Raw genomic sequence first — 141867 nt, forward strand, 5'->3', positions numbered from 1 at the left:
TCGGGGGCATTTTCTGCACCCCCAGCCTGTGCTGGAACCTGGAACATTAATGCTGGGCCAGTGGCACCATGCTCAGAGACTGGGTGCAGGAAGATTTGGGGTTCTTACAGACAAGGGAGCGGGAAGAATAAACACAGACATGGAGAAAGGAGGCAAGAAGGAAGGAAAAGGATGTTTCTGCAAACAGGTACCTCCTTCCACACTCCTGATGATCCCGAGGGGGCCCTCCTGCCAGCCAGGAGTCTGGGGAGACTAGCAAATGTGTAGCGGGCCGTGGGTTTGGGGTGCTGTGCGTGCCACAGGAGGGGGCCACGGATGGTGTAGGTTTTGTCCCAAACCAAAAGAATCTGCAAGCCTCTCTGAACATTCATTCTGAGTTCCCGTCTCAGCGACCTTCTTGTTGGGACTCAGCTGGCCCAAAGGTGCAGTTAAAGCCCTCAGCGGCCTGACCGCCCTGGTGCTGTAATGTCACAGACAAGTCTTTCTCTCTGGGAAAGAAATAACCACTTACCATCGAGGTTCCTCTCCCCGGCCCTCGCTTTCTCCCACCTTTCCTGCTATCCCATCAATATTCTCGGCTGCCTCCTGCTTCCTCCCACCCTCAGGTCTTCACTCTCAGTCCACCTGCCAGCAGGAAGCCCCCCAAGCTCAGGCCTCCTGCTTTCCTCTCCTCTGAGGCTATGGATCCAGGACACAGGGGAACCATCCCCTCCAAAGGCCTAAGATGGCTCCCGGGGCCTACAGGTTCAAGCTCAAAGTCCTGTATGTGACACTGAAGTCTCAGTTTACCCTGCGGGGCCTCCACCCCCCACTCCTACTCTCCTTTCACCACTGCCAAATACATCAAGTTCACATGCCTGGCCTCTAACCCACCCTGTCCCCTCCGGGCTACAGAGTCTCTGGGAGGTAGAGGCAAATATTATTTCAGCTGTGCTCTTCCCCACAACCTCACCAGAACCTCCACCCCAACCAGCCTCTGCTGGGAGTTCCTGCGGATTTCTGTCCTCTCTGTGTCGCAGCTGGGAGTAGCAGTAGGTTACAGCTGGGGGTTGGAATATCTGTCTCTTCTCACTGGGAGAAGGAAGCCCTCCCTGGATCAAGCCTTTCCTAAGTCCGTTCTTGGGCATCTCAATATGTTAGGGGGAAAAGGCTGTCCTAAAGCTAATTCCATACACGCTTTGTGGACTCCACCCCCACCCCAGGCCAAAGCCAAAGACACTGGGGACTCCACATCCCATCCCCACCCAAGGGAAGGTGGCTGGGACCTGAGGGTGGGGTTCAGCAGCCAGGTTGGTATTGAGACAGGGCAAGCTAGGGTTATTAGGCAGTTTTTAGGGACAGTGCAGGAGGGGACCTCTGAAGAATTTAGGGAGGATTCAGAGATAAGGACAACCAAAGAAATATAACCAATTCCATTAGGAAAAACAAACATGCCAGGACCAAGGACAACATTGTTAACGCTGGTCCTGGTTTCCTTCAGGGGGTAAAGGGAGGCGGAGATTGGAGAAATGGAGAGTGGTTTCATTTATGGTCACATTAGAAGGGCAGCTGTTTAACTTCAATGCAGGGATGTCCATCCAGAGGACTGGGCCATAAATTTAAAGATGCAACTAATGGGGAAAGAGAAAGCTGTTAGATAAGGAATGTGAAGATCCCCCACTCAGTTGCAAATTGAGTGAGACAGCCGAGAACTGACCAATCACAAAGAGACTGGGGCAGCTTTAGAATAATGAGGGGAAAAAAGGTCTATGTTCCCTGAGACACGACTCCACTTTGGCTTCCTTGCCCCTTCCAGGCCTGGTTCCCTGGCCTGGGAGTCCCACTTTATTTCTGCTCTTTTCCTCCTCAATAAACTTTTTCTTCTAAACAAACCTGACCTGCCTCTTCTCGCTTGCTTGCCTGAGCGTCTGCGAAGTCCCTGCTGCGGCTTCGTGAGACACCAACCTGTGGGGGTCTAGTGGCTGGGGCTCAGCGCTGCCCTGCAGCCTGAGATCCGTTCCTGGCTGGGAGACTAGACCTGACAATTCCGGTATCAGTATAAAGCCAGACACGTGGGCTTTGCAGGGTTTCCCCCATTTTGGCTCTCTGCCAGCTCACAGTGTCCAGCCAGCTCTGAGAGTGACTTTGGGTTTCCAGGTCGGCGCATGGGGTAGGACGCATTAAAGACTTTATTTCCCTATTTTCTCCCTGAGTTGTACATTTTCCTTATTTCCTTTTCCCTTGTAAATAAACCTTTTATTAACCTTCTGTGTGTCCTGCAGTGGAGTATTCATAAGGCCCTTGTAAGCGCGCTGGTGAGCACCCACAGCCAGGAACCCGTTCCATATCGGGGCTGCCCTATAACAAATACAGTGACAAGTTCCTCTCTAGATCTCCTTTCATGGTAGACTTTTTGCACTGAGGATTCTCCATCAGCTCCAGGGAGCTCAGCTACCTGGTGCTATGGCACATCCATTCAATTACTTTTGAACTGACCCTACCTCCCTCTTCCCCAAAAAGCTAAAATTAAGTCTGTGATGTTTCCTTGAAAGGTTAGAGTTACCCTATAAGGCAGCAATGCCACTGGCAGGAACAGAGCCCAGAGAACTGGAAACAGGTCCATAGGAAAAAGTGCACATAGAGGGCCTCCCTAGTGGCACGAGGGGCTGAGTCTCAGCACTATGAAGCTGTCCCCAGCTGCTGCAGCTGGAGTTGGATCCCTGGCCAGGGAGGTGACCCACATGGCACAGCAGACCTCTCCTGTCTCCCTGCTGCTCCCCTCAGCGGTGTATTTCAGTGCATCCGCCTGTTCTGCTCCCCACTCTGTCTCTGGTGAGTCCTCTCATCCCGCACCTCTGGCCTGCACCCCAGGTCTTGTATGCATAAATAAATAAATCTTTGAATGCATCAATAAATCTAAGAAAAAGTGCACATGGATGTTCACAGCAGCTCCTCAGGGTAGCCCGAAGTGGAAGGACCCAAGTCCCAGCGGCCTGCACACGAGGCGTGGATGGTCTGTGTGAGCCCCTCCATGGCCGGCCTGGCAGTCGTGGTCCTCAGAGCACTCCCGGAGGAGCCCTTGGTGCTGCAGAGGCTGGGCAGCCTCACTTCTGTTCTCCTGGCTTGGAGCGGCTGGTTCCAGGCTCACAGCCTTGCAGCCGCCTGCCTGCGCGTCACCACCTCCAGGCCCCCACCCCCTGTACCCCCCCACCGGCCCCCGCCTCAGTCAGGTCGTCTCTGTTCTAAGCCAGAAATCGCCTGGGAAGCAGCTTCTGGCTTTCGACCCTTCCCCTTCTCTGGGCGGCTCCATTGCCCCTTCCCTCGCCTTCCTGCTGAGGCTGGGCTGGGGTGCGGTGGCGCCAGCCTGGAGGGAGGGTGACTCAGGACCCCCCCCCCTCCGGGGCAGGCGCTCCCGAGGAGCTGCACGTGCGCAGGGGGCTTCCCACCTGCCCCCTCGCCCCCCTGAACCCCCCACCCCGGGCTGCGATCCTGGGGGGGCAGCACCTGACACCACCGGAGCTGCGCGGCTCCAGGTGCGCGTCGGCCTCCCCAGACCCCCAAGCCAAGCGGAGCCGACCCCCACCCCAGGGCGGGCCTCCAGGGCCGCCGAGGCAGTGGCTCTGGGATCGGGGCGGGGAGACCCCGAGCCCCTCCAGGGACGGGGGGCTGGGCCCGGCGGGCAGGACGCCCACCCGCGGGACGGCGGGAGGGAAAAGGGGCGCGAGTGTCGGTGCCCGCGGGCCGCAGTGTGCGCGGGGGAAGCAGGGGCGCGCGGGGACTCGGGGTCGCGGCGGCCAAGGCACGGGGGGGGGGGGGGGGGGGGACTGGGGGGGGTGGAGGAGGCCGCCGGCCTGCCTGCGCCAGGGGCAGGAGCGGGGCGGGGGTGGGGGGACGGGGGTGCTGGGCCTTGGGGAGGGTCCCCACCCAGCAGCGAGGCCTCTCCACCTGGCGCCGACCGCACGGGGGTCTCCCGGGGCCAGCTGCGGACCCCAAGTGGGGGGAGCTTCAGGAGCCGGTGGGTGCGCAGGGGGTCTGGGGAGGGTGAAGGGGTGAGCAGGAGGAGGAACCTCATCTGCTCCTTCTTTCTGCTAACAGGTGTTTTTGTTACAGGGCAGCCCCGATATGGAACGGGCTCCTGGCTGTGGGTTCTCACCGCGCTTACAAGGGACTTATGAATACTCCACTGCAGGCGCCCACAGAAGGTTCATAAAAGGTTTATTTACAAGGGAAAAGGAAATAAGGAAAATGTACAACTCAGGGAGAAAATAGGGAACTAAAGTCTTTCATGCGTCCTACCCGATCCGCTGACCTGGAAACCCAAAGGCCCTCTCAGAGCTGGCCGGGGCTGCGAGCTGGCAGAGAGCCAAAATGGGGGACCCCCCCCAAAGCCCACGTGTCTGGCTTTATACCCACCTGGCTGCTGAACCCCACCCTCAGGTCCCAGCCACCTTCCCTTGGGTGGGGATGGGATGTGGAGTCCCCAGTGTCTTTGGCTTTGGCCTGGGGTGGGGGTGGAGTCCACAAAGCCTGTGTGGGATTAGCTTTAGGACATCCTTTTCCCCCTAACATTTTTATTACCAAAATAACGTGTGTTCCTCATTTAACAATGGACAGAACACGTGGTGGTAGGACCCCGAGCCCTCCAAAGGGCCTCCCTCCTGGGCCCGGGAACTGTAGGTGCCTGTGTGCCAGCGCCGTGGAGGGTGGGGAGCGTGGGGGGCCTGGGCGAGCTTCCAGCTGCACCACTGCGGTGTCTCATCCCTCCCTGGGAATTCGCAGACCCACAAGATGCTCCGGCCGCAGCCTTGAGGGGTGTGTATGGCCGGTGTGTTGTTGACATATCTGGACTGAATTTTTTTTTTTTAAGATTTATTTATGTATTTATACAAGCACTGGGTACAGTCAGAAGCGCGGGAGGGTGAGAGAATTCACCAGAGCCAGAGCGGGGAGCAGAGCAGGCATAAGGACCGAAGTACACTGCTGAGGGGAGCAGCGGGCGGCAGGAGAGGTCTGCGCACCATGCGGGACCCTCCTCCGGTGGCCGGGGAGCAGCCGGGGACCGAACCGGCGCTGCAGAGGCTGCGGGCAGCTTTGCAACCCAGCGCTCAACCGCTGCGCCACCGGGGAGGCCCTGGACTGAATATTTGACAGAACACACTTAGATCCCTACACAACTTTGAGACTCAGTGGGCAGAGGTGCAGCACTGAACCCGCTGCGCCACCGCGGAGGCCCCAGAAAAGTTAATAAAAATATTATTCATGTATGGAGACAAATAATGGTGCAGCAAACGTGGCAAAATATTAACATTTGGCGAAAGTGGGTGAAATGTATAGGAAAATTTGTACTTTACTGTCAAAACAAGCAGTTTGCAGTAATAGAAGGAGGTCAGTGAACTGGACAGGTAGACACTAACTAGAGGACACACAATTCTATTGCCTGACATTCAAATGCAATGAACTGTCTGGGGTCGGGACTCTGGGGGCCCTAACTCAGAGGCTGTGAAAAGAGGGGTGCAGGGTGCACTAACTGTTGGGGAAGAAATGAGTTTTGGGCAACTGGACGGGAAGCACCCCCAGTCTCACAGTCTCACCCAGTTGCAGAGAGGTCAGTGTCCAAGGAGGCTTTGTAATAGGGTGGTCCCCAGGAAAGGGGGAGTTTCCAGGTTCCCTCCCCCACCCAAGGGAGGGTGGAGCTGAGCAGGGAGAGAAGAGGCTGCAGAGGAGACTGAGGAAGTGTTTTAGAGCAACCCCGATATTAAACGGGTTCCTGGCTGTGGGTCCTCACCCGCGCGCTTTAAAGGGACTTATGAATACTCCACTACAGACACACACAAAAGGTTAATAAAAGGTTTATTTACAAGAGGAAAGGAAATAAGGAAAATGTACAACTCAGGGAGAAAATAGGGAAATAAAGTCTTTAATGCGTCCTACCCGATCCGACGACCTGGAAACCCCAAAGTCACTCTCAGAGCTGACCGGACGCTGCTGCTGGCCAAGAGCCCAAAATGGAGAGCCCCCCAAAGCCCACGTGTCTGCCTTTTGTATCCACCTGGCTGCTTAACCCCACCCTCAGGTCCCAGCCACCTTCCCTTGGGTGGTGATGGGATTTGGAGTTCCCAGTGTCTTTGGCTTTGACCTGGGGTGGGGGTGGAGTCCACAAAGCCTGTATGTAATTTGCTTTGGGACCGCCTTTTCCCCCTAACAATTCCCCCCTTTCACTTTTTGCCACCATTTCCATGGTGATGAAGATCAAATATATGGAGGTTGGGATGCAGTCTCAGATGAACGTTTTGTCAGGTTCCAGTGTGAAAGAAAACCAGTCTCTCCAGGTATTTGTCCATTGTGGAAAGCAAAAGTCCTCCACTCCAGGAAAAATAGTTCATCAGTTTAAGCCAAAAAAAAATCTGGAGGCGTTAGCCAAAACAAGTCAGCAGATATGTAAAAAATTTCAGGAAGAAAAAAAATCTTAAAATGGTTCAACTGATGTAAAAACACAAATTTTTTCAACCTTGATCCCAAACTTTTAACAGCAAAGCAAAAGTTTGCAAACTAAATCTACTTTTAAACCATTTTTTCTATTTTTGCATAAAATCACAGAGTAGAAATAACTAACAGCAATTTTAGCTGGCTTTGTTGAAATATTCCATACAGGATCAGAGCGAACCGGTGGCATCCAGTCGATGTAGGCTTTAGGTATAAAGTTGGTCTCATCAGACTCCACCTGGGCTTTCCTCTTCGCGAGGGTACCAGGGCATTTTCGTTGGCTGGGTTGTCCAGTCCTGCCAATGGAGGCAAGCTTCCTCACCTTTTTTGGAGGTCTCTGGAACCCTACAAACAAGGCAAACAGGCTTTCCTCTTCTTGGTTTAGCTCTTTTTCAACTTTTGGAAGAACTCCACACAAAGCCACACAATCAAACTTGCGTCCGATTTTTTTTGTTAAAACAGGCAAAATCCCTATGGAAGTTATGCAAAAACAGACTCTAAGATAAGTAGCAAAAATTACTACCACTATTTGTATGCTGTGTTGGTATCAAGGGGAGAGAAAAAGTGACAAGTTAGCTTTGCTGGAAAAAAAATTACAACCTTTCTGCAGATCCTGGTTACTCAAAACAAAACAAAACAAAACAAAACAAAACTTTCGTGGATTCAGGACAGAATGCATAAAAAAAATTTCCAGTATTATGTCAAAGAAACCTTAGTAAATGTCAGGTGTATTTCCAGGTCTATTCAGTCCTTTGTAGGAAAGTTTTTACTCTCAACAGTTCCATCAATAGGAATCTGTTGAGACCTTTTCTCCTTATATTTCCAGAAACAATTTTTGTAGATGTGAAACAATTGAATTATACAATATTACAAGGTGACAATCACCATTGACAATTTACATACATACCCGATACTACTGTTAACATATTGTACATACCAAAGTTTTTACCATTTTCCCAAGTGACAATGCTTCCCTTCCAGTTTTACTTCATTAGATAAAAGCCAAATAGAACAAATTCATGTAATGCTTTCCCAGGAGGAAAAGGAGAAACTTCGTGGAGTGTCTCAGGAGCTCTACTGAGGTTCCACAAAATTTCCTTGCATCAGTCAAATGACAGGCCACCAAATTTGTACTTGAATTTAGATTTTTGGGAAGCTTTGCCATAAATATCAGAAAAGTAACAGAAACAACAATATTCAATCTCTATGAAGGCACCGGCTTAGTTCAGTAGCACAATGTTGACAATCAAGCCATAACTTTTTGTTTTTCTCATAACTGGAGACTCTTTTTTTTTTTTTTCAATGTCTATGGGGACCATGTATACCAATTTGTCAATCACTGGAGGTCAAGACGGTTAGACACAAGGACATACAGACAGACAACATATAGACACAAAGAGCTCTTTAGTTACCATTCATTACGCGTGGGATATCCCATACAACTGCAGTTTGTCTGATAGGCCAAAGTAATAATAAAAAAACAAGCAGGGAAACAAAAAAACTTCAAAGTAAAAAAAAAACAAAAGTTGATAGGAAATAACAAAATCAAGATTAAAAACCTTTGTATGAAAGAAAAAAAAATACTGTCAGCATATGTATGATCCTAGATGTCATTTCACATCTCCTAAACTTTGCAAGGAAGAGATTGGTTAGAGCATGGTAGTTTTTTTTCTTCTCAGGGTTTCTTCAGAAAAAAAAAAAACGAGTTCATGGGTATCCTGCAACAATAACTGGAAAAGAAGTCAGTAACATTTAAGTTTTTTTTTGTTTCTTAAATAAATATTTTAAGTCTTCAATGGGTTCACAAGACCAATGGGACTTCGTCTCTGGGTCCGTTCCTTCTGGCGCTTTTTTAATTCTGGAATGATGTACCCAGGGTTTTATTCCTGCAAGTTTCAGAGAAGTATGTGTGCTTAGCAAAACATTATATGGACCAGTCCATTTTTTTGACAACTGGTTTTGGGCATCCCCACTCTGCCAGGTCTTCAGTAAGACCTGATCTCCAGGTTTGAAGGGATGCAATGGTTGATCAGGAGGCATAGAGATTCTCGAGGTTGCAAAGTTATGAATCACTGTTAGAACCTCCTGGATGTGTTTCACATATTGTGTGATCCGGCAATCTTGAGTTATTTCCGGACTGGCTTTCAGAACTGAGGCCTGGAAGGGTCTTCCAAACACAATTTCAAAGGGGCTTAATTGTAGCCCACTTCTAGGTGCCACTCTTATGCGGAGGAGGGCAAGGGATAGTACCTGGTCCCAACGAAGCTGTGTTTCTTGGCACAGTTTCGCCAAGGTTTTTTTTAAGGTGTGGTTTATCTTTTCTGTTTGCCCAGAAGACTGCGGTCTCCATGCAGCATGCAATTTTCAGTTGATCTGTAACGCACTGCTTACTGCATGAGTAACATCAGAGACAAATGCTGGCCCATTATCACTCTGGATAGAATCCGGCAACCCAAAGCGAGGAATTATCTCCTTTAGCAGCTGTTTTGCAACCTCAGAAGCTTTTTCGGTCTTTGTGGGAAATGCTTCCACCCATCCCGAGAACGTATCCACAAAAACCAACAGGTATTTGAAGTTGCCTGTTGTTCTAGGCATTTGTGTAAAGTCCACCTGCCAGTCCTCAAAAGGGCACTTGCCTCGATATTGAACCCCAACGGCTTTGGGGTGGGAGTCAGTCTTGGGGTTATTCCTGGCACATAGTTGACAACCTCGGGTGATCCGTTGTGCTATTCTATGCAAATATGGTCCCTTCAAATATGGGCGCACAGTTTCTAATAAGGCATCTCTCCCATAGTGGGATCCTTCGTGAAGATGTTTTAGCACCGGATATACCAGGGCCTCTGGGAGGAGTATCATCCCATGGGAGTTTACTCTCCAAGTAGAGCTGGGGTCAAACTCAGTAAATCCCCATGCACGAGCTCTCTCCTCATCCCGCTCGGTGTATTTAGGAACATACTGAGTCAGGTCCACAAGAGGGATGAGTGCACCCTGGAGGGCAGAACGGGCAGCGGCCTTAGCTGCCCGATCAGCTGCCCTGTTGCCCTTTGCCAAGTCAGACCCACCCTTTTGGTGGCCAGGACAGTGCATCACAGCGACAGCTGATGGTAAAGCTACTGCCTTTAACAAGGCCAGGATTTCTAATGGGTGTTTGACATCCTTGTTACTAGCCGTAAGAAGTCCCCGCTCCTTCCAAATGGCCCCATGCATGTGGAGAATCATAAAAGAGTACTTTGAGTCAGTAAATATATTGACTCTTTTACCTTTTGAGAGTTCCAAGGCACGGGTCAGGGCTATTAATTTGGCTTTCTGTGCTGATGTACCTGCCGGAAGAGCCTTGGCTTCTACGGTGTTCTGGAGCGTCACCACTGCATATCCAGCACATCGACGGCCTTGATCCATAAAGCTGCTGCCATCTGTAAATAGCTCCCACTCTGGATCCAGCAGAGGCTGGTCCGTTAGATCTGGTCGGCTGGCATACACTGTGTCTATGGTTTCTAAACAGTTATGGATTAAAGTGTCATCCTCAAGTCTGTCTGCATTGCTTGGAAGCAGTGTGGCAGGATTCAGGGAATTAGAAACCTGCAGTTTCACATTAGGATTGTCCAACAGAGCTGCTTGATATTTTCCCATTCGCCCAGCGGTTAACCAAAGTCCACCCTTCTGCTCCAGCAATGTCAAAACCTGATGTGGCACACACACAGTGATGGGCTGACCCAATGTAAACTTTTCTGCCTCGTGTAGGAGGTTACAAGTGGCAGCCACAGCACGCAAGCATGAAGGCCATCCCTTAGTGGTGTGGTCCAACTGTTTGGACAGATATGCAACGGGCTGCATTTCTGGTCCCAACAATTGGATCAGCACTCCTAGGGCAACCCCCTGTCTCTCATGTACATAAAGTCTGAATGGCTTCCTAAGATCCGGAAGTCCTAATGTTGGTGCTGAAATCAACTTTACTTTTATTTCATCAAAAGCCTTTTGACATTCCGGAGTCCAAGACAAAGGTTCAGAGTCCAGGCCATTGAGAGCATCATATAAAGGTTTTGCTATTAGTCCAAAATTAGGAATCCAAATCCTACAAAACCCAGCCATACCCAAAAATCCGCGCAACTGTCGCCGGTTACTGGGGATTCTAAGGGCTGAAATTACCTGTTTTCTTTTCGTCATTAGGCTCCGTCTGCCTTTCTTGATTTCAAACCCCAAATACGTCACAGTTTGTTTGCATATCTGTGCCTTGTTAGGTGACACCTTGTAGCCACATTTTGTCAGGTGGTTCAGTACCACTATGGTATTTTCCAGACAAGATTCGTAGTCTGGACTTGCAATCAATAAATCATCTACATATTGCAATAAGACACCCTGGTTTAGTTGAACCTTCCTGAGATCCCTGGCCAGTATTTCCCCAAAAATAGTTGGGGAGTTCTTAAATCCCTGTGGAAGCACAGTCCAACAATACTGGAGAGTGCTCTTGGACTTAGGGTCCTGCCACTCAAAGGCAAAAAGCGGTTGATCCTGGACATCAATTGGGATACAGAAAAAGGCATCCTTCAGGTCTAATACTGAAAACCACCCATAGTCACCAGGTATTGCAGTTAATAGGGTGTACGGATTAGGCACAGTGGGATGTAAATCCTGAACAATATCATTAATAGCCCTTAAATCTTGGACAAAACGGTACTCGCCTGTATGGGGTTTCTTCACTGGCAGAATTGGAGTATTGTACGGTGAGCGACAGGGCCGAATGAGTCCAGATTGAAGGAACCTTTTCAATACTGGCTCAATTCCCCTTAAGGCCTCCTCCCTTAAGGGGTATTGTTTCCTTCTCGGGGTTTTGCTCTCCTCTATCACTTCTATCCTTACAGGCTCAGCATTTTTCGCACGTCCTGGGGTTCCATCAGCCCAAACCCACTTACTTACTCTTTCAACAATTTCTGGAGGTAAAATTTCACTTTTTGGTGGAGCATCTTGAGTAAGCAACATCTGGAATCGCAGAGCATGCTCTGGAGGAACCTGTAGGTGAAGCCTCTGATTTTTGGGTGAGAATATAATTCGTGCATTGAGCTTACTTAAAAGGTCACGACCAAGGAGAGGGATTGGACACTCTTCCATGTACAGGAAGCTGTGCTGGAGCTGTGTGGTGCCTAGCCGGCACTCCAAAGGTTGCAGGAAGGGTGTCTGTTGTGACTTCCCTGTAACCCCAATGACTGCTGCAGTCTTTTTGCTCATTTTAGTTAATTTTGAATTCAAAACTGAGTATGTTGTTCCAGTGTCCACCAAGAAATCAATCAGACGGTCCCCCACAGCGAGGGTTACCCGGGGCTCCAAGGGGGTTATTTTGATGGGTTTAAGATCTAGTGGAACCCCTGGGCACCCCTATTCTTCATCTGAACCTTCTCCATAAACTTTTATTTGTCTCCTTTCCTCCACACTTGGCTCCCGATTCCTTCTACTCTGTCTATATTCCCTCCTATCTTCACCTGAGACCCTACTCTGTGCTATCACTGGTCTCCTGTCCTCTGTGCTGGGCTCTCGATTCCTTCTCCGTCCGTATTCCCTATCATCATCTGAGCCTCTACTTTGTGCTAACATCTGTCTCCTTTCCTCTGTGCTGGGCTCTCGATTTCTTCTCCGTCCGTATTTCCTATCATCATCTGAGCCTCTACTCTGTGCTAACATCTGTCTCCTTTCCTCTCTCCTTGGTTCCTGGTTCTGTGTACCCCTCCTATATTCCCTCCTGTAGCCCCTACGTGAATCATCCTGTCGTGGTGTCCTCAGTGTTCTATCCTGCCTTCTGTAATTACTGCGTCTGCCTCTTCTCTGTAACCTGGGACAACTGTCCTTCCAATGTCCCTCTTCCCTACAGAAAGCACACTGATCTCTTCCTAGGGGTTCACATCTCCGTCCATTACTGTTTTCCCGAAACCTTGGCCTGTGCTCTCTTTGTACAAAAACTGTCGCAGGTTTCGGTCTCCTGTCCTCTCTCCTGTCCTCTCTATTATTATAAACCTTAAATGCTAAGTCCACTACCTGGGACGGACTCATCTCTGTGACGCCGTCTACCTTTGCTAACTGTTTCCTTATGTCTGGAGCACAATATGTGATGAACACCATAGTGAACAAATGAGCATTTTCTGGGGCATCCGGATTTATATTCGTGTGGTCTCTATACGTCTGAATAATCCTCTCAAGGAACTCTGATGGATCCTCATTAGCCCCTTGTGTAAGGTCCAATAATTTGTTAACATTTTTATGTTTGGGGATTCCCTGCTCCAGTCCTACCAATAAACATTTTTTATACAGATCCAACTTCGCCATTCCTCCATTGTTGGGGTCCCATTTAGGATCTACCTCTGGGACAGCAATCTGTGGCTCTGGGGATTGGCTATCCTGTTGGCGGAGACGTGCAGCCTCCTCCCTGGCTTTCCTCACTACTATCCTCCGCTCATCTAGACCTAGTAAAACTTGTAACATCATCTGTATATCTGCCCAGTTAGGGCGGTGGGAGAGAAAAACAGAGGCGAACAAGTCCGCCATCCTCTTAGGAGCCTGCCGGTACGGGGGAACAGAGTTCTTCCAAGTTTGGAGGTCCCCGGTGCAAAAAGGACGGTGCGACCAAAAGTACCCAGCAGGTCTCCCCTCTTCATTCACGCCACCCATCGGCAGCTGGCGAAGAGGAAACTGTCCTGCCACAGAGCGGTCGTTACTGCCAAAATGGGTGCCGCTCCTAGTGTGGGGAGGAGACGCCGTGATAACTACCTCCCTGGAGGGCAATGGAGGCTGTGAAGCCTCAGGAATCTGTGCGGGAGGGGCCTCAGGAGGGGCCTGGTCACGTGGTGAAGGCCCTGGTCCTGAAGCCTCAGGAGTCTGTGCGGGAGGGGCCACTTCACGTGGAGAAAGCCTTTGTCCCGACGAGTTTAAGGTATTTAGCATATGAATAAGGAGCAGGATGGAGCCAGAAGGAGACCTGGTGGAGGAACTGTTAGGGGGAAGTGATGTCCTGAGTTAATCCCATACAGGCTTTGTGGACCCCACCCCCACTCCAGACTAAAGCCATCAAGAGTCTGGGAAAGACAAATCCCATCACCACCAAGGGAGGGTGGCTGGGACCTGAGGGTGGAGTTGGGCAGCCAGGTTGGATATAAAAAACCAAACACGTGGGCCTTGGGCTCTCTGGCTCGCGATCGCTCACCTCCTGGCTTCACCGCTCCTGGCTGGCGGCCAACTCTCAGAGCGCCATTTTGGGATTCCTGATCGGCGGATCGGGTAGGACTCATTTAAAACTTTGTCTCCCACTTTTCTCCCTGAGCTGTACATTTCCTCATTTCCCCTTCCCTTGTAAATAAACCTTTTATTAACCTTTCACGTGTGCCTGCAGTGGAGCATGGATAAGTCCTTTTAAGCGCGCCTTTAAGCGCGCGGGTGAGGACCCACAGTCAGGCACCCCGTTTTGTATCGGGGTTGCTCTACAACAGAACATGGAGCCGAGAGACGCGTGAAGAAACTGCGCTTGCCTTGTGGTCGTGGACGGGGTGACACAGATGTGGGTGAGACCCGTGGGGAGGTGACCATGGCAGCTTTTATCTTGATGTTGATTTTGCTCTTTTCCTTCCGGGCTTGTCTGGTTGTTTCTGACCCTTTTCTGTGGGTCCCCACTGGAAGGTGCTTTAGACTGTGGCAGGCTTTGGGGCCTTGTTCTGGGCCAACCCCATTTGGATGGAGTTTTACCCACAAGGGGACGGGGCACTTTGGGTGCTTCATTTAGAAACTAGATTCTTTGCCTTTCCTGTATTGTTTCCTAGTTGTATTAAAGTTCCTTCCCATTAAAGTCTCATGTTTTGTGTTGATGTGGCGGATGGCAGAACCCTATATAGAATAGGCAGGTTTGCGGGGTTTGGGCTGCCCCTCTCCCTGCCCTGTCACAGCTTGGCAAGCTGGGCTTGGTTTACAGGGACATCCATCCAGGCAGTTTCAAAGGGGAAGGTGCTCAGATGCTAGCAAGTTGAAGTTCAAAGTTGTGAGAGTTCTGTGGAGGGGTGGAGGGAACATGGTGTTCTAGCATCTCCCTCTCCTCCACCTACACACACAGCAGGGGAATCTCACCACCGCAAAGAATGAAATCAACCAGACCAATGGCCCAGACTGTCCGATGCCATTCAAGTGAAATTCAAAGACAGAACAAACTGATAACAATGAGTCACATCCACCTCCCTGGAGAGTGGGTATTGCCTGCTTGCGAAGGTCAGGAGGGAATTCTCTGGCCCTGGAAATACTCTATCTCTTGATCTGGGTGGTGATAACTACTTATCAAGATGTGTACCAAAGCTTTGTGCACTTTCTATTGTATGTGCTAATCCTCCGTTTGAAAAGGTTGAGCCCGCCCACAGCCCCACCTCAGCGCTGCGGGTGGGGGGGGGGTTGCTCCCTGTAAACAAGACCTTCAAGGCAGATTCAATGAACATTCTATTTACGTTGTTTGTTATTTCGTTGCTAAGCGACACAGTCTAAGCTGAACCACCAAGTGACGCCAATCACTGACAGCCGACGTGGGGGATGTGCTCAACCAGAAGTGACCTGCAGGCACAGCCCCCACCCCCAGTCCCTTTTGCTCGGGTTGCCCAGGGGGGGGATGGGGGTTGAGCTGCTCAGACCGAGCAGAGGACGACTCCTCCCTGGCGTGGGCAGGCTGCTGGGAGCCACCCTCTCGCCTTCCAGGCTGCTGCATCTATCACTATGGCAACTGCTTCCCAGTGAGGGGAGGTGGGGGGGCTAAACTGCAGCTCTGTAGGTGTCCCTGTAGTAACTGGAGGTCTCACCTGCCTCGAAATGAGAGGCCTGATGAGGAAATTGATGAGTCACTGCGGGGACAGGCAGGTGCTTGCTGGGCAGGGTCATTCAGGCAGAAATGGGACAGATCTGAGATTTGAGACAGACAGAAAAGATCCGTGAAGGTCACCTGAAGGGCAGGAGTCGACCAGGCCAGGGAGCAAGCTCTCAGAACCCCTTAAAACCAAAAGGATGTGGAAACAAAGACCACCCAGGTGAGATGGGGGCCTCTTGATTCAGAGGTGCCGAACAAAAGGAGCCCGCGACCAACTCTCCGGTCTGCCAGACACTCAAAGGCAGGCAGAGAAATGGGAAATTTCACAGTGGAAAAGGGAGGGCTTGGGGGTGCCCTGATTGGAGGCTGGTGCCCCCGGCAGCTGCAGGCAGACTGAGAAGGAGGGCAGCCTGGGAGGTCAGGCGGAGTGCAGCTGAGGTCACGGTTTGTCTTTCTGGACTGGCGGCTGCCGCTGATGGGTCAGGGTTCCATTGTCCTGCGTGGTCGGGCCACCCATTGTCCCATATGTCTCTCAGGGCCCACAAGTTAGACAGTCACTTGTATGGTCCCCACCAGGGGTTGAGGCCCCGCGCAATGGACACAGCGGTGGGATAGGGAGCATCAGAGGGAGGAAAGGAAGGCAGGGAGGCAAGGTTGGACACCCACCCGAACCAGAATCCAGGGAGCAGGGTCCAGGGAGACCCACAGAGTCTCCTGTGAGCTGGGGATGTTGCTGGCCCCTACCTGGAGCCAGATGCCAAGTGGGTCACTTCGGATATGTGGAACCTGTGTAACACACAGCCTGAGTGTCCTCTGGAGCTCGAACCTCATCAGTTTAAGGAACTGAATGAGTTACTGACTGGGCTGGATAGAGCCCGGCAGGGCCAGGCGCCTCATCCGAGTTCACTGTGATTGATTTAGAGCTTGCACATAACTTGTACACTCAAAATATTAGGTTTAGGGGCCTCCCTGGTGGCACAAGGGGTTAAGTCTCAGCACTGTGAAGCTGTCCGCAGCCACTGTAGCACGAGTTCCATCCCTGGCCAAGGAGTTACCCACATGGCGCAGCAGACCTCTCCTGTCTCCCCGCTGCTCCCCTCAGCAGTGTGTTTCAGTAGATCTGCCTGTTCTGTTCCCCACTCTGTCTCTGGTGAATCCTCTCACCTCTGCACCTCTGGCCTGTACCCCAGTTCTTGTATGCATAAATAAATTAAATTAAAATAAATAAATAAATAGATGAAGTTTGTGGTGAGCATGGAGAGTCCCTAACCTCTCTAAGAGTTGCCTGGGGTCCTATAACAAATAAGCTCACACCTGGTGGCTGAAAACAACAGGAAAGTGTTGCCTCATATTCGTGGGTGAGAGGTCTGGAGTCAAGGTGTGGGCAGGGACACATTTCCTGCAGAGATGTTTCTGAGGAGAATCCAGTTTCTGGCGACTCCTGGTGCCCCTTGGGCTGCTCCCGCCTCACATCATCGTCTCTCTGTGTCTCAAATTTGCCCCCACCTGCCTCTCATAAGGACGCCTGTCACAAGATTTATGGTTCTTCTGGAGAATCTGGGAGGATGATCTCACCGCAAGATCCTTAGCTTAATTACAACTGTAAAGACTGTTTTTCCAAATAAGGTAACACCCACAGCTTCTAGGCATTAAGGCGAGGACACATCTTTTGGAAGGGGAGGGCACCATTTAGTCACTACACTCTCCTTCCAGGGGCAAGAACATGGAGCAGTCGTGGTCCACGCCTGCAGATGCATTCCCACCGGCCCAGAGCTCCCGAGACGTCTGGTGCTGAGCCCGTGAGCTCACAGTAGGTAGCCTGGCATAGCCCTCCGAGATGGGATTCATTGCCAGTCTGGCGTTCTGATTTAGCCTGGGAAATCCAACACAACTTCAAGGAATTCCTGGGCTAAAGGATCTTCCGGAGGTGGAAGTTGCCATCGCCAAGTTAGAGGCTTCCTACTCTCGGTGAGGGAGATCTTGGTTCTTTTATCCCTGACACCTATGGGGCTGGTCTGGCCGGGCATTTTGCAGGGTGCATGCTGGGTGACAGAGCCTCTGCGGAGAGGTTCAGTGATCGAGGGCACGTGGACGGCACCGGTGGCCTTATTTCCCTGTTGTAGATTCTCAACACTTTTTGACAGACTGAAGGTACCCAGAAATCCTAAAGCAGAGAAGCCTAGTGTTCCTCAGCTTGCCCGTAGCTCTTCCTAACTCATAAATCATGCTTCGCTTTGGAAGGGAGACCTGTTGGGGAGGCCATGCAGGCGCACGTGGCATGCCAGGTCTCCTTTGGGTTGGCAGAATTTCAGACTATCAGATTAAGCCTCATTTCTGACTTTATTTACACTCCCAGCGCTGATGCCAACTGCTGATGCTCACGGACTCCAGCCCTGATGAGGCACCTGCTCCCCTGCTGTAGTCTTGCTTCACCCCAGGAGTCCAGGGTGTGCCCAGGAGTTACCGACTTGCTCAGTGTTGCATAGAGGGCACAGTGCCCTCGACCATGCTGGAGCCCCGTGGTTCACCACACACTCTGCCCCTTTACAATAGTTGGGGAACATTTTGTTTGTGGGCGAGCTTTTTCGTGCCTGAGCACTAAATAAAGCGCCCACCTCCTGTATCTGCTTGCATTGAACAAGGAAATCAGAGGTGTGGCTGCTCCGTCTGGATCCTGTGCAGCTTAAGAAAGGATTTCCAACTTTTCTTTGTCCTTCTTTGGCCTCTTCATTCAGAAGGAACTGCCAGGGCCTGATCTACCTCACAAGGACAGACACTCAGGGTGTTGCCAGTCACCTGCTAGAATCAATGGTGACTTTTTTATTTCTTGGTAAGACTTGGAGATTGACACAAAAATAGAATGAGGTTTTATTTCACTGCATAAATTATGGGTACATTTTGGGTAAAGAGTTTAGAAGGTTCTGTACAATACACACCTGTCATAAATACCAACAAGAATGTTTTGAATGATAGCATACCATTTCAGATTTAAGAATGACTTTAAAATGTGGCCATTCGGGCCTCCCCTGGTGGCGCAGGCGGTTGAGCGCCGCGCTGTGAAGCTGCCTGCAGCCTCTGCAGCGCCGGTTCGATCCACGGCCGCCAGCAAGGGTCCCACATGGCGCGGCAGCCCTCTCCTGCCTCACCCGCTGCTCCCCTCAGCAGTGTCCTTCGTCCGTCTGCCTGTTCTGTTCCCCGCTCTGTCTCTGGTGAATCCTCTCACCCTCCTGTCCATCTGGCCTGTACCATGATTCTTGTGTAAATAAATAAATCTTTAAAAAAAATGTGGCCGTTCTAGTTAATGAAAAAGCTGTGAATTAAAGGACCTGAAGAACTGTGGCTTCCGTGTGCGTTCAGGGTTCCCACACTCAATGTCCGGCGTGAAAAGAGGCTTCCCCACACCAACAAGCAGGGCGTCTCAGAATTCTACTCAGTTCTGAGGCTGCCTACAGCATTAGTTCCGCAAAATAAGGATTCACGCTCCCAAGATCACCCTCAGCTTCAGGGTCTGGTCTCAAGCGCCGGCTGTTCCATGTGCTTCTGACTGCCTGGCTGTGTGTCCAGGGCGCCCAGCACCTCCCCTTAGACATCAGGTGTCAGTTGCAAGTCTAGCTTGCACCTGCTCTTCTGACGACTGGATATATAAATTGAGATTCCCAGGCCCCCTCTTCAGGTTCAGTGAATTGGCCAGAGTAGCTCAGAACTCAGGAACCCTGTTTACTCACTAGATTTATTACAAATGATATAACTTAGAAAGAGCCTGATGGAAGAGCTGCTTTGGGCACATAACGGGAAAGGGCACAAGTCAGTCATGCTCTCTGTGGCAGGATGGTTCTCCCTAAATTTCCACATACACGTCAACCTGGAAGCTCTTTGAAGCCTGTCTTGGATTTTTGGAGGATTCTTTACTTACGCAAAATCAATGAACAATTTGGCCATACCATCACTTTATTTTTTTTTTAAGGATTTATTATTTTTTTAAGATTTATTTATTCATGCACACAAGAACTGGGGTGCAGGCCAGATGCGCAGGAGGATGAGAGGATTCACCAAAGACAGAGTGGGGAGCAGAACAGGCAGATCTACTGAAACACACTGCTGAGGGGAGCAGCGGGAGACAGGAGAGGTCTGCTGCACCATGTGGGTAGCTCCCTGGCCAGGATCGAACTCAGGATGCAGTGGCTGCTGATACCTTAGAGCATTGAGATTGAAGCCCTGTGCCTCCAGGGAGGTCCTGTTCATATTTTGTAAAATGAGCTCATGGTGATGCCTGCCTTCCCACCCCAACACCTCAAGATTCTTTCTAGCCTCCCCCTTTTCCGTGCTACTGTTTTTCCCAGCAGTGGGCCATCTGATTCTCATTGCGCTCTCATAGATATCTGTGTTTATTTGCTCTATGTTATCAGTTGTCCAACCGCGCCAGCCTTCCCCGTCCGTTCATGGCTCTCTCTTCAACCCCCATGTTCTGGTCCACGTTGCTATTGTGTCTCATTGCACAAAGGGACAAAAAAATAGAAAAGAAATATGGAGAGGAAAAGGAAGATGGGAGGAGAGAAGATAGGACGGCAGGGAAGATAGAAAGGGGAGGGTTTAATATTAAGAGGCTATAAATTGCTTCTGTAATTTGCTAGTGTTGATAATTGAAAGCTTAGGGCCTCCCTGTGGCGCAAGGGATTAAGCACTGCAATCTGAAGCAGTCCACAGCCTCTGCGGCACGAGTTCAATCCCCAGGCCAGCCAGGGAGCAACCCACATGGCAAAGCAGACCTCTCCTGTCTCCCTGTTGCTCCCCTCAGCAGTGTATTTCAGTCAGTCTGCCTGTTTTGTTCCCCACCCTGTCTCTCGTGAATCCTCTCACCCCCCCACATCTCTGGCCTGCACCCCAGCTCTTGTATGCATAAATAAATAAGTCTTTAAAAAAATAATTGAAAGCTTATAATGAGGCCTTTGCCTAATGACCATGTCTATGCTGCTCAGCAGCAATTGTGTGCTACTGTTGCAATGGCATGGGTTTCTCTATATAAACATGGGCTGGGCTCAGAGCAAAAAATTGAGAGTTCAGTGGTGGTGTGGAGAGGAAGGCTGCTCGTGGCAAAACAGTGGGGTTCCTTGTCTATGTGTATGGCCAAGAGCTAGGTACTTAGCAGCTGTGAGTCTCAGATTCCTCATCTGTGAAATGGGCACAGGATTTACTTCCAGGATTGCTGTTGATGTTGAGTGGGCGTGATAGGGAGTTTGGTTAATTATTGTTGTCAGAGGTAGTGCTCAAAAAATTATACTGTGTCTTTCTGCATGGCCCCTCTTATTCATTTTATTGCTGTATGGAGACCCAGCATTACTAGATTATAGCATCCTCATGGCACTGTAAATACACACACACATACACACACATAATGGGGACCTTGTATATGCTATACCTTTTAGAGTCTTTTTTAAAGATTTAATTATTCATGCATGCAAGAGCTGGGGTACAGGCCAGAGGTATAGGAGGGTGAGAGGATTCACCAGAGACAGAGCAGAACAGGCAGATCTACTGAAATACACTGCTGAGGGGAGCAGCGGGCAAGACAGGAGAGGTCTGCGTGTCATATGGGACCCTTGCTGACCGGCCGTCCATCCGCCCGGGATCGAACTGGCGCTGCAGAGGCTGCGGACAGCTTCACAGTGCTGTGCTCAACCGCCTGCGCCACTAGGGGAGGCCCCTCTTTGTAGATTTTTGTGATCAGTCCTTTATCATGTGTGCAAAAATTTTCTCCCAATCAGTGGAGTGTCTCTTTATTTTGGTTACTGTCTCTTTTGCTATACAGAAGATCTTTCATTTGGTGTAGTCCCATCTGTTTACATTTTCCTTCACTATCACTGCTTTGGGTGATGTGTCTTTAAAGATGCCCTATAACACATCTTAATGAACTACCACTTGCTCAGTTTTGGCATATTACTAAAGAATATCCAAAATTATCTCAAAAGATGTCTCCCTTTTTAAATTATCTCTAAGATCTTCATATACTTTAACCATAACATATGGCCACAGAGTAACAGGAGAGACAGAAATGAAAATCCAATCTCTGCTAATGATGCAGACATAAAAGAAATTTGTAAAATTCCTTTTCACTAAAATTTAAAAATTTCTTCTCATTAAAGAAAATTTCTTCTCACTAAAGTTTTTTTTTAATGTCTGACACTACATTTATCAGAGTTACTTATGTTTCCATGTATCAAATTTAAGGTTTTGTGTTTGCTTTTAATAAATGTATAACAAAAGCCCCATGGCAGGGGTCCTCCCTGGTGGCCTAGGAGCTAAGTCTCAGAGTTAGCACCACAAAGGCCCAACTAGACAGCATGAGTTTGATCCCCAGGTGGGGAGCTACCCACATGATGCAGCAGACCTCTCCTGTCTTGCCTGCTGCTCCCCTCAGCAGTGAATTTTGGTGAATCTGCCTGTTCTGCTCCCCACTCTGTCTCTGGTGAATCCTCTCAGCTCCCATACCTCTGGCATGCACCCCAGTTCTTGTATGCATAAATAAATAAATCTTAAGAAAAAAAGTGGTCTCAGCCACTCGGGCATATATGCAGCCCAAGCTGACGGTCACATACCTATCCTGAAGTACTACTCGTACTTCTGTTAACCACCCCAAAAAGTGTGGTACTTGGCCCTCTAGGGAAAGAATTCACCAGAGCACTAGTTTACTAGAGACTCCTGCATGAGGGAACCAGTGCTTGCCTGGGTCCTCAAAGGGGGTTAGGAGGCGATATTGAAAGAGCAAGTCCATGAGGAGGGCTGCAGAGCAGCAGGGTCACCTCCCGGGTTGGCTACCCACCACCCCCCTCGGAATGCTGGCTCTCAACTCCCTCGCTGGAGGAAATTGGGAGATCATCGCTAGTCAGGATCTAACATTTTTTCGTTAAGGTGGCACCTGAAGGTCAGGGTGGTGGGTCCAATTATTTGAACCGCTTCCTCGTCCACCGTTTGGTCCACCGTTCAAACGGCACTTAGGCCGCACATACTAAGGCTCTCAATTTCTTTTCCCTGCCTGGGCTGTCTCACCTCCTGCAGCAAATCTGTCTCTCTCTGGCTCTAAGAATCCTTCTTCTTATGCTATGCAACATCCAAGACTGGGCCTGGTGGTCTTGAACTGTGCCCCAGGACTGAGCTGTGTGAGAAGAGGTTTGGCCTGATGGGGAAGGTGAACTCTTGCTCTATGGCGGGAGGGATGGGGTTGGGGAGTGAGCTTCTGTATTCTGTTTCTCAGGAGACAGGCTCGTGGAAACCTCTCAGGAATGACTTGAGAACCCTCATTTCTCAAGGTCGCCATTGCAAGAATTTGAGCTCTTTTCTGCCTTGGGTACCATGAGTGATGTTGTCAAATTGTTACAGGGCAGGGAGAGGGGCAGCCCAAACCCTGCAAACCTGGCTGACTAACCATGGATGGCTCTGTCCTAAATCATGTGGGGCGCCAAATCTGTTACAGGGCAGGGAGAGGGGCAGCCCAAACCCAGCAAACCTGCGTATTCTTAATGGGTTTTGACATCCGCTGCATCAACACAAATCATATGAGACTTTAATGGGAAGGAACTTTAATACAACTAGGAAACAACACAGGAAAGGCAAAGAGTCTAGTTTCTAAACCAAGCATCCAAAGTGACCCGTCCCCTTGTGGGTACAAGTCCATCCAAGCAGGATTGGCCCAGAGCAAGGCCTCGAAGCCTGCCACAGGTCTGAAGCACCTTCCAGTGGGGAACCACAGAAAAGGGTCAGAAACAACCAGACAAGCCCGGAAGGAAAAGAGCAAAATCAAAATCAAGACAAAAACCACCATTGTCACCTCCCCACGGGTCTCACCCATATCTGTGTCACCCCGTCCACAACCAAAAGGCAAGCGCAGTTTCTTCACGTGTCTCTAGGCCCCATGTGCCTCCTCCAGGTCTCCTTCTGGCTCCATCCCGCCTCCTTCCTCAGTCTCCTCTGCGGCTTCTCCTCTCCCTGCTCAGCTCCACCCTCCCTTGGGTGGGGCAGGGAACCTGGAACCTCCCCCTTTCCTGGGGACCCCCCTGTTACAAAATCAGGAAGGTCTTCTAGGGTCACACCTCTGTGGCCCCCTCCTTTCATTCTGAGGCTCATTCTGAGGCGGCTTGGGGAGGGTCTCCCCAGCTCTGCCCCTTCCAGCCACCGAGAGGACGGGCATTGCTGGGCCTGCTTCTGCTCGGTGTCTGCGCATTGTTTAACCTACTTACTGGGGGGGGGGGGAGAGAGGGGGGCGACATCTTGGCTCCTGCTCAGGCACTGCTAGGCTGGTGCCCCTTCTGGAGCGTGGTTCTGAAACGGCTCCTGTGCGAGAGGGGCGCCGTGCTGGCTGGCGGGGCAGCGGCCTTTACCAGGCGAGGCAATTAGCGACAGGTGACTCTGCGCTCCAGAAACCACGCGGCGCCTCCTGCACGTGCCCGCGCGCTCGCGGGGCTCCGAGTGTGCAGCGCCCCCCGCCCGCCGCGGGGGACCCGCCCCCCGCCCCCCGCCCCAGCGGCGGCCCCCGGAGCCTCCCGCGCGCGGCCGGCGGGGGTGGGGGGCAAGTCTGTCTCCTCGCGTTTCTTTCAGGACTGTCTGGGCACGTCCCCCAAACGGGCGTCGGTGCCACCCGGGTGCCAGCCCACATGCATATTGGGGGGCCCGCCCCAGCCACGCGGCCCGGGGAGGGGGCGCCCCCCGGTTATGCTTAGGCGCCCTAAGGCCCCGGCCTCCCCCGAACCCCCGGCTGGTCCCCGCTGGGTCGCCTCTCGCGGGGCCGCCTCGCTGGTTCCGCCGCCGGCTGCACCCCGAGTCCCGGCCGCTCCCCGCCCCCCGCGAGGGGCCCTGGCCCCGCCCCCGCCCCGCGCCGGCCCCGCCCCCGGCCGGGCCTCTGCGCCGCCGCAGCCGGAAGTGACGCCACCCGCCGGCGCCGCCCGCCCCTTCCGCCGCGCCGCCCCGCCCAGGCCTCGCCCCGCGGCGCTCCCGCCCCTCCCCCTCCCGGCCGCCCGCGCTCTGTCAGCCGCTCCCTCGCCCGTCCCGTCCCGTCCCGTCCCGTCCCGTCCCGTCCCGCGCCCGGCCGCGCTGCCCTCGCCCCCGGCGCCCGCACCTGCCGGCGCCGCTCCTCGCCCCGCCCCGCCGGGAGGCTCGGGCCTGCCGCGGAGCCTCGCGGCTGCGTCACCGCCGCCCGCCGCCAAGATGGACACCGCGGAGGAAGGTGAGCCGGGCTCGGGCTCGGGCCGGCCCGCGCGGGGCGGCGGCGCTCGAGGCGGGGCCGGGCCGGGCCGGGCCGGGGCGGCGCGGGGCCCGCGGGCCGTTGCCCCGGCCGGCGCGAGGGGCGGCGGCGCGGCGGAAGGTGACCCCGCGGCGCCCCCGCCGTTTCCCGCGCGCGGGCCGGGCCGGGGGCTCCGGGGGCGTCGCGGGGCGCCCGGCGGGGGGTCGCGCGGCCCGGGGGGCGGGGGGACGTCGGGGCCGCTTTGTCTGCCGGGGCGACGGCCCGCGCGCCCCCTTTGTGGACGCGGAGCGCGGCCGCCGGCCCCGCAGGTGCCGCGAGCGCGCGGCTCGCCCGGCGGACCCGGCGCGGCCCGGGGTGTCCGCGGCGCGGCGCGCAGGCCCGGCGGCGGCTGCTGGCGCGGGGCCCTCGGGCCCCTTTGTTCGGGGGCGGCTTCTCGGCGCCCCCGCGGGCCCGGCGTGTTTTGGGGCGCGCGTGCCGCGGCCCGCGGACCTGCCGGCGCAGCCTCGGGAGGCCGGGGCGGCCCCGGCGCGCGGGGGGCCGTCTGCGGGGCGCGGGGCGAGCGGCCGGGCCGGCCGGGGTCGCGGCGGGGGGGCCGTGCTCGAGCGCGCGTGGCCGCGGCGGGCGGCGGGCGGCGGGGGGGCGCGCGGCGCCCGGGGTCCCGCGTGGGGATGTCGGGGCCGGCCCGGCGCGCCGCGCTCGGGAGAGAAAGTTTGGGGGTCCGGGGTGAGGAGCTGGCGGGCCTGCTCGCCCCGTGCGCGGCCTCCCCGCGGGCCCCGAGTCCAGAGCGCGCCGGGGGGCTCCCGGGGCCGACCCGCCCGTCCGCGCCGCGCGCGCTCGCGGTAGGGACTGGGGTGCTCGGGCCACCACCCGGGGTGCCCCTCGCCTCGGCGCGCGCGTGGCGCGGGGAGCCCTGCAGGCCGCCCCCAGGCCCCGCGGGGCAGGCGGAGGGAACAGCAGCTGCGCCGGGGCTGGCGGAGCGCGCTCTGGCCCGGGGGTCCCCGCCCGCGCCCCGGCCGGCCGCGCGGGGCCGCTCGACGGGTGCAGGAGGCGCTGCAGCTGGGCTCTGCTTCGGGGTTGCACGCCGGGTGCGGGGTCGCGCTCGTCCCCGAGGCCTTGCAGAATCTGGACATTTATATCAAGTCTTGAAAGAAAAAATTTCGGTGTCCTTGTAGTGCTCGAGCAGTGCTCTTCCACGTAAAATTATAATCAGGGTAAGATGCAAGTGACTTTTATTGGCTTTCACGCTTGTGAGACGTGACTCTGCACGCGTGCTGAACTCTTTATCGCCTTCAAGCCTCTCACGGTTTCAGGCTGAGGAAGGCAGAGGAGTCGAGGGTTCGTGCGGTTTCGTAACGGTGCGAGCCCCGCGCGGCAGCCAGAGGCAGCGGTCAGGTCAGACTCAGGTGTGTTCGATTCCACGGCTAAATTAGGTATTTGTTAGCGTATATCCAGTTATCCAGTGTTGAAATAACTTATTTTTGTAACTTGCTTTATGGAATAAATTATCTACATAATCATTTATTTTACATTTGTTTTCTGAAACTATTAGTCATGAAGCGAAAGTGGATTTTATTTTATTTTTAAGATTTATTTTTATTTATTTATACAAGCACTGGGTACAGTCAGAAGCGCGGGAGGGTGAGAGAATCCACCAGAGCCAGAGCGGGGAGCAGAGCAGGCAGAAGGACCGAAGGACACTGCTGAGGGGAGCAGCGGGCGGCAGGAGAGGTCTGCGCGCCATGCGGGACCCTCCTCCGGTGGCCGGGGAGCAGCCGGGGATCGAACCGGCGCCGCAGAGGCTGCGGGCAGCTTCGCAACCCAGCGCTCAACCGCTGAGCCACCGGGGAGGCCCCGAAAGTGGATTTTAATATACCTCATACCTACTTCTGCAAAATTGAAATTGGGAGTCTCAGAAATTTTCAAAATTGAAAAAACACTGGAAGGAAAGGGAGGGAGGATTTCATGATAAAAATGCTAAAATAAAGGTGCCAAAAAGCCTGGAAACAACTGTTCTATTTGCTGTTGTCCCAGATTATTTCTTATTTTAAAAATGATTTTTTAAAAAGATTTTATTTCTACAAGAACTTGGGTACAGGCCAGAGGCACGGGAGGGTGAGAGGATTCACCAGAGACAGAGTGGGGAGCAGAGCAGGCAGACGGACTGAAATCCACTGCTGAGGGGAGCAGCGGGCAAGACAGGAGAGGTCTGCCGCTCCGTGTGGATATCTCCCTGGCTGTCCGGTAATCGAACCTGGGCTGCAGAGGCTGTGGACAGCTTCATGGCACTGCGCTCAACCTACTGCACCACCAGGAAGGCCTGTCCTAGATTTTCTTTATTAAAGAAGTATAATTGTTTTTATCTGACTACAGAAGAAACAGTTTTTTTTGTGGCACAGTTCAAAAACATGGCTGTCTGAGCCTCTGCAGCGCAGGTTCAATGCCCGGCCTGCCAGGGAGATTCCCACATGGCGCGGCAGACCTCTCCTGCCTCGCCCACTGCGCCCCTCAGCTGTGTCTTCAGTCCTTCTGCCTGTTCTGCTCCCCACTCTGTCTCTGGTGAATTCTCTCACCCTCCCGTGCCTCTGGCCTGTACCCCAGCTCTTGTATAAATAAATAAATCTTAAAAAAAAATGGTTATACATAATAATAGAGTTAAATCTTTTAATCTTAAAACGTATTGTTAAAATAACTGATATTTCCATTTTTAAAAAAAGTCTCTAAAATACCAACTGTGCAAATAATTTTTTTCTTTTACAAAACAGCATGTTGCAGGCCTCCCCGGTGGCGCAGCGGTTGAACGCTGGGTTGCGAGGCTGCCCGCAGCATCTGCGGCACCGGTTCGATCCCTGGCTGCTCCCCGGCCACCGGAGGAGGGTCCCACATGGCGCGCAGACCTCTCCTGCCGCCCGCTGCTCCCCTCAGCAGTGTCCTTCGGTCCTTCTGCCTGCTCTGCTCCCCGCTCTGGCTCTCGTGAATTCTCTCACCCTCCTGTGCTTCTGACTGTACCCAGTGCTTGTATAAACAAAACAAACAAATAAAAATAAATAAATAAATAAATAAACATGCCTCTATTTAAAAAAAAAAAAATTAAAAAAAAAACCAGCATGTTGCTTTCCTCTGAAGGTACCATCTATGATGTTTTAATAAAATATTCAGAATGTTTTTTATTTATAATAAACAGTGTTGAATTCTGTTAGAAAATTGATCACTTGCCATAAGGATTTTGGTCCTTCATATTAAGAGTTTGCTAAATTTTAGAGATCTCTAAAGTGTTCATTTAAAATTTTTTTTCTTGTGTGTGTAAAATCAACAATGTTTATAATCCATTCTTGTAAGACAGGAGGAGTACATCATTCTCATTGTGTGTAGTTGTGTAAGTGCAGATGTGTTACATACACTGCTATCCATCATCAAATCTTTACATTTCACAGCTGTAAGAGATCATCGTTTAATGGATTAGAGGTCTGATCCTGGAATATACTGAGAATTTTCCAGTTTGGGGGAAAAATATCTGTGTGATGTAAAGTTTTTTGTCTTTTTTAAAGATCTATCTATCTATCTATCTATCTATCTATCTATCTATCTATCTATCTATCTATCTATCCATCTATCCATCCAAGCACTGGGTACAGTCAGAAGCACGGGAGGGTGAGAGAAACCACCAGAGCCAAAGAGGGGAACAGAACAGGCAGACTTGACGAAATACACTGCTGAGGGGAGCAGCGGGTGGCAGGAGAGGTCTGCCGCGCCATGTGGGACCCTCACAGGGGGCCAGGGATCAAACCGGCGCTGCAGAGGCTGCGGGCAGCTTCGCAGCCCTGCTCTTAACGCTGGGCCACAAGGGGGGGCCCTGATGTTTATTTTTTTAGAGGAAAAATATGGCACTGTTGGGACAGATGTTGCAAGCAAGTATCAGTGTTCCTACATTGTTCATGAAGATACTATTTTGTTAGAGTATTTTCATTTCAGCCCAGTGATACAGAGTTGACTTTTTTCATTTTGCTAAGTTCTGCTGCTTACAGTAGCAGACTGTAATACAAAATCTTATCAGAGCTGTGTGTGAGCGTGCCTCTGTGTGTGTAATGCCAAGGCATTTGTTCTTTACGCTTTATGACACTTTTTTTGGGAAGGTAAGAAGTTGAAGTGTAATTGTAATTGATCATGGTCTGTATCGCCATGACAAAAACTTGCGGTGACTTATATTTGGAAGAAATGCGTTAAAAGGAGGGAAGTTGTGAGGCTCAGACAGCTAGTTACTGTCTTTCTACAACTACGTGGTCTTTTTCATTTGTTTCCAGACGTGTCTGCTTCATTCTCACCGCAGATCAACTTTCACTGCTTTGGCATGCTGATGACCAAAGCATCCGTGCACTTCTTTGACAAATGTTTATTGAGCACCTGTTATAAGCCAGGCACTATTTTATGTGCTTGCAGGGAACAAAAGAAACAAATCCTTTTTTTCTTAGAGCTGGCATTCTTATTTGTGACTTGGTAGGGGAGGAAAGGGAGACAAAATAAAAATGTAAATTATGCGGCTTTGCTAGTAGGGGATAAGTGCTGTGGAAAACTGTTAAATCAGGAAGGAGTAAGGAGTGCTAGGGTATGAGGGTAGTGCTGCCGTGTTAAGTGTGGCAGCAGAGGAGGACCTCACCGAGAAGTGTGAGAGGAGAGTTAGACATTCAGATGCTCTATTCAGAGCATTCTAAACAGAAGGTGTTTCTAGTGTGAAATCTCGAAGATGGGAGAATGCCAGGAATGTTCAAGAAGTAGCCAGGAGTGGGTCTCCCCGGTGGCACGGTGGGTTGAGCGCCATGCTGTGAAGCTGTCCACAGCCTCTGCAGCTCCGGTTCGATTCTCGGCCCACCAGGGAGAATCCCACATGGTGCAGCAGACCTCTCCTGACTCGCCCGCTGCTCCCCTCAGCAGTGCCTTCGGTCTGTCTGCCTGTTCTGCTCCCCGCTCTGTCTCTGGTGAATCCTTTCACCCTCCCATGACTCTGGCCTGTACCCCAGCTCTTGTATAAATAAGTAGCCAGGAGATTGGTGTATCTGTAATGGAATGAACGAATTGGAAAGATAAGTAAAATACAAGTCATTGACTTCACAGGGCTAGTAGAGAGTGTAGAGAGGGAGCTAGTGGAAGACTTAGGTTGACTTACACAAGCATGAGGCTTGGGGAGCTTGGGGAGGCAAAGCAAATTTTCTTGACACGCACTAGCTGCTTCCCTCAGTCTGCCTCTTTTCTGATCAACTTTAAACCCCAATTTCTGGGAGCTAGATTCTGATTGGCGCATTGGGTCAGGTGCCCATCTGTAACCCATTAGCTGGGTGGTGGTAAGAAGATGATATGAAAAGTCACATCAAAAGGTACAAATTCAGAGTTATAAGGTAAGCCTGGGCTGTAACGCACAGCATGGCGGCTATCATTAATACTGATGTATTACGTATTTTAAAGTTGCTCAGAAAGTAGTTCTCAAAAGTTATGATCACAGAAAGAAAGATTGTGACTGTGGTGATGGCCTTATTGTGATCTCTTCATAATATATATATATATTGAATCATGTTGCACACTTAAATATGTTAGCTATTAAATTATATTTTAAAAAAATCATGACTGGCTGTGTTCATTGATAATCTGGGCAGGAGAAAAGATGTCTGCTACATTGTTGAACTAGATAGAATAGGTTTGAATGTTGGGCACCCTTAATGCTGGGCTTTACCAGACCTGCTACCACACCAGGCTTATTATTTTTTTTAATAAAGATTTATTTATTTATACAAGCACTGGGTACCGTCAGAAGTGTGGGAGGGTGAGAGAATTTACCAGACCTGCTACCACACCAGGCTTATTATTTTTTTTAATAAAGATTTCTTTATTTATACAAGCACTGGGTACCGTCAGAAGTGTGGGAGGGTGAGAGAATTCATGGAAGCCAGAGCGGGGAACAGAACAGACTGACGAAACACACTGCTGAAGGGAGCAGCAGGCACGGCAGGAGAGTTCTGTCGCGCCATGTGGGACCCTCGCTGGTAGCTGGGGATCGAACCGGCGCTGCAGCGGCTGCGGGGAGTTTTGCAGCCCAGTGCTCCACCGCTGCACCACCAGGAGAGGCCCCAGACCAGGCTTATTAAAATAGTGCTTTATTTACTTCTCTGCTGTAAGGACATGAAGACCAGTTTTTTTTTGTTTTTTTTTTTGTATAATAAAGATATAATGGGAAAAGTTCTTAGAAAAGGAACAAGGAACTAAGACTCCAGGGGGAAATTTACTGATTCAGATTATAATGCCTTAGAATGCTGTTGCAGTGGACTAGGCAATACTACAGGCATTTAACGCAGTGGGAAGGAAAAGAATGAGAAAGAAGAAAAACAGATCAGGGTAGAATTAATAGAAAAAAGTGACTGTGTAGCAGTGTAGAGATGAGGATTTAAAAAATGATTTGTTGGGGCCTCCCCGGTGGCGCAAGCGGTTGAGCGCTGGGTTGCGAAGCTGCCCGCAGCCTCTGCAGCACCGGTTCTATCCCCGGCTGCTCCCGGCCACTGGAGGAGGGTCCTGCTTGGCTCGCAGACCTCTCCTGCCACCCGCTGCTCCCCTCAGCAGTGTCCTTCGGTCCTTCTGCCTGCTCTGCTCCCCGCTCTGGCTCTGGTGACTTCTCTCACCCTCCTGCGCTTCTGACTGTACCCAGTGCTTGCATAAATAAATAAATAAATAAATAAATAAATAAATAAATAAATAAATAAATAAATAAATAAATCAATCTTAAAAAAAAAAAAAAGATTTGTTGGGGCCTCCCTGGTGGCACAGGGGGTTAAGACACAGCACTATGAAGCTGTCTGCAGCTACTGCAGCACGTGTTTGATCTCTGGCCAGCCAGGGAGCTACCCACAGGGTACAGCAGACCTCTCCTGTCTCCCTGCTGCTTCCCCTCAGTAGGGTATTTCAGTAGATCTACCTGTTCTGCTCCCCACTCTGTCTCTGCTGAATCCTCTCACCCCTGCATGTCTGGCCTATACCCCAGTTCTTGTAAGCATAAATAAGTCAATCTTTAAAAAATGAAAAATGATTTATTGTGTAGTTTATATCAACTGAATGGGAAGAAATCTTTGGCTTTGGACAGTGTATTAGTGCGCAAGGACTGTCATAACAACATAGCACAGGTAGTTTAAACAACAGAAATTTATTTCTCACAGATCTTGAGTCTTGGAAGTTTGAGATCAAGGTTTTGGCAGGTTTGTTCTTAAACTTATCTCCTTGGCTTGCAGAGCATCTCATTTTCTTTATCTTCACTTGGTTTTTCCTCTGTACATGTCTGTGTCCTGACCTTCTCTTTCTAGAAAGTCACTAGTCATATTCCCACTATAAGGTCCTAGTCCCATCTTAATGACCATAATTTAAACCTAATTACCTCTCTAAAGACCCCATCTCCAAACACTGCAGTCATTGTGCATCCTGGTGGAAAGAACTTCAACTTAGGAATTTTGGAGGAGGTGGTGAGGGAAATGACACAGTTCAGTCCATGAAAGACATAATGTACAATTCTGTTGTAGCACTTTTGAGATGTAGGATTTGGAGATTCCTTGTCCTTTTTTGTTTTCATCTCTGCGTGCCAAATATCGAATACCTGGTGGAACTGTTAAGTGTCAGTGGTGTCAGCTATCACCATTGAGTCCTGACTTCGAACTTGCCGGGGAGCTGACCCACGTGGCGCAGCAGACCTCTCCTGTCTCGCCTGCTGCTCCCCTCAGCAGTGTATTTCAGTCAATCTGCCTGTTCTGCTCCCTACTCTGTGTCTGGTGAATCCTCTTATCCACCCTACACTTCTGGCCTACACCCCAGTTCTTTCAGGCATAAATGCATAAATAAATCTTAAAAAAAGAAGTCGAATGCCAGCTGTGTGCTTAGGCCTTCGTGCAGTGTTTCCTGCATTGATTTTGTTTCCATTCTCAAACTTTGCAGAGTTCTGCACTTGTGTTGAATGGGACAGCTTGAGGACCACTGGTCTCAGAATTTCTTTATACGCTTTAAGATGGAGACCCATAGGACTTTTTTTAAAAATGATTTTTCATTTTGCATAGAAGAACTGGGGTGTAGGACAGAGGTGGGGGGAGGGTGAGAGGGGTCATCAGAGACACAGTGGGGAACAGAATATGCAGAGTCACTAAAATTCACTGCTGAGGGGAGCAGCAGGCAAGACAGGAGAGGTTTGCTGCACTTTGAGTGGATCAGCTCCCTGGCTGGGGATCAAACTCATGCTGTCTAGGTGGGCCTTTGTGGTGCTAGCCCTGAGACTTAACACCTAGGCCACAGAGTTTTAACTAAGGCACAAAAACAGTGGGAAAAGTATAGTTTTTTGACAAATAGTGCTAGAATAACTGAATACCCAGAGGCAAAGAATGAACTTCATGCCACGTCTTGCACCATATACCAATATTAACTAAAAGGAATGGTAGACCTAAATGAAAAACCTAAACTATGAACTTTTTGAAGAAAATATAAGAGAAAAACTTTGTGATCAGGGGATAGGCCAAGATTTTGTAGGCACAACAGAAAAGCACAATCCACAGAAGAAGAATTTAATAAATAGGATGACAGCTCATCTGCTCTTTGAAAAATACTGTTAAGAAAATGAAGGTCGGCCACCAAAAATGTTTGTGAAACGTGTATGTGGTAAAGGACTTAGCTGGAGTATATAAAAATTTCTCAGAGCTCAGTTACAAGATAACGAATAAGTCATTTGAAGAAGAAAGCCCCAAAGGTTTGCGCAGATGCTTCGCCAAAGAATATATGCATGTGGCTAGTAAGCACGTGAGAAAATGCCACCTCACAATTCATAGGCAGATCAAAACCACAGCCAGAAATTTTCCCCCTGTTAGAACAGCTGTGCGCGAAAGGGGCAGAAAATCCGTGTTGGCAAGGATGTGGAAAAATTGAAGTCTTCACTCAGTGCTAGTGAAATGTGAAATGGTATGGCTAATTTTGGCCAGTTTTCTCAAAAAATTGAACTGAGTTACCACTTGATGTAGCAGTCCCATTCCCAGATGAATACAAAGAGAATTCATGATGGAGTTCCCAGACAGCGGCAGCAACTCCTGTCTGTTGCCTGATGAGTGGATAAGCCAAATGTGGAATGTGTGTAAAAGGGAGTGTTTTCTGGCAGTACAGAGGAATGGAGTACTGGTAGATGCTGCAGCGTGGGTGAGCCTCATAAACATTCTAAGAAACATGAGAGACCACCTTTTATATGATCCACTTTGTATGAAATAGGCAAATCTATATGGAGAGAAAGTGAACTAGTGGGTAGAGCTAACAGAATGGGCAGATGACTTAATAGTTTCTTTTGGGGTGATGATGAGGATGTTAACAACTAGACTGTGGTATTGTTGCTTAACTAAATAATTCAAAGCTGTTGACATGTACACTTAAAGTTGCCGAACTTTCCGTAGTATGTGGATATGTATAGTATGTAAATTACATTCCAGCAAAGCTGTTAATAAGTTAAAACAGTGAGAGAGCACTATATCCATACTAGAGTGGCTGAAATGATGAAGACTGCCTGTACCCAATGTTGCTGAGAATGCGGAGCAACAAAACTTTCCTATTCTACTGGTGGGAGTGTAGATTGGTACAGTCAGTTTAGAAATCACTATAGCAGTTTCTTAAAAAGGTAAACAAACATATACTTACCGTGTTATTGCACGGTTTGTCTCTTACTCAGGCCTGGTTTTGTAATGTCGTGTATTGATCCTTTACTACATATTGGGTGGATGAGTGTTGTGCATCTTCCATATTTCATATGTGTTATAAAGGTTCCCATTACCATCTATCTCATCTTGAAGAGTCTTTGAATACTGGAGAAGAATACTGCTCACTTAGAAACAGTGGACTAGCACTGGCTTGGACAACTCCACATTTCGCTGAGGTCAGAACCGCAGCTTCCTTCCAAGTTTGTCCCTCCTTGAAACTCCCTCATGCTCAGGCACCTTTTATAGTATTCTTCATATCTTTTAATTACTCTCATCACAATTTATTCATTCTCTCAACTTCTTCTGGTTGAATTATTATATGGTTAACATATAATAATATATAATATATAGTTTATATTTAACATATAATATATAATATATAATCCCTGGCGGCACAGGGATTAAGTCTCAGCACTATCACCACTACAGCCTGAGTTTGATGGCCTGCCAGGGAGTTAACCCATATGTGAGGCCTCAGACCTCTCCTGTCTCCCTGCTGTTCCCCATAGCGGTGGATTTCAGTAGATCTGCCTGTTCTGCTCCCCACTCTGTCTCCGCTGAATCCCCTTACCTCCCCATACCTCTGGCCTGCACCCAGTTCTTGTATGCATAAATAAAAAAATAAGTCTTTAAAAAATAAATACTGGAGAAGCTGTCATTGTGGCGGTCTTGTATAAAGTTATAATTTTTACTTGAAAGTTTGATTTTTATCTTTGGCAGCCAAATATTATTGGTTGTTTTCTTTGGCTCATTCCAGTCTTTTGTGACAAAATGCCTGCAACATATCCAAATCTGCCCGAATAGTTGCTGTTTGTAAAACATTTTCCATTTTAAAGATTTTTTTTAAATTTATGCATACAAGAGCTGGGATACAGGCCAGAGGTGAGGGGGGAGCGGTGTAAGAGATTCACCAGAGACAGAGTGAGGAGCATAACAGGTGGATCGACTGAAATCCACTGCTGAGGGGAGCAGCTAGCGAGACAGGAGAGGTCTGCTGCACCCTGTGGGTGCGCTCCCTGCCTGGGGATTGAACTCAGGCCGCAGTGGCTGCCGTTAGCTTCATAGTGCCGAGACAACCCCTTGAGCCATCAGGGAGGCCCATTAATGGTGTTTCTTCAGTAAAAAAGCGGCTGGTTCATCTGGCTACTCCAAAGAATGATACCATGCCTTTTCTTGAGGCAGCCGTTGCTGTTTACCTTGAGTCCAGGACACAGTCCCTGTATTTTTCTCCTTTAAATCTTCTGTTTTGGACCTCCCTGGTGGCGCAAGGGGTTAAGGGCAGCACTATGAAGCAGTCTGCAGCCTCTGTAGCATGTTTGATCTTGCCAGCTGCTCCCCTCAGCAGTGTATTTCAGTCAGTCTGCCTGTTCTGTTCCTGAGTCTGTCTCCGGTGAATCCTCTTGCCCCTGCCCCCACCTCTGGCCTGTACCCCAGCTCTTATATGCATAAAAATAAATAAATCTTTAAAAAAAACTTCTGTTTTCTCTGCAGTCTGGGTCTAGTCAGAAAGTAGAAAACATACAATAATTCAACCAGAAGAAGTTGAGAGAATGAATAAATTGTGATGATGAGAGTAATTAAAAGATATGAAGAATACTATAAAGGGTGCCCTGAGCATGAGGGAGTTTCAAGGAGGGACAAACTTGGAAGGACTGGGATCCCTTCTTACTGAAGCTGTGGTTCTGACCTCAGTGAAACGTGGAGTTGTCCAAGCCAGTGCTAGTCCACTGTTTCTAAGTGAGCAGAAAACAGCCCCAGAGTGAGCGCCAAGGACGATGGGTAGGAATGCAGAGGTAGTTGTGATGCCACTGTGGATGCAAGACCAGTAGCGTGTGGATTCTTATCAGTAGGGCTGTGGGAAGTTGGCCACTACAACCTGTTGACTGCAGCAGGAGCAAGAAAACACTATTTTCCTTGTCCTCCAGCACCCTACTGACAAACCCCGCTGCTCAGCAATGCCTGAGAGTTCAGTCTTTTCTCACTGAGCAGGTCCTTAAGGACGAGTTGGGAACTGATAGAGCACACTGACACCTGGCGCTTCTGCTCGGACTGAACTGTTTGGAGGCATTCCCTCTGTTTCCTCTGCGGCTGAACTCATTTGCTTGCGCTGCTGGCCAATCCCTCCACCCCTCCCCACACTTCTGTGACCACTGCAGGAGCTGCAGTACTCGCACTAGGCTGTCGCTGCTGTTCTCAGAGCAAGCAGTAGGAAATGACACCACCCTTTCTGTCCTCTGACCCCACAGAGGCGCTTCTGATGAAAATCAGCTTTGTTAACATTCTTGCTTTAGCATAGTTCATCCTTTTTTATTGCTCAGTAGCATTTTGTTGTAGGAATGTCCCACAGCTGGTCTGTTCCCAGTTGTAGAAGCTTGTGTCTTTTTTACAGTTTTGGAGAATTATGAATGAAACCACGATGCATGTCCTCATTGGTACCTCTTAACCAGAGGTGTGTGTGTGGACATTTCATTTTGCTAGGTTAAATACCCAGGAATAGTACTGGGGATCATATGATAAGAATTATTAGGATATAGTGAGAGAGTAAGCATTAAGGTATATAGAATACTGTGAAAGGTGCCTTGGGCATGAGGGAGGGAGGGTTCAAGGTGGGGCCTCCCTGGTGGCGTAAGGGGTTAAGCACAGCACTATGAAGCTATTCACAGCACTGCAGCACGAGTTCAATCCCTGGCCAGGGAGCTACCCACGTGGCGCAGCAGACCTCTCCTGCCTTGCCCGCTGCTCCCCTCAGCAGGGTATTTCAGTCAGTCTGCCTGTTCTGTTCCCCCCTCTGTCTCTGGTGAATCCTCTCAACCCCCACTTATCTGGCCTGTACTCCAGTTCTTGTATGCATAGATAAATAAATCTTTAAGGGGAAAAAAAAAGGGGGTGAAGGTTAAAAGGAGTCAGATCTCCTTGGATGCCTGCTTGGGTTGTGGTTGTGCCCACTATGCAGTCAGAGCAGGACAGGGGCCTGCTCAGCAGCTGAGTGCTTGCCATACAAGTATTTTATAGTGAAGGCTTATTACCATGCTAGCTGATTTATACCAGTAAATTGTCTTTCTATTTAGGGGAGATAATTATTCATAAGGTGCCCTTGAACAAAAATTACTTAACTACCTGTGGGGAAAAACAGTACTGCGAAAGATACTTGTGATAGTATTTATTGGACTAAATTCTGCATTAGAGTCATTCATATTAAATGATTTTTTTTCCCTTAAGATTTATTTGTGCATACAAGAGCTGGGGTACTGGCCAGGGATGCGGGGAGTGAGAGGACTCACCAGAGACAGAGTGGGGAGCAGAACAGGCAGACTGACTGAAATCCACTGCTGAGGGAGCAGCGGGGAGACAGGAGAGGTCTGCTGCACCCTGTGGGTTAGCTTCTTGGCCAGCAATCGAACTGGTGCTGCACTGGCTGCCAGTAGCTTTGTAGTGCTGAGGCTTCACCCCCTCCGCCACCAGGGAGACCCATCCTCTTTAGAATCTTAAGGCCATATAGACTCAGAAAAACTTGGCTTTGCCATACTGATTCACTTAACACACCCATTGTGTCCTAATATCATTTTCCCCATGAAAATAACTATATTCCAAACCAAAAAGACTTAGAAGAGTAGATTTTACATTTGCAAGTCTCTTAAATGTCTGGTTGAATGTGTCGAGGCTGGAGTATTTTATTTTTTTCTGTGGCCGCATTCAGCCAGTTACCTCATGCAGTCTCTGGAAAACTCCACTGTACGCTGGCAAGACAAAAGGGAACTGTCCTAGAGTTGGGACAAAAATAGCTTTGAGTTTGCCTGGGCCAGGTGAATCCCAGTTTTCTGTTCTAGACTATGTTAAGCAGAGCCCCAGATTTGAATTTGGGTAATTTGCTTAGTTTTGTATTTGTTTGTTATTCAGAAGGGTGGGGTCTTCTGAAAATAGTGTTCTATCTTCATGTATGTTTCGCGGTCCCTTAATATGGAGGTCTGGTGTCTCCAGTCCTTCCCCCAACTCCTTTTTTTTTTTTTAAAGATTTATTTATTCATGCATACAAGAGCCCGGGCACAGGCCAGAGGTGTCGGAGGGTGAGAGGATTCACCAGAGACAGAGCAGGGAGCAGAACAGGCAGACTGACGAAATGCACTGCTGAGGGGCGCAGCGGGGAGACAGGAGAGGTCTGCTGCGCCATGTGGGACCCTCACCGGCCGGCGGGGATCAAACCCCACTGCAGAGGCTGCGGACAGCTTCACAGCACTGAGCTCAACCTCCTGCACCGCCAGGGAGGTCCCCTTCCCCCAACTTTTTTTTAATCTTTTTTTTTTTTTAAAAGATTTATTTATTTATACAAGCACTGGGTGCAGTCAGAAGCGCGGGAGGGTGAGAGAATTCACCAGAGCCAGAGCGGGGAGCAGAGCAGGCAGAAGGACCGAAGTACACTGCTGAGGGGAGCAGCGGGCGGCAGGAGAGGTCTGTGCGCCATGTGGGACCCTCCTCCGGTGGCCGGGGAGCAGCGGGGGATCGAACCGGCGCTGCAGAGGCTGCGGGCAGCTTCGCAACCCAGCGCTCAACCGCTGCGCCACCGGGGAGGCCCTTCCCCCAACTCTTAATGTCACTCACCCCTAGGCCTTCGCCAGGACGAGGGGAGTCTGGGGAGATGTGCCCCTCCTCAGGAGAGTGCCCCTCGGGCTCCCTGCAGTTCAGTCACACCACGTGCATCTGGGGTGCCCTGGCGGGGCTGGTTCCTGTCACGGGACTGGCTCACCGGGGTGCAGCCGTTGCACCCACGGGGATGTCACTCCCCTGTTGTCCCTCCATCACGTTCCCAGCCGTGTGCCAACAAGAGCTCTCCCTGCCCTGCCCCAGCACAGCGTGGCGTTTCTGTGCTGGACCAGGTGGCGTTTCTGTGCTGGAGCAGGACCGTGCTCCTGGAGGCCACTTCAGGACCCTCCTTCGGGTGAGCGCAGTGGTGCCTGCGCCGTGTCTCGCCCCGGGCACACCCCTGTGCCACTTCAGCTGTCGCGCCCCGTGCATTTCAGTCGGTCCTGCCCGGGAAGTCGGGCTGCGCTGCTGCGCTGCGGCCCCTGTGGGATGCCCTCTGGGCGCCTCCCTGCGGGAGTGCGCGGCGCAGCGCGTGGCGGCCTGGGGTGGGCGCGGTTTCCAGGGCTCGGAACTTGGCGAGGCTCCTGGCGAGGCTCGGCGGGCGGCAGGGCGGGCGCCGCCTTCACCCGAGAGACGGCGGCTGCCCAGGATGTTTCCATTCGTCGAGGAAGAAGGTGACCGTGGCGGTTTGGAAAGCCTTAGAGCCCGCCTGGGGAGGTGCAGCTCCTCGCTTGGGTCCAGCTGCCGACCGCCAGCCGCGCCCGTCGCCCTCCGGCCGTTCCCGGGAAACCAGGTCCCTCGGGTGGGGTGGCCAGGGGGTGCGGGTCCGGGTCCGGAGCTGACGCCGTGAGGCCCCGCCTTGTCGTTGGTGAGAAACCGGCACCGCAGACCCGGGATGGCGCCTTGGCGGCTGGTGGGTGGCGCGGCGGGCGCAGCTTGCCCGATCCGCGCGGGCGCGCTTGCCAGGCGCGGCGGCGGGACAGCGGGGTGCGCTCCAGTCGGGCCCCCGAGCGCTCTGCGCGGCCCCGCCTTTCCAGGGGGCGGCCCCGCCGGAGGGGGCAGTTGGAGGGGCGCGCGGGCGCGAACCCCCTCCGGCCCCTCCGCGACGGGGCGGGAATTACAGTCACCCCCATGGCTAGGGCTCCAGAGTGGGCCGCGAGCTCGTCCTGCTGGTCCCCGGCAGATTTTCCACCGGGGTCAGCGCTGGGCGGTCACCGAGCGGTCGGGCCCCCTAGGGGCGGTCTGCGGGGGACCTCGGGAGCTCGCGGGGCCGGCGTCCCCTCCGCGCTGCGTGCCGCCGCCTCAGGCGCAGGGGTGCCCGCGGCCGCGCGGAGGCGGGAGCGAGGGCCGCGGTCCGCGCCGGGGACTCGCCCTCCGGGCGCCAGCGGTCCCTGCGGCGCGGCCGGCCTCTGCCCGGCGGTCCTCGGGCCGGATGCGCTGCCCGGCCTGGAAGGGCGCCCGCGGGGCAGCCGTGCCCCCCACCCCCACCCCCGTGCCAGGCGCTGCCGCAGGGTGCCGCCCGCGCCCTCCCGCACTTGCCGCATTTAGTCCTCAGGTGTGTTTTTGTGGCTTTTAAACTGTGAAGACTGGACTTGGGACTTTCCCTGTTAGGACTGAAGCTGTGGGGTCTGGTCAGGATCCGCGCTGCGGGAGAGCGGCCGGCAGCCTCCTGAGCCCTCACGGAACACCGGACCTTAGGACCTTGCGTGTTAGGGAAGTTTACTTAATTACCATCTTAATCGCACTTTTTAGTTATTTGTGCTGTTGAGTAATGTTTTAGCAAGTAATAGAGTTTTTTTTTTTTTTTTAAATAGAGGCATGTTTTTCTTTATTTGTTTGCTTGTTTGTTTTTGTTTTGTTTACACATGCACTGGGTACAGTCAGAGGCGTGGGAGGGTGAGAGAATTCACCAGAGCGGGGAGCAGAGCAGGCAGAGGGACCGAAGGACACTGCTGAGGGGAGCAGCGGGCGGCAGGAGAGGTCTGGGAGCCAAGCAGGACCCTCGCCCAGCGGCCGGGGATCGAACCGGCGCTGCAGAGGCTGCGGGCAGCTTCACAGCCCAGCGCTCAACCGCTGCAACAACGGGGAGGCCCTGTGGTTTGTATTTTTAAAAAAGTTATAACTAACGATAATTCAACTTTTCTTTTTCACTAACAGACATATGTAGGGTGTGCCGGTCAGAAGGAACACCTGAGAAACCTCTTTATCACCCTTGTGTATGTACTGGCAGTATTAAATTTATTCATCAAGAATGGTGAGTCATCTTTTTAGAAAATTTTATGTCTGAGCTTTTTTTGTCATCTGTTTAATGAAGGGGATCGTTTCTATAACTAGTATTCAAAAATTTTTTGTAATAAAAATTTGGAAATTACTCACATTTTTATGCCTGTCATTTTGGTATATTATCTTCCAGCTACATTTGAGTACCCATTTGTTTATTTCTATCATGGAGAGCTTATTTTGTTCATTGCGTTACAGTTTCCTAGTTTTGCTTGGCATGATAAAAGCTTACATTTATCAAGTGCTTTGTTTCAGGTAAATGTTCAGTGCTTTTTACATACCTTAATTTACTTAATGCTTAACAAAACTGTGAGCTGGAGTATTATGCAGATGAAGAAAATGAAGCATAGAAAGGTTAACTTGTCCTGGGTCACACAGATAGCCAGTTAGAACCAGAATTCAGACTTAGCCGCCAAGTGTCAGGATTATCACACAAGTATTAGAAGTGATATTGATGCTTGGAGAGTCTTCGAAATTCAATTACTTTTGAGGAAAGTACAATTTAGATTAATTGAGCCTTTTACATAATCAGAAAAACATTGCTTTTATTTTTACCTTTTATAGTTCTATGTTCTTAGATATTAGTTATAAAGTTAAGAATATTCTAAATTCGAAAATGTCAAAATTGAAAAAGCTCTATAATTTGTAAAGTTTTAATAAAACAACATTAGTTTTCAATTAAATCTTGAAGTTCTTTACTATGACCACTGTGCTAATGAAAGTATTTGTAATTGCAGCTTAGTTCAGTGGCTGAAACACAGTCGAAAAGAATACTGTGAATTATGCAAGCACAGATTTGCTTTCACACCAAGTAAGTTCTTCGGAGTTTCCACTGTGAGTTTTGGGACTAGCTGGCTGTATAAAGATGTATACACAGTTTCAAAGCAAATATTTTTGATTTGTCTTTGCTAGTAATAGTATTATAACATTTTGGAAAATATTTTTAAAAACTTCATGTCAGCTTTAAACACATGTGTGTTTCAGCAGCATGTATGAGCATGAAAGAGACAGAAAAGTATATTGTGGGATTTTTTTCCTTTTTTTTTATAAACAAGCTCAAGCATACACAAATGTATAATGAGCCCATAGATAACCTAACTCAGTTTTACCCATTTTCAGCTCATGACTTTTACATGGCATTATCTGTGCTCTTGTTCCCCACTAATACAGCCTTTTAAAAGCAAATTTATTATTTCATCTGCATATTTCAGTATGTATTTCTGAAAAGTAGGGATTTTTTTTAACAAACATAACTTTAATAATATTCACTTGGAAAAACAGATACCAATGCCTTGATTTTATCAACTGTCCAGTTGCAAGTTTGGGATACTTTTGAGTTAAAATTGTATAGGGTGGGAAAATAATAGGGCAAGTTTTAAATTGCCTTTTTAAAAGTGAGACTTCCCAAATCTTAGTATTTTGTAAGCCTGTGGTAAATATTTCGCAGGTCTTTAAAATTTCGAGTATATTTTATAATTCTTCTGTCTGTTGGGTGATATTTAGTGTAAATATAACTTAAAAGAGGTGTATTTTAGCAAATTATCAAGAATTTGAAGTATAATTTTTATCCTGGAATTTCGTGGTTTTTTTTTTTTTTTTTTAATGAGCATCTTGCGATGCTGAATAGTGGGGTAAATAGGATTAGTTTTACTTTGTTTCTCTGTAATGGTTATAAATAATTAAAATGATTACATTTTCCACTTTTGGAGATTTATATTCATTGCCATTGAGAAATGTCAATTGTTATTTTGTAGTCTTTTTTAATAGAGCATAAAAACTACATTAAAGTTTACAGCAAAGTGTGAAAGATTAAGTCATTCAATATCTTCATAAAGTTTGATAGGAAATACTGAGCTTCTTTGAGCCCAGTAAAAGCTTGTGTTTGCACATTTTAGATTTCATTTGATAATCATGCTCTTACTTTCTTTATCTGTCTCAAACTGTATTTTACTAGTGTAATGATTTGCTCTTGTGAATCAAATATCCTCTTATAGTAAGCCATATTTTTAGGTATGTTACAAAAAGTTGCTGCTTGTTCATTGTTTAATCCTGAATGTTTATAGTTGTGACCAGTTATGTTATAATGCTCTCCTAATTTTAGCTCATTGACTTTAAAACTTCATACATCATAATTCCTTGTTTTGGTTTCATTGGACAAAGAGTCATTTGTTCCTCTTGTGTGTTCTGAGTTACATGCGGTGAAACAGTAGTTTTCGTTGGACTCATTTAAAAAGGGAACCTTTCTAAGCATGGCAGAACTGTTTCTATGTGTTGAATCACATCTGCAGAAAATCGATAAGATCTGAATCTCCCATTTGGAATAGGGCAGCGCTCTATTCCAGTGGGGTGTTGCTCCCACGGCGCAAGGCAGGCTGTGGTGTCTGGGCAGTGTGGGGGAAGGCTCTTGTGGACAGCCATTGACCTCACCTTTTGCTCCTGCTTGCTTTATCTGATTTTTTTTATAACTTGAAAACAAGATAATTATTTTGATTGAATGCTAAGTTACATGTAAATTAGCTTTGCATGAGGTGAACATGGCTATGAGTGAGGAATGGGAACGTCTGTTGAATCTTTTTTTCCTGTTCAGAAGCCTTTTTTGTGATTTTTACATTTTGCTTGTGATTTGCTGTCATAAAAGATTCCTGGGTAAATGTGGTATTATTGTAATGATTTGATTCACTTTTTTAAAGAGGAAAAGTATTTAAATGCATTACAAATATTGGAAGTTAAGATAGTGCTGCATGCCTTTTTCATATTTACATATATAAAATCTTCATGAAGTTATATGTACATTTTTCCTTTAATAGTCTATTCCCCAGATATGCCTTCCCGGCTTCCCATCCAAGACATATTTGCTGGACTGGTTACAAGTATTGGCACTGCAATACGATACTGGTTTCATTATACACTTGTGGCCTTCGCGTGGTTGGGAGTTGTGCCTCTCACAGCATGTGAGTATTCATTCAGTCTTTTGTGGGTAGAGTTATTTAAACATTGCATTAAGTATTTAATATTATGAAGTAATAGTCCATTTCATTTTGAAATTTAATTATTTGATATTATAGTGTCATATGTTAGGACAACCTTGCTTAGAAACATTATTCCCCTTTATTAACTGTTTTTTAACTGGTCAATTTCTTGAATGATGTGGAAAAGAAACACCTCATATAGTAACTGATAAAGTGCACAAAAGAAGGGAAAAGCAAAAATCAGGCCATAATTGGAAGGAATTTTAATTTTATTCATTGAAGTATATTAGAGCGCTCAAGTATTGCGAAAGATAGATTCTTTGGAGAACTTTACACCCCCCGCGGTCCTCTTAAAGACACTCATCTCTAATTGTCCTTAATAGTTGGGAAGCTTATCTTTGAAACATAGAAGACTCTCTGGGAAGTTAGTATACTAGCCTTTGGTTGATCCTTTTTTGAGTCTTTGTTCTTGAATACATAGAAGATGTAGATAGTGTATGGAGCCAGAGTCTATAAAAAATGATTCTTTGGCATTAAATGCAAACAAGGTTTTAAGCAAGAATAGTTAATATCCTTTTGTCTCCTTAAAATAAAAGGATTGGAATGAAAAGTTTGGTTACTCTACCATGTAGCAAAACAGGTACTGCTGAGGGCTGAGTTAGTGACCTTAGAAGATTGAGCACTGCATTCTCATACCAATATAGCTCAGCTCAGAGAGACAAAACGTTGCAAGTGTGAGGGAAAAGCAGAGAGATGGAGCTGCATCTTGTTGCTCCTTGTCTGGTGAGTGTTCCAGGACGTAGAAGAGACTGGGGATGAGAGATGCAGGCATCACATAGAATGAGGGTGAACTGACTGATGGAGGACACAGACTCCTAAGACATTCACAATCTGAACCTTCCAGTACAGTTAGGATGGTTGGAGATGTTACACTTCCACATTATCCTACGGAGTAAAGGATGTCAGACTGACATTGGACTTAAACCAACAACACTGAATGCCAGAAGCAGAAGAAACTTCAAAATTTCACAAAAAAATTGAAACTAAAGTCTTCAACCTGTAAATTAGTCTCAAGATGAAGACAGGATCCATTTCAGTTGATGCAAGGGCTTGTAAAGTGTACACACCTCAGACTGCTCACAGAGGGGGTCACTTTCCTCGGCCGAGCAAGGAGTTAGAGAAGGGTGAGCAGCGAAGAGCAGGAAACAAGTGCAGCTGAAGCCAAGGCGCCATTGTTAAGCTGAAGGAACAAGTAGTTTTTTGGCAACAGTTGAATGAAATTTTAGATGATCCTTAGCATGGGAGAAATTATGAGGAGCGGTTAGAAATGAGAGCCTTTAAAGTTGTTCATAAGGAAGTTATAGATGCTTGAGATATAGATGGGACAATGTGGTGTAATGAGGCATTAAAAATAATGAGGGCCAGCAGAGAGCTGTGACCATAGTTAATGTGCCTTTTTTGACAGGCCGCATCTACAAGTGCTTGTTTACTGGCTCCGTGAGCTCACTGCTGACACTGCCGCTGGACATGCTGTCCACGTGAGTATTGTATGGGAGGATTATATGAGCTACTGCTTCCTCCAGCTGTTGTTTATGTTCTGTTTCGAGGACAAACTTTATAACTTATGTCTCATATTGTAACAGTTATAGCTACATATATAAAAGATGTTTGTTTTAAAACATGCCTGTTTTAAAGGACTGTAATGGTGGGATAGATTATTTAATAGACTGTAGTGTAGTACAAGGTATATACTGTGCATTCCTATGTTGAGTTTATTTAAACATGACATTTTAACAACATATATACATTTGAATTCAGATCCATTAAAAAATTTTTTTTGTGGGGCCTCCCTGGTGGTGCACGGGGTTAAGCACAACACTGTAAAGCTATCCGCAGCCTCTGCAGCATGAGTTTGATCCCCGGCCAGCCAGGGAGCTCACCCACATGGTACAGCAGACCTCTGCTGACTTGCCCCCTGCTCCCCTCAGCAGTGTACTTCAGTAGATCTGCCTGTTCTGTTCCCCACTCTGTCTCTGGTGAGTCCTCTCATCCCCACACCTCTGGCCTGTACCCCAGTTCTTGTATGCATAAATAAATAAATCTTAATTTTTTTTTTCTGATTCTAAAAACTCGTTCATATTAGTTGCATTATTTGCTATTGTAAATTTTATTTTTGGGGGAAAGGCCCATGTGTTTCATTAAAAATGTCAGAATTAGAAATGATGTAAATAATGAACCATATCATGATCGCAGATTCTGAAGCTTACAAAAGAGTTGTCCCTACTTGCTAAATCTTCTTTTGTATGTGCTCAGATGACCTTGGGTTTCTGATCCCTATGTCAGGAAAGACAAAAAAACAGTGTTGAGACTTTCTTGTCAAGAGAAGCATTCAGAGAATATTGCTATTTTGTAAAAACGAGCCGAGTGGCAAAGAATACAGCAGAATAGAGGTTAAATTTCTGGTAGAAAACAAATCAAGGAGGAGATTTCTTGTGTCTGCATCAGTTTTTTTATATCGTGGTTGAAAATTTCAGGAAAATTAAACTTAAACTTGCCTGTGACACATTTTCGTACATATTGGTTCTCCCTTGTTGACTAGAATAGGCAGGTTATTTAATTTCTGTGTCCTTGGCAGTACAGGGACCAGATAAATGAAGACGTTTTGAACTTGAACATTGTTTACATTAGGGTTTTTGTGTGTGTGTGTATTTTTTTTTTTAATTTTTTAAAAAGATTTATTTATTTATTTATACAAGCACTGGGTACAGTCAGAAGCATGGGAGGGTGAGACAGTTCACCAGAGCCAGAGCGGGGAGCAGAACAGGCAGACCGAGGAAGTATCCTGCTGAGGGGAGCAGCAGGTGCGGTAGGAGAGGTCTGTGCGCCATGTGGGACCCTCGCCAGCAGCCGGGGATCGAACCGGCGCTGCCGAGGCTGCGGGCAGCTTTGCAGCCTAGCGCTCAACTGCTGCGCCACCGGGGAGGCCCTTGTGTGTTTATTTTTTAAGATTTATTTATTTATGCATACAAGAACCGGGGTACAGGCCAGAGGTGCGGGGGTGAGAGGATTCACCAGAGACAGAGTGGGGAACAGAACAGGCAGACTGAAATACACTGCTGAGAGGAGCAGCGGGGAGATAGGAGAGGTCTGCCGCACCATGTGGCTTGCTCCTTGGCTGGCTGGGGATTGAACTCATGCTACAGAGGCTGCGGATAGCTTCATAGGTTGCATCTTAAGCCCTTGCGCCACTAGAGATGCCTCAATTCTGACTTTTATCTAGGAATTGTGTATGAAACAGATGCATTTGAAAAGCAGTGAGGGAAGGCCAGGGAAAAACAAAAGGTGACTGCTAAGATTGTTGGAAGTTACATTTTAGCACCTATAAACTAATAAAAATCAGTTCAAACAGGGAAATCTTATTCCAGTTTAGTTCATTGCTAAAATTCTATGCTTTTTTTTTTTAGAGTGTAGTGTAGCAGCTAGTTAGTACCACAGTTGTCTAGAAAGGGTAAAATGAGTTCTCATTTGTGAGAGCTATATTACTGATTTACTGGTTTTTTTTTGTTTTATTATTTATTTATTTAAATTTGTTTTTTAAAGATTTATTTATTTATACAAGAACCTGGGTACAGGCCAGGCATGCAGGAGGGTGAGAGGATTCATCAGAGACACAGCGGGGAGCAGAACAGGCAGACGACCCAAAACATTGCTGAGGAGAGCAGCAGGCAAGACAGGAGAGGTCTGCCACACCATGTGGGAATCTCCCTGGCCAGGGGGAATCGAACCCACGCTGCAGAGACTGCGGACAGCCTCATAGCACCGCGCTCAACCTGCTGCACCATCGGGGAGGCCTTTAAAATTTTTTTTTAAGATTTATTTATTTATACAAGAACCAGGGTACAGGCCAGATGTGCGGGTGGGTGAGAGGATTCACCAGAGACAGAGTGGGGAACAGAAGAGGCCGACTGATGAAATACACTGCTGAAGGGAGCAGCGGACAAGACAGGAGAGGTCTGCCTCGTCATGTGGGCATCTCCGTGGCCAGCGGGGATTGAATTGCCCCTGTAGAGGCTGCAGACAGCTTCACAGCGCTGCACTCAGCTGCCTGCGCCACCAGGGAGGCCCATTTTTAATTTATTTTTTAAAGATTTATTTATGCATACAGTATCTGGGGTACAGGCCAGAAGTATGGGGGTTGTGAGAGGATTCACCAGAGAGCGAACAGGGAGCAGAACAGGTGGACTGACTGGAATACACTGCTGAGGGGAGCAGCGGGGAGACAGGGGGGGTCTGCTGCGCCATGTGGGTGGCTCCCTGACTGGGGATCGAACTCATGCTACAATGGCTGTGGGTAGCTTCATAGTGCTGAGACTTAATCCCTTGCGCCACCAGGGAGGCCCCTGGTTTTTGTCTTAAATGGCAAAATATGTTAATGTTTACCAATGCTCAAATTATATGCTTAAATTGGTAGGCTTCGGCTATATGAAAAACAGGTTTTTATGAACTCTCTGTCACTGAAAATGCCAGATAAAGAAGGTAGTCTTCCACTTACCTGCCACCTTTACTTCCTGTTGTGGAAGCATTGAATGTCTAGTTTTTGGCAAGTGGATCATTTAGGTAGTTGGTTTTAACAGAAGGAACACTCACACTGGGATAAAAAAAATGTCCCCTGCATCTGCCATTTTCTGGTGATAGTGGACCTTTCTAATCTTGTTTCCTCATCTGCAAAATGAGGAAGATCTTACCTTAGTGATTTGAGTGGGCCATTCAGAGATTAAATTCACAAATATATATATAGAAACAACATGTAAAATTTTGAGCACCTTGTTAAAATATATAGTCAAATCACTGAAGCTTAGCACTGTTGTGTAGCTTACCTTGACAGGCTGCTCTTCCCCCCTCATCTGACTGGCTGGCGGGGGTGCCTCCTGAGTTGCCTCCTTGAGAACACTCATCCATCCACTCTGGGGTGATGCTGAAGGCATGGTGGGGGTGGGGAGAATAGTTCAAAGAAAATGTAAATATGGCTTGTTTTTATAAACCATGCTGCCTTTCACAGTTTGAAGAACTGAACCAGTTTTTCTGAAAATTCTTGTAATAAACTTTTTAGAGGTGGTGTTCATTTTATCTATAGAATAAATTACATTCTGAAGTTATACTTTAAATTTCTTAACCTCTTAGAGCTACTCCTGTTGTGTAGCTCAGTCTCTAGGTCATCTCTAGGCACGGTGTATCAGTTTCCTATCGCTGCAAAACATCCTGTCCCCAAAATAAAGTGGCTTAAAACAATAATCACTTGTTTGCTGATAATTCTGGCGATCAGCCATTTGGACTGATCTTAGCTGAGTTCATGGGTTGGGCGTGCTTCAGCTGCCCCTGGGTTGCCCTTGAGTTGGCTGGTCCAGGATGTCACTAATTGGGGTGCCTTAGTTCTCTTCACCTGGCCTGGTATCTTCCAGAGGGTTAGCGCAGGCTTTCCATGGTGGTCACGTGGCAGCATTTGAAAGGGTCAGAGTGGAAGCTTCTAGGCTGGAACTCGGGCAGCATTACTGGGCATTTCACAAAACCAGCCCAGATTCAGTGTGTGAGGAAAAAAGCAATTACACAAAGAGTTTGTCTCTAATTAAAATCTGCAACCAGTAGTTATTTTTAATGCTGATACAAAGGCGTAGAGGTGTTAATATTTCAGACCCAGCCTATCACAGCTTTAATGGTATGGAGGCTTCCTTAGCAAGGATGGTGACGGTCAGGAGCCCTCTTGATTTGGGTCTGTTTCGTAGAAAATCTGAGGGCCAGGTGAGTCTAGTTAAATTTGGAGATGCTAGGCCAACATCTGTTGATCCTCGTCTTTTCTATGGTGGAAAGTCAGTTCATTATGATAGTGGATTTTCTAATGGTTGCCAAGATTCTCCAGTTATCCTGGAATTATTCTGGAATGAGACATATAGGGAAGAACAAAACTCTTCAGAGAGGAAAAGAATAAAGATGTCTCGTGTACGATTGCCAAAGGAAGTAGAGTTTGTCTGTCTGAATTTGTTGAGGAACTAATATACTTTTAGTATATTTGCAGTTAGCATAAACATTTCACCTGCTTGTTGAGTGACAGGTTCTGCAGTGTGTGGCAGACACGGTCGGCTGCACCTCCCTGCAGAAAGCATTCCTTCTCTCCCTGCCCTGGGGTCTTCCTGGAGGCCCTTCTCTGACTTTGTTTTGTTGCTGCTGTTCATTTGTTTGGGCCATCGTTGATGTGGTAAAGTCACGTGTGAAGTAAGGATAAGGATATTCCTCGTAGGTGTGGACAGTTAACTGCCTGGAGTAGTCGGCACATGTGTGCTCCTCCGCCTTCGACAGCTGCTGGCCTGTTTAAATGGTGACAGGAGTTTCTGGTGTTTTCTTTGTTGCTTTCGTGCTTCTCTGCCCTGTTCAAGGAGAGATGGTAGATAGCTCATTTCCATGTAGTGCTGGGGTTATTTATTTATTTTTTTGGCCTGATAAACTATAAACACACATAATACGAATATATGAATAAATAAATCTGGCCAGCTTATAAGATAGAATTTCACTATCCTCAGAAATGATTATTTTTCGGGGCCTCCCTGGTGGAGCAAGGGGTTAAGACGTAGCACTAGAAACTATCGGCAGCCACTGCAGCATGAGTTTGATTCCCGGCCAGGGAGGCGACCTGCATGGCGTGGCAGACCTCTCCTGTCTCGTCCGCTGCTCCCCTCAGCAGTGTATTTCAGTAGATCTGCCTGTTCTGCTCCCCATTCTGTCTCTGGTGAATCTTCTCACCCCCCTGCAACTCTGGCCCCAGTTCTTGTATGCATAAATAAATCTTTAAAATAAAAATAAATAGTTATGTTTAAAGAATGGAATTTTGACCCAGAAAATGATTTTTCTGGCTGTTCTTACTGAGATTTTAGTGTAAAATGAAATACTGTTACCTACTTATATCTTTTAAGTGTTCTATGGAGTAACTCTACAAACTTTTTTTTTTAATAGGGACAATTTATTGGCAGATTGTTTGCAGGGTTGTTTTGTGGTGACTTGCACGCTGTGTGCTTTCATCAGCCTGGTGTGGCTGCGAGAGCAGATAGTTCACGGGGGGGCACCAATTTGGTTGGAGCACGCTGCTCCACCCTTCAACGCTGCTGGGCACCACCAAAATGAGGTACGTGTCTTCACCCTGGAATTGACGTTATTTAGATAGGACTTGAGAATTGTTGTCACCCTCTCACACCCAAACCCATGTCTGCTATTGCAAAAAGTGAAAAAGTTTGGGAGGAGGTTAAGGGTGAAGTGAAAGATCAAACACATGCTGTTGTGATTTTACCTCTTAATTTTCCAGGGAAAGGGAACAATGTCTGAGATGTATTCCTGAGTTAACTGCTTAATGCTGCCCTGGAAGCTAAGATGCAAACTTCTGCATATACTGCTGACTTGTGGCATTAGCATTACCTCCTTTCTCTGTTCATCAATTTCTCTGTATGCGAAATCCTCACCTTTAATTCTTCCTGGGAGGATCATAACCCAAAGCAGAAATATTGAAACCCTGTTACAACACTCCAGTGCAGTTTTACTTTTTCTTTAGGAGAGATGATATGCTTGGATGTAAGAGCACTGCCAGAAGCTTTGAGAAGAGGAAGAAGATATAATAAATAGTTCTTGTTATCTTGCTTGCAGAGAGATTGTCAGATTAAAAATGTCTGAAAAATAGCCACTTACTTGTGAAACCAATTATTATTATTATTTTTTTGTGGGACCCTCACAGGTGGCTGGGTATTGAACTGGCGCTGCAGAGGCTGCGGGCAGCCTCGCAGCCCAGCGCTCAACCGCTGCGCCATCAGGGGAGGCCCGTGAAGCCAATTATTATAAAAAAATTGTAAAATACTGAAAATGACAAATGGCAACTTAATGTTTCATTTTAGACTTTTTTCCCAGTATCTTTTGCTATTGTTGATTAATTTTACAGACTGCTGCTATACCTTCTCCTCTACACAATTAAGAGAGCCTCATCTCTTTTGAAAACCATATACCTGAAATGAAAGACTGTAAAGAAAGGGCTCTTCTTGTCCACTTTAATACTCTTTATCATTATACCCAATACTTTGAAGCATCTAATACATTATTCTTTTATAACTTTTATCATCTCCATGGAAGTTCAGCGCTTTAATGAACTATGACTAGGAACTGCCATTTGTAGGAAGCAGAGCTCAAAAGAGCTGGCAGAGTGGGGTGAATGTGGACACGACGGTCCATAGGGACGCACGTCCCTACTGAACAGAAATTAGAGTCCTTTTCCTTAAGTCTTCAACTGATTACAAGATTGTTATGTATCTGTAGATGTGTAAAGGAACAGATACATAAATAGGTCTTCATCCCAGAGGATGTCATTAAAGATAGGAGAGCCCTTACAAACAAGGGTTGCAAAATGATGTCTTCAGAATAGCCCACCCCTTAGCCCATTTCCTATCACCTTTTGGGAAATGTTGATTCCTGAGTTATACTAAGTGTATATGCTGTGACGAGTTGATGTCCTGCAATACCAAGTTGATCCAAAATCAGATACATTTAGAAAGATGACGTAGAATATTTTTTTTTAATTTTAAACAAGCTTGTGTTCGTTTGCTAGTTTTGTTTATTTAGGATAGTATGATTTGAAAACAAGCAAAACTGGGATAAGGTAGTGAAATTTCTGGGCTCTTATGTCATTTTAGGCTCCAGCAGGAGGAAATGGTGCTGAAAATATTGCCCCCGACCAGCCTGCTAACCCACCCGCTGAGAACGCCGTGGTGGGGGAGAACCCCGACGCGCAGGACGACCAGGCAGAGGAGGAGGAGGAGGAGAACGAGGAGGAAGACGACGCGGGTGGGGAGGACGCGGCTGACGCCAACAACGGTGCTCAGGGTAAGGCCTGCCTGTGTCCTTCCCTCGCAGTCCACGCCCGCTCGCCCCGGGGCCGGATGAGCGCTTGCAAAGTTCAATGTTACGAAGCTACATTTCTAACCTGTTTTTAGCTTTATTTTGGCAAACTTAGAGCTATGCATGCATGAATATTTTTGTCTGTGAAGCAGGGTACATTTTGTGTTTTAAAAATCCTATTTTACGTAGGACTTCTGTAGGATAGACAGGAGGAAATTATTTGTAAGGTGATATAATCCTAGTTTTTTAATTCAAGAATTTGACACACATTTACCTCATTCCTTTGCTATTTTTATTAAGTCAGTGCAACTTACAATGGGAAAGTATTACTTTTTAATTTGAAAAGGCTGTGTGTGTGTGTGTGTTGTGTGTGTGTTTGTAGGTACAGGCTCACACCTATCAGGTATATGTGACTCTACCACACCCACTATTAAGGCACGCACAGTCTTCCACCATAGTCCACTGTGCCTTCTCCTCCTCACCCCCGTCTCTGGCAACCTCAGTTCTGCAGTCAGATTTCTAGGGTTTTGTAACAGGTTTGGTATTGTCTGGTCTCTGTTGTGTTTTGTTTTTTTTTTTAAGATTTATTTATTTATTTATACAAGCACTGGGTACAGTCAGAAGCGCGGGAGGGTAAGAGAATTCACCAGAGCCAGAGCGGGGAACAGAACAGGCAGACACATGAAATACAGTGTTGAGGGGGGAAGCGGGCATGGCAGGAGAGGTCTGCGCACCATGTGGGACCCTCGCCTGGCTGCTGGGGATCGAACCGGCGCTGCCGAGGCTGCGGGCAGCTTCGCAGCCCAGCGCTCAACTGCTGCACCACCAGGGGAGGCCCTGTTCTCTGTGTTTTATTTCTCTGTATCACACAAAGAAGAGAAGCCACCTGGTGTTCCACTTTCTCATTCTGAAAAGCTTTCTCATTATCCCCTCAGCTCCACCCATGTTGGCAAATGGCGAAAGTTTATTTTTTTTATAGTTGAGCAATATTCCATTGTGTATATTCTTATCTTCCTTGTCCACTCATCTGTCCTTGGGCACCTAAGTTGTTTCTATAGCTCGACTTCTGTAAACAGCTCTGCAGTGAACATAGGAGAGCATATATCCCCTTGAGTTAGCATTTTTGCATTCTTTGGGTAGATAAGTAGTAGAATTGCTGGATCATTTGGTAGATCCATTTTTAATACATATATATTTTTAAAGTTTTTTAAAAAATTTATTTATGCATACAAAAAGTGGGGTATAGGCCAGAGGTACGGTGTGGCAAGAGCATTCACCAGAGACAGAGTGGGATCTACTGAAATACACTACTGAGGGAAGCAGCAGGGGAGACAGAAGAGGTCTGCTCTGCTGTTTGGGTTACCTTCCTGGCCAGGGATTGAACTCGAGCTGCAGTGGCTGGCAATAGCTTAATAGTACTGAGACTTTAACACCTGTGCCACCAGGGAGGCTCCATTTTTAATATTTTGAGGGACTGTTTTCCATAGTGGCTGGACCAGTGTGCATTCCCACATAGTGTTAGCAGTGTTTTTCTCTTGGCTTTAAAATCTTGCAGTGGTTTTCCTTAGGGGACAAAATAAAATGCAGGCTTCACATTCCTCTTGTGTAATCTGATCCCTGTCGGCCTTTCTTCTATTACACTCTTCCTCATCCAGAGAATTTTGGTCTCTTGGCTTCCTTCCTTTTCTCAAAAGTTGCCAGATTCATTCCTGATTCAGAGCTGTTGAATTCCTCTCTTTAATAAAATTCTGCTGCTTTTCTAGCACTCATCACACTCTAGAATCACCTTATTGTGCTGTTTTGTTTCATATGTTGTAGTTATTTATATGCATTTTAATTTATCACCTAACAAGAAAATACTCAGTGTGGAAGACTTTTAAATGTGGCTTTAAAAATACCAATTCAGTGGGCCTCCCTGGTGGCGCAGTGGTTGAGCCCTGGGTTGCGAAGCTGCCCACGGCCTCTGCAGTACCGGTTCGATCCCCGGCTGCTCCCCGGCCACCGGAGGAGGGTCCCACATGGCGCGCAGACCTCTCCTGCCGCCCGCTGCTCCCCTCAGCAGTGTGCTTCTGTCCTTCTGCCTGTTCTGCTCCCTGCTCTGGCTCTGGTGAATTCTCTCACCCTCCCGCGCTTCTGACTGTACCCAGTGCTTGTATAAATAAATAAAATAAAATAAAATAAATCTTTAAAAAAAATACCAATTTAGAGAGTGCATATTATCATGCAGTTAGAGTCCCATCAGTGATCTTGACACTGCAATTCTGCTTCCAGATGACATGAACTGGAATGCTCTGGAGTGGGACCGGGCTGCAGAAGAGCTTACATGGGAAAGAGTGAGTAGCTCTTTATCGAGTATCACACAGTTTTAACCCTATTGTATGTTTTAAAGTTGTTCATATTTAGATGTTGTGCTCATTTTGTTAGTTATGGTTGATGAAAACAAAATTACTGACACTTTAATTTCTAGAGAACATTAGTGATATATTTTTGTGGTGAAAATATTATTACAGCAATTCATTGTTGACCTTTTTTCTATATTTTGGTCTCTATTGCAAACCTTGCTCTACTTGGAATGTTTCGCTTGAAATCTTGGACTTTGGAAAATTAAGCAACAATTTAAAATATTCTGATGCTTCAGTTGACAAAAGAATACAGCTGTTTCATAAAATGTTGACTGGCTCCATACCCAATGTTAGAATCCCAGGATAGAATTTCTTTTTGATTTTGTGATTATATGACTTAAAATAAGTGGAGACCCAAAATATAAAGTTTTAATAAACAGGCTTTTTTTTATTCTCTGTGAATGACAGGACATATTGGGAAGTAGTAGATAAGGATCATGTTTAAAGATAACTGAAAGCAACCTGAGCCCTTTTAATAAATAGAAATTTCTATTGCATCTTGAAATAATGTATGTTATTGTTTATTTTAGATGCTAGGACTTGATGGATCACTAGTTTTTCTAGTAAGTAAAGCTAATATTTTTCATAATGGAATTGTGACTTAAGTATTCATCTCAGTGATTCAGTAATATCAAATTTACAAAATGTGCAGACTTTTTATACTACAGGTCATTGATTTTTGATTACTTGATATGTTGGCAATTACTTGATGTGTGTCAAAAATATTGCCAAAGCATAAAGGCAATATTATTTTAAAAGGAAACTATTTAATACTGGTTTTCTGAACAGGAAACAAAGTAGAAAACAAGTGGTAATTAAGAACTTGATCTTTTAAAGCCCCCCCCCCCCCCCCCGCAATTGTTCCAAGCCTAGCCAGTAAACGGGGCAGCTCTGTGCACATTGTGCTGAGGGCCGGGTCCCTGTATCCCCGTGTGTTGAGCCCCCTCTAGCTTTACCTCACTCGTGAAGAGCATGATTCTAAGGTGAGGAACAATTCTTTAAGGGAGAAATGATGTTCTTTGAAGGTTCTGTGATACAAAAATCACTTGCTGGGGGAATTTTCAAAAGTTTAGACTATGAGAATAGCTGGTAGCAACAAGAGAAAATCTTTGCTTGACTAAAGCAATAAGAGGAAGCCCAGAGGAAGGGTGGGTTTGAGGGTTGCTTGATCCAGAGGCCCAACAGTGTTATCAGAGACCCAGATAATTTCCATCTCCTCTGCTGTCTGCACCGTTGATGTCCTCCGCAGGCTGCTGAGTGGGTGCTGGGTGGAAGGGGACAGGATAGGAAGTTGAGGTTAGTAGTATGAAGACCTCGAGAAGTACATCTGATGGTTACTAATTGGAGGTTAGTGAGGCTGTGATGTTCATGAGCGCCTACTCAATGTTTGGTTTCTGTCTCTCTGGAAGCTAAGATTGGCTGTATACTTACCTCACTCACCTTGTTAGGCCCTGGTGCGGGAGGAGCAGGTTGCTGAGGCAGGGGTGTTTTCGCAACCCTGTTCTGATTATTGGGGAAATGTTCACAGGATATCTTCATTCCCCAGTGAAAAATACGTAGTATCTATCACAACAGCTGTTGTAATAGTTCCTGGGAAATTCAGAGATGAGGGACACAGTCTGTGTTCTCAGAGATGCTTTATAGTTTAGTAGAGAGAAGCAAATATGTAAGTAAGGAGGTTTGGAGATACTGTGTGTTAAAGACGCATGAGAAAAGGTGTGCATCATACGCGGAGACACAAGCTGAGAGGGCTTGGTCAGGTATTTCTTAGTGGGATGGAGTGAGGAGTTGGCAGCAGGGAATTTTTAGAGATGATGACTTAGAGGTTCAGGCGCAAAAGCTATTGGGTTAAGGACAATTTGGGTGTCCTTCAGGACAGAAGCTGAAAAAATTCAAATGGTGACAGCCAGCCTGTTGAGCAGGAGTGTAGCAGCTGTCTCTAGGGCGAACAAGGCACCCTGCTTGCCAATTGGGTTTGTGGCAGATCAGGGGACCTGGTGAGAGGAGTCTTTCTCAAGAGACAGTGGGGGAGGGTCATAGGTCTGGATGAGGCAGTGTCCGCGTGGAGCCAAGTGTGTGAGGCAGAGAGTGTCAGCGTGGGGCAAAGTGTGTGGCATGGTGGACGGAGTGGGTAGCGCTCACATGGGAGGGCTCACAGGATTGCGGACATCGGTGACCTGACGAGCATGCGGATGGGGACACGGATGCCATGGGGCAGAGGGGGGCAGAGAAAGTCAGTGACCTTGCAGAAGCCTGAGAGCAGTGTGGACTGTGAAGGAGTCACAGCTGACAAAAATGCATTGAGAATCTTTGTGGTTTTAAAATTTTTCTTCATTTGGAATTTTTAATTACAATTTGACTTCAATGAAATCTGGCAATTATGAAAATTTGTATAGTTTAATTCCTGAAAAGGAGATGCTTATGGGTTGATTTCTTTTTCTACATGTAACAGATAGGAACTTTGAGTTTTGGCTTTACGAACTACCTAATGAAAAATGGAAAGCTGTACATCATTTCTAGAATGAAATTTCAAGATGAAAGAGGGAAATTGAGTCTCCTAACTAGTGAAGTGGAATAGTCCTGTTGAACATCAAGTAGGAATTGAATGTGATTCATTAATGCTCTTTTCCTTTAGGAACATGTCTTCTGGGTGGTGTCTTTAAACACGCTGTTCATTCTTGTTTTTGGTAAGTGGTATTCGTGCTGTCATTTATGCTATGGGTAGGAGTTCAGATATCTGAGACGCTTGTTGGAGGTTTTGCTTTGCTTTTATACATAGGAACATATGAGGCAGTTTTAGATAGTAATCCTCTATAGGAAGGCCCCTGTTAAATAATTTTACTAAGCAACTTTGACTACCTCTCTGCTTCTGTAGGACATTTCCATCTTTTTGGAAGCTGATTTTTATGGACTTGGGAATATGCAGTGCCCCATTTCTTGAATTTTGTGCTGATTCTCTGTGTATTCCTCCCTTTGTCAAAAGATCTTGTTTCCACCTGTGAATAGCCTGACCAAGGCCTTGCCAGTGACCCTGGTCTGAAAACTGTAACCAAAGGTGGAAAATACGCCTGAGGAAAGACAGTGAACTTTCCCCAAGTGTAGATTCCCCTTGGAATCAGTCATATGTAGCCACTTCCAAACACTTTGCAGCGAGGGTTCTGTGACAACACACAAGAATCCCTCTCATTGGGAGTAATTAGGGAAGGAAAGGCAGGGTTGAAGAGACGGCAGTTGATAGATTTTTCTTTGGAAACGATAAGTCAGTTGAGTCACGTAAACCAAGGCCTTAGAACTCAGTTTCTGCGTCTCTGCAGGGAGAGAAGGCCGGGTCCCAGAGAGCGGGTTATTGTTAGGCCGTGATGTGATTCGTGTCTCGGAGAGATGCCTCCGGCTGCACACCTTTGTGGGGCTGGTCTTTGAGAAATTCCTTCCTTAGTGCATGAGTCCCCTTAGCTCTATGGAGCAGAAGAGTAAGAACTACCAAAGTTTCTTCTACCGAATTCCAAGTTATTCTCTGTGTTGGGGCCACATGGTGATCCAGAGAACAGTTGTTTTCAACTGAAACCATGTGTTCAAAAGACACTGAATATGTAGATAGAGGAGGTGACAGGAAGGTAATTTTTGAATATTATTTGTAGAAGATGGAAGAAATGTATTGGTATCTTGTTGAAGGAAAATATTTTTTTAAAGTTTCATTGTTTATTTTTCAGTAGATACTTAAGTTTGTGCAAGTAAGGGGAAGCTCATCCTTTGTGGTGTCCTTGCATGTGGGAGTAAATATGTATCTGCAGATTACTCTGTGTTTATTTTCCATCATGTAAAATAATTGAGTGTGGAAGTCTCTTGATCTTGACCAGGTTTTCTTCAGAGAAAAATTGATCTGTAGAATTTAGTGTCTGTTCTTACAAGAACAGTTTTATGCAGAATTAATGTTTGGAGGAACAAGTGACTTATAAGATACATTTTATGGAAATAAGAGCTCGCTTACATAAATCAAATCTCAGCCAAGTAAATTTTTTTTCCTAATCAAATTTCCTAAGCTTATATCATGAAAACAGTTTTGTTGTAGTAAATTTATGTACATTATACTTAGGATTTTTTGAAATGAACAAGTCTTGTTTTGAGGGCTACCCTTTTCTTTTGGGGTGAGTACGGTCTTCGGGAGTAAGCACACCAGTGTTCTTTCCCGTTTGGGACACTGCATTTTCCACTGGCCTTGCTTGAATTTTGTTGGTGGTTTACTTTGCAGAATCATAGCCTTTACAAGGCTAAAGTCTCCCAGTAGAAGGGAGTGATCCTGAGAAACTGACTAAATTTCTGGATACCTATCTAGTAATTGCTGGTTAATGGGGTGGAAATTGATCATTACGGTTGGTGCTTCAGGTGAATACATGTATGTAAAGAGTGGAAACTTGAAAGGTCGATTTTCCCAGGGACCTTCTCGAGTCCACCTCAGAGTTGGGCGTGAGAGCAGAATATGAAAAATTCTACGTAGTTTTTTACTTTAAAAATTTCTTGTCTTACAGTATACACAGTATGTAAAATAATACATGTGTATAGCTTGTAAATAAGTGTAAGTATATTGGGAGTACCTCTTCAAAAAAATTTCTACCCTTGGGATACTTGGCCAGCATGATTTAAGAGCATTATTAATTGAGTCCCCTTTGCCTCCTTCCTTAATAATCTATGCCGTACAATTATTTTTGCCATTGAGATAATTAAATTTTATTATTATGAACAAATGAAAATTTTATTAACATGGCAAGAAAACCTTGAGGAGGGGCCTCCCTGGTGGCGCAGTGGGTTGGGCACAGCGCAGTGAAGCTGTCCATAGCTTCTGCAGCACGGGTTCGATCCCAGCCGGCCATGGAGATGCCCATATGGTGCGGCAGACCTCTCCTGTCTCCCCGCTGCTCCCCTCAGCAGTGTACTTCGGTCAGTCTGCCTGCTCTGCTCCCCGCTCTGTCTCTGGTGAATCCTCTCACCCTCCCGTGCCTCTGGCCTGTACCCCAGCTCTTGTATAAATAAATAAATCATTAAAAAAAAAAAAAAAACCCTTGAGGAAAAGACTATAAAAAGACTGAAAATTTTTAAGATTTTTTTTTCTTGTTCAACCATAATTTACAAAATTTACAAAATTAGCAGAATTTAATATTTGCAAATAATCCATCTTGTTAAAAGTCTGAGATTGTCCCTTTAATGTCATTGATTGTGTAGTTGGATTGAATGAAAATCCAAATAGGGCCCACACTGGTTTTGGTTGTGCAGTCCTAAGTTCCTTTCCATCTCGAGTGCTTCTCTCTGCCCCTTCTGCCCCTCCTAGTATTGACACTGACTTGAGACCTCAGTGGCAGTCCTGAGAGCTTGTGCTCTGCGTAGGCCCACTGCTTCCTGATGAAGTCTGCTCCTGTTTTCTTTACACTGGAAGTTAAGTCTCAGGGCCGGGTTAGATCCAGGCCAGTATGTTTAGGGCACATTTGTCTGTTAGTGCCACACGTCAGGAGGTAGATGATGTCTGGCTGGTTATCCTGCTTTGTCAGTGTAGCATCCACCTGGTGAATTTTAAATTATCCCTTGATGTTCCCTGTTTGGCATTACAAAATGGTGGTTTTTGTATTCTCTCATTTTTAACACTTACTGACTGGTTTTTCTATAAACAACTACTTACTCTTACCAGCTAGAATTTTTTAGTTAACCTGAACTTGTTTGTTCAGAAGCAGCAGGACAGATACACAGATTTTTTTTCCTTAACAGTTTTTAGGGTGAGGAATTGATGCTAACTACTTCCATTGTTGTTGAAAATGTTTTCTGTTATGTTGTGTTTTTGCTGTTAGTAGTTCTTGTTTTGGGTGTTCTGCTGTCCTGCTTCTTGAGTATTATGAACTGGATTTGTCAGTATTCACGTGTTCCCATCAATCTGGATCATTGTTCCTTTTGATGCTTATGCCAGCCTCTCTCGGGCCTGTGGCTCGCTCTTAACAATGGTGCCTGTGTCCTTTTGCCCTAAGCCCTAGTAAACCTTGATTATAGAGACGGTCACAGGAAATGCGTTTTTGGTCTTAGTTCTGGAGTATTCCATTTCTTCAAGAAACCTTAGTTCCTTTTAGTGTGTGTGGGGGGGTTGTATTTGGAGTGTTCATTGTTTTGATTTTGAAGTTTCACTGAGTTTTTTTCCTCCCTCTTTTTAGCATTTTGCCCTTACCACATCGGTCATTTCTCCCTTGTTGGTTTGGGATTTGAAGAACATGTGAGTATATCATTTTATAAACTTACTTTCATTAATTACCTCCAAATTTGATAATTCTTGAGTCATTAATAATGTACAGCCCTAACTTCATTTCTCATCCTGTCTTATGCAAAGGGGTAGTTTAGCCAACACAGGCCTTGTTCTTTTAACATTAACCACTGGCTCAAGACACAGTCGGCCATGTTGCCAGCCAAGCTGTTGTGCTCTGAAGTCCCTTGATGCACTTCTCTCCTCTTGGGCAGACCCAAAGCATAGTAAGGAAAACTTTCCTGCCAGCTGATTTTTGGTGTGACACCTTGTGTGTTCCTTCTCTCCTTTCCCATAGATATGATGAATTTTAAAAACTAACAAACTTAATTTGTTAAATTAAAAAGGGCTAGTTTGGGGCCTCCCCTGGTGGCGCAGGCGGTTGAGCACAGCACTGTGAAGCTGTCCACAGCCTCTGCAGTGCCAGTTCGATCCCGGCTGGCCAGCGAGTGTCCCACATGGTGTGGCAGACCTCTCCTGTCTCGCCCGCGGCTCCCCTCAGCAGTGTACTTCGGTCAGTCTGCCTGTTCTGCTCCCCGCTCTGTCTCTGGTGAATCCTCTCACCCTCCTGCGCATCTGGTCTGTATAAATAAATAAATAAATCTTTAAAAAAGGGGGCTAGTTTGTCTTGAAATGATGGGCTGTACAATTTGTTTCGATTTTGACATTTTACCATTATTTTTCAGAGGTAGGTAAATAGTTGGATGAAAAGAGCTATTTGGGAGATTAGAAGTACTCAGTCATGTAAGGGGAGAGCTGGCTTTCTGAACCACACTGTGCTGCTCATGCATGTGACTCTGGAGAGCTGTCACTCTTGGTGGCCTAAGAGGACAGAGGTGACATGCTGTGGCATTTAATACAGCTCTCTGAACCCTGTTAGTTGAAAGCAAGAACTCAAAGTATTCAGATAAATGCTTTGATGTGGTTTGAATCTAAGCTGTTGCCACTTGATGTCTGAAAATCAGGAATGAAAAAGAGGGACAGTCTTAGTCATTATCAGACTTATTTTCTATTGGTTGAGAATGGGGCAGATGTGGAAAGCCCGGGCAGCTTGCACGGTCACTTCGTGGTGTCAGCTTGCTGGTAGGATATGCTGCAGGTGTCCCCGGGCAATCACTGTGCTCTCGGTGCTCAGCTTTGGCAAGTCACCTCAGAGCAGACTGAGTGCAGCTACTGGATCGTGACCTTTTCCTTAGCTTGTAAAATTTGATTCACTCCACTTTTACTTTGCTTGAGTAAAGTGACATTCTTGAATTTTTCCTCATCCTTTTGTAATAGCAGTCAGTGGAAGAGTCTGGTTTGCAGAGATGTCACCAGAAGGGGATTTTGCAATTGTTTCTGTTATACATTGATTGCCCTGGTGGTTTACTTTTGGTCTTCTTGGATTGTTTAGTACATTGTTAAACTGGGGTATAGGCGATGTGGTAAAATTACAGTTTTTTATATTTTTTGAAGGTTTATTTTTGTTTATGCGTACAAGAACTGGGGTGTAGGCCAGAGATGGGGGTGTGACAAGATTCACCTGAGACATAGTGGGGAGCAGAACAGAAAGATCTACTGAAATACACTGCTGAGGGGAGCAGCGGGCAAGACAGGAGAGGTTTGCTGCGCCATGTGGGTCAGCTCCCTGGCTGGGATTAAACTCAGACTTCAGTGGCTGGCAGTAGCTTGATAGTACTGAGACTTTAACTCCTGTACCACCAAGGGAGGCCAAAGTTTTAAAATTTCTTTTCTTTTTTCTAGGTCCAAGCATCTCATTTTGAAGGCCTAATCACAACCATAGTTGGGTATATACTTTTAGCAATAACACTGATAATCTGTCATGTATCCTTTAATGAACCTACTTGGGAGAACAGTAATTTTATACCAACCAGCAGTTGTTCCTGTTAATACATGTCCTCTTTCCCTGTTTCCCCCATTCCTCTCCCTGTGTCCTCTTAGTGTAAGTTGTAGGTATTTGTAGTAAAGATGAGGCAGACAAAATATGAAATAAGTTAATTGTGTCTGTCAAATACTAATGTTGCTTAAATGGTTGGCTGTTTTACCGTGCTGTTATATGCGCCATTTTCCTTGACTAGATGCTGTAGGGCTTGGCAACTCTTGTGAAATTTCACAGGTCCCGTCGCTTGCTGGGCGTCTGCTATATAGTTGTTAAGGTAATTCCTGTTGTAAGTTAAAACTGGCAGTGATATTCTCCCCACTTGGGTGATAATGACAGCCTTTGTTTCTACTTCAGGTCTCTTTGTTAGTGGTGGTAGAAATTGGAGTGTTCCCGCTCATTTGTGGCTGGTGGCTGGATATCTGTTCCTTGGTGAGTTGTTTATTCATTATCATACAGTCTCATAGTTTAAAGGCTTCAAAAAAAAAAAAAAGGATTTAGGATTGTTTCCTTTTGAAGGAAAGTCAGTATTTGATAATTTTTACTTCTGTTAATATATCATTGTGGAGACTTAATGTTGCTGATTTCTGAGTAACTGATTTTTGTGAGGTTTGTGTAAATTTTTGATGTCAGTATTTTGACTAGAACTTTTCTAAAATCAGTGGAGATTGATTTTTTTTTGACTTATTAAGCTCTTCTAAATTTTACAGTGTGCTAAAACGTTATATGCATAAAGAGAACAACCTGATAAGAATATCTTTGTAGTAGTAAATTTAGCCTTAACTGTTTAAATAAGATTCCTGTCTTGGTTATAGTTTTAAATGGCTGTCAGTGATCATCAGTTTTTGGCTTTTCAGAAATAATTTATATGTGGAAAAAGCTGCCATTCCTTCTGACATAACATGTTCTCACATGCCTTACTATTAAAACTCGTCATTAATGCAGTTGTATAGCCAAGGAAAGAAGGGATTATGTTAACAAAAAAGGTCTCTTTTAACAGTACCAGTAAAGTTTTATTCACCAAATGGTTTATCAGTTTTGCCTCTTCAATTTAAAATCTTTAAAGTATCATGTACATCTTTGAAATAGCATCCAGCTTTATATCATTGTGTTTCTGTGACACCATGAAATGGTACTAAGACAGCTGTCGTCTTTGCCCGCTGCCACCTGTGTGTGGGCTGCCGATTCAGTTCCTGGGCGACGGAGATGCTCATTTGTCAGATGTAGGCGGTGCACGGCTCTCACCTGCCCTCTTTCGGTTTAGGAAATGTTCGATGCGACTCTGAAAGACCGAGAACTGAGCTTCCAGTCAGCTCCGGGGACGACCATGTTTCTGCACTGGCTGGTGGGAATGGTCTATGTCTTCTACTTTGCCTCCTTCATTCTGTTACTGAGAGAGGTGAGTTCTTCAGGGACAAGCTGATGGCACGCCTTTATGAAGAGGACTTAAGCACAGTCATGCCTCAGAGTCCGTGGCAGTTTTCTAACCAAATCATTTTTTTCTATTTTTCTATTTTTCTATTTTCTTCTAAGAGGGAATAACTGATAGATAAATTTGACTTAATTGCTTTAAACTTTTTCCAGTAATTTGAATGAAAAATTGACAAGTTTCAATATTTCTGTAATCACTTAAGAGCTTGAAAGATGAGTAGATTATAGAGGAAAGTGTAAGTACTTGCTTTACTTGGTATGTACTATTATCATTTCTTAATATGAACTCTTGGAATTTTGTGTTTTATGAACCTGTGTTGGATTCATTGCATAGGAAGTGCGATGCTGGAAATAGCCAAAGGCAAACATGTGAAATGGTCTTGAAGCAGGCACCTTAAATACGGAGTTAAGTGAGAGTCTGTTATGACTCCAGTTCACTAGTCCTGCTTTCAGAATATGGTCCTTACTGATTGGAAGACAGTGAAAGTGAGTTAGCATTGGATTAGTGTACAGCTCATGCTCAGTCTTTCTGGTGCAGTAAGTACAAAACGAGGTAATTCTGATAACTGTACTCGCTGCTGTGCATTCTTCCCCCAAATAGTAACTACACGAGGAACAGAGACATTAGCCCCTTTCTCCATCATGCCTCCTGGGAAGCAGCATCGCCATTAAACCAGTAAACTCACTCCATTGAGAGTGGTAATGGAGACGGGCAGGGCCAGAAGGGGTAGTCCAGCTAGTCCACTGTGGACAGAATACAGAAGTACAAAGGACTGTGCCCACATCCTTGGTGTGCGTTGCTCTTTGAGAGATTTGAGGAGAGGGCTGGAACCAAAATGTTTTCCACAGTCATGTAGAGTAAGTTCAATAAATTCTATTTGCAAATAAAGCCTTGTAATCTTTTTGTTTTTTAAAGATCTTTTTTTAAAAGATTTATTTATTTATACAAGCACTGGGTATAGTCAAAAGCGCAGGAAGGTGAGAGAATTCACCAGAGCCAGAGTGGGGAACAGAACAGGCAGACCTGACAAAATACACTGCTGAGGGGAGCAGCGGGCGTGGCAGGAGAGATCTGCGCGCCACGTGGGACCCTCGCCCGGCGGCCGGGGATTGAACCAGTGCTGCAGAGGCTGCGGGCAGCTTCGCAGCCCAACACTCAACCGCTATGCCACCAGGGGAGGCCCGTAATCTTTTTTTTAAACAAATTTGAAATTAAAAGCAAGTGCAGTATGTGTTCTTAAAAATTATAATCAGTTACTTCTACATTACAGTAAGTGACAGTGCTTTTAGTGAATATTTTAATTTTATCAGTGTGGCTTTTTTGTTGTTATAGAATCCTTCTATCTGGGAGTTAGGTGGAACCTTAGGTCATATCGACATCCACTTGTTCGGAAGATGGAGAAATAGAATTTGGGCAGATAAGATGCTTTATAAGTAGTAACTCAGTGAGTTTGGACCACCCAGTACTAATAGCCAGACTCGCCCATTGCACCATCAGCTTCTTGGGTTGATCATTTCAATTGAGAGGCAGGGAAAGATGCAGAGAGTAAAATGAAGGTACCTAGAAAGCTGTAGGGATTCTTAACTCCTCTAGGGAATTGTAAAACTAAAGTCAGATCTTCTGTTTAGGACTTTTTTTTTTTTTTTTAAAGATTTATTTATTTATTTATTTATACAAGCACTGGGTATAGTCATAAGCACAGGAGGGTGAGAGAATTCACCAGAGCCAGAGCAGGGAGCAGAACAGGCAGAAGGACCGAAGTACACTGCTGAGGGGAGCAGCAGGCGGCAGAAGGGGTCTGCGCGCCATGTGGGACCCTTCTCCGGTGGCCAGGGAGCAGCCAGGGATCGAACCGGCACTGCAGAGGCTGCGGGCAGCTTTGCAACCCAGCGCTCAACCGCTGCGCCACTGGGGAGGTCCAGATTAGGACTTTTATAAAGTGCTCCTGTCCCCCTCACCGGAGGACACCAGAATGAAGATCTAGATTTCTTGACAAATTGTACTTAGTAGTTTTTTTTTAATTGAATGATTAAAAGCATCAAAGGATATCAAACACAGGATCGTTTTCATAAAGATTTTGATTTAGGAATATCTTTTTCTAGGAAAGCCTTATGAATTTTCTGGGGTCCATGTTATAGGAGACAAAAATTATGTGTGTGTGTATATATGTATGTATTTAGATTTATTTATTTATTTATACAAGCACTGGGTACAGTCAGAAGTGCAGGAGGATAAGAAAATTCACCAGAGCCAGAGCGAGAGCAGAACAGGCATACTGATGAAGTACACTGATGAGGGGAGCAGCAGGCGCAGCAGGAGAGGTCTGCGCGCCATGTGGGACCCCCTCACCGGTGGCTGGGGATCGAACCGGTGCTGCAGAGGCTGCGGGCAGCTTTGCAGCCCAGCGCTCAACCGCTGCGCCACCGGGGAGGCTGTATATGTATATATGTATATATTTTTAAAGACTCATTTATTTATGCATATAAGAACTGGGGTGTAGGCCGGAGGTGCGGGGGGTTGAGAGACTCACCTGAGACAGAGTGGGGAACAGAACAAGCGGACCAACTGAAACACACTGCTGAGGGGAGCAGCAGGCTAGCCAGGAGAGGTCTGCTGTGCCAGTGGGTATCTCCCTGGATGGGCATCGAACTTGTGCTGCAAAGGCTGCGGATAGCTTAATAGGTTGTATCTCAACCCTTTGCGCCACCAGGGAGACCCGAGACCAAAATAATATTAAGAGCTTTTTTAAGTGAATATTCCTGACCTGTGCAGATCATAACAACATTGGTGCATATTTGTAGACCTTAAAATATATTTGCAGGTACTTCGACCTGGTGTCCTGTGGTTTCTAAGGAATTTGAATGATCCGGATTTTAATCCAGTACAAGAAATGATCCACTTGCCCATTTATAGGCATCTCCGAAGATTTATTTTGTCAGTGGTAAGCCTACCTTTTTATTGTTTTTGAAGTAAGGTCAGCTACCCTTTAGTTTTTTTTTTGCCTTTTGTTGTTGGGGGATTGGTAGAGTAGATTGAATAGTTGATGTTTGATCCCAGCCTGTGCAACTTGGTTGTCAAGTTTTATTGGTTATTTTTGATAAAATGCTTTTAAAATAGATAATACAACAGAAATACTCTCTAGTTTTTGTAGTGTGATTGATTGCCAAACTGTGGGTTTCTGAATTACATTTAATTTACAGAGAAGCAATGGAGACTTGCTAATAGCTTTTAAAACTCTCAACAGAAGTATCTCTACGTTTCTTCCCTGCCTGGAAGAAGAAATTACCTGGTTAAATTTTAAGTTTTTCCACAGTAGGAGTCCAAGAGCAGCACTGTGTCCTTTGGAAACTGCAGTGGCCATTCCTGTGTGTGTGTGTTTTGTTTGTTTTTTTTTTTTTTAAAGATTTATTTATTTATTTATACAAGAACCGGGGCACAAGGCCGATGGGTGAGAGGATTCACCAGAGACAGAGCGGGGAACAGAACAGGCAGAATGACCGAAACACACTGCTGAGGGGAGTAGCAGGCGAGACAGGAGAGGTCTGCCACGCCATGTGGGAATCTCTCTGGCTGGTCGGGATCGAACCGCACTGCAGAGGCTGCTGCAGACAGCGTCACAGTATGGTGCTCAACCATGTGCCACAGGGGAGGCCCTGCAGTGGCCATTCTTATGGATATGCCTGTGGTTATGGGTGTTTTGTTAAGTTGCAGATGATTCGGAGCCTTCCTTGTGAGCTCTAGCTCTCTTCTCCCATAACATGGGGTGGCTATTTTTTGGTGCCTCCTTTTTGAGCCCTGTGTCCTAGAGAGAAGGGAGCAGCAGCCTAGACATTTGCTGTTGACACAGAGCACCCAAGTGGGGCATGTCATGTGAGGATGCTTGGGCCCTGGGTGTGCAGACGTCTCGTGGGAGCCGAGCACAGAGATGACAGGCCCTTCTCTCGCTGCAGATTGTCTTTGGCTCCATTGTCCTCCTGATGCTTTGGCTTCCCATACGTATAATCAAGAGTCTGCTGCCACACTTTCTTCCGTACAATGTAATGCTGTACAGGTAAGTGTTTAGAATTCAGAAGCTTTACTTAGTCCCTCTGTTTAGGGATTGGATAGAGTTCACACCTTTACAGTATTCACTTCTCGGAGATATTTGGAATCATCTGGTAGTTAAGTTTTGCCTTGTTTCCGGGTCACGTCAGTGTGTGGTTAGTATAGCGTTTCCTGGAGGTGGATTAACCTGTAGATGGAGTGTGCCTCTGCTTGGCATTGACATGTCTACACACCTCGTGAGAGCGTGTTAGTAGGGTCCTCTTCAGACGAGGAGCACATCGTAAGGAACGGAGCCATGGTTGCACATTTAATTTTGGGTTAACAAAGGATTCAGAGCTGAATGTTGGAAATCTCTTTGGACTGAAACATCCAAGTCACCTGGAAAGCTAATTTTTAACCACTCCTCCTGTGTTCCCTCCAGGGGCTACACTATGGCTCCTGAGCCAGAGGCCTGTCAGGCAAATTGAATTTCTTCCTCAAATATGCTTGAAATTAGTGTTTAAATCTTGTTTTTTTGTTTGTTTGTTTGTTTGTTTTTAATATTTATTCATGCATAGAACTGGGGTACAGGCCAGAGTTGTGGGGATGAGAGGATTCACCAGAGGCAGAGTGGGGAGCAGAACAGGCAGATCGACTGAAATACACTGCTGAGGGGAGCAGGGGGGGAGACAGGAGAGGTCTGCTGTGCCATGTGGGTCAGCTCCCTGGCTGGGGATTGAACTCATGCTGCAGAGGCTGCGGACAGCTTCATAGGTTTTGTTTTAACCCCTTGCGCCACCAGGGAGGCCCTGTTTAAATCTTGTTAATGCTAATTCTTTAAAATTTTTTACCATCTTGATTTTTCACTACCTTTGTTAAGCTTTTCTCTTGTTCATTTGCATCCATCCTAACACCCCTGCCTCTTCCTCCACAGTCTACGTGGTACTGCCCGGTCACTTAGAATGACATACAACCTTGGCATAGTGCATGCTGCCGCCCCGGCATTTTATCCCAGCCTAGTCTGACTTGACTTCTACTCTCTAGCCATGATCCACCTCCACCGGGTCTCCCATTATGCCTGGCTGTTCTTTGTCTTGCCCTCTCTGTCTGGACTGACCAGTCCAGTGTTTGCCTGCCATGATTGTGCTCTTCCTTTAAAATCCAGATCAGGTTTCATTCATTTTGATTTTTCCCTAAGTGGAGGAAATCCTTACTTCCTCCTTAGGTGTTTGGCCTGGTCATACGGGGACCAGGAAGCATAGGTTCTGGCTGTCTTGTTGGAATAGGCCTGTTTTAGTAGTTATTTGTGCCTAGACGTGTTAGAAAACTTTGTGCTGTGTGGTAGTGTCTAGTCCATTCTTTCATCCAACAAAATTGCGGGGTTGTTAAAGGCTAGGTACTTTTCTATGTATTAAGGACATAACCGTGAACAAAAAGAATAGAAAAATCTAGCCTTGTGGAGTTTACATTTCAGTGGGGGAGATAGCCAATGACATAGAGCACATAAATAGTATATTGGACCCTACATGCTATGGGGGTAAATGAAGCAAAGAAAGGAGAGGGAGAGAGTAGCCAGGGTGGGGCCGTGATCTAGAAGTGACTGATGAGGCCAGTTGAGGAGCACTCTGAAGGGGTGATAAGGGAATGGTCAATGCTAGTTCCTAAAGGCAGTGGTGCTAAGGCCTGTTTGAGGAGCAGCAGGGTGGCTGGTGTGGTAGAATACAGGTAACAAAGCAAAGTGCTTAGCCATGAGGTTAGCGAGATCTTGGAAGTCAATTCTGGAGCACCTCAGCCATCCTAAGCACTTTGATTTTGACTTGAATGCTTTGTGGGGTTATCTGGGGAGTGTTGAGCAGAGGCGAGATCTGGCATAGATTTAGCCAGCATCATTCTTTTTGTGATGAGAAGACACCTTGTCAGGGTGGCCAGGGCCAGGAGAAAGAGACAGAAAGGATAATGCAGTGATCCTGATGTGGAGAGGAACGGCAGTGACTGGGATGAGGAGGTAAGGGTTAGATTCAGGATCTTTTCAGCTTTTGCTCTGTAGGACCCTCTGGCTATTTGAAAGTGGGCTAGAAAAAAGGCAGTCATAGGTCAGAGTTCTATCCCAAGAACCTGGAAGGGTGGAGTGGCCATTTACTGAGGTGAGGACTGGAGGAGCAGGATTAAAAAGGAAGTATGGGGATTTGATGTTGAGCACGGCCAATTTAAGATGTCTACATGAAGTGTCAAGTGGGCACTTTAGATAAGTAAATTTGGAGTTAGGGAAGATGTTAGAGTAATAAGTAGAAATTTAAAAAAGGTGAGTGTAGACCATTTGAGCGTTTACATTCACCTCAAGAGCATGTGGGGAGAGAGGACAGATTGTGGGGCTCCAGTTGGGGAGAGAGGTCTCAGGCAGGTGTTCAGGAAAAGGTGTTTTAGGAGCAAGGAGCGACTAGTCATGTGACATTCAAATAACAAAGAGAAGGACAGTGCAGTTAGCAACCTGTGGGGAACTGTCTTGGTGCAGTTGGAGGAAAAGCCTTGCTGCTTCAAGGTACTGTGGAGAAGAGGTGCCAAAAATGTGAGTTCACGTGACTCTTCAGGAGTTTTGCTGTCATCCATTAAATGTTTAATATGATGTGGTTCTGCAAAACAGAGTTCACATGGTGAGTGATGCTCTCTGTAATATCTTAGTGATGCCCCCGTGAGCGAGCTGTCCCTCGAGCTGCTTCTGCTTCAGGTTGTCCTGCCGGCGCTACTTGAACAGGGCCACACACGGCAGTGGCTGAAGGGGCTGGTGCGAGCCTGGACGGTGACCGCTGGGTACTTGCTGTAAGTACAGGCAGGGCGCCGCCATGTCACTGTCACTGCCTTTCTGAAAAGTGTCGTGACCCACCCGAGAAAAATCACCTGTACTAAGAGACAGTTTAGTGAGGTCCGCTGAAAGAGTAAGAAGGTAAATAATACTCTCAAAACTTTTAAACTTTCTAATCATTGTCCATCCTTTTGTGGGGAATGCAGGCGTGTTTTATTCTCCTGGAGGCTTGCAGCTGTCCCAGATTTCTTCCCTTACACAGGGTAAAAATAGAATTGGTTTCAGTGCATTAAAAACAAACCAACTCCTCTTTACTCTAGATGTCTTCCTCTGGCCGGTGAGCTCTCCTCAGATTGGGTTTCCCAGTCATGTAGTCAGTGGGTTGCGTTTGTATTATCGAACTTTGCCTTTTACAGGCACCTCCACAGGTTTTCCCTGCTTCGTTTAGACCAGGGTTGTCTCTTCTCATTGGTGTTACACTGTCATGTGACATTGAACTGGACAGTGTTACTCGAGGGCCTGTCGTGCTTATCTAAAAAAGTTACTTATCTAAAAGTTGAATTTTTAATGATAAAATTTTTTTTTAAGAAAATATGTGGCATCATGCAGAGATCTTTATGTGAATTGTGACTTATTTTTGCCCTGACTGACTTGAGGCTCTAATGGGCAAACACCGCAGCCTTCTGATGAGAAGAAAAGAAGTTGCTTTTTTCCTTGAAGTTCATCACGTCAGAGTATCTGGCACATTGTACTTTTTTGTTTTCAGTTACTAATTTCCCAGGTACTGGCTGAAGAGAACGTGAAATAGATGGATTTGGGGGTACTCTGCATGTTAGTGAGCAGTAAGGTTTAGCGTAAAGCACGCACAGCATCCAGACTGAATCAAGTGATGGAGCCGTGTGCACGTTCCACTTGTGCATTTTCTACCCTGTGCGTAAGAACGTAAGTCTCGTGTCTGCTGTTGTACTGTAATCTGTAGTGAGAATTTTCACTGATGTAATTTTTACACAGGGATCTTCATTCCTATTTATTGGGAGACCAGGAAGAAAACGAGAACAGTGCAAACCAACAAGTTAACAATAACCAGCATGCTCGGAATAACAATGCTATTCCCGTGGTGGGGGAGGGCCTGCATGCAGCCCACCAAGCCATACTCCAGCAGGGAGGGCCTGTTGGCTTTCAGCCTTACCGCCGGCCTTTAAATTTCCCACTCAGGGTAGGTACTATACAAACTTAACCAAAAGTCGAGTTTTTTCACATTTATGTTGAGAAATGTGGTGCTGTTGTATTAGCAGGCAGTCCCCTCTGTCGATATGTCCCCCAGTCTCGTGACAAGCGCGTGTGTTGTAGTCTCTGTTACACGGCATAATATGTGTAAGTGTTCATAAGTTTATAAATTTGAGAGCTGGTTTATAGATTTGGGGTTCCATCCGCTGGTGCTCCTCACCGTTTGAAAGGAACAATTGAAAAGATTCTGGAGCAAATAAGAGGGTAACACTCTGATACACTGCAGCTACTGTCAAGAGCTGCCATGGGCCATCTCCGCCTTCCCCATTTCATCCTCATCCAGATACTGCAGGCTGTAGAAGTAGTGATCTCACATTTATATCTGCCAGACTGAAGACCAGATTGGTTAAGGACATCTCTCTCCTAGCGAGACTTTTCTCTTAAACTGTACCAAAACTGTTCCTCCCAAGGGACCGGTGATCGTCGTGCTGTTTAACTCCAGTGACCTGGTCTTGGCCCTCACCTCATTTGCTATGTTAGTACAGTGTTCAGACATGATTCATCACTCCTTGGTCTGCAAAGCATATGTTTGGAAGGTGTTCAGGAATCTTCATGGTGGAGGTAGTGTCAGAACTAAGTCTTTTTTTTTTTTTTTTTTTTTTGTGGGACCCTCGCCGGCGGCCGGGGAACGAACCCGCGCTGCCGATGCTGCAGACAGCCTCGCAGCCCAGTGCTCAACCGCTGCGCCACCAGGGGAGGCCCAGAACTAAGTCTTTAAAGTTAGCAGGCTAGGCAGAGAGAAAATTGGGGAGGGCATTCCAGGCATGGGCCAGAACGAGCCATGGGATAGACATGGTGACCGGGAGCTGCAGGGAGTTGAACATACCTCAGGGTGTGCGCAGTGAGCAGTGGGAGGAGCCAGGAGAGATGAGGCTCATGGATCTGCAAAAGGCATTTTCTGGTCCAGGTTGGAGGCAGAGTCACAGACAGGTTTGTCACTAGTGGGTGTCTCAGGCAGTGGCAGCTGATAGTGCCTCAGAGCCTCCTCTTGGACTGGGAGGTCTGTCCTTCCCAGTTGAGTTCTGCCTGCTGGGCCCGGGGAGGCATGTGCCCGGTGTCAGGGACAGGGCTGTGGTGGTGACTGCCGGTCTCCCGCTGCTGCCACTCCCTTGGTGTGCGCTTGTTATCTGCCCTGCCCAGCAGAGGAGCCACTCCTGCACGTGGCGTTTTCTATTTAAATTTAATTAAAGTAATACAATTTATAAATTGTGATGGATGTGTTAATTACATCTCTGTGGTGACAATGTATGCATGTTATCACATCGTACACTCCAAATATGTTACAGTTCTGTCAGTTATGCCTCAGGAGGGCTGGCCATGAGAAGCTTTGCCTGTCACTTACAGGCACTTCACGCACGCACACGCACACACGTGTTCCCTTAAATGTCTTTAAACTGCCATTACTCGACACACTGACCCCTGTCAAGTGCCTGGTGGCCACGTAACACCAGTGGCTCCTGTCAGGTGTTCAGGGTGGACGTTTCCATCTCCACAGGAAGGTCTAATTGGACACACTGTTAGAGTGAGCTTGCCTTTTGTGAGAAGTTATTTCTGAGAATTTGATAAAATGAAAATTTTTAATTTCAGTTAATCTGGAAAATTTAAATTGATGGCTTTATTTTTATGCTTCTGATTTAAACATTTTTATTTGCTGATATATTTGATTATATGAAGATACTTATTTTCCTTTTGACACAAATTAAAGGTAATCTTATTTAAAATAAAATTTTCTTTCTGTGTGAAAGGCAGGAAACCTGGAAGTACAGATTCCAGGCAGTTGTCTTTCCTGGGTGGCAGTGCTGGCTCTGGGGGGTGGACAGACAGTGTTACTCTCATGTGGCCCACTCAGGCTTTTACGTCTTGCCTTGCAGATCTTCCTGTTGATTGTCTTCATGTGCGTAACCTTACTGATCGCCAGCCTCATCTGCCTTACTCTGCCAGGTATGAGCCGATCCTCATTCTTAGCCAATGACAGCATGAAAAGAGGCTTCGTTTTAAAAGGGTGTTTTGCTGAGATGTGATATTTCCAAAAATACAGACTTGGAATAGTTTTCCCCTCATTTTTATGGACTCTGGAATCCATTTAGGGTTCTAGAGTAAAGCTGGGTGAAATCAAGATGTAATTTATGATTCATTTTTGCAAGTGAAGCACTGTGATCACTCAGTTTTCCTGGACCTTGTCTTACTAATATATGAAATTTTTTTTTTTTAAAAAAAGATTTATTTATTTATTTATACAAGCTCTGGGTACAGTCAGAAGCGCGGGAGGGTGAGAGAATTCACCAGAGCCAGAGCGGGGAGCAGAACAGGCAGAAGGACCAAGGTACACTGCTGAGGGGAGCAGCGGGCAGCAGGAGAGGTCTGCGCGCCATGTGGGACCCTCTTCCAGTGGCCGGGAGCAGCCGGGGATCGAACCGGCACTGCAAAAGCTGCGGGCAGCTTCGCAACCCAGTGCTCAACCGCTGCGCCACCGGGGAGGCCCTATATATGAATTTTGACAATGTCATCTGTGTGATGTAAGCCATTATTTCAAGCCAGTCTTTTGATATCAGTCATTTTTTTTTAAAGATTTATTTATGCATACAAGAGCTGGGGTACAGGCCAGAGATGCAGGGGGTGAGAGGATTCACCAGAGACAGAGTGGGGAACAGAGGCAGACTAACAGCGGGCGAGACAGGAGAGGTCTGCCGCACCCTGGGGTTTCTCCCTGGCCTCCTGGGGATCGAACTTGTGCTGCAGAGGTTGTGGATTGCTTCATAGTGCAGTGCTTGTTAACCCCTTGCGCCACCAGGAAGGCCCAATATCAGTCACATTTGCTCTCATGTAATTATCTTTCCCAGCCACTATATGATGTTCAGGAAGCCAGGTTATTTTCTTTTATCATTTGGTATTCACAAATGCTTATCTTTCAGTTTCAGCCAAACGTATTTTCATCTAACACATAAGAAGCTGTGCATTAAATATAGTCGTTTGTCCTTTTTCCCAGAGGCCCCTGGTGATGGGGTGAGGGAGAGCTTCAAAGCCAGTGATAGTGTGGCAGGCCTGCTTAGCCTCCCCGGTAGTGTTATTGCCAGCTAGAAAACTCTATACCATGCTGGTGTGCTAGCCACTTAAATAGTGGAAGGTGATTTATATCTTTTATCAAACATAAATGTCTATTGAAGTAGTGGCTTGATCATAGTACTAATGCAGTATAATCTAATTTATAAGTAAAAGTTATGCTAAATACTCAAGTTTCCTGGTGAGTGCTAAACCTGAGAAAAAGCAACTGGGAAATTTTATTTTGCGTGAGGTTTCTAAATAATACACTTTTTTTAACCCAATGGAATTGTAATTTTATCTAAAATTAGTAAAAAAATTTTTTTTGTGTGTTTTGCATAATGAATGATCTTTGGCATTTAGAACTTTGCTATTAAGCTGTTTATTCCTTATAAACAGCTCTTGAAATGGCAATGTATAGTTAATCTTTGGGTGCAGGATAGTAAGCATATTGCTGAGGAAACTTAGTTGTTGGACTTTATGTAAGTGTGAAACTTAGTTTTACATTTGTGGCTTTTATAAAATGTTATTGTCATGCTTTCATCAAAGAAATATTTCTAAAAAGTTAGAAAAAGTCAGGCCTCCCCTGGTGGCACGGCAGTTGGGTGCTGGGCTGCAAGGCTGCCCACAGCCTCTGCAGCGCTGGCTTGATCCCCGGCCGCCAGTCAGGGTTCCCACATGGTGTGCAGACCTCTCCTGCTGTGCCCGCTGCAGTGTACTTTGTCAGTCTGCCTGTTCTGTTCCTCTCTCTGACTCTGGTGAATTCTCTCACCCTCCTGCGTACCCAGTGCTGACTGTACTTAGTGCTTGTATAAATAAATAAATAAATAAATCTTTAAAAAAAAGTTAGAAAAAGTCAACAAAAATTACTCGTTTCATTATTTGAATTGGGAAATAAAAGTCCTTACATTCCACTAAAGATTAACTGACCCACTGTCTGATGGGCACTGCACTTGTTGCATCACAGGTCCTCCCAGGGCATGCGCGCATGTCCTTGGGGCTGCTTTCCTGCAGCTCCAGCCAGCTGATAATAAGTTACTACAAACTAAAAAAATAATCTGTCCTTTTATACGATCTGAAGAGAAACCAGAGTATTATATAATCTGTCCTTTTAAAGACACTTTTGATAAGCAGTATGTGAAATGTGGGATAGAAGGTGGCCGATAAATATTTAAAAACAAGCAACCAGCAACAACAAAAACCTTCCACAATAAAAAATGCTTAAGTAGGTATATACATACCACCATAGACATTTCTACAGAATTATCAGTGATGATTTTTAGATCTTCAAATTAACATGCACAGGTGCTTATTTCATGTAACATATCCATGTGTTTGTCTGTAAGAATGAGTTAACTTTAATCCACACTATTTTGTGAAGTTGAAGGCAGCCCGTGATATATCAGTTTTGGGCCTGATTTCCTTTGATGTTGGAGCCAGCACGGGTTGTGGTCAAGAGCATGAGCTCTGTCGCGTAGAAAAGAGTTCACTTTAGCCTCCACCCTGCGTGACTTTGCTTGCGCAAAGTGCTTTTCCTGACCCTTGGTTTCTCAGTCTTCCAAATGAAGGTGGTAGCTACTTTGGGGGATTAATGTGATCATGTGTGGAATGTGCTTAGCACAGCACTAGGTCCTTTGAGGTGTCCAGAAATTATAGCTTCATTATGCTGTTAAGGAGAAACCAATCCATTGATACTGGAGATTAGGCTCTTGCTGGTGTCGTCTAGCCTCTCTAGAAGTGACCATGTAAAGAACACTCACTACGCAAATGATCACGCCTGAGAGGAGTCGATGGGACATTGTTGAGCCCATTGGTAAGGCTTCCGTGGGGAGTAGTCCCTTAGACGACCCTCAGCCTGTGTCCAAGCTCTTTGTGTAACTTAGTCTTAACTTTTTTCCCCAAGAAAAATACCATGTTATTCTTTGATCATTGTGCTTTCAAATGTTCCTGCCTTACTACTTACTAAAATAAACCAAGTATTCTGTCTTGATGAGTGAGCCAGGTAGAAGAAAGTCTAAATTATTGTAATGTTCTTAAAAAGCACAAATAATAAACATAAATCCTCATTTTTGTCCTAATATGTACATAATGATTTGAATTGGTGATAAAAACAATGAGACCAACAACCCCGCGTGCATTTTCAGTCCCCAAAGAAACAGATAATTGACTTGCCATTTCAGGAGCACCTCTCCCCAGGGACTTCTGTGTGTTGGTTGTCTTCATCAAGTGGAGTTTGTGGTTTGTTTGTTTTTTTTTTTAAAACATAGACACTGATATATAGTAAATGTGATGTCTTTTTACCAATATGAAAATACTAATAGAACGTTAACCTCAAGATTATAGTTCTTTCTGTATAGCCATGTGTCTCATTTATCAGCCTTTCTGTTTGCAGTATTTGCCGGCCGTTGGTTAATGTCATTCTGGACGGGGACTGCCAAAATCCATGAACTCTACACTGCCGCTTGTGGCCTCTACGTTTGCTGGCTGACCATACGGGCAGTGACCGTGCTGGTGGCATGGATGCCCCAGGGGCGCAGAGTGATCTTCCAGAAAGTTAAAGAGTGGTCCCTCATGGTAGGTTTTTGTCATAAGGACTGATCTGTCTGATGGGTAGAGTGGATGTTTTTCCAAACATTTCTTTAAATCCTTACACTCGGCTTCTTCATTATTCTGATCACGTCTAGAGAGCTGATCTTTTTAAATTAGAAGGACTGGTCTTCAAGACGGTAGCTTTCTGCTTCATTCTAAGAACCACAGGTGTATTTGAAGGTTAAAAGAAAACAATGCTATTAAGTGATCCAGTAAGGCTGTCAAGTATATACTTGTCAAGTAGAAACGTAGGGGATTGATTGTATTTTTAAGGAATAAGATATCCTGTAGAATATAAAACCAAGTTAGTTGACGTGGAATTTTCATTATAATGATTTTCTAAAATTTGATTATTTTGAACTATTTAAATATGTAAATCTTGACTTGATCATGTCATGTTTTTAATATAAACGGAATTCATTTAATTATAGTTTCCTCCTAAAGCTAGAATTCAAGACTGTCTTGACTTAACGTAAAAGTGTAATAAGTAATGGAATGAGTTAATACTCTTAGTAAAGAACCTAATTGCTACAGATGTTGTCGGGAAAAAGGTAAGATTATCATTCAAGTATGACTGGTAAATATATTTAGGCCTCTTGCGTAAGCCTGTTTGTATAATCAATTCTAGTTTTGTATCTCAATTTGTATGTTTTGATTTCACTGAAAGTTTAACAACCATTTAATACTAGTAATGAAACAAAACTGTAAACATAAGAGATCATGTATGTTATGAGCGAAGGGATTTCTTTTTTTTCTTACTAAGATTTATTTATGTATGCATATAAGAATAGGAGTAGGGGTGAGAGGATTCACCAGAGACAGAGTGGGGAGCAGAACAGGCAGGGTGACTGAAACACACTGCTGTGGGGAGCAGCAGGCGGGACAGGAGAGGTCTGCTGTGCCACGTGGGCTGGCTCCCTGGCTGGGGATTGAACTCATGCTACATTGGCTGTGGATTGCTTCTTAATACTGAGATTTAACACTTTGCACCACCAGGGAGGCCCCAAGTGAAGGGATTTCATTGCTGTTTAAGCCATAGGGGTGAGACATTCTACTATTTAAATATGGTCTTCAATCATGTCACCACAAGTTGGCGTGTAAAGAAGCAAGTGATGTGTCTTCACACACACCCTATTAGTCAGCAGAAGCCGCGTACTCACTGAGGTTACCTGGGGTCACGGGCCGCCAGGGCCACCATGAAGACTGCTGCTTTGTCAGGAGCTCCTAGTGGTCTTTTCCCTGCGCCTCTTCTTTGCTCTCTGTTCTGCTGAATTTTCATAGGGCCACTTTGTCCTGTAGCTGTGTGTGAGTGGCCACTGTATTGGGCAACACAGAGGACATACCTGTCATCATAGTAAGTCCTGTTGGACCGCGCTGTTCCAAGGGAGCCACTTCAATCAGCTTAATGGATCATCTTAATGGCCCTTCTATGCCAGCTACCTCAGCAGTAACCGATCTACCTGTGGGTGGGCTGTTGTGCCAGGGACCCGTAGCTTTTCTTGGACCAAAAAAAGCCTATTCCTGGGAATGAGATAGAAAAACAGCACAAACATCTGGTTAATTTATGTAGAAAAATGAATTTCCTATAATTTTATAGCAGCAGTGCCTAATTTCATGTTTTCATTATAATATTCCTAGGTATTTAATAGCAGTCTCATCAAAACACATAAAATGTGTGTAGATGATGTAAGATTTCTATTCTGTCAGGCATGGGGTGAAAAAAGAAAAATAACTTTGGAATGGAATAGCTTGGCTGAAAGCTAGACTCTTTGCTAACACAGCCTCGTCCCCCTGTAGATAATGAAGACTTTGGTCGTTGCGGTGCTGCTGGCTGGGGTTGTCCCCCTCCTCCTGGGGCTCCTGTTCGAGCTGGTCATTGTCGCTCCCCTGAGGGTTCCCTTGGATCAGACTCCTCTTTTTTATCCATGGCAGGTAAGTCTGTCTCTTTTGCTCATGATATTTCATTATGGATTTGGGGTTATAAAATTCCTTAGTTATTTTAATGTGATTTAAACAATTTATTTAGAAAGGTGATTTTTTTTTTCTTTTCTAGGGACCCTTGTAATATTGATTAAATAACATATTTTAATTTTTTGCTTTCTAAACACATAGGTCCTATAACTACTGTGTAAAAGCCCTTACTCTCTAGGTTAAAATGGCGCTATTCATTTAGGCTTCTTCATCAGTATAAACTAAAATGTTAATCTTTTCACCTTTTGATTAGGGTGAGGTCTCCTCCTCTTGTTGGCTTTAAAACTTTAAGCAGTGACTTACTCTCTTCAGTAATTACAGCACGTTTTCCCACAAAGTTGCAGTCTTATTTTAAAAATGCGCATTCAGAGGGAACCTTTGTCGGTTACAGCAAGGCCATAGAGTTCATGGAAACCTTCGCAGACTTCATAACTATAAATACCTACCTGAGTGTTTAGTGTGTGCCTAACCTCTGCACTAAGTAACTTAGGTGGATTTCAAACTATAATGTAGGAAGTTCTTGAGGCCATCATGGGCTGGTGGGAAAGATAGACATGTGCACAGGTAAACTGTGCTGTCACTGCTGGAAGCAGCTGTGGCTTTGTGTCGGGAGGCATTTAACCTGACTTGGGGGTTCAGATGTGGTTTTCCGTAGGAGATAATGTCAGGACAGCCTAGTAGAGACGAGACATCAATAAGAAAGGAAGAGGTATTTCCAAGAAGGCGGGAATGCCCTAGGCACATGAGCAAGAGCACACCTTAGGGAACTGCCTCCAGTCCAGGGTCCTCACAGAATTGCAGAGAAACGTAAGGAATGAAGGAGAATATTGAAGTATGTAAGCTGTCTTTCTGCATGAACCTCATTGCAGCGTCGTCACACAGCATCGATGACTGATGGAAAGCTGTTTTTTTAACAGAACAGTATCAGCTAGTAAAGGCTTAAATAACAATTAGAAAGTCATTGTTCTGAGGGAGTCAACAGATTGATTCCACCAAGCAACGCCTATGAGTGCTGAACCCACCAGGTGTAAGTTGATGGGTCTTCAGTTACTACTGCTGCATAACGAGCAACTTAGTATCAAAGACTACCATTTATTGGGGCCACCAGTGTGTGGATCAGAAATTCAGAGAGGGCGGGTTAACCCCTCTCTGCTCTGTATTACCTGGGGCCTCACTTGGGAAGACTCCGTGACTTGAAGGTGATTTTTATAATGGCAGAAACAGTCAGAAGCAACTAGATGTCCAGTACAGAATGGTTAAATAAAATGCCAGGTATATCTGCTTTGGAATTTAGTGCAGCAGTTAAAAAGAATGAAATTGAACTTTGTTTTATTGTTGGTAAAAATAGTGTAGTGAAAGGAAACCATGACACTGTTCTGTTTGTTTGTTTGTGTGTTAAGACCTCCATTAATGTCCACACTTTTACTACTAATCTTGGGAAAACGTAGATCCCTGAAAGATACACAAGAATGATTTTTGATAGGAACATTGAACTGATGGGAGAAAATACTCCGGATTTTCCAGCATATGTTAATCTAATGTAAAATTGTTATCGATCTTGTTAAGACTTCTGTTTTGAAATAAGAAAATTTTATATAGTTTGTATGCTGGGTTTATTGCTAAAAACAAACCAAAAAATTAGATAAATGTTTTTATTGCCCTAGGACTGGGCACTTGGAGTCCTGCATGCGAAGATCATTGCAGCGATAACGCTGATGGGGCCTCAGTGGTGGCTGAAGACCGTGATTGAGCAGGTCAGCAAGTCAGTTTTTAGGAAAAGGCTGGAGTGATAGTGACCATGTTTGACTTATGGGACGGTTTATGTCTGCATTTTCTTTAATGAGCATATATAACCTTTATTTACTTGTTTGTTTCACGAGAGTGGCACTGTGTGTGATGTGGCCGTGCGTTTCATCCGCTGCTCTGAAACTCACCGGATGGTAAACCCCTAACTAAAGCACCCCGAGCCTGTCCATAGTGGACGCAAAAATCAGCACGTGTGCCGACTTCCAGGGCAGGAATGCTGTGTATCCTCTGTGTTTTCTAAGCTTACAGCAGAGACAAACCAAAGTTAATGAAGGGAATGTATACAGGGAAAGGAAGGAAAAAATTATAACAAAAAAAGCAGAGCTGTTTGGAAATATCCTCGCTGTGCAGCACCTGAGAGCCATGCTGAGCCACAGAGTCTCCGGTCACGGGTCATTGCGGTGATGACCGCGGGAGCGTCTCATAATAAGGCTGGCGGTGTAATCATTCATTTCAACAAGATTTCTGTCCAAAATAGCCGACAGAACAGATTTTGATACTTACTTTCATTACTTAGAAAATGTGCTTGGAGTAGCCAGCCTGTCTTTGAGGTCAGCACCAAGTGAAAAAGGTGTGACAGTGCTGAGGCAGTAAAGCTGCCGCTTTCCCTTCCTTCACCTCGCAGTGCCTCTCTGCATGCCACCTGGCGTGGGTTAGTGCACAGCTGGTGGTAGGTTAGTCTCATTTCACCTCAGCAGAGAGAACTGTACAGTGTGGTGGAGAAATGCATTTCTTAAAAAACTTGTGGCCGCCACTCCCGTGTTGGCATTCAGAATTTGCTTTGACTTTGGAAAATTAGTTTGAAATTTGGAGGACTGGTAGAGTCAAGTCTATGTGGAATTGGCTCAGTAGAAGTTACTCTGTCAACCCAGAGGAATTTGTTTTATAGTCTTAATGTTCTAATTTCCATGCTCCCTTGCCCCCCTTTCAGGTTTATGCAAATGGCATCCGGAACATTGACCTTCACTATATCATTCGCAAACTTGCAGCCCCAGTGATCTCTGTGCTTCTGCTTTCCCTGTGCGTCCCTTACGTCATAGCATCTGGTGTCGTTCCTTTACTCGGTGAGTAGTGCTGGCAGGAAGCTGGAGAGTGTGTTGGTGCACTCTTGTCAGTAGCTAGACTGCTTTACCTGTGAATACAAATCCAGCTGGTGCGGTGGTGTCAAAATCCACTTTCCTTAGATTTGATTACTTGGGACAACGTTAGGTGGGTCACAAAGCTCTTCAGCGCACTTTTTCTCTCTGGGGAGAAAGTATTGACATTTACAATCTCCCCAAAATAGGAACAGATATCTTCCAGGTTGTCTTCTATAAGATCATAGAAGTGCTATGATCTTATAATCATAAAATTAAGAAAAAGTTACTAATTTTTAAGAAATCTTCTTTAACGTAAAAGGAGAAGTGATGCTAGGGTGTGACTTTCCAGCAGCTAGCAAGACGTTATCTTTTCATTGGGCTAAACCCAGCTTATGTTCAGAATGGAAAGGACAGTTTCCCCCTCCGAATCCTTTTCTTCTAAACTCCCTCTCTCCTCATCCGGCGAGTTGTATAACTCAGAGAACCTGAGAGGTCACCACATCACCCAAGCTTCTCTGCTCCCCACACTCAGGTGTTTCCAGGTCCCTGATCTCACCTCCGGGCTCTGTCCCTCGCCTCTGGGGCCTGTGCCCGTGGTGGCAGTGGTGCAGGTGCAGATGAGGTCATCCCTGCCCCCCACCGACTTCCCTCGCTAGGTCTGGGTCCCTGCTGTGCAGCTGCCAGGCTGTGGCCACAGTGGCCTTTTAAAGACCAACTCTCACGGTTCCTGTTGATCAGCATCCGATGGGTTGTTTCCTCTGTGACCTTTAAAACACGATCCTTGCCATCATTTACCCAGCTCTGCCTCTAGCTGAGGCCTCGCCAGGCCGGCCCCATTCCTGGCCTCCTTCAATGTCATCCCGAGTTTCATGCCAGTCCCTGCTTCTTAGAGAAAGAACACACTTCGTTGCCACTGTTATTTCTGTATACACTCACGAGTTTTTGTTTTTGTTTTTGCAGGTGTCACTGCGGAAATGCAAAACTTGGTTCACCGGCGGATTTATCCCTTTTTATTGATGGTTGTGGTGTTGATGGGCATCTTGTCCTTCCAGGTCCGCCAGTTTAAGCGCCTTTATGAACATATTAAAAATGACAAGTAAGTGTAGACTTCCGTTGCTCTGGCTGCTCTTGTGAAGATAGCCCATTTCTTAATTTTTGTGTTCAGTGTGATAAAAGAGGGAAAAGTGCTCAGATTCTGGATATATTTTGAGTGGAATTGCCAGCATTTCCTGAAAGCTTGGATATAGGATGTGAAAGAGAGTGGGATCGAGGACTCAGTGGCCTGAGTACCTGGAGCTGTGGAGCTGTCACTTAATAGAGGTGAAAAAGACTGGAGCAGAGTGGTTGGGAGCGTTGGTGTTTAACATGCAAGTAGGGGTCTGTGTTAAGGGCGCCAGTGGTGTAGCAGTAGATAGCAAGAGTCCCAAATAGCAGTCGGTGTCTTTTCAGATGTTCTTTTATTTGACACGGTATTAGTTTTAGATAAAAATACAGAGCCTACATTAAGAATTAGTGCTGCTGTATCCCTCGTGCAGCTAAAGGCCATCAGGTTACTGTAACCATCGTGGAGAGAGAGAGCAAAGTCACTGCCAAGTGCTACGGGAAATCCAGGGCCTGGACCGCTCCCCCTCCCGTTTCTTAGCATAATACACTCACTTCCACACCGTCACCCCTTTGACCTTATTCACATCTTTGTCCTTTGATCTCTCCTTTTCTCTCCAAGGAGAGAGTTTTAGGCCCTGCTTTCCTCCCTACCCAACTTTCTGATGATATTGCCAATACATTTCCTCAGACAGAGCCACTAAACTGTTTGGTAAAATATGATCCATCACAGATAAGTCCCTTGCTTGAGTTCAGTCTAGCTGAGCTGGTGAGTGAGGATTCCGCTCTACAGTGGGAGTAAGTCCTCCCGCTGGGGCCTCTGACATTTGCTGCTCCCGACACTCCGCGCCACCCCATACTTGCCGTGAGGGCCGGCCTGCCTTTGTTGCCTGTGCAGGTGTTTGCTCTAGACTCTCCCCGTACTTCCCTCACCGTGGAAGGGTTTTAAGTAGGAGTGAAGCGATTGGATTGGCATTAAAAAGAATGTATGTACCCCTTGCCACTGTTAAGAAGAATGTTGTCTGTGTCAATCATATATATGAGAGAGTAACCTCCCTTTTTTACACCTAGATACCTGGTGGGCCAGCGCCTTGTGAATTACGAGCGGAAATCAGGCAAGCAAGGCACATCTCCTCCACCGCCAGCGTCGTCCCAAGAATAAAGCAGTTTCTCAACTACCTTGATCTTCCCTTGCCTTTACGTGTCCTTTCTTGTGGACTTCTCTCTTTGGAGACTTTCCTGGTGATCTCTCAGCATTGTTTTAAGTTAAATGTATTTGACTTGTGTCTCGGCCTTTGGAGCGCAGCAGTGGAAGGCTCTGCTGCCCTTTCTGCATCTTCTGACATCGCCGCTGTCTGAGATCTGTATATGTGTAAATAGAAGTTCCTGGATACCCCGAAACTTTGGATTAAACAGAATGTGCATTGTACATCTTTAAACAAAATGTATATTAATTTATTAAATTCTAGTTGTCACTTTATTTTGGACCTGCTGTGATCTTGACAGGCAGCGTGCCACAGAGCCGTCGGGCAGAGGGAGACTTTTTAATGACTTCTGGAACCCAGTGCCACGGGTCCTGGCAGCTCTCACCAGTAAGCTGTACATTCTGTCTTTCTTGGCTGTCCATACCTTACCAGAAGGTGAAAGGAAGCAAGTAGAAATCACCAGTGGAGTCTCTGTGGTAAGAAAACATGAACTTTGTGCTTCACTGTCAATCATTTTTGGAAGTTATTTTGTATAACACCAAAGCTGTTGTACATTTTCTACTGCCTGTTTATTTCCCATGTGTCTGTGTTTGTAATATTGTGTAGTATCTTGTGGTAGGTGGGGAAATTATTTTTAATTTTGATAATTTAATATTTCTAGTGATCAGCATTGGGAGCTGGGTTTTTGTGCTTGTTAGGGGCATGTTATATGTAGAAGGGAAAACTATCCAAAAGAAAATTTTTGTAAGCCCCTACCCCACTTCTCACACAGAGCTGTCTGTTTTTCTTTTTTTGGCAGCAGTGGCCAAAGGTCCATGTCTGATTTTAAATCCTACAGAATAATAGCACCAGCGGTACTGCAGCAAACTGGAACAAACTTAGGCCGTCCTGAGATGTGTGTTACATGTGGGTGTGGTGTTTGGTCTAGATCGGGACAGCATTAGAGGAGACCGGTCAGAGCACCAAGACCTGCTGGTTCTGGCATCATTTGGTGAGGATTGGCAAGAACTTTTCTCCTAGTTTCCCGTGAGAACTTTTTGTTTACAAAATAAAACTACAAATAAAACCATCTTGATTTTATTTGTCCAAAAGGAAGCTGGCTGAGCTGGCCTTTTAACATAGGAGTGCAGGCTGTACTTCATTGGAGATGAACTGTAAAGTCAGAAAATGCACGGTTGAACTTGGTTTCCCACATAACCAAAGCTCAAGTTAGAAGATGAGAGAAATAGTGAGGAGTAGTCAGGCCCGCCATCCAAGTGTTGTAGGATGGGGCATTGTAAGGCGAGTGTTGGTTTTGGATGATAACTTAGATGTTCTCAGAGAAAATGGACAGCATAGGTCTTCAGAAACTAGAAGAATTTCCGTATAGTATTAAAATTCATATACTCAAATCTGAGGGTTTCTTAAAATATGAAAGCCAGCCAAACATAAGCTACCAAAATGTTCTGGTTGCTTTATAGTTCCACAATTTTTCCCGAAGTGGTAAGCAATTACTTTACTCTAAAATATATTTTTAAATATCAGTATCAGAAGAAAAGCTTGACATAGGAGTCAGTGTTACACTTCCCAGCACTTTGAGTAAGTAGCCCTTTCTCTGGTGTTTGGAATAAGGTCTTTGCTATCCTTACCTTTACTTGGAAATTTAATCCTGCTGTGAAAAATTAGGAGTATTTAAAACTAATGTCACCTGTAACGGTGTATGTCTATATAAACTGTTCTCTTTGGGAGAAAAAATACTAAATTGGGCCTATAACTTGATTTATATTAATTTATATTTTTTTTAGTTTTTTAGAGATTTGTAGCTCTTGATACACAGTGGTTGGGGCACATTTATCCGTTTTACCAGAAAGAGAACTAAGCAGATACTGCAAAAGAGTAAAATTTGTTATTCTACAAAATTTTGAATGAATCTTATCAAATATTTTGTATAACAAAAAAGTATGAATGTTTGCGCTCCATTATCCTGGCGGATGGTTCTGTCTTGTCTTTGTTCAGGAGTTTCCTGGTTTTCAGTTGTGGTTGTCCTGTTCCTGTCAGTGAGAGGGGTGCTTTCCTCTCGCAGCACTTCCTGGCATGCTTGGGTGGCATCAAGATCTTACTAACTAGTCTTGGAGCTGTTTAAAACCTCTAGGTCAGAGTATTGCTACCTGTTGTGTACAATTTTTTTATAGCGGTAGTGTCTGTTGGCTTTATTTTACATCGGGCTATAAAACAGTTTTCAACGGAAGTGAATTAGGAAAGACCTTTTTGCTGTATTTGTACTATTTATAAGTTGAAAACAAATCAACATTTGGGGTTAGTTTTACAACCAGTTACCAAATGGTCATAGTCTGCAGTGTGCAGTTGCTTATTATTAGCAAATTATGTTTGATTTTTAAACCATTAAGTACTAATAGTTGAGATGAAAACTGAAGAAGAATGCCAATATGTGTAGCTGGCCTTACGAGAACGCCATGTTTTTAGGTGATTTTATCTTGTTAATTCTCTAGAGAAACGGTGGAGATTGGGCACCTCAATTCCAGATGTAAAAGTAATTTTTATTTCAATATTAATATAACTGTTATTACTGTGGATTTCTTGTCTTGTGTTTTTTTCTTTCCCATATTCAAGTACTAGAGAATAACTTTTCCCTCAAATTTGATCTTAGATATGTCTGTTCTGTTTTGGTAGAATGTTACTATTAAAGTGTAATTCTTGAATTTAGGTTGAATTAATGGCTTTTTAAGACAAAACAGAAAAGCATTGCACATTTCTACATCATATTGCCTTTAGGAACACTTGTGCACACGTACATGCACACACTCAACGTCCACCAGAGGATGTTGCCCCCATGTGAGAACACTGGCATTTTTTAAACTTTATAAATTTACTACTTACTCTGATTTGCAGTAGTTTAAGCTCTCTACTTACTGCAGAATTTTTCACTGTGAAATTTAATGATGATGTTTAAAATCCTCCCATAGAGAGTTACTTAGCCAGGTGTTGCGTCACTGTCCAGTTGCCATCCGGGAGAGAGAACTCAGATGTGTCATCCCTGAAGTGGGAATTACAGCCTCCCAGAGATCTCCAGCTCCTTTGGTTGGCTGCCTTCATTTGCTGCCTTAGTGGCTTTCCTTTCAGCCTGTTGCCACCCTCTGTCATGTTTTGAAACAGTCATCACGTAAGGCCTTCCTTAAGTCATTCCCGACATAGCTTCAGCATTAACCCAGCGTACAGAGCACGTCAGTTTTGTCCCCCTCTATTCTGCAGTCACGAGAGGAATAGTGTCTTGAATGAAAATGGAATGACTGTAAGACCTAGAAATGACGGTTGTTGAATTAAATCAGAGCTTTTAGTTATTTGGGATGTCCATTTTCTATTAAAGCAAACACCTAGATACCCAGACTGATTTTATGTGTGGATATCTTCGAATGCTTCCTTTTTCATGTGGTCATTTGTTGCCTTCTGGGAGAACAGAATTGAATAAAGTGAATATTAGCAGTAGCCTAAGTCCTCGGCTTGCGGTTTTTGCATTCGTTGCAAGAATGCTTCAAAATGACAGAAACGTGCATTACTGGTCCGCAGAGGTAGCTATAATCCAGCTATTTTTTTATTTTAAAGATTTATTTATTTTATGCAAGCACTGGGTACAGTCAGAAGCGCGGGAGGGTGAGAGAATTCACCAGCGTCAGAGCGGATAGTAGAGCAGGCAGAAGGACCGAAGTGCACTGCTGAGGGGAGCAGCGGGCGGCAGGAGAGGTCTGCGCGCCATGTGGGACCCTCCTCCGGTGGCCGGGGAGCAGCTGGGGATCGAACTGGCGCTTCAGGGGCTCGGGCAGCTTCGCAACCCAGCGCTCAACCGCTGCGCCACTGGGGAGGCCCTAATCTAGCTATTTTTAATAGGATAGTTAGAAGAAGAAGTGACTCAAGTTAGATGTGCTGACCGCTCCGCCATCGTTTTAAGTGGAAGTGTAAAAGTCGAGTTGCACAGGACACACCCCTTCTCCGCACCAGAGTCACACACCGTCTCCACCGTCTGCCTGCACCTCTGCAGCAGGGCCCAGCAGCGAGGCCTCACCAGGTCTTCTGTTCCCCGTGTGTGTTTTGCACAGAGGCTTCACGACAGGGGGCCAGTCACTCCTTTGCTCTTTGCTGTCCAAACCCATTGGACTGATGGAACAGAACATAGTCCAGGAAGATGCTCATTTGTATATAGACGGGGTTTTTGACGAAGATGCAAAAGTCGAACCAATGGTGCCAGAGTAACTGGACATCCAGTGGCAAAACTGAAATTGACCCATGTCTTCAGTATGTAAAAATCAATTCAAAGTAGATCATAGTCCCAATGTAAAACCCCAAGTGGTAACGAGCTCTAAAACAAAAGGAGAAAAAAAAAAGTCCATAGAAGGATGGAAGTGGACTTTCTCAGGAATGAAAACATCTGCTCGTTGAGCAGAGTGTTCAGAAGACAAAGGCAAGCTACAGAGTGGCAGCAAACGTCTATAAAACATTGCTGATACAAAGGACATGCATTCAGAATACGCAGTCTCAAAACCTGATGGAAAGAAAATACTTTAAAAGTGGCAAAATATTTAAGCGAACACTTGACTAAAGAGAATATAGATGGTAAACGAGCACGTAAGAAAGTGTTCAATGTCATGAAGCATTAGAAAAATGCGAATTTAAGTCACGGTGAGATACCACCGCGTCCCCTGTAGAATGGCTAAAATTACCTCATATCCGTATGGCTTGAGGAAGTTGTGGAGGGAAGGAACGGTCAGACTCTGCTGGAGCCATCAGAACGCTGCAGCCACTCTGGAAAATAGTTTGAGAACTCTCGGAAGGTTACAACATGTACTTCCCACTCCTCGCTAAGGGGAAAGAACTTCTAAGTCCACGTGAAGATTTGAACTTGAGTGTTCACGTACCTGTGTCTGGAGTAGCCCAGCCAGCAACCGTGCACACGCCAGGGAACAGTGCTCAGCAACAACAGGCAAGTCCCAGAACACCTGCTGGATAAAAATCCGCCAGAAACGTACTTTGTGCTTTCTTTTATATAAAATTCCAGAAAATGCAAAGTAACCCACAGAAATATCTACAAAGCAGATGGGGTGGAGGTGGAGGGGGTGGTCAGGAGGAATTTGGACTTGAAAGGGACATGTAGAAAATGGGTGAAGCCTGTTCACTGTGTTGGTGGGACTCGGGGTGCACGTGGACATCTACCAACTCTCGGTGGTGTACGATTTTTCCTAGTGAAGCTACTATTTTTAAAACCAAGCCAATTTTGTGCAATGGATTGCTTGTTACTTATACCACAATTTATAAAAGCAGTTGTGTGTTCACATAGGCTGTTTCAGAGGCCTGAACCCTCCTCCTCCTCACGTTTGGCTGATGGCTTCCTCCTGTTTCACAGAAAGGATGGGCACCCTCAGCTTTTCGCTCACTCATACCATCACATCTGCGCTCCCCTGCATCTGTGCCAAATGCACATTCCCCTACCGTGTAGGGGGTTGGGGAGGTGCCCCTTGTGTTGTCACTCAGCACCCCCCCTCCCCATCTTGACTCCTTTATCAGCTCTTCTGCTGAGCCTGTCTGGTCCCAGGGCTCTGGCAGGACTGCTGATGTCACCCAGTCTGGTGGCCATGGAGGCCATCTGTATGCTGACCACTCCCTCTTCTTCCTGGGACTTCAGATGCATCTGAGCAGCTGCCCTTGCAGCTGCCCTCAAACAACACGGGGATCCCCTCCCCCAAATCTACCATTGCAGATGTCCCCATCTTAGTGGGTAGAGACTGGCTGGGTTATAGTTACTAAGCCAAAAATGTTATAAACAGTTTTTTTTTTTTTTAAAGGATATGCATACAAGAACTGGGCTGTGGGCCAGAGGGGTGGAAGGTAGGGGGAGGGGGGTGAGTGGATGCACCAGAGACAGAGTGGGGAGCAGAACAGGCAGATCTACAGAAATACACTGCTGAGGGGAGCAGCGGGCAAGTCAGGAGAGGTCTGGGGCACCATGTGAGTAGCTCCCTGGCCAGGGATCTAACTCGTGCTGCAGAGGCTGCCGACAGCTTCATAGTGCTGAGACTTAACCCCTGGCACCGCCAGGGAGGCCCCTCAAGGGTCACCTTAGTGTAACATCAAGATTGTTCATTGTTACCACTCTGTTTTTCTCTATTATCCTTGTAATTGGGGAGGGGGGAATAGCTTACCTGTCTTGTTTGTATTTGCCTGTTACCCCTCTCACAGCTGGGGATTATAGTCACTGGGACCTAGCTGGTGTTGAGTATGCTGAGTAAATGGATCAAAATGATGTGTGGTTAGAATACAACCTGAAAGTACCACGCCCTTCTCAGAGGTCACCACCATCGGCCACATGGCCCACATCCGTGGCTCCTCAGGTCACCGCAAGGGGTGGGCTCCCCAGAGAGCACCATGGGGAGCTTTCCGCCCTTCAATTTCAAGGGCATTATTTTTATGTCAGTCCATAGCAGCCACTCACTTCAAGGGTCAGGCTGTATTCACTGCATGGATGAAGCTATGGTGTTTTCCAGAAGACAGCCCATGGTTTAATGTAATATGATAAACGTGTATAGGCTCAGACTAGTGGTGTGTAGCATGGGTTCCTAGAAGATTAAATCAAAGATATTTAAGGTAATAAATGCCCCCCTCCGCTCCCCAGCTTACTAGCAACACTCAAGTCATCAACATGACATGGTGACTACTGGCAGCCCGTGCTGGTGCTGAGGACTTGCCAGCATGTGTGTCTTCACTGGGGGTGCGTGGCTGGCCTCGAGCAGCCGTGCTGGGGCTGGATGCCTGTGGGAGGGAAGAGCCTTGTCAGCCGCCCTGCTGGACCCCAGATCCTAGTCCTCATCTTCCCCTGTGAGGGGGGTGGGTGCGGTGGGGGGGTCTCCGGCGGCCAGCCAGTATTCCCTCACCCCAGGTCCACCCCGGCCCGCTGCCCTGGTCAGCATCCCCCAGAACGCGTTTCTCCTGCCCTTTGACCAGAGCCTGTTTATTATTTATCGGAAGAGGTGGCTTGTAGCCAGGAAAACTAGAATCTTCTTTTAGCTGCAAACAGCCCACTGTCTATGTACGCGAGGTGCCTTCTGAACTGAGATCTGGAGGGGCCGGGGGCACCGGGCGCAGCAGGTGCGAAGCCGTCGGGGCGAGCCGCGGGGACACGGCAGGTGCCGGGCGGGCACGTGCACGCGGGACGAGGCCTCCGGGCGCGCAGGCAGGCCCGAGCCCCTCGGGGGCCCGAGTCTTCTGGTGCCCAGAGCAAGGGGCAGGGGGTCGCCGGTGACCCCGCCCTCGCCTTTGCGGGGGAGCCGAGGCGCGCTCAGGGGCACCTGCCAGCGGGGGTGCACTGCGCAAGCGCGGTGCCTGCCCGAGGCGAGTGCGCGTGCGCCGAGCCAGGGGGCGGGGCCCGCGCGCGTCCGGTTGCCTGGATACCGCCGCGCCACAATAGCGGCGGCCGGCGCCGCGGGTCCGGGTGTGGCTGGCAGGGGCGGTTGGCCCGCACTTTCCCAGGAGCACCAGGAGGGGCGGGTAAGGACCCCCGACCGCGGCCGCCCAGCCCGCCTCGGGGCGCCCGCGCCCGCACGGCGCCCGGGGCCTCCGCGGGACCCCCCGAGCCCGGGACCCCGCTCGGCCCCGAGCCCGGCCCCGCCCGCCCGAGCCCGGCCCCCCGCCCCCCCCAACCCCCCCGTCCTCCCAGACCCCCCGCCCCCCCAGCCTCCCCCGTCCCCCCAGCCCCCCCAAACCACCCGCCCTCCCAGCCCCCCCGTCCTCCCAGCCCCCCAACTCCCCGTCCTCCCAACCCCCCGTCCCCCCAGCCTCCCCCAGCCCCCCAAACCCCCCGCCCTCCCAGCCCCCCCAACCCCTCAGCCCCCCAAGCCCCTCCCGCTCCCCTCAGCCCCCCCAGCTTCCCCGCCCCCCAATCCCCCCCCAGCCCCCAGCCCCCAGCCCCCAGCCCGAGCAGCCGAGACGACCGGCCCCTTCCCCGCAGGCACCGGTTCTCCAGCCTGGTCCGGGCTGCGGACAGCGATGCCGCTCCCCGACACCATGTTCTGCGCGCAGCAGATCCACATCCCCCCGGAGCTGCCCGACATCCTCAAGCAGTTCACCAAGGCGGCCATCCGCACCCAGCCCGCCGACGTGCTGCAGTGGTCCGCGGGGTGAGCGCGCCCGCCAGGGCCCTGCCGTCTGGGGGCGGCTCCCCAAGGCGGCGGCGGCGGCTTCTTCTTTTGCTTTGCGCAATGTTTTGTTCTCGTTTCTCGTTGCGCTTGCGTTGGATCACACTGTGGTGTGTGTCCTGGGAGGACGGGATCCCACAGCGCGGCCACGACCGAGGCGCCCACACTCATCCCGCCTGGGCCACGGTGCGCCCTCCCCACCCTGCGCACCCTGCTCCTGCTGGGGGTCGGCTTCGGGGGCTGGCTGCTGAGTTTGGTTTTATTTGACCCTTTGGTTTCTCTCAGTTCCACGTATAAGGGACGCCATCTGGTATTTGTTTCTTTTTCTGACTTAATTTATTCCTTCCGGCTCCATCCATGTTGCCTCGCATGGCATGGGTTTATCTTTTTGAGGGCTGAGTAGTATTCCACCGGGTAAGGCTCCATCCCTCTTCCCCTCAGAGTCTGGTTCCTGGTGGCACCAAAACAGCTGAGATGATGTGGGGTCATCATCCTAAGGAGGCTGACCTCTGCCAGCTTAGTCTATAGCCAGTGAGCCTGCAGTTTCTTGCAGCAGGCATTCTAGCCATTTCCAAGAACACATCGTTTTCAAGTTACAAGAAAATAGACTTTATTTTTTTTTAAGATTTATTTATTTATGCATACGAGAGCTGGGGTACAGGCCAGAGGTGCGGGGTGGGGGGTGAGAGGATTCCCCAGAGACAGAGTGGGGAGCAGAACAGGCAGACTGACGAAATACACTGCTGAGGGGAGCAGCGGGCAAGTCAGGAGAGGTCTGCTGTGCCATGTGGGTTGCTCCCTGGCCGGGGATCAAACTAGTGCTGCAGAGGCTGTAGATTGCTTTATAGTGCAGTGCTTAGCCCCTTGCGCCACTGGGGAGGCCCAAAAATAGACTTTAGAGCTAGTAAAAGGAACCCTTTTGATTTTACAGAAAAGCTCTTTGCCCCTTTTCAGTAAGCAGAGGTAGAGGCTCAATGTTAGGATCACAGGTATCCGAATAAACTTAAATTTTGAGTAGGTGCCTTGCCAGTGCTCCCCAGGGGCCCACTGAGAAACTGAGGCTCACCAAGTGGGTTGTCGGAGAGCAGAGGGGAGAGTGAGGGACTGCCGCTCTCATCCCCCTGGGCTGTCTCCCCCGGGCGGGGGGGCGTCTCAGAAGCCACCCATTCAGGGGTCTGTTGCATTGGATGAATCTTCAGAATCTTCAGAGGGGGCTGTGTTGTCAGGTATTTTTCAGCTTTGTCCAGAGGAGATCCTCTTCCTGTGAAGGACAGAATCGAAATGCCTGTGGCCACTCAGAAAGTAGACACAGGCCTCACTCAAGGACTGCTGAAAATCTTGCACAAGCAGGTACACTCCGGGCTCAGAGATAAACTTGGGATGAAGCAGGGCCCACCCCCTACATTCAGGGCGGGAACCACCCACTTGGCCCCGCCAGCTCACTTTCCCTGCAGTGAACCTTCAAGGTTTCTTTCTCAGAAGGAATCTGGGGGCCTCATTGTCCTCTCATTAAGGAGACCCCAATAGCTATTGGTGGTTAGGTTGTAGAACACTGAAATACCAAATCCAAATTAAGATGCTGGATCCTGCTGGCCAAAAACCGCCACAAAAACCGAACCCCAAAACCCAGCAACTATGAATCCAGACACAAGGGTCGTGTATGGAAGCTGAGCGTGCATGTATGGAAGCTGAGTGCAAACTGTTAAAGTCACAACCTGCCACTGTGGTGGGCAGCATGGGGCCTGGGCTCCGAGCCTCCAGAGGGCCTGTCCCGAGAGCCTCACTGTCTAGTGTTTAGGAGCCAGAGCGGCACCTGCTGCTCAGAGCCCGCCCCTGGTATATTTCAGTATTCACAGCATCACTGTATGTTTTTTGCAGGTTTTAAAAATGTATATAAATTGTGTCCTCCTAATTGTGTTTTCTAAACAGTGCAGTCACAAGTCCTATGTGGAGTTAGCCGATCTTGAGCAGAAATGGAAAAACTTGTGTCTGCCGGTAGAAAAATTCAGAGCTCTCTTGCAATTGGATCCTTGTGAGAACAAAATCGAGTGGATGAAATTCTTAGCGCTCGGATGCAGCATGCTGGGCGGGGTATGTGTTCGTGAAGACCGTATTGCAAAGCGCACATTAATATTCTGTGCAGAGCATATCAACAATTCTGCGCAATCGCAGGCCCGGCTGACAGAGAAGGTCATTGTGGGCACCTCTCAGCGTTGTTGTGAGTTCAGACTTTAATCACGATGAGAAAGCAGAATAGTTCATATTTTGGGGGTCCATTGTCATGATGCCTACCACCCCCGCCCCCTCCCACCCAGTACACAAAGCACCTTGTCCTGTTGGAGGCTCAGGGCTCCTGCGGGTGCGGGGGAGTCTGGAGGGAGACACTGGCCTCCCCTCGGAGCCGCACCGTGTGCACCGGAGCCATCCAGAGCAGCCGGCTTGTTCCTTCCTGGGATTTGCTGCTCCCCCCACACAGGTGCCCTCACTCAGCCTCCCTGGCACGGTGGTGACTGTTGGCCCTCGACCCCTGCCTCACCACGGCCCCTTTCAAGTGTGCAAGACCCGCCTTCCCCATTGGGCCTGGTGGTGAGGCGGGGCAGCCTCCTGGCGCACAGGTGAGCAGGCGTGGAGGGGCTGGCTGCACCGTGTCTCTGGGGTCTGCGGGAGCCAGGCCGTGGCCGAGACCCGCTGGTCCAGGCCGCGGTGTGCCCGCGGCGCCAGGGTCCCTGAGGACGTGGGGCTGCGACTTCCAGGAGACAGTCTTGGTGTGGTTTGGCATCTTAGCATTTTTCTTTATGGGTTAAAAAAACCCAGACTTTAAGAAGGGGGCAGTGAAGTGAAGGCGCTGAGGACGGCTGATTTACAGGGCCTCGCTGCCGCTCACTTGGCGCCCCGACTTCCCTCACCCGACTCCCACCCAGCAGCTGCTCCTCCCGCCGCCGCTGCCTCCCATCTAATGGCCGGTGGCACAGCTTGCTTTCTTTTTTTAAATTTGTATTTATGCATGAATACAAGAGCTGGGGTGCAGGCCAGAGGTGCGGGGTGTGTGTGTGTGTGTGTGTGAGAGGATTCACCAGAGACAGAGTGGGGAGCAGAACAGGCAGACGGACTGAAATCCACTGCTGAGGGGAGCAGAGGGGAGACAGGAGAGGTCTGCCGCGCCCTGTGGGTAGCTCCCTGGCCAGGGATGGCACTCGTGCTGCAGAGGCTGCGGAAGCCTCGTGTGTGGTGCCTAACCCCGTGCGCCGGCGCGGAGGCCCCAGGCCTGGTCCTTTGTAATGGCATCTTGCCAAGAAGCAGCTGAGCGTGCAGGCGCCCGAGTCTGGCCATCTCCTCTAAGACAAAGTCTGAGGTTGCTTTCAGGCCGGCCGCGCCCGGGCCACAACTCCCCTCTCGCCTCTGCGGGTCCCGACCGCCTCCTGGCGCGTGGGGGGGGCTGTGCGGGGGCGCTGGGGGGCTGACAGCCCCCCCCCCCCCCGTTGCAGTCCTTGAACTCCGCCATGAAGCACCTGTGTGAGATCCTCACCCTCGACCCCGAGGGCGGGCCCGCGCGCATCCCCTTCGAGACCTTCTCCTCCGCGTACCGCTACCTGGCGGGGCTGGACCGCGACGTGTCGCCGGCGGACACGGACACCTACCTGGCCACGCTCAAGACCAACCTGTGAGTCGCGGCCCTGGCGGCCGGCGCGGGGCTCCGCCGGGTCCCCCGAAGTCTCCGGGGCCGGGGAGCGGGGGCGGCGGGGGTTTGGGGTCCTTTGGGGGAACATCCGTCCTGTCCTTGAGAAAAGTTCCCCCAAAGCTGACCCGGGCTCTTAGCACAGCAGGTCAGAGGGCGGAGCGGGGCGCGCCCAGGCAGGCGGCGCAGCGGGGCTCAGGCGCAGGGGGCGCCGGCTTTGTGCCCCGTTCTGGGGCCTCTGCCGGGGACTCCCAGGAAGAGCGGGCGGTTCGTGGGGGCACCACAGAGGAGGGAGCTGAGCCCAGCCCCCAGGTGGGGGTTCTTGTGGGAAGGCGAAGCTGTTCTGGGGTCCAGAGGGAAGCAGGAAGGGGCTTGAGGTGACGCGGCACAGAGCAGATCCCCCAGGTTTCTGCCCCCAGAGGCGGGTCCCTGAGGCCTTCCACTTCCCCACCTCCACACAGGGGGCCCCAGTCCCCCCTTTTGGTGGCCTGCTCACGGCCTGCCTCTCTGGGGCCCCTGCTCTGTGCCCTGGGGATCCCCTGGAGCAGCCCCTGCGCCTTTGTGGGGAGCTGCCTGTGGGGCAGGAAGGATGAGGGCCCTTCCCTGGGGAAGCCCCCAGCCCCAGCCGTGCTCTGCCTCCAGGGCCTGTTCCTGGGCCTCCCGCTGGGTTTTACCACAGCAAAGACACCTCTGGGGCCTCCAGGGAGAGGCTGGGGGCCCCTGTGGCTGGAACACCCCCTTTTCCCTGGTCTCCCCCGTTCCCTGACCTGCCACTGGAGGCTGCCCACCAGCGCGCCCGGGAGGGGGGATAGTGCTTCTGCGCTCCTTGTACCCCCAAAGTGAGTCCTCGCGCAGTTCTCACTGCCTCACGGGCTGACCCGCGGCTCCGCCTGGTGGACGCCGCAGAGAGACCCCCCCCCCCCCCCCCCCCGGCTCCTGCTCTGGCGAGGAGCACCTGGCGCAGGGAGGGGGGAGACGCAGGCTCCCAGGTAGGACAGGCCTGGGGTCCTCCGGGCCGCGCACAGGGCTCTGCCACGCCGCGGTCTGGAAGAGCAGAGCCGCCTGACCTGGGAGGAGAGGCCGCTTGGTCCAAGGCAACACGGCGCCTTGTCTGTGGAAGAAGGTGGCAGATCAGACGCTGTGAAGAACAACCTCTCAAAGGGAAAACTTCCAAATTGGGCTTGATGACGATGCCGAGGCGTGCGTGGGAAGTCCCTGACGAGCCTCCCCTCTCCCCGCAGAGAGGCCAGGAAGACGACCATGGTCGGCCTTTCAGACTTCGGCTTTCCAGCAAGGAGGGTTTAGGGGACCTCGGAGAGAAACCTTAGACGGCGTAGGCCATTAGTACAGAGAAGAACGCGTTCTAATGTCATAATCGTGCTTCTTACCACCATGGCACCAAATACAGCTTGTCATTAACCACACGCCGCAGCGTTTCCTGGAGGAGGTGATCAAGGGCGCCCTCAGTCCCGCCGCCCAGCTCCTGGGGTGCAGCCATCGACCTGGCTCTGGTGGTGGGGCGCAGTGATTTAGTCCAGCACGTTAGTTACTGTCACGTTGGCCTTTCCCTGTTGCAGAGACGGTGTCACTTCTCTCCTGGGTGGGCCCAGGCTGGGGCACCATCCCCTGGGCACGTGGGCACGGTGGTCGCCCTGAGCTGGCGGGTTATCTCGGGGCCCGAGGAGCCACGGCCTGTCTGCAGTGAGCAGACTTTGTGCCTGTCGAGTGTCAGAGCACAGGGCTGTGAGGTGGGAGATGGGCTCCAGACCTGGTTCTGCAGCTAAATGGGGGTCGCAGCATGGGGGTGCACCCCCATCTGTGATCAACTGGACTGGAGGGACTTCGTGTCTCTTTGGCTGAGAGCTCGGCCACCACGAGACGGTGACGCAGAGAACACAGACACCTACTCTGTCAAGCAAGAGTCCCCTGCGGGGGGTAGGGGGAGCGGGTCTCTGCTCCACAAAGTCATTCAGGGACCAGGCTCCCTTGGGGCTCCCCTCATCTGCGGGTTGTGGTTCCGGCGGCGGGGAGGACTGAGCCTTCAGGCCCAGACTCTGAAGTGGCATCTCCACATGCAGGCCGGTGGGGTGCGGGCAGTCACGTGACCAGCCCACGCTGCACAGGAGGCCGGGAAGTGAGGTCTTGGCTGGTCAGGTGGTGGAAGGGAGAGGGTGGCAGGCGTGGGTGACACCCAGGGCCCATGTTTCAGCCTTGCAGGGCTCCCCCTCACATCACCCCAAACAGAGGGAGCCTCCTGCCGGATGGAAATTCTCCTCTTGCGGCTTTTGTTTTCAGTCGCGCTTGCAAAAAAGCACTGCAGGCTGCAAAGTGAGGGGGTGGCAGGTGTGACTCACCAGCAGGCCTCCCGCACCTGCTCGGGAACAGTTTTTCCTCCAATGTAGCGAATTTGAACCCGGTGGGGCCTGAGAAGTCTGAGCTGAGCTGCCCAGACCTGTGTGCGCGCGCGAGGAGGGCACTGAGGGTCGGACGGGCAGGACGGGAAGGAGGGACGCGCTCGCCCGTGTTGGGATTTTCAGCCCCTCCGCTCCGGCGCCGATGGCGACGCTCAAGGATTTAGGGCGACGGAGGATTAAAATAAAGAGCTGAAAATAACCGAATCCATGCACGGTGCTTCTGTGAGCCAGGCGCGGTTCTCAGGGCTTAAAAATGTTGGCTCCCCCAAGGCTCCCCCAGGCCTCCGGAAGCCGGGACGGAGAGGAAAAACAACAACTTGCCCGGGTCACCCGGCTAGGGAGCGCGATGGTGGGGGGCCCTGAGGCTGGGCCAGGCCGGCAGCCCCTCGAGGAGGCCCCAGCCCCGGGTGGTCCGCGCCACAGCCGCTCGCGGGGGGAGCAGCCTCCAGCAGGCAAACGAACAAGAGCAGCCGGTTCCAAGGAAACGGGCACAGTCTGAATCTCACAGGATGTTCAGTTTTTTTTCCAACTATTTAAACATGGAAAACCACAGCAAAAAATCCATCGCTCCTGGGCTGTGTGCCGACCCCTGGCCCGTGCGGTCCCTCTTGACCCCCTCGAAGATGTCGCCAGACGCTTCCCGAGCAGGTTGGCCCCGGGGCAGGTTGGCCCCGGGGCGCTGGGAGGGCCTGCGAGGCCCTGGCCTGTCCCCTGGACACGCCACCTTCACGGGTCCCGCCCCGTCACCGGCACCTTGCAGGGGCAGAAGGCGCGTCCCTTCGGGGAGGCCGGATAAGGACATGGGACGCGCCGGGCTGAGGCCGTGGCCGGCCGGCATCTGACGGGCGTCGTGGGGGCACATGCAGGGCACACACGCTCTGCTCAGAAGCTGCTTCTCCTTCCCTGGGTTCGGGCGGGGATGAGGGGCCGGGCTGGTCGGGCGGGGCGGGCAGAGGACCCTAGACTCCCTGGCATCCTCGTGGCACCCGCTGGGCCCCCTGGTGCCTATTTCCTGGGGTGGATGAGATGGGACCGAGGAGGCCCATGTTGCAGAAGCCCACGTTGCAGCCAGGAATGTTCTGGAAGCTCTGGGAGACCCCTCTGGGCGTTCCGTTCCCAGGCTCTAGTTCCCCGTCCGGAGGAGTTTGCTGCGGCGGCGATGCACCAGGGCCCGGCCTTCCTCGCACGGGGCGGACCCCCAGGGCTCTGGAGGCGAGACAGCCGGTCATGGTGTCCGCGGGCGGCACGCTCCACCAGGCTCTAGGAAGAGTCCGTCCAGCGTCTGTGGCCGAGGGCACCCCCTTAGGGTCCCTGGGCTCTTGGGGGCGCTGCTCTGTCTCTGCCTCCCTCTTCGCCCTCTTCTCTAAGGACACCAGAGGCTGATGCGGGCGTGTCCACTCTGTGATGGCCTCCTCACTTGGGGCACCCGCAAAGACCCCGCTTCCAACCAAGGTCACATTCAGGGCTTCTGGCTGGAGGCGCATTTGGGGAGAGATTTGGGGAGGACTCGCCAAACCTGTTCTCAGGCCAAAGAGAAGCACTCGCTGGGGGGGGGGAGGGGGGGCCTGCATCTCTCAGCAGCGAGGAAGGGTGGAAAACGACACTGTCAGTCTGGGACGCGCAGACACACGGCTAGAGTTCTCCCCGCTGTCAGCCGCTGGGCCTCGCCCAGGCAGGAGGGCGCTTTTGGGACAGAAGGCTGCTTCGGGACAGACCCCCGAAGCCGGGCACCACCGCGGTCCCCTTTCCTGCCTTGTGAGGGTCCCTGGGGCCGGGGCACAGGCTCTGGCCTGGGCTGCGCCCCCGCTGCTGCTGAGTGTACAGCGTGACTTGCAGTTTGGGGGCCGGGAGACGGCCTCTCCTTCCGAGATCTCAAAGGAAAAAGAGGAAACCCATGCTTGAGCACGAGGTGCTAAGAATAGGGCCTCCTTGGCTTCCAGAAGAGCAGAAGAATGAATAAATAGGCCACAAACAAACATTCCCACTGGGGGTTTCTTTCCACTGCCCCCAGAGCCACAAACACACAAACAGAGCGACACCCTTCCCAGAGTAATGCAACGCACATGCTCGGCCCCCGGCTGCGTGCAGTGGGTGCAGCTGCCCGCTTTGTAGAGACCTGGGGGGGACTCGAGGCAGGCCCCCCGGGAGGGCAGGAGGGGATGGCGGTCAGGGCCATGCTGAGGGCCCTGGCTCCTGCTCTAAAGATTCGGTGGATCCCAGGGCGTTTCGGCCCTGAATTAAGAATCCACGCTGATGGGGGCCATGTGCGCTTGGGGCGGGGCAGTGGAGTCGAGTATGGGGTTCCCCAGCTGGGCACAGCAGCAAATGCCCGCTGTGTTGAGTGAGTCCAGGCCTGAGGTCCAGCCCCTGGCATCCCCCTGAGCCTGCTAGAAATGAGCTCTCAACCCAGCCCGAGAGCCGAATGGGAGCTGCCTTCTCTCCAGCCCCCGGGGTGTCGGGCTCCTCGGAGCCTGGGGCCCCTGCCCTAGACCCTCTCAGCCTGGGGGCCCGCCCATCGGCTCTGCTTCCTCCCACCCCCATTTGACAGGCGGGAGGGGGATGTCTGCGTCCAGAGCTTCGGTTTCTTCCTGCAAACCCCACAGTCCTCTGACCTGCCCGGGGACCCAGGGCTCCTCCCCAAGGACACTCAGGGGCTGCTGCCGGGAGTTGCAGCCCGATGGCGACAGGCAAGACCCACAGAAGCGCAGCTCCCCTTCACCCTTCACCCCTGCCCTGCCCCCCATAGAAGCTCCCTCCCTCACACACGACAGCACGTGTCATTCCAAGCAAGCGCTCAGCGTGCCAGGAGCCCAGCTGCCCAGAAGCACCTTCCCCGTGACCTCGGAGCCCACCTGCAGGGCCTCCCCCTGCCTGGCTGGAGCCGGGGCCAGCGGCGAAACCCCGGTAGTCAGCACGGACTGTTCAAAGGCTTAAATAGTCTAGTGAATCTGCCCAGAGAAGAGCAGGCAGAGCAGAAAGGTGCTTGGGAGGAAATGCATCTGTGCACCTTTCCGGGAAGGCCTGCCCTGGGGCCGGAACCGCTCACTGTGTGTCTGCCCAGGTGGGGGTGGGGGGTACAGCTGCAGGGTCCGCCTCAGCGCCTCGGGCTGCTGATCCAGCAGGGTGAGCAGCAGTGGGGGGCGCCCTGGGTCGCGGGCTGGAAATCGGGGTCATGGTGGGGATGGGGTGAGGGGGTGGATAAGCGGCCACGGGGCCTTTCTGTTTTTCTGTTGAGGTGTTGGTGGACCTCCTTACCTGCCAGAGAGCCGGCCCCAAACACTCCCTGGGGCAGCGCCCTGGTTCATCCAGTGCCCGCGCGGGGCCAGCGTGCCAGAGGAAGGGGGCGGCGGGGTGGGGCGACAGCCTCCAGCAAACAAGCAGATGGTGGTCCTGGGCGCTGGCCTCAGTGCTTCAAGCCCCGGGGCCGCTCTGAACAGGCGGTGGTGGCTCCCCGGTGGGGAGACTGAGGAACAGAGACGGCCTCAGGCCTTCTGGCGATTCCAGGGACATTCGCTGAAACAGCCCCCAAGCGGGACTTCAAAGCCTCGGCGAGTCTGGACATTCCGTCCACACTGGCTAAGCGTGTTCTAGGATTCCGAACCCCGAGACACTGGGGTGGAGCCCTGGGTCTCCCCCCTTCCCCACCCCCATGCGCACAGCCTGGAGGGGGAACAGGCAGCTCGTGGCTGGTGGGGCGGCTGCGGCTGCCCGTGGCTGAGGGCCTGGCTTGCCGTGGGGCGCGGGGCGCGGGCCTCTGCCGGGCTCCCAGGGCCCAGCTCGGGCCACCACCGGAGGTTCCCAGAGGAGAGTGCGAAGTCAGGCCTCTGTGGCAAAGGACAGAAACCAAATTCCAACCCGCTCAGGCAGAAAAGGAACATGGCCCACAGCTGGGCCGGGTGGGAGGCCTCGGTGAGCTCAGGACCAGACCCGGCCTGGCCCGGCGGGACTCCCTCTGCCGCCGGCCCCTGAGCTGAGCTCCTCCGCGCCTGGGGTGCGCCTCCCACAGGGGAAGGGCCTCCCCCACCCGTCGCCCTCCTCAGGGCAGGTGTCTGGTAGGTGTCGGGCGCAGGAGGGTCCTGGAAGGCGTGTCCAGGGGTTGGGCAGCACAGGGGATTAGCTGGGGGTGCAGGACGGTGCAGGTCACCCCGTCCGGAGCGCCCCAGAGCAGCCTGCCTCCCAGCTTCAGCGTGAGAAGCGCCAGCGCGGGACACTGGTTGGTCTGGATTCAGTTCACGTCCAGCGCGGCCGACCACAGCGCCAGGGCAACAAGGGATTTCCCTGAGTCGGGGGCTGGGGGGCGGCCACATGACCTGGCTCCCGCGGGAGGGGAGAGGCTTGCGGATTTTTCTAGAGGATGGGGAGGGAGGCTGGAGACAAACAACAGGTGCTCCTAACCCCACCTCGGCCTCGGAGGCCGGGCCTGAGCCTGGATGCGGACAGGGAGAGCCGCGCGCAGCTTCGTTCACAGACGCGCCTGCCGGGCTTAGAGGATGAAGGGCCGGCCGGGGAGAGGCGAGCTGGTTGTCCGGGAGGCCAAGACGGCCAGCTCGAGGGGCTCGTCCCCCGCAGAGGAGCTGGAAGGACGAGGCAGGCGGGGCTTCTCAGACCCCTGGCCAGGCCCGGGGGGAACTTGGGGGGGGGGGTCCTGCTCTCCCTCTTGGGATGAAGCGGAGGCCGGAGCTGGGGTCGCTGTGGGGCAGCAGGGCTCGCTCCAGAGGGCGCAGAGGCTGGCGCGGTGACATCAGACCTTGAGGAGCTGCATTGCTAAGCAATTGGCAGTGACTGCAAACCTGCCTTCCCACCTGGAGGGCCAGTGACGCAGCAGCCGGCTTCTCTGCCCTCCCGCCATGAGGATGGACCACAGAGCCCTGCCGTCCCGAATGCACGCCTGGTGGCGGCGCCTGCAGTGGGGGGTGGGCACAGGTAGGGGGGATGCCCCTGGGCTAAGATGGGGCTTTTAAGGGCTGCGTCGTGGGGGCGCAGAGAGCAGAACCGGAGAGAGAAGCGGAGAGCGCGCAAGAGAGCATGAGAGAGCCCGGGAAGGGTGAAGCCTGCCAGCCTCCCGGCCCCCCGCGCCCCTGCCTGCCGCGTGCAATAAAAGCCTGAAAAGCCACCATGGGCTCCAGGACTCCTCCTTTGCCCCGTGTGCTTGGGTCACAGAGACCCTGCCGTGTGCCCGTCCTGCCCTGACACCAGCCGAGGAAGGAAATGTTATCCGAGTCTTGGGGACCAGAGTTGAAACCAAGTTAAGTTTTACTGGCCAAAAAATGGGCCGAGCAAAGAACCGTGCAGGCGGCTGAAGTTCACCGGCCAATCTCAGGGCAGTTCCCACGTGCCAGGAAAAGGCTTTTCTGCAGCTCAGTGAGCTGTGAAGCTCTGGTGCCCCCCACCCAGGCCAGCCCCCTCCTCTGTGCGCGCCTCTCGCAGCCCCAGCCGTCGGAGCCCAGCCCAGGCTAGTGATCAGCCTCCAGGCCCCGCTGTGTCTGCAAAAGGCACGTTTCAGAGCAAAGTTTAGAGAAGACCCCCTTTGTGCTCTCCCCTCAGGGCGCCCGTGGGGGCGAGCGGAGGGGGCAGTTCGGGTGCCACCTGCTGCTGCAGGCCGGGTGAGGACCCCACCCTGAGGCAGACGGCATCCCCGGAGTCTGGAGGTGTCTCCCAGGGCAAAGCCTGCGTGCAGCAGAGCGGGGGATTATCCCAGAGCCCCCAGATGCCATCACGGGTGTTTTCCTAAGGGCAAGGCAGAGGCAGATTTGACATCAGAAGGGGAGGGAGATGCCACCCTGGAGGCAGAGCTGGGGGTGGTATGGCCAAGTCTAGGGCCGAGTCTGCTGCCCGGAGTGGCGGAGGCCAGAAACAGGCACCCGCAGAGCCTCTGGCTGCGCCCTGGACGCGCCACTCCAGGTTTCTGGTCTCCGGAACCAGGACAGGATTCGGTTCTGGGGTTCCCAGCCACCCTTGGGGTCCCTGGTTACGACCACCATGGGAACGAATACACCCTCCGGGTGCTGGAAGAGACGCCCCTCCTCGCCAGCACCTTCATGCTGAAAGGGCATCGGGGTGTCCTGACTGTTCACAGTGGGGGTGCCTGCGGGGGGCTGTGAAAACCCAGGCATGGAGAATGTTCAGGGGAGTTGGCGCAGGAGGCTGGGCCAGGACAGGAAGCTGAGTCCCCCGGGGAAGGACATCCACGCAGGGGGTCTGCCCTCTGGCTCAGGTCCTCTGGCTCCTGCCCCTTCCCTACCTCTGGCCGGCCGTGCCAGGCTGCCCACGCTCACTCCTCCCTCTACCCGCCTCCCCTGCCTGCCAGCCCAGTGCCAGCCCCTGTGCCTGGTATCTCCAGAGACACGCCCTGTGTCCGTGACAGCAGCCCACCGGCCTCCCTCCCGCTCCCGGGTCTTGACGAGGATGGGGCCTGCCCGCAGCCTGGCCCTGTGCCCTCTGGCTGGCTGCCCTGCTGGGGGGCTTCACAGCCCTCTCTCCTGCGCGCTGTGGGGGGGGGGCGTGCACCAGCAGGCACCAGTGAGAGGCCGGGAAGAGCAGGCACTGAAGTTACATCTCAAGATCCCCGGGCACGGTCCCCGGGGTCTCCAAGAGGGCTCTCCTCGCTGGGGGGCAGCCTGGGGTTGGGGGTTGGGGGCATGATCTAACACAGCCCCAGAGACCACCAGGCGCAGGCGACGGTGTGGCTTGAAGCGGGTCCCCCTGGGGGAAAAGACGCTGAAGTCCTGTCCTGCTCCTCGTCCCCGCCAAATCCTGCAAATGGGGCCGCCTTGGAACAGAGAGTAACTTACGATGAGGTGACAACTGGAGCCCGGTGGGCCCCGAGTCCAGAATGAGCTGGATTTTCAGGTAGAAGGCCCTGTGAAGGGGGGCACAGGGAGCAGGTGATATGGAGGCAGGAGGGGGTGCCCAGGGCCAAGGAAGCTGCAGCACGTGGGCCGCCCCAGAGCAGGGGAGTGTCTGAGCAGAGTCTCAGAGGGCGCTGGTCTTGCCCACACCCTGATCGGGCACGTCCACTGCCCCCGATGGGCTGTTTAAGGCCGCCTCCCCCGCAGTAGGCCGCACCAGGGGAGCCCGCCCCGTTCTCTGCCCTGTGCTCCAGCTGCCCTGCAGGGACTGCCCTTCTCCTTGGCACCCACGGCATCCCCTGTCCTGTGTCTGAAAAGTGCTCACCTCGAGAATGAGGTGTGGGTGGGAGCTAGAGGAAAGAGAACAGGATTAGGGACCCGCTTTTGGACAGAATCACTTGCACCCTCAACCAGCACACCTTGAGAAGCTCCACGCTCCTGAGCACTGGAGTTTTTATTTTTAAGATTTATTTTATTTATTTATGCATACAAGAGTTGGGGTGCAGGCCAGAGGTGTGGGGAGGTAAGAGGATTCACCAGAGACAGAGTGGGGAGCAGAAAAGGCAGATGGACTGAAACACACTGCTGAGGGGAGCAGCGGGGAGACAGGAGAGGGCTGCCGCGCCAGGTGGGTAGCTCCCTGGCCTGCCGGGGATCGAACTCATGCTGCAGAGGCTGCGGATTGCTTCGTAGTGCGGTGCTCAACCCCTCGCGCCACCAGGGAGGCTTGGAGTTTGTATTTTTTAAATTATTTTTCAATTTTATTATTTATTTCATCACTCTCCTTTTCTAATTTTTTGTCGTTGGTGGATGAAGACCGTGCTCCTTCCGCAAGCAAACTTCCTGCCTCATCATTGCCCCGTGAAGACGGCAGGGTCGTCTGTGTCGCCACTAATGAGGTTAGAAAATAATGAGCCATTTTTCCAATTTATGCAAGTTCACGCTATCATTTTCCGGCTCCTTTCCCCTTGCTTTATTCTCCTGGAAATGCCCTCCAGGAGGGGGCTGAGCAGAAGTGGGGCTCCTCCTGTCACTTGGTTCACTGTCATCGAGCTGGAGCCTTTCGGACCAGGTGACAACGAAGGGGGGGTTGGTGCGCGGGGCCTGTTTTGGGTTTTGGGTGCGTTTCTTCACCTGGAGCTGAGCTGGTCGTCCACGCCCATCACCTTGATACCGGAATTGTCAGGCCGAGTCTCCCAGCCAGGAACGGATCCCAGGCTGCAGGGCAGCGCTGAGCCCCGGCCGCTAGACCCCCACGGGCTGGTGTCTCACGAAGCCACAGCAGGGACTTCGCAGACGCTCAGGCCAGCAAGCGAGAAGAGGCAGGTTTGTTTAGAAGAAGAAAAAGTTTATTGAGGAGAAAAAGAGAAGAAATAAAGTGGGACTCCCAGGCCAGGGAACCAGGCCTGCGAGGGGCAAGGAAGCCAAAGTGGAGCCGTGTCTCAGGGAACATAGACCTTCTTTCCCTGATTATTCTACAGCTCCACCCGTCTCTCTGTGATGGGTCAGGTCTCGGCTGTCTCACTCAATTTGCTACTGAGTGGGGATCTTCACATTCCTTATCTAGCAGCTTTCTCTTTCCCCATTTGTTGCATCTTTATCTTTATGGCCTAGTCTTCCGGGAGAGCATCTCCACACCTTATCTTTATCACCTGAAGAAAACCAGGACCATCCTTAACAAGATTGTCTGTGGTTCTGGGATGTTTGTTTTTCCCAGTGGAATTGGTTTCATTTCCTTGCTTGTCCTTATCTCTGAAGCCTCCGTAAATTCTTCAGAGGTCCCCTCCTGCACTGTCCCTAAAGCTGCCTAATGACCCTAGCTTGCCCTGTCTCAACCTGACTCGAGTGGGCTACTTCGTGGCCGTTTTCCAAAGAAGAGGCGGCTGCAGCAAGAAGGTGGCATGGGCATTCCCGGGCGCTGTCGTCAGGGTCCTGGCTCCGGCTCCGGGGAAGCAGCTTCCGCAGCCAGCGCTCCTGCGGGCTGGCCACACAGGAAACAGCACTTCCTTGTGGTTAACGCCTGCGTCTTGGTTAATTTCGCTCCCCCAGGCTGTCACCTGCCCCTCAAGTGAGGGGCAAAGAAAGCTCATGGGTTTTTGTTTTGTTTTGCCCCAGCAGGGTGAAATTCCTGATTATTCTTCTACCAGGAAGGCTCCCCCAGCCCCCAGCCCCCCACTTGTGTCCTTGGGGCCCCAGACCTGCCGTCCCCAGCGGCCAGATCTTTTTAAATCCAAAAGCAGATGGAACATGCCCCTTGCTTCTGTTCTATTTTTACTTCTTCCTTATCCCTGTTTCTGCTTATTCCTTCCTACACTTCTGAGTTTTGTTTGAATTTGTGCTTGAATTAAATGTCATGGGTGGGTGGGTGGGGATATTTAGTTCATTGCCTGAAATCATAATTGTCAGAGAAATAAATGCTTTTCCCACTGACATCATCAAGCAGTGGAAAGAAGAACTTTGCACGAACGGGAGTTTCCTGAACTTTCTGCATCGAGGAGCTGATATCTAGGACTCAACCCTTGTCCTCCCCAGACCGAGGTGTCCTCAGCAGACAAAGGCTCAGGTGTGGAGCAGGACACCTAACTCGCTACCTCGACCTGGGTGCACCCCTGGGGCTTGGTTTTGTTTTGTTTTTTAAAAGATTTATTTATGCATCCAAGCACTGGGGCACAGGCCAGAGGTGTGGGGGGTTGTGAGAGGAGTCACCAGAGACAGAGTGGGGAGCAGAACAGGCAGACTGACCCAAGTACACTGCTGCAGGGAGCAGCGGGGAGACAGGAGGGGTCTGCTGCGCCCTGTGGGCAGCTCCCTGGCCCGGCAAGAACTGCGCTGGGGAGGCAGCCACAGCTTCACAGTGCCCAGGCTGAACCCCTGCGCCCCCAGGGATGCCCGAGACCCATCTTTCTTGAGTAAACCTGTCATGGAGCATGACGGGCATGTGGCTGTGCTGCCACCGTGCCAGGCACCGCCTGGCAGCACCCCCAGCAGTGTGGCTGGAACCCAGGGCCGCGGAGCTGCTGGACCGAGGGACCCCGGGCCGGCGAGGCGAGCGTGTGCGTGGGGGGCCGGGAGGCTGGCGGGCCTCGGCCTCCACCCCAGCTGCGCTCAATGAGTGTTTATTGAGCTGAAAAACAACAACCACCAGAAAGAGCAAAAGGTGCACGTGCTGTGAATTCAGCCCAAGGCCCGGCCACAGCCTGGTGAGCAGAGACGCTGCGCCCCCCGCCCGGCGCCCCCCGCCGCCCCCGCCGAGGGTACCCGCTGCCTGACGCCGCTGTCGGCCCCTCTGAGAAGGGGGCACTGAGGAGCCAGGAGCGCGCGTGTGGGTTCGCGGGGGGGGGGGGGGGGCTGCCCCAGCCCGGCCCCTGCTGCCAGGCGCCCCGGGGCGCGCGGACCATCCTGAGCCCCCCCCACCCAGGGCTCCGGAGCCGACGGGGAGCTGGGGGTGACCCCGTTTGCCTGGAAGCGGGTCACTGGAATGTGGGTCAGGCCGAGAGCGCAACGGGGCGGGGTCCCAGCGCGAGGTGGAGCCAGGAGCCCCGGGGAGCCGCGGGACCGGGTGGGGTGGCGCGTGGGCGCAAAGACGCTGCAGACCCGGCCCGGCCCCGGCCCCTGCCAGCCCGGCCTGCGACGCGCTGCCCCCGACTCCGGCCTCCCGGACCCCGAGGTACCCCCTTCTGGGTTCACGCGCTCTGCCGCGGGAGGAGCGATGCTGGGGGACACGGACGGACGCGCAGGGGTGAGGGCGGGCGGATGCGCCACTGCGGGCGGCCGCTTGCGCTTTGCCCCGAGGCCCCTGAATGCACCAGGAGCTGCTGCCCGAGGGCGCCGCGAAGGGGACGAGGGGAGACGCGGGCTGAACCCCCACCCGCGGCAGAGCTCCCCTCCCTGAGGCCCGGGTGGCAAACGGACCCGGACCCGCCTCGGAGGGGGCTCTGGGCGGGCAGCCTGGCCTCCCACGGGCCTGCGAGTGCCCAGGCCGCCTCCAGGGCGCCAGCCGCGGCTGCGGGAGAGCTGGCCGGCCTGGCGGTCTCCAGACAACCCCTGGGCGGGGTCCCTGGGTTGGGCTCACCCCCTCCAGCTGACGCAGACTGGGGGTGCCGACCACGAGCACCTGGCCCAGAACTGGGCTAAAGACAGTGCGGTTTCTGACATCGCACTCGGTGCATCCCAGGCCTGAACTCCTGGGCTGTGCAGCCAAGTGCTGCAAGTGGCCGGGGGCTTAAAGCCACAGCAGTTTATTGCCCCGAGGGCCGGAGGTGGGCGCCCTGAGCAGGGTGTGGGCAGGGTGACCCTCCCCTGAAACCTTGGGGTCAGAACCGCCCCTCCCTCTCCAGACTGGAGGCTGCAGCCGTCTTCGGGGTTCTTAGATTTTCTGCCTCCGTCTTCACGGCCGCCTCCCACGTGTGTCTGTCTTTTTTTTTTTTTATATTTATTTTCATACTGGGGTACAGGCCGGAGGTGTGGGGGGTGAGAGGATTTACCAGATATAAAGTGGGGAACAGAACAGGCAGACTGACCGAAACACACTGTTGAGGGGAGCAGCGGGGAGACAGGTCTGCTGCACCGTGTGGGTAGCTCCCTGGCCGGGGATTGAACTCGTGCTGCAGAGGCTGCGTACAGCTTCATAGTGCTGACACTTTAACCCTGCGCCACCAGGGAGGCCCTGTCTGTCTGTCTGTGTGTTTGAGTTTTTCCCTTTTCATGAAGACACCATCAAGTGGGTAGGCCCCCCTCACCCAGGATGGCCTCATCTGAACTTGATTACATCCCCAAATAAGGTCCCCTTCTGAGGTTCCAGGTGGGCAGGGGCTTTGAGGAGACCCTTCCCAACCTAGCACCCCATCTCCGGGTAAATTTTTGTGTTAGGGATCTATTGCCCCGCTGCCTTGAACTTGGACAGTTTAGAAATCCAGAGAACATCTGTTTTGGGGCGTGTGTCCCCCTGTGACAGCCGCCCAGCGAGGAAACACCTTCATGTGTCATATCTCGGTGATAGTGACAACTTGTCCATTTTGCTCGGGATTTCCCTGGAAATGCTGCATCCGGGAACCTGCCCGGTTCCCTGCAAACCAGGATAATTGCTCCCTGTGCCTGGCAGGCCCATGGAAATCTCCGGGGAGAGGGCCCCGCGTGCTCCTCTGCTCGCCCGCCTTGTGCCAAGCCTGCATCCAATAAGTACTTGCTGACAAGAATCATTATTATGGCTGGAAATGCTGTAAATCTGCTGAACGAACGCCCCTTGCCAGTAAACGAAGAATTGTTTTCAGCCCCATGATGTTATTAATACGTGTGACAAACTGGATTGACAGACGCGTCCCACAGGAAGAGGTTTGCGGGCAGCTAACAAGTGCTGTGTGTAGGGTCCAGTCAGTAAAACTCAACCCTCTGAGAAAGGTCAGCAAATGACCCCGAGGGGGTGGGCGCTGATTTCCTGAATCATCGTAAGTGGAGACTGTGGATTTCTAGATCTCAGATGGGGGAACCGAAGGAGGAAGGAGATTTTGTACAAATGGGGTGATGAGCAAGAATGATGACATCCTCAGCCTGTGCCTGACAGCGCCTGAGCCACGTGGCCGGGGTGTGGCAGGTGGGAAGGAGTCTGATGTGTCAAGGATCCACACCAAGTGGAGACTTGAAACCAGGCCACGTGAGTGCTCTATGACACCCTGTGGCACCCTGTGGTGCTCTGTGGCGCTCTGAGGAGCTCTCCTCTTGATGCTCTGTGGCACTATCTGATGCTTTGTGGTGCTCTATGACATTGTGGTGCTCTGTGGTGCTCTCCTCCAGTTCCCCTTTGACCAGGGCCACGGCAATGACCCTATAGCAGCAAATGGTTGCCACAGGCCGTCCAAACTGAGCTGGAAGTGTCAGCCGTTGGTGACTTGGTCAGTGTTGCAAAGACCCAGCACAGCAGGTCTGCGTGCCTGCTCCCAGTGTGTCTCCAAGGCCCCCCGGGCCCACGGCCCCTTAGGTCAGTCCTACGGGGTGTGGCTCTTGGAGGACATGCCGTCTCCATGATGACCTTGTGCTCTGGTGCTTGTGGGGGTGACTGCACAAGCCTGGGCCTGGGGAGTCATGCTGGGTTCCTTGCTGGACGCCCCATGTTCTGGCTGCCAGCCTGACTGACAGCAGGACGTGTCTACGCAGCTGACCTCCGTAAACACCTAAGGCCCCGAGACTTGCGTGGGTTCCCTGGGCAGAGGTCTTCCAGTGTGACCCTGTAGTTCTCTGCCAGAGGAGAAAAGTGAGTTCAGAGGGAGCTCAGACGAGCAGGTGTGAGGAGGGCCAGGCTGTTCTAGATTCGCCTATGCATGTCTTTTCCTGTTGCTTTTGCTTGACGCCCTTTGCTGCAATGAATCTTAGCCCTGAGTACAATTTGCCATGGGGTCTTATCAGTTTTTCTAGCAAATCACCAAAGTGAAGAAGATGGGGGGGGGGTAGGGCTTGAGCACGGGATGCTGCCATCCCCGACACCAGGGTCGTGAGATGCCAGGGCTGAGCGCTTACAGGCGGGCAGGAAACCCCTCGCAGGGGGCGCCTCCTCAGCTCTCAGCCCTGGGTCCATCTACCTGGAATATCTGGCAGGCAGCGTGACTCCCGGGTGGGGGGGGTCAGCGGGAAGGGGCTGGAGAACAAATTTCAGGACTGATTGCTTGTGGGAGTCTCTGGGATTTGTGGACGCAGGCTATTTTACACAACTGGGGGCAAACCACAAACGCTTCTCTTGACCTCTGCTGCTTAGTACTGCAGCCAGTGGCCAGCCAAGCCAGCTCTTGCTTCAAAGCATCCTCCAGCCTTCAAACCCCTCCTCGTGTGCTGTCTTGGTTGGCCTCACGGTCCAGAAGCACATTGCAAAGCCATTCTCTCTCTCTCAATGTCGTTCTCCCCTCTCTGTTTAATATTTCATATGTAAGAACTAAAGAGGCATGTTGCAAATCCACTTTTTCTCTGTCTTTGATCTTCATCATCATTATTATCTACAAGTTTTTATCTGTATAAGCTGATGAGCACTGTTATAGACACAAGCACCAATTAAACAATTACAGGTAATATAACCAAACAATTCCATGCATATTTACTATTCAAAGAAACTCCCAATATGTTTTGCATCAGATAGGAAAGACTAATCCAGAATAGCCAGGTGACTGGCATCTGGGCTCCTCGCTCTCTTCCGGGGTGAGTGAGCCCACCTCACTTCTTCTGGCTACCAAATAGTCCCCTGTGGCTGGACTCCCTCTGACACCTGCTGGTGGTTGACTCCATTGGGCATCAAGCTAATGTTCAGGCCTGGGCAGTGCTGTCCCTGGGGGTCTGCTGTAATACTTTTGAAATTACGCTGATAAAAATTCTGTTTATGATAAACTGTCGAGCTGCAAATAGGTAGGTAGCCTCTGCCTTTATTGAAGATGATGGTTTGATGGCTTTCCTGAAAAGGTTCCCAGCCACTGAGGCTGGAATCGGCCAAAAAAGAGATTTGTGTTATAATCACTTTGGTTCCCAAAAGGCTGAGTGTTATCCTGCCAGGAGCTGCCACATTGTGGGAACTTAATAAATGTTTGTGGGATGAGAGTGGATGAATACCCAGCTCAAAGGCACTGGCAGAAAAGAGGATCTAATTAAAGTCTTTCTAACTTAAGTCTCCCAGCCTGGAGCCACTGTGATTCCCAGCACCTCCCATGCAAGGCACACACCTATTCAGTGCCCACATGTACAAACAGGAGGATACGGATCAGCACCAGGCACAGAGCCATGCTGCCCGACCCCCCTCAGGACCTCGGCCTCCTGTCCTGGCTGGCATCTGCCACCTCGGCTCCCTCTTCTTCAGTGCCCACATTGCCAGGCCCCTGCATTGGCCCAGGGGCTCCACGCACCTCAGAACATGTCTGTGAAATAACTGGAAACTTGTGTCTCTGGAAAAAGCGTGTGGATGGCAGTCTTGCCTCTTAGGGCCTCTAGTGTGGCTGACATTCTGGGTCACTGGCCCCATGCAGGGGCATCTCCTGGTGCCAGCTCGGCCCAGCCTTGTGCAGGTCAGTAGTGGGCGCAATATTTTCCCAGCTCGGCAACTTTCAGGGCCCAGCCTGGTCTATGGCTGTCATTTGGGACTGCTTTGGGGCCTCGAGGCAGCAGCTGATCCTCTGAACATTCCTCCCTTGGGAGCACAGGCCCGGCGGAGGATGCTGCGGGAGGATGAGGAAGATGCAACCCGTTCTCCCCAACCTCTGGCACGGAGGTCCCTAAAGAGTCACCATGAGGTGCCAGATGCATAGTTCTATGTCCCAAACACTTGAATTTCTTTCAAGCCTTGTGGGGGGAAAAAAAATTTAAAATGTTAAAGACTTTAATTTTTGAGGGTTGATTTGAATCCTAGAAAAAGCTGAGCTGTTCCATGCTGAGTCCGGGGAGCAAGGTGGGTGATCAAGCAGAAGTAAATAAGGCATATTTAGGTGAAAAATGGGGACTAGCTTGGAAACCATCAAACTGATTTTCATGGAGGACCCAAGCTGAATTTTGAAAGCGCCCACAGTGGCAAAGGCAATTGTATTATTTAAAAGTATTTCCCAGAGGCGTGGGAGGGTGAGAGGATTCACCAGAGGCAGAGTGGGGAGCAGAACAGGCAGATTGACTGAAATACACTGCTGAGGGGAGCAGCGGGCGAGACAGGAGAGGTCTGCCGCGCCATGTGGAATTCTCGCTGGCCGGGGATCGAACCCACGCTTCAGAGGCTTCAGAAAATAAATAAATAAATAAAATAAAAGTATTCCCCCCCCAAGACAGCCATGACAACCTTCACGGAGAGGGCAAATCCAGGCAGGTTTTTTTTTTTTTTTTCAGCCAGTCATTTCATTCATGGTCACAACTGGTGTTTACAAACAAATGCAAATCTGCCAGAATAATTAAGGGGGTGTTTCTCCAAAGACCAGACCATTCTATCAAGATGTCCTTGCTTCAGAAGAAGGAGGGTGTGTGTGTGCGCCTGTGTGTGTGTGTCTGTGTGTGTCTGTGTCTCTGTGTGTATATGTACCATTTCCTACTTTCTTTTTCTTTGGGGCACAAAGGAAATCACTCGTGTCCCTCGGGGTTCTTCTAGGCTGGCGAATAATCACACAAGCAGTGGGCGAGTGAACAGAGAAAGCCCGCAGAGCAGCTCAGCAGTAACACGTCCTCCAGAGAGAGACCCGCAGGACCGAGCTGCCCCCCATGCGGCTCAGACTCCGTCTTACATACTTAGGGGCAGAAGTTGGGGAGAGAAAGGCAAAATCAGAGTATTTACTGGGAGAAAATAAAGCTCCTTCTATGTTCTTCATGGAAAAAGGGTAAGGATTTAGGTCTTCCTGGAATAGACCTTTATGGGGAAATGTTCAGAGGTAAACCAAAAGCAACCTCCGTCCAATCCTCAGAGTCCCTCCCTGAAATCAAGCTTTTGCCAATAAAGACACATTTGAGGTGGCAGGTGTTTTTCTCCCATACATTTCTGCCTTTACACAATTAAGAGAGGCCCCAGAGTGCTGGCGCTTCCGGAGCAAGGTCATGCCTGGTTCCTGCATCTCCGAAGACACCAGATTAGATTCAGCAGGGCCTCCACTGAGCGGCTGTCTCGGCTCACCCTGCTTTTCGAGGGCAGGCCCGTAAGCAGCTGCCTCTCCCCTCTGCCTGGTAGTGTAGAGCCACTGTTCAACCAGCTCAACTGTTAGTGCGTGACTGAGGGGCACCCAGGGAACACCAACTCTTAAGGGGTGCAGGCTCTGAAAAGATTGGGCTATCACGTGCACAAAGGCAAAGGAAGCACACTCTTATTTTTTTAAAGGATGTATACACACACACATATATAATTTTATTTTTGTGTAGAACTGGGGTGCAGGCCAGAGGTGCAGGAGGGTGAGAGGATTCACCAGAGACAGAGTGAGGAGCAGAACAGGCGGATCCACTGAAATACACTGTTGAGGGGAGCAGCGGGGAGCAGGAGAGGTCTGCTGTGCCACGTGGGTAGCTCCCTGGCCGGGGATCGAACTCAGGCCATCGTGATGACAGCACTGAGACTTAACCCCAAGGCCACCAGGGAGGCCCAGAACTGTACTCTTCGTATGAACTATTTTTAGTAGAATTAGTGTGCACAGAGAGAGAAGAAAGGATATTCCTAATAAAACCCAGAGCTTTGCCCTCGGGGGCAAATGCCCAGTCAAAGAGGCGTGGATGAAAGCCGGGCTGCTGAGGCCGGGAAGCTACCCACAGGTCTAAGGTACCTTCTGGCAGGGAACCACAAGGAAGGGGCTACCCAGATCTCAGAGAGCTGGGATGGAAGGAGAGACTCAAAATTCAAAATCAAAGTACAATTCAAGACGATGGCGGCCGTTCTCTCTGCCAGGACCAGGAGCCGTTCCCCATGTATCTCGCGAGACTCTCCCACGCGCCTCTTCCAGGGTCTCTTCACGCCTCTGCTCCGTGTCCCCTGCAAGGCTAGCAGAACCAGGTGCAGGCTGGGCTAGAGAAGCCAGAGCGAGTATCCACTGCCCTCTGTGCAATATCAATCCACCTGCCCACTCAGCAATACCCCTAGTTGCCAGCAGCTCCCTGCTCGGGAAACCTGGTGCATGGCACACTGGGATTTGCGATCCAAGGCAGCTGCGTGTAAGTGGGGGTGAGGAAAATGGCACGCGCCCCCTTCACAGAAGCGTATCTGTAACAAAATGATCTATTTTTTTTTTTTTGAGGCATGTATTTTTATTTATTTATTAATACATGCACTGGGTACAGTCAGAAGCGCGGGAGGGTGAGAGAATTCACCAGAGCCAGAGCAGGGAGCAGAGCAGGCAGAAGGACCGAAGGACACTGCTGAGGGGAGCAGCGGGCGGCAGGAGAGGTCCTCGCGCCATGCGGGACCCTCCTCCGGTGGCCGGAGAGCAGCCGGGGATCGAACCGGCAACGCAGAGGCTGTGGGCAGCTTCGCAACCCAGCGCTCAACCGCTGCGCCACCGGGGAGGCCCTGTAACAAAATGATCTTAAAGCTGGAGGCCCACTTAATGAAGGCACAGAAGTCACCTGGTGTCTGCAAAATCTTTGACTTTCGTGCTAAAAGGCATGGGCATGGCCTCCTCCGTCTCGTTACCTTGAAGGTAGACGTGATGTCTGGAGCTGCAGCAGCCCTTTTGAAATCAAGAGGAATCAAGGCTGAGGGTGAAGAGCTCATCTGAGTCCCTCATGGCATTATCCAATAGTGGAAGCAAAACTGGTGATTTCAAACTTCTCGGCATACAGGAACCACGGTCTGTGGTGGGCAGGCCAGGGTCCCCCTGCACCGAGCAGCAGCCAGAGCCCTACCTCACACACAGGCCACTCGCTTATTCAGTGAACACAGGCAGGTGCCAGGGTGTGGCAGGCAGGCCGGGGAGGGTATCAAAAGCATAAAAAACCTCAGCTGAGCGTTCATCTAGAAGAGTAGGAAGAACCACCAACCTCTGAAGTTAATGTTTGTCTCACTAGAAGTCTGGGATTTGTGGTTCTAACATAACTTCCAGTTTCTTCTTAAAAAACGCACTGAAGTAGTTGCATATTCATATTTTACATTTGCATGTGACTCATCTGCTTGGGAGGACATGATCCTCTTGTGGGTAGGAGGGGAGGGGAGAGGAGCCTTGTTAAGATGCCTGCCGGGGCGGGGGAATGTGTCAGAGAAATTTGGGGCTTAGCAGACACCTGCTCTGTGCCCCTGCTCTACAGGAGACCCCAGCCACACCGCTTCATTCCGCCCCCACACCCGCTTTGACATTTTATGCATTTTGAACCCAGTCTCAGAGAGGTTAAGTAATTTGCCCAAAGTCACACAGCTGCCAGAGCGGAACCCCCCGCCCCCCAGCCCCGGCCCCACGCTCTGTGCGCGACGAGACCTGAGTCACCGCGTCACGAGGGGAATCTCTCGGAGATGAGCCCAGCCAAACCTTCGAAGCAGATGATGTCTTTTTTTGGAGGACGGGGGCAAAATTTATAATCTTAGAGACTTCTAAATTCCCTTAGGATGTCTTCACTTAAGGAAATTGCTGCGTTGCTCTCTGGGATATTTAGAGACAATGTGAGTTCAGAATTGTTGAAAGAGACATTAATAGATGTGAAATTTTTATCGTGATTAAACGGATGCTGTGTTCATACGAGGCAGATGGGGGGGCCCATCTGTTTAATTCTCCTGGTTCTTGAGGGGATGCAGTGGAGTTTTGACTGCGTAGCCCCAAGATGGCGACACCAGAATCTTTCTCACGTCCGCTGTGTGGACACAGAGCTCAAGGTTGGCGCCTCCTGTGTGCTGACCCCACGACCCTGAAGACCTGCGATGTGCTTCGTGTTCACCGAAGAAGTCCTGAACGCTGCCCTGGGGCAGGTGGGTGGGATCGGAGGGCCGGGGGCCGCTGGGGAAGAGGTCAGGACGGAGCAGGTCCGAGAGGGAGTCTGATGTCACTGTCTCCAGGGGCATCTCCCGGAACAAACAGGAGAGAAAGTGTAACTGGGTGACGCAGGGGTACCCAGGGGCCCAAGGTGTTAGGGGTGCGTGCTCTAGAGGGTCTGGCCATCCGCACAAAGGCCAAGAGAGCAGACTCGGTGTGCAAGAGCTTTAACTGGTGAGAGACGGGGCGTTGGGGGCAGAAAAGACTCCAAAGAGCAGATCCCAACCACACTCTGGGGATCACCTCCCCTTTCATGGGCCGCAGGGCGCCTGCGGGCTTGGCCAAAGTGGGGCTGCTGGTTCTGAACGCACAGAGCACACGTCCAAGTCACATGCGGGCAGGAGGCGCAGAGGGGCGCTCTGCAGGCCCCAGGGAGAGGAGACGAGGGCCCGTCTTGACCACGAGGCCGAGCTCCAGAGCCGCGTCTCTGCCAAGGCCTGAAGTGAAGTGCAGGAGCAGCCTCGTCGCGTGTCTCGCCACGTCCTTCTGCGGTGTCCCTCCCTCCTCTGTCCACCTCAGTGTCCGCATCCACCTTCCCCTTCCCGGCTGCCCCCATTTAGCCCGGGCTGCTGGGAGCGGCCGTCCCAGGCGGCTGAATTCAGGGGGTGGGGAAATGGCACCCCTGGACTGTGCTGGGCTCTCCTCCCCCTGCCACGGAGACGCCTCTGTAGCGAAGGAGGCTGTCCCTGCAGGTGTGGGTTCACTGTGTCCCCCCACCCGTGACCTCACCGAGGGGGCTTTGCTGCTAGCGGAGATGAGGCCGTCTGGCATCCGGCGTGTCTGTAGCCCAGAAAGATGGGGGACCCCACCAAAAGGGGAGATTTGTGAGATTTGGACACAGACACACAGTGAATGTCGTGCAGCCAGAGGCAGAGACCAGGGCGGGATGTCCCCGCCACTTGGGAGAACCGGGCCCTTCCCGCCCTCCGAGGAGGCGATGGCACCTTCCCCGCCCCGGGGGCCCTGATTCTTGGGGAGAAAAGGGCCCCCGTGCCTGGTGGTCATGGAGGCTGTCTCCGTGCTGACCATCGGGTGACTGTGCCTGTGTGAGCATCTGTATACGTGTGTGTGCACGTGTGTATGCGCGTGCCAGGCAGTGTGCACACGTGTACCTGTGTGTCCATGTGTCCGTCCGTGTCGCGTGCCCCCGCCCGCACAGTAGGGCTCTCAGGTGCCCTGTCCCTGGCAGTAGAGCAGAGGCCCAAGTTGCCGGTGGGGTAAGAGCCCCGAGGGGCGTCTGGGCCCCGGGGCCTGGCCGCTGTCCTTGAGGGAGTTTTGGGGCTGAGCCGGGCACCTGCCTTGGGGCCCGCTGGCGGCGTCTTCCCGGGAGGGAAGGGCTGGGGGTGGCCTCGCTGCCCGCTGCCGACCAGCTGGGGACACCCTTCCCCGAGACGGGCACTACGAGACCAGGCAGGTGACGTCCCGGGCGTCCGTGGTGCGGGGGCAGCCGCTTGTGAGGGTGGGAAATCCCGGGGTTCATGCGTCATGACCCTTGAAGCTCAGGGGACATTGGGGTTCTAGTTCAGGCGGGCCTCTGGCCCCCCCGATGAAGAAACCACCTGCCCCGCGGGCTCCTTCATCAGGACGGTGGGCGCACAGTGGAGAGGGCGGGCCGTGCCTGTCCTGTGGCCCTGCTGGCTGATGCCGGGGCACACCCTCCGGTGCCAAGGCCTGCCCCACGCCCACCTTCTCCTCCTGCGGGGTAGGGCCAGGCGGGGCGGCCATCAGCTCCCTCCTCCGTCCTCTCCTGCCCCCCAATCCTGTCCCTCCTGCCCCCCCCCCCCCGTCACCCCGGGATGATCCTGCACCGAGAGAGGAAAATCCTAACCCAGCAGCTTAACAGTCGCCTCAGAACTAGACCAGCGGAAGATTCAGGTTCCTAATTTGGAACCAGGGACCGATGTTCTATAAAAAGCAGAAGCTTTGGGATCCGCTTAGCTTTTAGAAGTAAGTCCTTTTAGAAGCTCTGCCTACACAGAAGTGATGAAGTCAGGGGAACTTGCTGGCCTCACCCCGTTTCTTCCGCGCATCCTCTTTTCCAGCTTCTTGGCCAATCTCTTCACGCCGGGCCGAGGCAACCCCCCCAGCTGCCCCCCAAGCCCCCCCCCAGCTCTGGGGCAGAGGGACAGCCCTGCCACCTGCAGGTCCCCCCAGAAGTTCTGTGCCCTCAGAGTGCACCCTGTCCTTCTCGGGAAGGGCTGGGAGGAAGGGGGTCTGCCACACCCCTGAATGGGCCCCTGGGCCCTGGGGGAGCAGCGCCGGAGGGGCACTTGGGCCTGGGCCTCGCACTGACCACGCCGGGACGCCGCGCCGGGAGCCGCCGGGAACGAACTGCTCACGCTGGACTCTGAGCCCGCGTGGAAAGGTGCTGGCGAGGCCCACACTTCTGGGGCCCCCTCGCGGCACTGCCCCCCAGATGCTTGCTCCCGCCCGCAGGAATCTGTGCCTCTCCCTGCTGGGTACACCCCGGGCGGGCGCCGGCCGCTGTCCTGCCGCCCAGAGCTGGCGGACAGGGGAGGCTCGCGGCGCGGGTGGGGTGCCAGCCCCTCGGGTGCCCCCGCGCAGGCAAGCGCAGCCCCCAGGAAGGGCCACGTCAGCGCGCAGGGGGCAGCGACGAGGCTCCAGGCCCGACTCCCCTTCAGCTCTGGGGCAGGACAGCTGGGAAGTCCAGCTTGTCCACTTTGAGCTCTAGTTCGTGAGACTGTCCCGGCCCCATGAGCACCACTCAGTGGCCAAGAGGCTCCGTTTTCTCTGAGAGGAAGCCCAGGCCTCGGACAGGGGTGTAGGGTGAACCCACCAGAATCGCCCACAGATCCTGGAAGGGCTGTTGCACTGTAATGGGGAGCGGGGCCCTCTGGAGTGGGGGCCTCTTTGCTCATATCTGGGTGTACAGCCGGGAGCCCCTCCATCCTCTGGAAGTGGCTTCGAGGGTCTGCATTGGGTGGGGGACAGGAGGCCACAGAGCTGGGTGCCTGCGGACGCCCTTCTCCGGCGCCCCTCCCCAGGACGCCTGGGGTGTCAGGCTGTCCGTGGCAAGCCCCGTGCTGACCAGCTGGGTGTTGGCTGCTCTGCTCCCTGGGCCCCCACACTTGGCCTTCTGGGTGGCCACGAACCGCTGGTGAAGGCCCCTGGGCTCCCCAGCTTGCTCGCCCAGCTGTCCCAGGCGCATTTTCCTTTGTGCCAACGAAAGCCTCCTCCTGGCCCCCCAGGCCGGTCCTGCTGCTCCGGGACTGAGGCTGTCGGGGAGTCTAAGTCGGCCCCTCCACAAAGGCTCAGCAGGCCTGGCCCGAGGGGGGCTCTGAGGCCAGCGGGCACAGAGGGTGTGGCGCCCCTGGGGCTCTTCCGGCTCAGCTGCTGCCGGATGGGGAGGGCCCCCCAGGCTCTCTTGTCTGAGCGCCTCCCTCAGCACCCCTTTTCCTCTGCCTGGGGCACCTTCCCCGGGTCCCTCTGCCCCTGCCTGCACCCGGCCTCTTCTGTCCCGCCCCGTCCACCCCGGCCCGAGAGGAGGGCGGTCTGGGGAGGAGAGGCCTCAGAGGGGACAGGTCCAGACACAGAGAAAGCCCACGGGGACGGGGACGGGGCGGCTGAGGCCGGAACTTGGCTGGACAGCCAGGGGGAGGGCGGGGAGGGACGGGGGTGAAGGGAGAGTCGCGGCGGGGGGAGGGAGGCCAGGGCCGTGAGCCACCAAGCTGGAGGGAACTGGGGGCCCAGCTGAAGAGCTGGGGTGTTCACCACATCTGTCCCCCCTGTCATTTGTTCTCCGCTGTGGAATGAGCTGGACCATGACCTCAGGGGGCAGAAGGGCTGCAGGCAGGAGCCCAGGCTCTGGAGTCCAGGCCTCAGCCGGTGGCAGCCACAGCATGTCCCGGGGGGGGCAGCGAAGGAGAGGGCAGCGTGGCCTGGCCTGGGGCCCCCGGGTCCTTGCAGGGGAGATGCTGGGAGAGGGCGTCAGCGTGTGTGCGTGTGCGTTGCCCAGGGCTCCGGGTGAGGTGAGGGGCTCCGGGTGAGATGAGGGGCTCTGGCTGTCCCCACCTTCACCTGGGGACCCTGCTCCCCTCCCCCACTCTGCAGGCCCCCGGGGGAGGGAGGGAAAGGGTGGGGGGCGGCTGACTTGTCCCCGCCACTCCCCCGGTTCTAAGCCGGGAATGAATCGGGCGGGGAACACGCTGTGCAGGGCGAGGGAACAGCGAGCAGCGCCCCACGCTGCCCACGCGCCAGGGCTGCCGGCAGGAGTGGGTGATGCGCTGAGCCCCGAGCAGGCGCCCCGGCTCCAGGGTATCCCGAGGGAGCTAGGACGCTGGGGGGCGAGGGGGGGTGTGCATGGACTCGAGGGTCACTCTGCACCCCGCCCCTGGCACACACAGATGGGGACGCCGAGGCTGGGGAGGGACGCCGTTGGCCAGGGGCTTCGGGTGGCTCCGTAAAAGCTTCCTCTGGGGCAGGGGACACGCCAGGGGCCGTGAGTGGGGGCGGCGTTGCGGGGGACCCCTCGCGTGCGCCCCACTCCCACCTTCCCAGAGGGCTCTAGCCTTCCTGGCTGCGCCCCCTGCCCTGCAAGGCTGGGTCCCCTGTCACGGGCTCCTGGGCGGCCGCAGCTCGGGGCGCTGGCCCCGGCGCCCTCCCGGGCTGGGCGAGGTGGCCAGGGCTGGACTTCCAGCCCAAGAGAAAGCTGGGTGCAGCTAGCGAGGCCGGCGGAGCCCTGAGCAACAGCGAGGTGGGGGGTTGGCTGCCCCAGCCGCAGGTGGAGCAGGGACGGGGACCCCGGGCTCCTCAGACTTCCGGGCTGGAGGGAGGGGGGAGGCGACGCGGAAGGCTGGGGGGGCCATCCTGCTGGACAGCCGCGCTGGGCCGGTCATGCTCTAGGTCTCGGGCCTGGGCCTGAGTTCCCGTGTGCTAAGGACCAGCCCGCACACACCGGGGCTTGGGCCTCCGGGAGGCCCCAGAACCCAGGGGGCATCAGGCCCGCTGCCCACTGCAGGGGCCTGGGAGAGCCTCCGTCCTCTGTGCCCGGAGGACCCAAATGAACAGACCAACATCCACCACATAGGCAGAGCCGCGGGGCGGGGCAGGGTCAAGATGGGGGCCCTGGGGCTGGCCACTCCTGGGGGTGCTCGCGGGTCAGCCCAACCTGGCAGGTCCCACGGCGGGCAGGGATCGCGACGGGTCAAGGCCAGGGGTCTGCTGCCTGCCCTGTGCGGGTGGGGTCACGGGTGGAGGAGGTGAGAGCCGCCCCTGCCGCCCCTGATCCAGGCACATCACCTCCTCCTGGTCTCTGATCTGCTAATCTGGGAATAGCCTCAGTGAACCCCCACATGGCACAGGGGAGGGGGCCAGGGGAAGAGCAACCCTGCTGTGGAAAACACCCCTCTGCTCCCTCAGACAAAGGGCCCAGGTCAGCCGTGTTTCGGGGGTTCCGGGAGCTGCATTAACTGGTGCAGACCCTCTAGCCTCGCCCCCTTCCGTAGCCACCCCACAGGCGGTCCTGCCTGGCCCAGCGGGAGAGGTGGTCTTTCCGGCAAGAGTCCCCATCTAGTCAGGTTGCCGACCCCTGAATAAAACCCTGCGTAGGTCCATGGTTTGTAACAGATGCACGAGCCTGACGGTGTCAGCACTGGGGACACTGGGCCGGGCATAGGAACGCCCGTCCATCTAAAGCTGCTCTAGACGATAAGGTGATTAAACTGCAAAACCCAGCAGCAAGGAGATTTGGGGGGCCCGCCTGTGACCCAGACTCTCCAGCTCTTCAGGCACTGCGGAGAGCTAGTCAATGCCTTTTAATACCCCCCTCTCTGCTTAGGCTGGCAGCTGGGGGGTTCTGGGGTTTGCAGCCAAGAGCCTGGAGTAACGACAGGAGCACATATTTACATACGGCAGTTTTTTAAACAGCCGCAGGAGATTTGGTGTCATTTCCATTTCGAGTCACAGTCATTACAAAGGGAGGAGAATGTGACAAAGCGTCTGGGGACGCACACAGGACTAATGAGATAATATCTGCAGAGTGCTGCGTCCCGGGAGCTGCTGAGCAGCAAGCTACCTGTGTCGCCACCGCTAGAAAAACATGCTTTGAAAACGTTGACAGGAAGGCGGATGGCGGTGGAAAGCTGTTCAATTACTCTTGCCTTTCAAAACAGACAAGTTCTATAAAAGTTAAAGATAAAAGTGATTTTTTTTTTGGCAAATCAAATTCCTCCTTACTTCCTCTGTTAACATTACTGTTCTATGATCTTTCAATTATTTTTGGTTGGGCTCCCTATGACAATAAGTCTGAACAGCTTTAGTTTCCTCTGCCTCCACAGTCTCTGGCAGAAATTCTCAATCTTCAAAAATCTATCCCCACTTTTTTTTTTTAAGATTTATTTTTTTATGCATACAAAAGCTGGGGTACAGGCCAGGGGTACGGGGGGAGAGGATTTGCCAGACACAGAGTGGGGAGCAGAACAGGTGGATCCACTGAAATACACTGCTGAGGGGAGCAGCGGGGAGACAGGAGAGGTCTGCTGCGCCATGTGGGTAGCTCCCTGGCCAGGGATTGAACTCGTGCTGCAGTGGCTGCGGGTAGCTTCATAGTGCTGAGACTTAACCCCTTGAGCCATCAGGGAGGCTCTCTCCCCACTTTATTTTCCTTATGCCTGTTTTGAGAAGAAAATTCATATTTTCCTTTAATGTTATTAGAAACTTTAAAGCAAATAATATGAGCAGACCAGTGCATGGTCATCATGGAAGGAAATGTTACTTTTGTGCTTAAGGACACATTTCAGGAACTATCAGTTCGTATGAACCTGGCGTCAACGTGGAGTTGACATTTGTCCCGCCTGAAGAAGGGGCACCCTGGAATTCGCTATGGTCTGCCCGCGTCTGGTCTGTTGGACTGTTTTGCTTCCAAGTTCACAGTAAGGAAAAGTCAAATATATGTGGCAGAAATGGGCTCTAATAAGACGGCTTCCCCCTGCTGTGGAGAGGGACCCTTGCCTAGCATTTCTGTCCAAACTGGTCACAGCGGTGAAGACTCTGTCTTGATTGACAAGGGTTTTGCTTCTGAGTCCACGGGGCTGCCTCCACCCCAAACTGCCTTTTGCCTGTTTGTTTTTTAAAACCTCACAGAAGACAAGACTCGGCCAACAGGTCCCAGGACATGTCTTCCCAAGGGCCTGGCGCTCTCTGGCCGCTGCCTGCTTCTTTCCAAAGTGAACAGTTTTAATGAAACCCGTTGCAAACACACAGCGAGAACCCGCAGCTTCCAAACGGGGCTACAGGGTCCCCACGGTTCTCCAGGCTGTTCTGGGCCTGGGCCTTGCCAAGCCCACCTCCTGGCACCAGGTTCCCATTCGGCAAAGCCTCCTCATGTGGCAAACCATTCGGAATCCAACTTCAGAGACAGTGGGAGCTCGCTGGCTCCCGTGATGGGAATCTGGGGTGGGCAGAGCCCCAGAGGCGGGGGCGGTGGCTCAGTTCTGTGATGCAGGGGCTTGGCTGTTTCCCTTCTGCGCAGACAGCTCCGCCCTGGACCTGCGGAAGTCAGTCACCTGCTCCCCCACATCCAGAGGGGACAGAGTAGGTCTGCCTGCAAGTCCCCAAGAAGGCCAGGGTCACTTGCGTGGATGGTTCCCTTCATTGGGTCATCCCGGGACCAGTGGTGAGACTGGACGCTGTGCGGATGGGCAGAGCCCAGAACTGGTCGTGGGGTCACCTCCTCCCCCAAGCAGCTGGCCTCCTGGGGCAGAAGGAAACTCTTGCGCTGCTCTCAGCGGCCCTACGAGTACTCCGCCAGGGTTTTCAGGACGTTGTCTTTGGCAAAAGCCCCAACTTAAAAACTTCTTCGATGTTTTCCAGCACAGATGGGATTTTTGGGGAAGGGCGTTTCTTGATAAGCTCTGGAAGGGGATGTTTTTCATCTAGAAGATAGTTCCTAAATTCAGTCTATACACACACTAGTTTCAAATGTATGTTTTCCATGAAATTCTTTTCAAGACCCTGGCCTTTAAAAGTTTTCAGTTGAAAACATCAATGAAAACACTATCACAGCCGATTCCCGGCATCTGTGGCTTGATTTGGGAGCCAAACGTTTCAGCGAAGGGGACGTGTTCAAGCTAAAATACCGTGTCAAGTACCATGAATTTCGCCGACAGCTACCGTGGCAGGACCTTCCTCTAGTCTCCCCCAAACAGGCACCTGCTTCTGGCTGCAGGGGAGCTGTTCATTTATGTGGTATCCCCACCCCGCAGGAGCCAGGCCTTGTGGAGGGCTGAGCGCGTTGCCCAGGCTGATGGGAGAGTTTTCTGTCGCTCATCACTGCACCTGAGGTTTCTTATCCAGCCTCGGGCCGGATTTTGAAAGCTGATGTGCATGACCCAGAGCTGCTAGAAATGACTGCTTCCTTCGATTTTCACTCAGAATCTGCAAAGCCCAGCCTTCCAGGGGCCCCACCAGCACAAAAGGACACTTTTTTCCCACCTGGGAATCTGACTAGAGGAATTTTCTTTAAAGATTTATTTATTTATTTATTTATTTATTTATACAAGCACTGGGTACAGTCAGAAGCGCGGGAGGGTGAGAGGATTCACCAGAGTCAGAGCGAGGAGCAGAGCAGGCAGAAGGACCGAAGGACACTGCTGAGCGGGGCTGACAGGAGAGGTCTGCGGCCATGTGGGACCCTCACCCGGTTGCCGGGGATTGAACCGGCGCTGCAGAGGCTGCGGGCAGCTTCGCAGCCCAGCGCTCAACTGCTGCACCACCAGGGGAGGCCCCCTGACTTTGAGGAATTTTCATACTTCAGATACATCATCTGCGAAAATTACGTTTCCAGCGTATCTTGAGCCATTGTGTGCAATCAAATTACACTCGATTTCCTCGACTGGTTTACCCAGGGAAAGGGAACCTTTACAGCAATCCGGTGAAAACCGAGGTTTGATGTCCTAAGTTCATTCATCTGATCATTTGACCGAAAAATTGGACTGGCTTCAACTATCATCTCCATTTTTTTTCTATTTTTTTTAGAAAGATTCATTTATTTATGAACTGGGGTACAGGCCAGAGGTGTGGGAGGGTGAGAGGATCCACCAGAGACAGAGTGGGGAGCAGAACAGGCAGACTGACGAAATCCACTGCTGAGGGGAGCAGCGGGGAGACAGGAGAGGTCTGCTGCGCTCTGTGCGTTGCTCCCTGACCGGGACAGCTTCTTAGGTTGCGTCTTAACCCTTTGCGCCACCAGGGAGACTCTCGATTTCTTTCTTAGCATCTTTCTCCAAAGGAAACTGCAGCCTGGGAATAGGAATTTTCACATGAGTTTCTCCACCAAGGGGAGGTCGGCTTTTGTTGGCTTCAGTCTTGGCGATGGATGACGCTGATCATACCAAACTTCGCTCTTTGTAGATTCCTGATATTATGTTCTAGTTCTAGCCGGTCCTGTGTAAGCAAAAAGCAGACAAAAAACAAAAACAAAAACAAAACTCTCCTGGGCAGGACTAACAAAGCACGACAAAATGTCCTCTTAAAATATTTTGACTCAGGGCCTCCCCGGTGGCGCAGCGGTTGGGCGCTGGGTTGCGAAGCTGCCCGCAGCCTCTGTGGCGCCGGTTCGATCCCGGCTGTTCCCCGGCCACCGGAGGAGGGTCCCACATGGCGCGCAGACCTCTCCTGCCGCCCGCTGCTCCCCTCAGCAGTGTCCTTCGGTCCTTCTGCCTGCTCTGCTCCCTGCTCTGGCTCTGGTGGATTCTCTCACCCTCCCGCGCTTCTGACTGTACCCAGTGCTTGTATAAACAAACAAACAAATAAATAAATAAGTAAAGCATGCCTCTATTAAAAAAAAATATTTTGACTCAAAGATCATTTAAATCAAACATTTCTGTTAAAATTCTCTAACGCTTTAGGAACTCCACCTTCACAGGGGGGAGCTGGTCATCCTTTTGCATGAAACCACATATGATGCTGAACAATGGCCCACAGTTCTGATGTCTCCTTCAACTGCCCAAGAGGAAAAAAATTAGTAAAAATAAGTTTTGATATAAACAGCTGGTCCCATCTGCAAACTGAGGCCAGTTGGAAACTCGGAATCCTGAGCCCACCTTGGGTACCCAGACTCTGTCCCCGCCCTGAAGCCGCCCCATGTGACGACAAGCTTGAATGAGCTTTCTTGACAGTCGTGTGAGCTCATCCTTCCGAGACAGGCCTACGCAGACAGAAGACGGTCCTCGAGCAAATTGCCAAATTTTACTACTATAAATACGAGATCCAATGCTGTGTTTTAAACATATGCACACTTGTATTTGGAGAGGAAGCTCACCTACTGTGCGTAGGAAACAAGAATAAATTGGATTTCGTGGTCCAGGTGAACAGACCACGGGCGGGACCTTCCGCGGGAGTTTCTGCTAACGGTGCTCTGGCTTTGTGGTCTGCTCGGCCCCACTGCTCGGGAGACTTGTTCCTTATTTGCCATCATTTGTACTGCAAAATAAACACAAGTTTTTAATTTTCCAAATAGGATATTAGATCAGTGCCGCCGCTTTCAGGCTGGCCCTCCGTGTTCTGGCATCCGCCCCCACCAAATCCTTCCGTCAGAGGAAGAGCTTCCCACGAATAACCCAGCGATGAACTTAGAGGAGCAAGAGTTGTTTTGAGGCTCTCCACCGCGTTAATTTTCTTGACGTAAAACCAAAATATGGAAACGGGCGGTCTTCGGGTTGTGAACGAAGGTGCGTGTGGCCATGCTGTTTGTCAGTCATTCCTCTGGAATATAGGGTCGTGTCTCCATTAGGCAAAATGTTGCAGGTGGTGACGGCCAGCACCCTCCACTGTGCGCTGAAGCACAGCAGCCACGGGCCTCGCCGCAGATGTGGGCTCATGGAGAAGAAGTCAGCCCCGAGGGAGCCCCAGGGCTGGGTGGGCTGGGCAGGACCCTGGAAAGTACCAGGACCCACATTCAAGACCAGCATCAGGCCTGGGCCCAGGGCCAGGGCTAGGCTAGGGGCTAGGGGCTAGGGAGAGGCTCCCTGGAAGGAAGGTTGGCGTATCCCCTATAAATAAAAGGAAAAAAGAACCAGCCCATCCTCGAGTTTAGATGCTGCTGTGATGGAAAGTCCACGTTTCATTGTATACGTCCTTGTGTCCCGTGTCCAAATCCCCCCCTTGCAGGGGCACCAGTTACATGAGAGGTAGTGCTCAGCCACGGTGAGCTCCTCTTAACTTGCCTACGCCTGCCAAGACCCTATTTCCAGATGAGGCCCCATCCGCAGGACCTGTGGACTCCCGGGCGCACGCGCTCAGCCGGGCGTGGGCACTGACCGCTGAGGCAAACAACTCTGGCTCTAGACTAGCAAATCTGTCCTGCTCAGAAGAGCTTTCCCCCACCCCTCCCCTTGGGAAAACCAGCTTGCCTTCATTTGCACATTCATTGCACATCCCTGGCTCCAATACCTGTCTCACTCTTCAGATGGTCTCGCAGCGGGTTGGCGCATCGGCCAGATTTCTTCATTGTTAAATACGATCTCCAGCAAGTGCACTTTTATGGCCGCAGGAGTTATGATTTTACTTTATTTTTTAAAGGGGAAGAAAAAGAAAGCCTCAGGGACTGCCCTTCCCCTGCTGTGGGCCGGGCCAGCCTGGCGCAGACCTCCGGAGTAGGTCTCGCCCTGAGCGCCGGGAAGCTTGCACTCGGGATCTGCTCGGCCTCGGGGCGCGTGCTCAGGGTCCCTGTCATGCACCTGGGCGGAGCACCTGACACAGAAGCTTCTCCCTCATGTACCCACTTTCCCGTGGCCAGGCCCGCCGTCCCCCGTGGCTCCGTGTGAGCACAAGTGGGACTCACTGGCCCTTGGCCCAGCCAGTGCCCGCCTTCGCCTGCCTTGAGAAAGACCACGCTGGCTGGCTGGCACTAGCTCCGACTCTCTTATTTCAGGGACCGTGAGCGAGGTTCTGCTCCCGCCTCTCCGGGGCTTTCCTTTCTCGGCCCTGAGCTCGGTGCCTCCTCTCTGTCCGGCGGCAGAGCAGGCGCAGGGAGCGGGGAAGGCGGCTCCCACCGGCCGGGCGGTCTGCAGAGAAGGCGTTTGTTCTTACTCCTGAATTGCTTCCTTTTTGGAAATGGGCAATTTCTTTGGGTAAAATTTTTCTTATTTACACATTTTCCTATTTCCCTTTTTTTGGTAGGTGATTTGCTCTAAAATTTCCAAAGCCTTGAGAGGCACATACACAATTGCACGAGGAATTTAGCAAGGATTGTAAGGACATAGACAGCCGGGCGCATTCCATAGACGCCCGCAGTTATATGCTGCATACAAGGATGCGTGTTTAGAGACAAGGAGGCGATTGCCCTTCGGGGAAGGCAGCGACCCTGACAAGAAACGAGGGCTCGTCAGCACGTGATTGTTTAAAAAAATGAGCATGTGCAGGCGCCTCCGTGCGACAGTTGTCACGGAGGTTGCGGGTTCGTGCTTATGATCTGGCGCGCTAGTTGCTGGGGCTGCGGGAACTCAGGGCCGCAATCCAGGTAACTTCCAACAACAGAGACGCATTGTCTCGCCCTTCTGGAGGTGAGAAGTCTGAAATCAGGGTGTCCGTCTGATCACGATCTCTTTGGAACCTGTAGGAGGATCCTTCTCTGCCTGCCCAGCTTCTGCCATGGCCTGCCATGCCCGGCGCTCCTGGGCCGTAGCTGCCTCCCTCGGAGTCCGCCCTGGCGTCACCTGACCTTTCTCCTGTGTGTCTTTTTCTTCTTAGAGGAACGCCAGTTACATACGGTCCAGCCTCCTCCAGTGTGATCTTGTCTTTATTAGTTACATTTGCACGGACCTTATCTCCAAATAAGGTCACGTTCTGAGATACGGGAGATGAAGACTTTGACATATTTTTTGGGGAGACACAGTCAACCCATCACATAACAGAGCATGACCCAGATGGAAATAGCTGCAGCATATTCCTGAGTAGAAAGAGCTGTGAGAAGATCTCAGCACCGTGGCCCGCTCGCGGTGGAGACCAATCATGGACTCCCATAGACAGGGGGGTGGGGGGGGGGCTACTTGTCACCGTCTAAGGATGACCAGGAGCTGAGCTGGACTCATCAAGAACTGCTTCTGACTGAGGACGAGTTGGATTTTAAGTTGGGTTTCTAACATTTCATGGCATCCACCCAAAAGGGTTGAAGCCCAGTAGGTGGATTTGGGGCCTGGAAGGTTCAGAGATAGAATACTCACTGAGACCAGGGTTGGGCAGGGCTGTGCCTGGGGGTCTCTCCTGTCCTCAGAGTGGGAAGCAGCCCCTGTGGCAGGAAAGATCAGGTTGCCCCAAGAAGGGATTGGCAAGGGTGGAGGAAAGTTCCAGAAAGTCAGCTATCCCTACCCATAGCCAAGGGTGGGAGTTGAGCAGGGCTTCATGCATCGTGGTGGAGGGGAGTTGACTGCTCCAGGGAAGGCCTATGCTTGCAGAAGTTTGGAAGGTTCTAGAAACTCTGAGATGTTTGTTATTCTTGCACTCCTGTCTCAGCCACAAGGATAAAAGCCAAGTAGACTGGAAGTGACTGTCCCACGGCCCAGCCTGCGGGATCCCAGGGTGGGAGCACTCTGGGCTGTTAAAAGAGACGCCTGCCGAAGGAATGGGCATTGTAGCCCCAGCTGCTGGAGGCTGCAGAGTGGCCTTGGGCTGGAGGTGACCCCAGCTGGCTCCCCCAATGTCTGGGCTTGTGCACGGCCTTGAGGCTTGGCGAGCATGTGACGACATGCTTGCCTCATCTCTGACCGTCTTTCGCTGCTCTGAGTTAGAAACTTCCCGAGTTGTCCCCGGCTCTCGGCGGCTGTATTGGCCCCCGCTCCACGCTGCTTTCCCGGCTCTCTCTTCCTGAACCTGGTCTATTTGGAGCCGGTGCAGAGCAGAGGCGGCCGCAGCTCACCCTTCAGGACAGCTACGCTGGGGAAAGAGTGTGCCCGCCTTCTGGAGCACAGCAGCCCGTTCTCACTCTGGGCAGCTGGTCACACACCAGGCGCAGTTTACATAAATCAGCTCATTTCATTCTCATTAACAAAACGATGAGGAAGGTTATGGTTGTTCATCCTTACGGAGAAGCTGGAGTTTGAAGAGTAACTAGTATCTGAAGGACTATTCACGGCTCAAAGGAAGCGCCTGTTTCCTGAGCCTGGGGGGCTCCAGGCCCCCAAGCTGAGGCCGAGCCTGGAGAGCAGTGGTGATGTTTGGGGCCTGTTGGGGGCTTGGGTGCTGGTGGATACACACTTCGTCCTCCGTGTCACTCTTTGTGCTAAAATGTGAAGCCTGGGCGCTAGGGCCGCGGGGTGGGCATTCCCTGTGGGTGATCTGGCCATGAGGAATGTGGGCAAACAATGAGGTGAGTCACGGTTGCTGCAGCCAAGGAGAAATGCCTGAGGCATGAGTCCAGAATTCCAGAGCCAGGGGGAGGCCCCTCCTCTGCTGCGGTGTGGTGGGAATCCCACCCTCCCCGTGAGGCTGGGAGAGGCGGGTTCTAGGGAGAGGCCTTTGGTAGGGTGGGGCCTCCAGCTGCAGAGATCAATGGGGTTTCCTGCGAGGGCAGAGCTGCAGTTCTGCTTTATCTTCCACAAAGCTACTGAGCGCCGGTTAGTAAGACCTGATCGTAACTAAGTGCTCATCCAACTGTGGGTCTCACGTCGGCTCTTTCCCGTGCATTTCTCTTCTCGGTCTTCTACTGCAATCCTGAGAGGCAGGTGCTGCCATCCCTGGAGTATCCCTAGGCCGGGAGACCCCTCCAGAGGAGGATTAAATGATCTCCAAGGTAAAAAGTGCTTGGCTTAGAAGTTTGCTCAGGTGCAGCAGACGTGCAGAAATATCAACGGCTAAGGGACCTCACGGTACATGCGTCTGTGGTCGTTTCTCAGGGTGTCCCGTCCCAACCCCGTCCTTGCTCCTCACCAGTGCTGGACACTCTCTTGGTGTCCACCGGTGGTAGAGATTCGCTTCGCCGACTGACCCTCCTGTAAGGGGGTCCTGGAGCGCGCGCTCTTTTGTGTTTGGCTTCTTTTGGACCATTGTTTTGGTGACGTCCATCCACACAGTCGAGTAGATGGTGGGCACCCTTTTTCATGGCAGCATAGTGCTCCACCGCATGCCGCACCACGTCGGCCCAGACTCTTGTGGGTGACTTTGTCCTTTCATCCTGTTCTTGTTGTCTTTGTTTCCTCCCCCTCCTCCTCCTGCTCCTCCCCTCCTCCTTGCCCTCCTCCCCCTTCTCCCCTCCTCATTATCATCCCCCTCCTCCCCCTCTCCTCCCCCTCCTCATCCTCCCCCTCCTGCTCCTTCCCCTCTTCCTCCCCTCCTCCCCCTCCTCCTCCTCCTCATCATCCTCCCCCTCCTGCTCCTCCCCCTCCTGCTCCTCCCCCTCCTCCTTGCCCTCCTCCCCCTTCTCCTCCCCTCCTCATCATCCCCCTCCTCCCCTCCTCCCCCTCTTCCTCATCCTCCTCATCATCCTCCCCCTCCTGCTCCTCCCCTCCTCTTCCCCCTGCTCCTCCCCCTCCTCCTCCTCATCATCCTCCCCCTCTTCCTCCCCCTCCTGCTCCTCCCCCTCCTCCCCCTCCTGTTCCTGCCCCTCCCCCTCCTGCTCCCCCTCCTGCTCCCCCTCCTCCCCCTCATCATCATCCTCCCCCTCCTACTCCTCCCCCCTCCTCCCCCTCCTCCTCCTGCTCCTCCCCCTTCTCCTCCTGCTCCTCCCCCGCCCCCTCCTTCCCCTCCCCCTCCTGCTCCCCCCCTCCTGCTCCCCCCCTCTTGCTCCCCCCCTCCTCCTCCTTGCCCAGGTGCAGCCTCTGTGAACAGCCTCAGCCTCGTCCCTGGCGCTGGCCCCTTGCCCAGGAGGGGAGCTGGAGCTGGAATGTTGGTGCCAAGTGGGGTCCGGCCCCGGGTGTGCTGCTACAGCTGTGCTGCTGCTCGCACCATGGACAGCGCCAGGCGGGCTGTGGGCAGGCCCGGGCACTCCTGAGGCAGCCCCTGCTGTGGTGGGGGTTGCAGCGGGAGGAAAGGGGAGCAGAAGCTTTTCTGGGGAGGCCTGGGGGGTGTGAGGAGCAGGTGCGAGTCCCTGGCTGTGGTGTCTGGCAGGTGATGTGTGATGGAGTTTGACAGCAGCAGAGGAGCCATTTGGGGGGAGAGTGTGGGCCCCCCGTGGACGGCACTGTCCGGGCGCCCCCTGGCTGCTCTCACGGCTGCGCTCAGGAGCCCCGCTGTGCGGAAAGCAAGGATCAAGTGAGACACCCCGGGAGTGTGGGGCAGAGACAAGAACTTGGTGGACACTGACCTGGGAGGGTCAGGAGGCCTGCTAAGACCAAGCAGGGAGGGAGGGAAAGTGGGGGAGCATCTAGAATAGCTGAGTGACTCTCAGACCTCCCAGTGTGGACACCAAACCCACACGTCTAGGACCCCTTTTTTAGCTGGCAGACTTTCCCTGGCAGCTCTTTTTTTTTTTTTTTTTTAAAGATTTATTTATTTACGCATACAAGATTCTGGGGTGCAGGCCAGAGGGGCGGGGGTGTGTGTGAGCGGCTCACCAGAGAAAGAGTGGGGAGCAGAAAGACAGATCTACTGACATACACTGCTGAGGGGAGCAGCGGGGAGACAGGAGAGGTCTGCTGCGCCCTGTGGGTAGCTCCCCGGCCGGCCGGGGATAGAACTCAGGCTGCAGAGGCTGCGGACAGCGTCACAGTCCTGAGACTTAACCCCTTGCGCCACCAGGGAGGTCTAAACAGCCCTGGCAGGTGTTAACAGCCTGGTGCTGGTGCCCAAGGGAGCTGCAGGTAAGGGCTGGCCCTGCAGCCAGGGCTGGTGGGTCTGGAGGCAGAGTCTGATAAGAGAGGAGTTTGGGGGGGCCTCTGAGCATGAGCTCAGCTGGGGAGGAAGAAAGCACAAGAATGAGGGTGTGGCCCTGGGTGGGGGATAAACAACCCCAGGGACTGGGGATTGGGGATTTGGCAGCAAGACGGTGGCGCGGGGAAGGGGGCGGCTGGGGGTAATTGTGCAGGTGAAGCCACGGCAGCCTCTGCAGCCAGAGTAAAACTGAAGCGTTTTCTCCAAATCCACAGATTGGAGATTTGTCTCGGTTTCCAGTATTTTCCACACCAAAACGTCACTTTACCCTCTGTGCCGGCTACTACTGAGTGGCTGCTGTTTGCAGATGACCACCCGGTAACCAAGCCACAAGGGAACGTGACCCACATCCTTACACGGCGACACCCCGCTTCACTGCGGGGCTTTTGGGGGGGCTGCTGAGATCCCAGCCTGTTGATATCGTGGTCTGTTTGGCAGGCAGGAGAGACCCTAGTTCACGGAGGGGGGCTAAATGCATGGGCCCAACAGAATGGAGGCCCCTGAGGTCAGGGGCTAGGGGTGCCCCTAAAATTCAGGTGCATGTGCTACCCCCCACTACCTCGGAGGGTGACCTTATTTGGAAGCAGGGCTGTTGCAGATGTAACTAGCTGAGATGAGGTCACAGGGCAGCCCTGATCCCGTGGGACCGTGTCCTTGTGAAGGGGAGACCTGGAGAGGGGCTCCCGGGGAGAGCAGCCCGTGGGCGCGGAGGCAGAGGCGGGTGATGCTCAGCCAAGCCCAGAGGCGCAGATGGGCCGGACCAAGGTCTCTCCCAACCCTCAGGGGGAGCTGGCCCTTGACCCCAGATTTCTGTCCTCCACAATTATGAGAGAATTATTTTTATTGCTTACCTGCTGCATGGTGATGCTTTGTTAGGGTGACCCCAGCAAACAAAGACAGCAGGAAATTTAAATTTTGTTTTTCACTTTCTCTGGGCGTGCTGGATGGTCCCCCCAGCCGCACCGCCTGCTCAGGCCCAGGTCTCCCTGCCCGTGACTTTGTCCCCCCCGGACACGTTGGACCCGGGGCCCAGCCCGGAGAGCTCAGGCCGCTGGGAGACATCCCCGAACGGCATGACTCATGGGGTAATTTAAAGATGCTGCTTTAGTCACTGCGCTGATTACTGAATTCACGCTCCGGTAGGGAGTGATGGGTGACACCTTGCATGTGGGTGTCGGGGAGCATAAATCTGCCACCCCGAAATATGTCTTTTTGGCACAAAGTGGCTTTCATGGATCTCCGAAGCCTGGGGTGGAAGTTGCTTGAACAAATTATTTTCTTATAAACCTTGACGAGGCCTCTGCTGGGGACCCCGCTCTCCTCTTTCCAGCGGACGAGGCACAGCTTCAATCTGTATACCCTTGTCTGCTGTGCCTCCCCTGGGAGCCTCCCCAATTGGCCTTCCCTCTCGGCCCCCCCAAGGCCCTGCTGTCTTAGCTAAGCTCCTTAAGATGGCATCTGAAGCCACGTGGGGAGTCGTCCTGCCGGCTCTGTCAGGAGGCGCACAGCTTATTGCAAAGCATCTTTAATCCCCCCTTTATCACCTTTCTCGGGCTTGTCTACTTGCCAGCCTAGAACAAAGAGGGGTACAGATCCTTTCGCTTGCAAATACGGATCTGAGCTCAGCTTCCCCCCAAGGTGCCTCTAGAGGACACACCACCTTGGGGGTGCGCACAGCTCCTGCGGGCGCCCCCTGGAGTCTGAACGGAGTGCTCACACGCCACAGGACGGCCTTGGGCGTTCCCGGTGGAGGGGCCCTCAGAAGTTGGGGGGGCATCTGCACATACCCCGGGGCCCCATGTCTTCCAACCTCAGCTGCTGCGTCTTTTTAATTTTTTTTAGTTGTCAAGATGCAAAGATTTGCACGTGTAAGAAAAGGCAAGTGTGGCCACTGCTCTATTCCTGCTTGTGACCGCTCAGGAGGTCCCGAGAGATGGATGGGGCCTGGGGCAGCGGCGGGGGGTCGGCCATGCACCCTTCTCTCTCCTTTACAAGGGAGCAACAGGTCCCCTAGGAGCCACTTACGCTGCTCCCGCCCCCCGCCCCACACCTAACTTCACTGCTCAGCCGCTCCCAAGAGTGGAATTTTAAACCCATCAGCCTGCTTGGCTGACCCGGCCAGTTACTGTGATCATCTGCTTTCCTGCTTTTGTTTTTTGATTTTTTTTTTTAATTTAAAAAAGTTCTGTTTTTCAAAACGTGCAGCTGGAGGGACCTGTTGCATCCTCGCCAGCAGCTGGGGCCTCTCCTCCTGGTGTGTCTGGTGTGAGTTTCTCGGGCTCTGTGTTTTCAGAGGCCTTCGCTGAGCAGCTCCTGAAGGGCCTCCCTGGCCGGGAGCCACGAATCTTCTTGGCCGATTGGGAACTTCCCTCCAGAGTCATGCGGTTTTGTCAAACAAGACGAGGTTATCGGCTTGGTCTGACCTTTGCCTTTGGACCACTTCTTTTTGGCCTCGCCCCCAGATTTGTTCTCCGGGTCTTTATCTTTCTTGGCTGACTTTCAGGCATCTTTCTGCTCCTTGTCCCGCTGGGGTGGGGTCACAGGTCTGGGGCGCAGCCCCGACCACTGCTGCGGTGGCCTGGGTGCGCGGCCTTCCCCTGGGGGCGGGGCGGGGCCTGCCGTCCTCTGTCTTTCCTCTTTTCTCCAACTGTTCCCCAGACCGCAAAGGCCTCCGTGTTGCGCACGTCCTGGGAGGGCCTCGCTCCTTGTGCATGGGACGTGGTCGATTTATAAATCCCTTACTAGCACCCACCAGCTCTCTAAAGTCATTTGGATGAACTTTGTTTTTGACAAAGGATTTGTTCTCTATGGACCAAGTTGGTAAGACTTGATGCTGAGATGCTGGGAGTGATGCGTTTGGTGAGCTCAAGTAATGAGAGGGAAGAGAGCAGGAAAAAAAGGAAAAAGGAAAAAGGAAGAGCTTTCCCCAAATGACAGGAAAGAAGGGTAATAAGAGCTATTCTAGGCGTGAGTGGAGGGCAGCATGGGGTGTTTGCCCTGTACTTGGGGGAGACCAGGGTGGGTCCTCTAGGGACCTTCTGTTGGAAAGTTCCTTCAATGGCTGTTCTCAGCCTAGGGGCTCCCTAAAAAGCCTTAAAATTCCAACCATTTTGTTGAGATGAAGATCCATGGCCTGTTGTCCCTGGAGCAGACACAGCCTCTCCCATTATACCCTTTACTGTCAATTCCCAGCAAGGGCAGGAAAGGGCAGAAGACTCGGCAATGACCGCGCGCACAGCCAGTGCTTCCAAACATCCCACAGAGGCAGAAAATCCTCCCGAAAGAGAGCGAGTTCGAAAGTGAAACCTGAAAGGCTCCATCAACAGGATTACAGGCCCCCAGAGACCCAGAGTCTCTGCTCCTCTAAGCAGACGAGAGGGGCCCCGGCCCAGCCGCGCTGGAGACAGACCTCGGGATTCGCCGCATCCCTCCTGACTGCAGTCAGCCCGGGGACCTCGGAGAAACTCCAACCCACATTTATTTAAACATTTTTTTTTCTTAAACAACAAGTGAAAAGCAGTCCCTTCTCATGCAGGCCGGGTGCTCCGGCCCAGAAGCTGAGGCGCCTCTCCATCCTCCACCCTGAAGATGGATTCGGGGAGGGGAGTGAGAAATGGATTCCCGGGTCACCTCAGGCCTCCATTCCCTTCTCGGACACTACCCCAGAGAAAGGCTGATTTCCTGCCTTTCCTCTGCGGGCGTCACTCCGTCTAGACCCCAGGAGGGAGGGGCTCAGGCTCAGCTGGGGGCTCCCCCCCCCCCAGCCGGCTGACAGCTTCCTGCCACTCACAGGTGACAACACAGTTAACAAAATGCATAATAAATACGCCCAGTGTTTCCTCTTGACCTGCAAACAAGCCTGTATATTCTAGGAGCCGCTTGTCACAGGCAGGCACTGTAAATATTTCTCCTATAATTAATGTTTTTTGACCATCTTGGTTTTTTTTTTGTTTAAATGTGGTTTTTTGTCGAATGAAGGTCTTTTAGTTGCTAGAATGGAAACCGACTCTGGGAAGGTTCAAGAACAGCAGCAGCAGGGCCTTCCTGGCGGCACAAGGGGTTAAGACACAAACTGTGAAGCTGTCTGTAGCCTCTGCAGCACGAGTTCCATCCCCGGCCAGGGAGCTACCCACCTGGCATGGCAGACCTCTCCTGACTCACCCGCTGCTCCCCTCAGCAGTGGATTTCAGTGGATCCTCCTGTTCTGCTCCTCACTCTGCCTCTGGTGAATCCTCTCATCCCCCCACATCTCTGGCCTACACCCCAGCTCTTGTATGCATAAATAAATAAATCTTAAAAAAAAAAAAAAAGAACAGCAGCAGCCAGCGTGCAGGTTAGACATGCATTATCTCACAAAATGTGCCCAAGATTGACTTTGTCATCACCTCCCTTCTCCTACACCCACTGGCGCTTGGTCCTGCCATTTCTAGAACAGCAGGAGACGAACAGAACCTACAGCCCTGTCTCCCCTGAGATGCCTGCCCGGCTCTCCACAGGCTCTATCGTGTGCCCTGAGATCCATGCCTCTAGATTTCTTGAGTCTCTCTCCCACTGTTCCAGACTTGGGGTTACCGTTTGGAACACAGCGATGAAGAAAATATTGGTGTTTAAGAAAGTGAAGCCACCTGGCAGGAGGCGGGGGCTTCCCATAAAACACCTGGGCCAGAGTGCATCTGAGCATAGTCGGAAAATGCTGGAAATGGGTCAAGAGTAGATGAGTCGGTAAACACACTCTACCCAAGGAATAGATGTTCAACATCTAGAACTCTGGCTCCACCCCAACAGCGGGGAAGCCCAACTCTGATCTCACAACCTGCGCCTCCCCCACGGAACAGTTCTTCAGCTTTAGTAATAGCGAAAGTTGACCTCAGTGTGCTGGGCTCCAGGCATGCGCCCCTCATGGTCACTCTATACAGGGGGTTTGCTCCACGACTTTTGTCTTTCCAATTTTGGGGCGGGGGAGGGGGAGGGAGGAACCCCTCTAGCTGTATTCTGCATTTGCTATCTTTAAAAATAAATATGTTTTCAGTCTTTCCATTGGCCGCTAGTAATTTCGAAAGGATCCTATTGCAGGCGTTAGAGGTGGGCGGCCTGTCCCACCTCTAACTGCAGCTGAGCTCGGGTCGGGGCACTTTTAAAGGGTGGACCAAATCATTCAACAAAACCAACAAACCGTGCCATTCTGTAGCGATAAAAACTTTCAAAAACAATAATTTAAAGGACTTGACGGAAACCAAATATTCTTAGAAAAACACACCACTTCTGCAAATGTCGATTTAAGAGGCTGCCCTGAGGGTGGGGCCGGGCGTTAGGCAGCTCTCGCCTTCTGAGGGAGGCTTCTGCACAGACACGTGCTGACGTTTCTGAAATAGAGATGCCTGCGTTTGTGACGTGTAAAAGCCCGTCCTTCAGAAATGCTGGGAATCTGCCCCGGGGAAAGGGATTCATTTCTAAAAGCCGGGAATGATCAGCTCGGGTCACAAAACATTGGTTCTTCTTTTTTTTTTAAAGATTATTTATTCATTTATTTATTTATACAAGATTGAGTGATTGATTGATTGATTTATACAAGCACTGGGTGCAGTCAGCAGCGCGGGAGGGTGAGA

At 50.7% G+C, this 141867-nt stretch overlaps 2 protein-coding genes across 2 annotated transcripts; both read left to right on the plus strand.

Annotated features, from left to right (window-relative positions):
* Positions 1-24472: 24472 nt before the first annotated feature.
* Positions 24473-85845, plus strand: MARCHF6 (membrane associated ring-CH-type finger 6; the record flags this gene model as incomplete). Its single annotated transcript, XM_084233890.1, has 26 exons — positions 24473-24491; positions 40988-41084; positions 41848-41921; positions 43918-44061; positions 45545-45617; positions 51082-51250; positions 52797-52986; positions 55273-55334; positions 55934-55966; positions 58039-58090; positions 61592-61650; positions 63421-63501; positions 63765-63833; positions 63914-63988; positions 64821-64955; positions 67810-67929; positions 68939-69039; positions 71691-71828; positions 72823-73027; positions 74970-75039; positions 78530-78711; positions 80524-80658; positions 82362-82451; positions 83435-83567; positions 84543-84678; positions 85755-85845. The coding sequence occupies 26 exons, from the start codon at positions 24473-24475 to the stop codon at positions 85843-85845; spliced, it is 2733 nt and encodes a 910-aa protein (XP_084090016.1).
* Positions 85846-93916: 8071 nt separating this feature from the next.
* ROPN1L (rhophilin associated tail protein 1 like) lies at positions 93917-97730 on the plus strand (the record flags this gene model as incomplete). Its single annotated transcript, XM_084233891.1, has 4 exons — positions 93917-94047; positions 95292-95415; positions 95995-96156; positions 97551-97730. 4 exons carry the CDS (start codon positions 93917-93919, stop codon positions 97728-97730), a joined length of 597 nt encoding a protein of 198 aa, XP_084090017.1.
* Positions 97731-141867: the final 44137 nt, after the last annotated feature.

This window comes from Talpa europaea, assembly GCF_964194135.1.
Source record: "Talpa europaea genome assembly, chromosome: 5".
NCBI lineage: Eukaryota > Metazoa > Chordata > Mammalia > Eulipotyphla > Talpidae > Talpa > Talpa europaea.